The sequence below is a fragment of the Platalea leucorodia genome (assembly GCF_965183815.1).
Source record: "Platalea leucorodia genome assembly, chromosome: 2".
Classification (NCBI taxonomy): Eukaryota; Metazoa; Chordata; class Aves; order Pelecaniformes; family Threskiornithidae; genus Platalea; species Platalea leucorodia.
Genome location: NC_138824.1, coordinates 78,330,577 through 78,465,520, shown reverse-complemented (window position 1 = coordinate 78,465,520; position 134,944 = coordinate 78,330,577). Strand labels below are relative to the sequence as shown.

General features: G+C 37.9%; 1 protein-coding gene across 1 annotated transcript; it reads left to right on the top strand.

The window, feature by feature from the left end:
• The first annotated feature begins 13,989 nt into the window (after nt 1-13,989).
• PUDP (pseudouridine 5'-phosphatase) lies at nt 13,990-86,278 on the top strand. Its single transcript, XM_082337269.1, has 4 exons — nt 13,990-14,087; nt 39,583-39,801; nt 52,483-52,712; nt 85,932-86,278. Exons 1-4 carry the CDS (start codon nt 14,012-14,014, stop codon nt 86,106-86,108), a joined length of 702 nt encoding a protein of 233 aa, XP_082193395.1. The 5' UTR covers nt 13,990-14,011; the 3' UTR covers nt 86,109-86,278.
• The last annotated feature ends 48,666 nt before the right edge of the window (nt 86,279-134,944 follow it).

Sequence of the window (134,944 nt, the reverse complement as noted above, 5' to 3'; positions counted from 1 at the left end):
TATTCATTGGAAACACTAAAAGTACAAAATAGCTTTAAAATCAAATACAATTATTGGAAAACAGATTTGAAAACAAAAGGCAAAGATCATGAAATTAGGAGGTCTTACAAACTAGGAAAAAATTTACCCTGGAAAGAACACTTGTACCATTAGGAAAAGAAGGATTATGAGCTGCATAGTGGTTATATAGCTGCCTGATTGCAAACTACATAGATCAGAATCTTCTAAAAAATGTGCAAGCCTAAGGGCAAAGACATTTACAAAATAAGGCATATACATTTGAGAGCTTTTTATCCCAATTCCAAAGATTTGATCATTTACTGATTTCAGTAAGCATACAAAGAAACTACTGACTTACTCCCCCATCAAGAAAAAAAAGTAAAAATTGTGAATATACTTAGCTTGGCAAAATATTTGAGGAATAGAATTTAAACATCATAGGATTAGGCAACAATTAGAATGAAAGTCTTAAAATGAGGAAGGAAAAACAGAAAAAACAGCAGTTTAAGCCACAAGGTATCCAGGTTCCTTCTGCCCTGTGTGAGCAAAAAACTCTTGCTCCTTCCCTCCCCTCCTCCTTCGCTCTCCCTCTCCTTCCCTTTCTTTTCTCTCATTCTTCCTTTCCTTCTTTCATAGGGACTCTAGGAAACTTGTAAACTTTTGCTGTTAAAACAGAACACCATCCCTTTGCACATAGGAACTAAGAGGCAAAATCCCAACACAACAAAATGAAAATTATCATTAGCTCAAGACTTCACTTCACTTTCACTTTATTTTGTATGACATTTTAAGAGCATAAATAAATATAAAAAGTATTCCAAAAAGGCAATTTTTCCGTTTTCTTGTGGTACACATTTTCTTGTGGTACATCAGTATTAACTTCCTTTTAACATTTGAACAGTTTCTCAATAATAGCTCCAGGGGTCTCATTATCTTTTGGCCTGGACTGGAGCATGCTGCAAGTATGTTTGAAGCGAATAACATGCTTTTTCAACCGTATCAGAATGTCTTTAAATAAGTTTTTAAGACAGGACATTTTCCTTCACTCTGTGCCTTTAGGTACAACACAACCTTATGTTTTTAAAGGATGGATTCTGCTCATCAGTGAAAAACAACATGTCTTTCCCTCTGTCCAACATGCATTTTTCAGGACTAATACTTTACTGCTATTATTAGACAACTGCTATAATGGACAACATATCCAGTTGTCTACTATAACAACTTATATGCACTGGAGACGTGACGCTTCTTACGTAGCTAAGACTAACTTTTGTAAATGACTAATCCATGTCAACAGCTTCTAATTTTCTTCATCATAGTTGCCAGTTCTGTCAGCAGTGCAGAACAGAAACATTAACAAAAAAAAAAAAAAAAAAAGAGAGGATAAAATAGCCTTCTAGCTTACTGACTTTGACTTCTAATTAAATAAATTTTGTAACACTAGGTATTCCTGCAGAAAGCATGTTCGCATACAACACCATACAACCACCAATCTGGCTAGTTTAAGACAATGTTAGAGGAAAATAGGTCTGTCTGAGCTCTGTACCCTAAGATCTCTTTGTGAGTATGGCTGATCAACTGATTCTTTAGCATGGTAGAAAAAAGAAGAGGCCATTTTTACACCATTACTTTTCAATTTAAAACATTTGTCCAGGATGCAAAAAATCCAAGATCACTATCATTGTGAATCTGAAGCAGTTCAAACTTGTATGTTCACAGCCCAGAGCGCCATAGCCACAATTCTTGTTAAGCACTTCTTAACAATCCATCTCAAATGTCCTGTCTTCCTCCTATCCCTCTTCTCACCCTAAACTAAACTTCTCACCCTAAACGAATTTTCATTCCTCCTCATCCCCAAGCTTCCTCCCACACAATCAAGAAGCCACCCCACAAACTCTGTTGCAATCCTAGTCTCTCTAAACCATGCCCTACCCTATTCCAAATCCCTTCGTACTCAAGAATTTCATATTAATGTGCCATCGATCTAAACTCAGACTGAATACCTCTTGGATGCAGCTGCTCAACTCCTTCAATTCTGCTTGCTCAGGTACTGCTATTATCACTACCACTCTAGCATTACTGCTCTTGATGCTGCTGCGTCTCACTGCTTGCCTCTTCCATGCCACAACATAGGCTCTTCCACCGGCCAGCAGTAAACAGTGCAGTACACAGTGTGGCGACTGTGGCTCTCCTGGTATTAAAGCAGCCTCAGCTGCTGGTCTGACAGGGATTTAATGCAGGTCTGCACTTAATAAAATCCACCTAGAGACACCCTTAAGGGCAGAAGCAAAAAATATGTTTGTGAGAAAACAGGATGTATGGAATCCATATTATTAACAAGTCATTACAAAACTCCATAGCAAGCAATACGTGTAGTCAGATTCTGTTCAACACTTGTTTTGGTTAAATAGGCTTCTCCTCTTTCATCTTCCTTCTTCTTGTCTCAGTGTGGTCACCCAAATGTAGTTTTTCTGTTTAAGCCTGGCAGATACAACCTAATCAGGAGTGATGTTTTTTATCCTTATCTTTTTCTCTATTATTCCTTGCCATACTCTATCTCAGTGAATCCTGTTATAGATACTGTCCCCTCAGTAGCTGTATTTACCCCTAGTTAGCAGGCTGGGTGTGTATGAGATTACAAAAGAGGAGATTAGATTTATTTAATACCACTTACAAAGTTACAGTTAAGTTTCGCAGGCTCCCACCTTTGAATCAAATGGATTTTGTCAGATTATATACACTGCATACAAACCAGAGTAACTTCAAAACTACAAGCTTATTTCAGAACCTAACCCCCTCCAAAACTCTTTAACAATTCATATCCATTTGATTCTTGAAACAGAGTCTGTAATCAAAATTACATACACTTTCAACATTACTTTTTAAACAACTAGAGCTTAAGTGGTAAGAGAAAAACCACTGTTGCACAGCTGGAAAATGTTCTAGTTCACAAACACCCTGCTTTCTTTTTTGTTCAAAATGCTTTCACAATTCAAGTAAAGCTTATGCTCTTCTTAACCCATTGCAGGCAGAGAATGTTCTACTCCATTGCAATACCTAATAATGAAGTGCATTTTGTTACAAAATAAATTGCCACTATAGTCAATAGTACCTTACAGACAAGAGTAGACAGTATTAGCATCCTTTTTTTCTTTCTTATATAAAATACATTGCATTAAGTTAATAAGGAAAAGACAACACTGCATATGTTATTATTTCTCATAATTGCTTATTTCCTGCCATGAAGAATTTCCTTTGAGTTGTGAACAAATATAAACTCCAACTGTACATGACCTCAATGTTTACAATGAAGCTATACACAAATAATAGACTTTGGGGTAGGAGGGGCATTTTACCTTGCAGTACGGAATTGTTTCAGTTTCTGCCTTTAGTTTTCAAACAAGATGGCTGTGCACTTATTATCGGTAAATGGGTACAAAGTCCAGTCACGTGAACTGAAACAGAAGGGTGGAGGGGAAGAAAGGACAACACTGAAAAAGACAAGTTATTACACAACGCCAACAATATTTCTTGATAAGACACTACTTCACTAGTAGGAAACAATCTCAACATGTTTTCATAATGCGTATATACACATGCCTAACCAAGACACTTGTTTCAGTTTGTTGCTGAAGATCTGCTGTTAGGCTTTTCAAATGCTAATGAGTTTGCCTCATATTTTTGGAAAACAAGGACAGTGCCAGAATCTCAGGTACGTTCCTGCCTTTGGTACACATGGTAAGCGTTCCTGCAGAATATCTACATAGCAACTTCTGAGAAACTGCATAAAAACACCTTTTTAAGTATAATTTCAGATCAGTGGGTTTCAAACTTTTCCATTTGAGGCACAGAACTATATAGAAATTCTCTCTACGTAAATACTGTATACCATAGACCATTCTGGTTTTCTCACTACACAGTCTCTTAGAAACTGTATGTCACCCCACAAAATGACTCCTCCCAGGAAGTCCAAGGACCCCAATATGAAAAATCATTCATTAAACTTTGAAAAGTGCCGGCTAGTTTATGTATTATTCTCCTCCCTCCACCCCAATTTATGTATTTTTCATAAGGAAACTTGATCAGAGAAAGATGTATGTCCAAACATGTGTGACAACCAATGCCACTGCAACTTAACAGAATCCAAGCCTTACATTCTAAATATAACGTTTTACTTTTCTTCCAGGCAAAATATTGAAGCTAACAATGACTGAGAGAAATCAAACTGAACCAACGCTTTTGAACAGCTGTCTAAATGCAAAGTTTAAATTACGTTTTTCTGTGGCTCAAGAAATCAGTACAGCTTGTTCAGAGCTTTTATCCTGCGTTTTTCCTCCCTCTACTTTAAAATAACTTCATACTGTAACAACTTTGAAAGAGCTTTAAATTGCCAACCTTTTCTCTGTCTCAAATACAAATAGGAAATGCTAGGTCTACCTTAAACCTTTGAAAATCTCTGCACCTACTGTCTTCCAGAAAGCATTAACAAGTAAAAATAAAGACAATTCTTCTCAACCTCCCTAAAATAACCAGCTAGTTTTTAATCTCTGATTATCATCATATTTTTAGATAAATCATATCTTAGAAGGTTCTGAGAAAAAATCCTTCATATAGGCACAGGAAGCAGTTCGAGAGATACAACAGATGAGATGCGACAGCCATTGGCAAAACACAAAAATATTTGTGCTTCACCAAGTTTCTTATGTACATACACTGCAACTCTTCAGAGATCTATAATAATAACTATTTACTTATAATAAATGTTATTAAAACAAATTATTAAGCAACTTTTTAATTAAAAAAACTTGTGATCATGTAAATTAGAATAAAGTAGTGACAAAACAAGGATATGTATGCCAAAATATAGATGGATTGAACAAAAAGCAGACTTGTCTGTGCTAATTAATGTGACAATTCAAGGCATTTGATATGGAAAAACAAAATTCAGCATAAAAATATCTATTCATTCTAACTAAACCAGTATGCACAAAATTACGATGAGTTAACAAGTGAATAAACAAACATCCTCCCCCTCTCCTATCCTAATCTGAGCACTGAATGAAGACTGAATGGAGGGGTTTTCTTTCTTTGGGTGTCTTCTCCACGTCTGATTAGAAATCACGAAAGGGTGCTAAAGTGACAGTTACTCAATGACTTCAAAGCATAAGTAAGACTGAAAACTGAAATGCTAACAGGGAAGCTGCATTTAGGCTATGGTAAATAGGGTACTACATTACCCAGTAACTTATTCTCCAATGATATGGAACAGATATATGTTGTTTAAGGGATTATATTACCTGTTTTGACCAATGAGTGTTTTTGTGGTTTGGTGTTTTTTTTTTGTTGTTGTTGTTTTTTTTTTTTTTCCTCCACATGGATATGAACACAGAGTCCAACCTTGTTTTTTCTTTGGTAATGTTAGAAACACTGTTTTTAAGATACTTCGGTCTTCTGGTCACCAAGTAGGAGACTATCTACTTATTTATATATGAACATTCATATGTATAACAGAGTTCAACTCATCAAATTGGTAAAGGAAATTATTTTTTAAATAGTGTTTGGGAAGGAGACAGAAGGATGCATGACTGCATTTATTGGAATCTAGTGGAAGGGCAGAGCTGCAGTGAGGCAGACCTTTTGTCTCAGTTCATCAAAACATCTCTGCGAAAGCTTTAAAAATTTAGGATTGAACTCACTCACACTGCTAATTGTTCATCTACCAGGTACAGTACATAGACCTTTGTAAAAACAAAACATGATAAAGAACACTGTTGTCTTAGACCAGCTGAATGTTGGTGCACATCTAAATGCTTATGCTTCCACATAAATCTGCTAATACAAACTTGCATTTAACAGGGATTCAAATGAAATACACCAATAACAGAGCTAAAAATAGAACAAAGTGTATTTGTTAACTTCTCTTATCATAGTAAATCCCAAGGAACTTAGCTAATTTCAGAAGATACTTTTGAAAATCATACATATCCAGAATTAAAAGGTACAGCTTACTGTTCCTAGTGACTCTGTACACACAAATTGGACTACTGGATGCTAGAGGATATTTATTCTGCAACAAATCGTCAGTGAAAAAAGATTTTAAACTTCATTCATTCTTCAGCTTAGTCCAAAACCACCAGTGACAAGTTTCACTCTAGAAATTCTGTAGCCATGTAGTTATCCTGAAGGATGTAGGAGAATTGTTATATGAACTTGTGAAATCTGTGGATTGCAGAGGACTTTGTGCCATTCTGAGGAAGCCACAATGGCTTTTATGTATGGAACTCAGTCACATGGTCTAATGATTTTTTTTTTCATGGCTGTGCTTAACTTTAGTTAAGACTTACATATAGGAGTTTAGTTGGATGAACATATCAGCTATGCCAAGCTACCTCAAGTCACACACAGAACAGGATCTTTAAAGAAAGATGGACGTGAACAAACAGGAAAAATATATTTCATTTTATCTACTAGATAATGTATTTCATATTTCCTGGATTTGATGAAGTCGGAAAAAGTAGATGAACTTGCAGGTCCCCACCCTTTGTACATCCTTCAAGAAGCAACAATCACCCAGCTGAATATATTAAAAAATTGCAAGCACGCAAGGGTTTACTGTATTTCCACCAACTTTAAAAAGCTTTAGTGCAGACACCACCCCGGAAGACGTTGGCAGATACTCAGTGACAAGGCTGCCATCTACCGAGTGAAGCTCTATGCTTCCTGAAGCACATAGGCTTTCCTCCAAGCTCTGTAACTCAAGAATACAGCCTAACCCTACCTCACTTCATGACCACAACACAAGGTGGCTAGTCTCTGGATGGCACACCCTACTTAATTAGGATATACAGCCATCTTAATAGTAGAAGTCTTGTTAATAGCTTTTGGAAAATTGCATTAGTCTAATTTTTCTAGATGAGCACATAATTGTTGGCCTAAAAAAGAAAAGTCAGTGAAAAACAGATTATGGAGCTAGGTTGTCAAACTTGGTCATTAATATAATACTAATTCCCTATTGCTTGTAGCAGCCACTGGTCTAAATGACAAATGCAACATTTTTGAAACAGTGATACGACCATTCATTTTGTAACATAGCTTCTTGCAGACAGCTGCTTCATCAGACTTGCAAGATAATAGATTATTTTTCATACTTTAAAATGCAGAAAAATCTTTCAAACTGTATGAACAGGTATTAAGCTCTTCATGGGCTAGATACGTTACCACTGATCTCCTTCAGTGAAATAAAACACTGACTATTCTTAATTAATGAGGATACAGCTAGAAGTGATCCATAAAGAAAATTTTAAATTGGACAAGTGGAAACAAAGTTTTTCAGCTTTTGTCTTGGTACAAAATGGGGAACAACCTGACTAAGCAGCAGTAGTAAAAAATATTTGTAAGAATTACAAATCATTCATCAGTGAACAAAATAAAACTATGGCAAAAATGGTAATTCAGTTCTTATGTTAATTCAAAGGCATTCTGTATCTGGGACTAAGAAGGCAGTCTATTAGTAGAAGATGGCCTTTTTATTTTTCACTTATAAAACCCACAGCTACAAAAATTTACCTGCATGCTGGACTTCTCTAAGGATACAGAAAAAATAGAATCCTGAAGAGCAATTAAAATGCTAAAAGCTTCAGAAAGCATAAATTATGTGGAAAGGTTAGAGGAATAAAGTTTGTTAAATCAAAAAAAAAAAAAAGAGATAGTAGAAGAAGAACATGGGATATTCTAGTAGAACAAAAGATTCACTGAAGGATTTAGAAAATTTTAGGCATAATGTCTGGGCAGACATTTTAAGCATATACAATTCTGTCTCAATGAAAACAATTCATCTAGATCTTGAACATCTCTTGTGGTCTTACCTATATATAAGCACATAAAATGGAAATCTAGGAATCTTTCAGTCCTGCAGTGTCACCGTGAGCAATCATTCACCTTACAGAACCCAAGATGAAATATTTGAGATGTACTTAGTAGGTGGAGCTAGCTGGCTTCAGAAAAAAAAATAATAAAAAAATCAGGTTCTCACCAGCTTGACAGCAGTACATGCTTCCTTGTAGGTATCCTAATATCTAACTGTACCAGAATTTACAAGCGGTGTTTCTTGTTTTACAAATATTTTATGAAAACAAGTACCTGTTACTGATTTTTTGCTAAGAAAATTTTAGTTCAAAGTATAAAATAAGAAATAAGGCTACATTACTTTCTTATGTATTTTGTTAAAAAACACTGAACCTAATTCCTCAAGGCATGTAAACATACGCTTAACTTAAAAGTAGGCGGACAACCTAACGAAGGAAATATTTCCTCACCCAAAAATTAGTCAGTGCCCTACATGCTAGTGCTCACAAAGCATATTTGATATTGGCTGTCCACAACTGTATACCACCAATGCCTGTTCATGTGTCTGCACATGTAGGAAGGAAGAGAGGGCAGTAGCTTCAGGAGGGAAGAGCTGAATTCCCAAAAGGGAATGACTTGGTTGGGAGGTACGCTATGACTTGGTTGGGAGGTACGCTAACTCCTGCAGTCAAGGGAAAATCCCAACTCCCCTAGTCAAGAACACTCTATATAACTCAGCTGCAATAGAGACTCAAGAAGCAGCTGGCTAAGTCTGCTTGGCACTGCTCCCTCTCCTCTCCCTTCCCACCATTTCTGCTTCCTGATCAGAGTTGCTACTTCATATGTTCCAGTACAGTGTTATGGCTTCTCTGGCTAGACAGATCTAGACACTCAGACTGGTAGAATCACTGCAAAAAAAGAAAGGTTGTGGTACTGTACAATAGCTGACCTCCAACAACTACCTAGGTTGATAGCATGTTTACCCTGATCACGTAGACATTCTGGGCTGAGTGTCAGCAAGCTCATTTATCTCTGCTCAACTCTTCTTGGTAGATATGAAATTGTAAGGGCATGCACCCACAAAGTAGGCAGAATGTCTGAGCTCTGGAGATTCAACTCTCCAGCTTGTTGCATGCCGAGTGGGGAATACACATACAAAACCTGAATCTGGAGCATTACAGATTTGTGGCTTAGAGACCTTGTGACCCAGAGAATGGCAATTCCTTCTCTCTCTTTTCCAGCTGAAGATGTAATTACTGCAGCCTCTGAAGAGGTTGAGCTTAGGAGCACAAGACTGAAAGGGACCACTGGAAGGGTGACTGCATTCAGTTCCACCCTTAAGGCTGGCAACAAAGTGATAGATGTCTTGCTCAGGAAGGGTGACAGAATGTGTATTCCACATGGCACTAAAAAAACAAAATTTCTCCTATAATCTGTAAGAATCAAACTGTAGTAAAATGAAAAAAAAAATATAGCCATAAAATTCACATGCAGACAAGAAAGAAAACCAAAAGCACCACCAGTATTTTAGGCTCCTGCAATAATGGAAAGTTAGATAAATAAATAAAAGTTGCAAATAATCCTACAGAGGAAGCCCGTATCACACAGGATAAGCAAAACAAGATACAACACTTCAGATCTTATCTGGGGATGCAATCCCTTCTGCCCTAATCTTTGATAGTTTAAGGCTAAGCAGGACCCACCCATTAAGCACTTCAGGATTTCAGTTACAATGACACTGCTAATCACCTGAACACTCTACCTGTGTGCAGCCAGTATTGTACTGGAAGATCAAAAACAATGTTAAAAAGCTAATTCACAAGCCATAGAGGAGAGAAAATGATTCTCACTGACTTTAATGGAAACGAAAAAAGGTCCTGAAGCATGGCAGTAAGCCTTCATTTCCCATCTTCAGAAACTGTTCCGTTGTACGATCCCATCAGTAAATACAGCAATTGACATCTAAAAATATCTTAGATCCCTTGTTCACTCTTGTGTGCTTGGTTGGCTTTTCTAGAATTTCACCCCTCATTACTGCTTAAGAACCTTTTTACAGTGCCTCATCTAAATTTATAGATGACCAACACATATCTTCTTCACTTTGTTCTCCTGAAGCATAACACATCATCTTTCTTTGTAACTAACTCCTTGAAATTGGTGGCAAATATCAAAATCCAGAAAATGGATGGCTCTCCCCACTGCTTGCTTGGCTGTAAGAAGACCCATATGATTCATTAAAGAGGATATACTCCCTTTTGACTTATGTAATCAACAAAACATGACTTAGATCAGCAGGTGTATGGTATTATTTCATTGCCTTAAGACATATGCTCATTTTCCCTTTTGCAGCCATAAAGACATGAACTGAAACAATAACACTCACTTAATTCATATTCTCAGGGTGAAAAGCTCTTGTTTGGTGACATCCAGCACTGGGAGGGGTTTCATTTTCTGAGGGCTTATAGGCTCAACTATAGCAACTGTTGAGAATCTCAGCTGATACCTGAATTAAATTACATTTAACTCTAAGTCATTCCAAGTAATTTGTTACTAACAGTGGGTTTAACAGCTGTTCATGTAAATCATTGTGAAAGCTTTTAAATTACTGGATTTATTCAAGTCTTTAGATTCTTTTTTAATATTCAAACCAAAATGGATTATAATCTGTTTATCCTCTTTGCCAAGGTGCCTGCAGAACAAGAAAAAAAAAACAAAACAACCAAACCTCAGTCATTTCTGTGTGAAACAAATGGTCCATGATGCTCCTATCAATGGTATAAAAATACGTAAGTGAATCCATGTTTCGAGCACAATATGAAATAGTGAAATAGGAAACTGCAATGTTTTAGTCAAGTGTATTACCTAAGAAAACACTTAAGCATATTCTGGAGCTTCTGCTCTCCAGGAAAAGAACTTAGTCATGTAAGTTTCAGTGATATGGAAAACTTTTTAGCTTCAAGGTAAAGAAAACCCAAACAAACATACAAAGGTTAAAGAAAGGTTATGAGGACTGTGTAGGTAAAACATTGTGTTGCATACTTAATAACCCCATGGATACACACCTGAGTATTTTCACCTTATCTCACATGCAAGAACAATAAAAATAAAATTATTTTAACATAGTATTCCAAAGCCAGAGAAAATAGACTTGTTTGGGTTAAGAAGGGCTCCTTATAGGCAGCTAATTTACAGTTGTTCAAAAACCTGGACATCCAGCATGTATATGTAACACCATAAAATTTAAAACTCGGCAAAGATTTATTCATCTGCTTTGGTATGTAACTAGATACCAAGTTAAATTCATTAAAAAATGCACATAAAGTTAACCGTGTTCTTCAGACTTTGCAGGATTCAAGTCTACTTGTATGATTACATCTCAGCAACCCAAGTTCACCCTTCTCAATAAGCAGGTATCAGTTTCATAGGCATATAATTAACTATCGGTTTTCATGGTTACTGTACCTCCACCACAGTATGCTTCTCACAACTCAAAAGTTATTAGTCTTCATCACTTGAAACAGGCTTAAAATAAGTAATAATAACAAAAAAGTAGCAAACAAAAAAATCAGTTGCACAGTTATCAGTCCCAAGTTCTTTTCACTCCTTCTTAAAAAAAAAAGAAAAGCAAACCCAAATAGTACTGCTGAGATGTTTGAGACAAATATTTACGACAGCTCAAATAAAACTTAGATCAGCATTTTCACTTACTTGTGTGTCTAGAAAACTATGGTCCACCATGAATTATAAGTTGTGCTTGGACTTTCATTCCCTTTCATTCTGTTAGTAGGAAGAATTAGTCACACTGAATAAACCTAAACAGTTTGGCTATATTGGGAAGATTTTCCTGTGTTTGAATGTAGCTTTGAAGAATCAAGTAAGCTAACATTACACTGATTATCACTGATGAGCCAGAGTAAAGCAAAGCAAATTGAGGTCATCAGCATGTCAGGTAACCTGACTGTCTTGAAATGTGCATAGTAAGATTTGTAACACAGACCACTTAACCCTAAAAAGGTTCATCTTGTGTATTACACTTTAATTTTGCGGGCTTTTTTCATAAAGGTTGTCTTTAGGATCTATTTCCACTGTAAATACTCTGAAGTTTTGCATAAGCTCTATGTTTTCTGAGATGAACTGGTGGTTTACATGCTAAAAATAGTAAATATCTTCCCTTTTGAGGACAGAGGAGGTGGAGTTGTGATCAAAACGCTTTTCTCTAATTAGAACAATGAATCAAGATACCTCACTGATGTAGCTTTTTCTTGTTAACAAGTACAGGTGTTACTATGCCAGCATATACAATTAAAGATGGATTTTTTAGAATATTTGATAATCAGAAAGTGGATGAATCCACCTCAGGTACAACTGCCATACAACCTCATTACTCACCCTCTTGAATTTTTTGCCACAACGGCATACACCCTTTACAGCAGAAACACATTCGTTCTTAGAACAGCAGAATAGTACAAGTATTGAAATTACTATAACGATCCCCCCCCTTAACAGATTGTTACTTTATTGGACATACTGTATTTAGGATTTGACCTACTACAAGTGGGCTACTGAGGAAACTAATGCATTTGCTGTCTGAAGGAAAGTTGGAACATTGACTTATTGCACAGTGTTTACTGTAGAAACAAAACAGCTGTGGGCATTCTTAACACTCATATTGTAACATTACAAAGAAAAATTTGATCTGGAAGCACAGGACCCATTTTCTTAAATCTACGCAAGAACTAACAGATGCATGTCATGACTATGCACACATTTTTTAAAGACATTTAAGACCCTGTGCACAGACTTTTTTCTAGCCTACATAGGCAAAGCCTAAGCAGCATTATCAAACATAGTCATTACAAAACGAGACAAGTTAAAAAAAAACAAAACAAAACAAAACAGAAAACCAACCCAAAACTCAAAAAACTTTGTTTGAAAGTCAAGTTTTATTATTAGAAAGGTAAAAGTAAAGGCCAAGGATGCTTTATTTGTCTTCTTATTTCCAAGATAGGAGGAGGTACGAGGAGAGGACTTTGTATCTATATTTCTCACAAATGAAGGGTGAGGGTTCTTTTAAGGGGTAGGTTTTGGGGGTAGGTGAAATGCATAAGGGAGCTAAATTAAAATTCAAATATGATTGTATGACACCTACAGTTAGGGCTTGAAAAACCACCACTAACTTGCTACAATGGTGAAGTATTGCCAATTCAAATGAAGGCAGTGTCAGAAAAAAATGAATTGCTGAGAGGCCTACCTACAGACAAAAGACACAGGACTTCCCTTATGCAAAGCTGGAACTAACCATTGCCTTCACACAGAACTGCAGAGCAGTAGAAATCTTCAAGCCAGTATGTCACCTTGGGAGCCTGATACAGCTCTTTTCATGCCTGCTTCTGCAACTTGCATTTCAGCGATCTTGGCGCCCAACAGTGAGTTACCTGCATAAAAAAATAAAAAAGGGAAGGCTGATGAGGAACTCCCTCCCAGCTGCCCAGTCAAAATCGGATGGTGTGTCCGTGCAGGAAGATTTCACTTTGTCTCAAGAACACTGGCTTGCGTCTTGCACTTCAGAAAGTCTTGAACGTTTCAGAAAAAAATCCACCCAAAACAACCCACAATTAAGTATTCTCACACCCAGCAATCCTTAAGAGATGGGTTTACACACCGTTACTTTACTCTTTCTTCACGGTTTCACACAGATTTGCCCCTTTTTGTTTATGGCTCCAATTATGATCCAGCAGTAATACTATCCTTGTAAAGCTCTACACAGGCACGCAGAAGTTTTGCGAGGAAACGCCGTCTAAAATGTCAAAACGGGAGCAACTCCCCAGTCTCTCCCGTCAGCGGTACCAAGCGGGATTTAACAATTAAAGTCCTCCACGAGAAGAGGCCCACGAAGATAAATGGAGTTTGCTTTTTAAAAAAGAACAACAAAACAAACAAACAACAAGTGCTCCTCCGCCCCGCTGGCCACCGGCCGCCCCCGCACGGCAGCCGCCGGCCCGCCCAACGGCGCTCCCGCCACGAACGCCCGCCCGCAACCGCCACACGGCTCCGGCCCGGCCTTGCCCCGGGGCGGCACCGCTCCCCCTTGGCTGCCGCCGCCGCCGCGGCGGCGGAGCGCGCTTGCGCCGCTGCCAGACGGGCTCCCGGCTGCGCTGGCCCCGCCATGTCCGCTTCCTCCTCCGCGGCCGCGCTGCGGCCGGTCACCCACCTGATCTTTGACATGGACGGCCTACTGCTGGGTGTGTAGCCTTCGCCCCTCTCCCCTGCCGCGGCCTGGCCCCCGCCCCGCTCTGGCCTGTCCCACTGCACCGCCGGGTCGGGTCCGGCGCGGCCGTCCGGGCAGCCCCCTCTCCGCCGAGGCGCCTCTCGGGGCCGGGGGAGCGGGCCGGGCCAGCCGGCGTGCCCCCTGCGGCCGCTCTTTCCCGGTCTCCTCGCTGCGGGCAGGCAGCCAGGGCGCCCCGGGCGGCGTTGCTTAAACCCGGCTGAAGGGATTAGAGCAACAGGAAACGATTTATTTCCTTTTCCTCCTCCCGCCACCCCCTGCTTTTTGTGGGCAAATTTCGCCTGAATTGAAAGTTCCGGGGCTGAGGTTGAAAAGGGCGCTTACCCTGAAGGGGGGAGGGCTGAATGAGGCTAGGGCGGCTGTGGGGAGAGAGGTGGGGGGTAGTTTGGGGTTAAAAGCTGGGGAAGGCGGGTGTGGGGAATGGGTTTCCCCTTTGCGGAGCTGGAGGAGCCCAAGGGCCGGGGCGCTGCCCCGGCGCCCGGCGTTCTGCAGGAGGCGGCCGAGAACAGCGAGTCCCGTACCCCGGGGGTGGCTTGTGCTCTGCAGGGTACAGGAGAGCATTTTTAAGCATTTAGAGTTGTAGTCTCCAGCTGAAAAGTCTGGAGGCCGCCGTGATAGGCATCTCCCAATTCTTGTATCAGTATTCTTTCAGCTTTGCAGGGGTATTGTGAAATCTGTCAGTCCCTCATGCTACAGCTAGATTGAATCTTGAGGTTTGAATAGTCAGTATGACTAGAACAATATTTAAGTCTGCTCTCAACTGTTTGCTGAATCGGGGCCTTCTGCTGCATGTCCCCTGTAGAATAATGGAGTATTTTTGTATGTGAATTGGTTTTTGGAATAGTCTGTGTCGATAACCGCACAGGAAGCAGCTTTGGATGTGGGTGAATTTTTAAGAAGTGTCAACTTGAAGCATGCGCCTTCCTTCTGCAAAACCCAAATTGTTGCAGTTTCTGGAAAGACTGCTGTGAAGTCTAATGAGTTACTCTGTTTCCAAGAAACGTGCACTTTTCCCTCCTTCACGCCTATAACAGGTGAAGACAATTCAGTTCTCTTGGTTTAAAACAAAAATGATGTTGCTCACACTATCACAAATCGTTTCAAGCGTTTTAGAGCCTTTGGTTTCTGTTTGTTTCATCTTCACTCTCAATATGCTATACAAAATAGTGATTAAGTGAGTTATTTCATTTTCAGTTTCACCACTGCAGTCTCAGATAGCCTGGGGTTATGGTTTGTTGTTTTGGTTTTTCTTAAATCCAGAACCAATTACTTTAATTTCATTCTTATTTAGAAGTTTCAGGAAAGCTTTTTTAGTTACTACTGCTTTTTAGCATAATTTGAAAATCTGCTTCGCACAGAATACTCACCTGAGCAGGACAGGCTGGGTAAGCAAAATAGATATTTAGGCATTAATATGGATATATAAGATTTCTGTATCAGTTTTAAGTGAATTTATTATGCACAGGTATTTACAGGATAGGTGCTTTAGCTTTGGACAGTATTCTAGGAACTAAAGACATTTTTCTCACATGCTATCCTGCCTATATTTAAAAATGGCCTTTCTGTAACATCCCAAACAGGCAAAAACAACACAAACTGAGGTTCTGAGTCATGTTTAGGTCTCCAAACTCCTGGGGTTCATACAGCGAAGAAGCATTAAAAATACTCCAGATCATGAACTGTACCTCATACTGGGAAAGTAATTATAAAGGATCCATAATTCTTGGGCCTAAGTTTGCCAAGATTGAGACACTCAAGGTATAAACCAACACCCTGCTGTTATTAAATTTATCTGTTGTGAAGTACAGCTCCAGAGAAATACTTTGTCACTTTCTGGATTCAAATAAAATAGCAGACAAAAATTATGGCATTTTGTGTGCTTATATGTAAAATATACTTAGATGAAGAGTTTATGCATGCTGGTATAATTTATTTTTATCCCTATATATGAGGCATCCTTTGCACTGATAAATATTTGTTGTGTTGTGTTTCCATTCCTCTAGTTACTCTTATGCTACAAAGTGGAAGTGATTTCTTCTTTTTAAAAAAGTTGCATAGCAAGAATGTGTTGTATTTCAGTAATCTTTCAGCTGTGATGAAAGCCATAATTATGTATAAAATTAAACTGAACATACTCTTAAGTGTCTTCCAGTACAGAGGCATAAAAGGGACAGCACCTTGATGATTTTCATAACGTACACTTCCTTTCAGAGGACTTGTAGTATGTTTCAGCCTCTAAATACTTCAAGTTCTGTCACAACTTTAACATAATTTTTGGTGAGCCTGTTTGTTTTATGATGAGTTGTGGCCCTTAGGAGGCAAAAAGGCAGTCAGAAACATTCCTAAATGTTTCAATAAATTTCAATAAACATTCCTAAATGTGTCAATAAATTTGGAATAATTTGGGGGAAGGAATGAAATAAGGGACAAACAGGTTAGATGCTTTCTGCCCAACATGGCTGCTGTAAATCTTTTGAATGAGACAAATGGTTATATTACTGTAAACCTACATGAGAAATAAGATCCTTATCTTTAATTCTCTTACGAAATTTTTAATGTGTCACATAGTGCTTATTGAAGACGATAAAATGAATTACATACATATTTCTACAAGCTATAGAAATCTTCATAAAGTTACTTCATTTGAAAGAGCACAAACAAAATTTTTGGTATTGGATATCTATAACTACACTTTTTAACTTTTTAAAGTACCTCCATAGCTGGTTGCATTTTTCAGAATCTGAAGCTTTAGGTATTGCAATAGTTTTCACAATGAGGTCTGAATCTGAATCTGAATTCTCTCAGTGCCAGGAGGCACACAAGGCGCGAACATCGTTCTTCCACTTCGATCGGTCTGCGGCTGCGTGCTCTGGAGTCCAAGGGCCACAGCGCAGTCTTCTGTTGGTTTTTTCCTCAGGACATGACCGATCCAGTTCCATCTCCTCCTCCTCACTTCATTACTGTTTTTCTCCATCTCCGAGTTGATGCTCGTCGTTTCTGCAACTTTTTTTTTTTTTTTTTTTTTTTTTTCCAGGAGGAGGTAGTTGGCCTCCTGCCCAGCCCCCATGACTTGGAGGGCCAGTGGTTTTTCTGTCAGGGTGGCCTTCCCTTAGGCTGCGTTGGTTCGCGGCACCTTCTTCAATTTTATCCAGTGCACCCTCCAGAGAGGGATCCCCTATCCACCACCCAGGGGACGCGCCTTCTAGCCGTGCAGCCCCAGCCGAAGGTTCACAACGAGGTAGCGTGTGAAAAATGTATGTGACTGGTTTTGGAAGTTTTCATCTAAACCTTGCTGATTTTATAGAACAAGTATTAATTGATATATAAATGATGAAAAATTGAACATTAAATTGATCTAATGTAGTGTGCCATGAACTTGCTTTCTATAGCTCACATACTTGCTTCTTATTAAAGAAGATAGGATATCTTCTGATAGGAAGATTTGCAAAATATTTGTGAATACTTCATAACTGTGAGCGTAAAATCCTTAAATGAGGTTCTTGACTTTGGAAACAATCCAAGTATTACCCTATACAACCTGCATCCATTTGCTTTAGTGGCTAACGCTAGGCTATGTGAAAGTGCTGTTGAGTCTGATCTTCTGTGACTTTATCTCCCCCATCTCTTTAACATAATTGAGACTGATTAAGCTGTCCTTGAGTCCCACCTTGATATATCAGCTTACCTTCAATAGGGAAGTTCTTGCCCCTGAACTGCCAGTGGAAGTACTTCATCCCTTTCATTTGGAGTCCTTCTGTATCATTATTTGAAGCGTTATCTAACTCCCTTTTTTCAGCACTTACAATCAATGCAGTTCACCCTTCTTCTGGAGTTTTCTTCTTTTGGATGAATTTCTCTTTCTCTTCGAGCTGTTGGATGAAATCTTAGGGTTTTTTGTCTGTCGTTCCACTTTCCAGGAAATTAGCACACTGGAAAATAGTGCTCTCATTTAGTAAGTGAAATATGTGAACAGCACCTCTAGACAGCTTGTTATTTAATAGGTAAAATTAATTGACGGACTTTTTTTTGTAGGAAACTCCAGCTATAATAGAAGAAACAGTCTTTGTGCTAGTGTATTACAGTTACATCCTGTTTTATTATACATATGCACCAAGATTTAGTTAACGTAGTTTATAAGTGGTGCTCACTTCACTGTGTAGTATAAACCAGAGAAAAAGGAATAACTAAATTTTAATTTTTGGTGTGCTGCTGTACTTTTAAAATTTATTTATTTATTTTAAAACCCAGCAATAACGTGGTGTTAAATTTCTACTTGTTTTCCTACAGCAAATCCTAACAATAAATGCTCCGAACTTGTACAGTAGATTGCTTTTTCTTAAAATGCTTTAGTCTTTTCCTATAGAAGACTACTGTTCTAACCGCTAGTATGTAGTATAATTAAAACTATTAAACCTACTTATGTGTGTGCTTATCTGACACACACAGTACAGGGTTAGCTGGCTAAAATAAAAAAACAGAACAGAAGCTAGAGATCTTTGATACCTAAATAAATAATTTTGTTATAGTTGTACTGTTTAATATCTGATCCTGGCATTTTAGCATATTGTAAAAACATACAAACCAACACTGAAGATACAGAAGGAAAAATCTATTGAATTTGTACAAAATACACAACTAGAGTAATTCCCCCTAGGATCTATCTTCTCAACTTACTGCATCGGTTGTATTTTAAGCTATGACAAGTGGTTTTGTTATGTAATTGTAGCCAATAGCTACCCCAGCACCAGAACACAGATAGGATTGAATGTTGCCTTTATTGATCTGTTCCTGAACTTGTAGAGGGCTGAAAATATTTTAAATTAGAAATTATATTCTGTACAAGCTGCATGTATAATATTAACCTTTCCTAACTGACAAATGAACTTAGGGAAACTGCTGCAGAGATAAGATATTGCTTAACATTGTGCTTAAAGCTCAACTAAAGGTAAGTTAACATGCGGAGAACGTGACATTTTTTTATAGAAAGTTGAGTCATGTATTTATTTTTGTTTAAATTTTTGTTAGGAGTAGTGACCGTTTTATGTAAATTATTATCCTTGCCGATGTCCCTTAGTGTTGTGAAACAGCATCTTTACATAAGATAAGTCAGCATATTCAAGTAGATCTAAAAGAGAGATCGTTTCTAAAGCAGCTTAGTTTTGCAAGATACCTTCGCCATAACTCAGTCATGTTGGGCTGTACAGGCACAGGTATGCCAGTTTATTCTGACCATTTGCAGAGGGGCGAGAAGTAGTTTAGGCAACTGGGATCAAAAGTTGCTGCTTTTGCAGCTGCTATCTCCTTTGTGCAGAGAAGACTGCTGGTTCTTGTGTGGCACTTCTAAGCAACTCCAGCATGGCTAGTCACACAGGTAATCTCTGGTCTATGCTATAGAAGAAATTAACTTGCGGTTAAATTCATTGCAGTGTTGTGAAAAGAGTTTTGGCATGTTTTCTTTCTCCCCAGTGTTACCTACCCATTGTCACAAGGTCAGAAGTAAAAAATGTACTCTTACTTTCATTTCATTGCACAAGTAGCCTAGGAGATTGCTGTTACAAGAAAACTGGTAAGAGTTCTATGCTGGAGTTTGCTTATGTGCATGCTGTCTTTTATTTTACAGCGTGAATCGGAGGTTAAAACAGCTTCCTATTTCTTCTGCATCAGAGCAAATAGCACCAATTCAACTAAACATCAGTTCGCTCTAGATTGTCCTCTATTATGGCTTAAGTGCAGGAATTAATCTTCTTAGGCTATAAACTGGCAATCTTGTAAACCTATTTTCTGCTTCTAGGTAGTGGAAACTTACTTTCTTGTCAGTCTCCATTTCCATCTGATTTTGGAGAACGAAGAAGGAAACAAAAATGCTGTCTTGCGCCTGTGTTCTGTACTTGTATGTTGTTGCAAAAACAAACAGATTAAGGATATTATTAGATTAAAATACCTCATAGATGCTTCATGAGCAAATTTTGGAGATAAGTAAAAAAGCTCCTCATTAAGAATTAACTAATGATAAACAGGATAAATAAGATTTGTCATATGCTTGAAAGCTAACATTTTAATTTAACAGCAAGGAAAATTTTGGCAAGGAGATAACAAACGTACTAACCTAGAGTCTAACTTCTAATATCCCATGATTGATTTGCAAATTGTCCGCATGGTTGCCTGTTGTTTGTGGTTAGAATAATCCAGAATCGGAGCTTAGTTCAGCATCTGCAGAATAGGTTTTTTTTCATTTCTGTAATGGTTACCACATTTCAAAATGTCATGGGCAGCATTAGCAATGATCTTTTTTTTTCTCCCTGGGGAATTACAGAGGAATGCTCCCAAGCTGAAAGATCCATGATTTGATTTTAATATTGCACATAAATTACAAACAAATGCAATGCATTTTTGGTGCTTATTTATTTGTTTATTAGTTGCACCAGACCCACAGCATTTGGTTTTAAAAGAAAAAAAAAAAAAAAAAAAGATGCTAAATAAATGAATCCGAAGAGATTTCAATTTTCCACTGTTATTAACGTGGCTTTTGTTTTCTGGCTATTACACACGTTCAGTTGTATAAAGGGCCTTTAGCAAGTGGAGAGGTATGTTTCGGAGGTGCTGGGAGGGTAAAGGTTTTGTTTAGTGATTTTAAAGATGCACACAGCAGTTTGACCATTTGCAAAAATTAGTCTCTTTCTGTGCCTAAATGCAGATTTTCAGATCTGTTTGTAGATGATAAGGTTTTATATTTGTTGGCTACGTACACTGTTTTGTGTATGAAGTTCACGTTATTTTGCTTTGAATGTAAATAATAAGGTGTCATAAATGGAACAGAATTTCACACAAAGAAAAGGTGCATAGAGTTTTCCCTTATAATAACACTATTTCCAGCTGCTGCATTCCAATTTTCTTTTTACTTAAGAAGAAAAACAACATTAACAACCCTGGCTTTGTTATTCTGCATACTGGCAGTAGTTATATGGTATGCCATTTTGGGCCCAACTCTGCAGCTCTTGTTCTGAGTAGTTGTAATTCATTCATGTAGCCTTGTTGTGAGTTGGCTAATTGAACTCTTGAGAGTGGAATTTCTAAGACCACTGTAATTTGTCTGGGTAGGACAGTTTACCAGCAAAATTCTGCTCTGTGAGTTCTGCTGGTACATTTTCTCTGAGAGACAATCTTATTCTTGAATACTGACGTTTATACTTCTAATGTTGCGGGGGAGGGGTGTTGGTTGTTGTTATTATTTTTAACTATTTATTTATTTATTTATTTTATTGGAAACAGACCTTAATGGTGATGATAATTTTCACAATATGATCATTGTTCTTTTAAAGACCAGGAACTATGTTAACTAGCAACACAAAAGCAGTTAAGCTAAATATCTTCTCCCTTCAAACTTGATATCTATTGCTTTCATTATGGATAACCAATTTTCTTTTGCACAATGTAGAGACTGCTAGTGATTGTTGCTGCTTCTGTTATGTGTTACTGTACCTCTCTGTATTGATCCTCATTTCTGTCACAAGACTATTGAGAAGTATTTAACCGGGATCTTTTTTGTATCTTATAATGGTTCTGACAGAGACTCCTGACCTTGATTTATCCTTTTCCTCCCCCTTAATAATAATAATAAAATCGGTGTTCTGACCCAAAGTTCATTGAATTATTGCCAACCTTTATCAAGACTTTTATTTATCTCGCTTTTGACTTTCTTTCCTTCAATAACCAATAAGGAATGCTTGTCTCTGTTCCTTATGGCTCTTTCTTTGATGGTTGACTACTTTTTCCTTTTTTTTGGGGGGGGGGGGAGGGGCAACATTTTGCTTCTTGTAGAGTTGCACACCTATTGACAATATCAGCGGTTGCTGTCTCTATGTATGCTTTCTGTTCTTGTGCAGCTTTTAATAATTTTTAATTCCTCTTACAATAAATACAATTTTCTATAGTAGTTTGGCAATAAATCTGATGCTGTAATTTGGAAAAACTTGCATCTAAGTGGACACTGCTCTTTCCCAAGTATGGTTTTGCTGTTATATATGATAGCTGGTTTCTTTTTAAAATGTATTCTTTCTTTTCTTCCTCCTTCCCTTTTGAGGTATATGAAGTATTTTTGTAAAAGTCATCAAATAAGTCCTGTTTCTAGTAGACTGTCTCTGATGAAACAGGTTTAATTCCACTTCTTGAAATCTTTCCTTTGGGCATCAGTTAGGTATCAGCACTCCATATATTACTTTTTCTCTCTGCTGTTATTTTTCTCCTCTGCTGTGCCTGTGTGTGGTTCTTTTGGGCAGGTCTCATGTTCAGTTTGTCTCAGGATAATGCAAGACAACTGAGAGGAAAGCCTAGTTTATTATTTGTCAGCCCAGTCTTTCTATCTAACATCCATAGGAATTTACTCATGACCTTTGCAATTGTATAATATGTACTGCGTTCTACAGTGTCTCATTCTCCCAGCTCATTAATACGCATTCTCTGACCTGGTGTAATAGTTCCAGCAGCCCCTGTGTAACCTTCACTCTCTGAAGGGTAGATACGTGCTAGTCCTTTGCAGCAGTCCTGTGCTTGTGGGTGCTGAACTGATTGGGTTTGCTGCCAAACAGCTCAGCCCTCTTGTTCACTCGTGGGCATTGATTGTCTGCTGTGCATGAATATTAGTTCACTCAGGTTCTCTTTCACAGCGTTGCCATATACTGCAAATTGCCCGCTCACATTAGGGCATCTTTTTGAATGTTATGTCTTTAAAATTATGTTCTGCTTTAATTGGTCCATTTGGGTGTAATGTAAACTGCCACAGAGTACATATTCAAACAAATAGACCTTTTATTTGATTACTGACCAGTCATGAGAGGAAGTCTTTGTTAGATTGGGGTGTTTTATGGGTTTGACGCTGGTACTGTTCATTTGGGAACATCTCTAAGGAAGAGGAACAAATTTGCAGTAATACTGAAAGAAGAATGGAATGAAGGATAATGTGTGTTTAATGAAAAAATTGGGATTATAGTGTATCAGAAGGGCTGAAGTGGGAGAAATTAATGGGTTTAAGGTGGAGCAGGAGTACACTGAGACATAATTTCATTTGAATAAATTGTTCTATGATAAAGATTTTTTTTGTTGTTTTTTGTAATTTACATACAGAAACCTCCTTTGAACTGTGTCTTCAGGCCAAAAGAGTAGACCCATGTATGTCTGTAAAGTGACATAGCCTTGGGTAGTGTCATCGTTCTGCTACAAGACCATTACTGCAAAAAATTACACCATGTGAAATGGTGAATCTTTTTATGCTAGGACTGAATCCTCTCTATAGCATTATATTATTATTGGACTAACAAAACATTCTTTGCTTTGTGGCTCAGGGGAGATGGAGCCACAAAGAGCATATCACAATGCAATAAATTTCTAGTCTTTAAAAATTAAAAACAGTATTTCATGGGGAACATATCTCAGGAAAATGAAAATATTTGGGCCACTAAGGTATTGTAGTATATCTAATTGCTACTCCGCTGCCTAATAACTTGCATTGTTATTATTGTTGTAGATCATATTTTTATGATATTTATCATTCTCCCATTTTTAATTTGAACGTCTTCATTTTCCATGAATGAAGACATCTAAGAGTAAAGAGCAAGAAGTAGTATTGCTATTCTGGTTTTGTATATTCTAGAACTTTAAACTTCTTATGTGACAGTTGATTGCAAATTGTACAGTATTGTAAAATTTAGTTTCTGAAAATGTCTAACTGCTGACTTTGCATAGGTTACTGTTTATCATGGTTTTGCCTTTTTCAAAAAGGAAGTGAACTATTCCCCTTCCCTCTTTTGGAACTTGTTACAGAGGGCAGGTAATTAGCGTGTGCACTTGGAAACACTGTAGAATAACAAGATAAAATTTAAGTTCTAGGTTCTAAGGGTTAAGTTAAAAAAAAAGTTCTGTGTCTTTATACCATTTGTTATACTAATGCCAGTCCTACCATTTTTTTTTTTAATTTAAAAAACCTTGAGTTCTCTCTTACAGATTAAAAAAAAAAAAAAGTTTTGGTTTCACCTGCTGATTGTATTCAGCATTTTAGAGAATTTTTGACATGTTTTTTAGCTGCCTATTACTTGAGTCTTCATGCCTTTAGAAACAGCTGCATCTCCTAGAAACCTCACACTATACCACTGTAAAATTTCTGGGTGGCTGTGATCTGTCATACACAACCTTCCCTGTCCAGGCTGGTCCCTGAACTGCCCTGAGGGTGAGAGCTTTCTGGAGTCTGCTGTAGCACCATTACTGCTGTCCAGACCATTGTTTTCCTATGGAAAGCAGGATGGTGGAGAGAGGAGGCAGTCTACACGTATGTTGGGGCAAGATTTGAAATAACATATGGCCTAAGTGCTTCTAGGTCTCGAGGTTTAGAAATAGCCTATGATTTCCAAAATGTATACGTTGGACCTACAGAAGTAACTGTACTTTTTAATGGCAGTGGTAACGACATGTAAGAGTTTATCCCAATACTTATGCATATATGCAAATATACTTTGTATAGCAGTCTTCATGTGGCATCTTGGTCTCTGAGAAAACTTCTGAATTTTGGTGGCATTTTGGGAAGTGTCATAGCATTAGGAATTTTCTTCTTTTATGTTTATTTTTATAGTTAAGGTTTTTCTAATAGTATGCTCTGAATTCTGCAGTTATCATTCCTTGGATATATTATGTTAGTATTTCTTTTATCTTAAATATATTTCATAAATAGAAGAAAGTCTGTGAAGTGTTCGTCATAGTATTAGGCTTTCTGTATATGCTAAATTTTTTTTTCTAGGTATCTGTTTGTTTTACAGACTTCAGAATCTTTCAAATAATAATCTTTCACTTTGGAAATTTCCAGTGCTCTACAAAACCCTACAATTCCTGGATAAAGCTTTAGAGATACAGGAGATGTCTTTTCGTATGTGCATATGTATGCAAAGGAGAGGATTTCTCCCATTTAAAATAACTGTTAAGATAATGAGCGGCTTTTCAGTAACTCTGAAGTTGTCAAAGAGAAATGCCTTAAAAATATGTCAAAATTTTCTTGAAGAAGTCTCTTTGCATAACGGAGAGTTAACAATAAATCTGGATTATATGGTTTATGAGTTAACTAGGCCTTGTTTTGCCCTAATCAAAGCTCTTGGCTTCAAGAATTGGCATTTTGGGATCTGTAGCTGGTACCTGTCTGCATTATACTGGTTAAAGCTGCTCTCTGCATAAATCTTTCTACGTTTGCCCCCGCCTCTCCCCCAGACAATAATACAAGATGATTAAATGGTGTGTTAGCGTTTTTCTCTCCTCATTGCCCTAGTTAATGGAGAAATGGCTATATATTCTTAGAAGTTTTTTCTACTAAGAGGGGGAAAAAGAAAAGCCATAATTTAAGATTTATAGCAAAAACATGGAAGTTATTCCCTGCTTCATCCATTCCTTTTTCTAATGCTGTAGTTCAACACGGAATAGATTCATGTTTTCTTTTTCTTCCTTCTGCTATAATTGCAGCTTTCAGGGGACTAAACCAAATATTCGTGTTTGACCCAAATGTTTCTGTATTTGTATATAAAGAAACGGAAGGCAGGATACTTCTTATCATCTGTGTACTCTTCAGTAGATATTTAGTTTATCTTTCTCTTCATAGCATCTTGCATACTGAAATTGTGAGCTTCAGTTCTCTGCTTTATATTCTAATTGTATGTACAAGAAATTACATTTCATTGATGTTCTAACATTATTCCTATGTATATCTCAAAAGATTTAGAATACGAAAAATACTTCCAGTACCCATTTATTCTTTCTGGGTTGGATCCTACACTTACCTTTCTTCTCTTGTGCTATTTTTTAAAGTAGTCTTCTTGTGCTGTGAATTAAAAACAGACTTGCTTTTGAAAAAAAAAAAAAAAAAAAAAAAACCTTTAAGTCTAGGCCCCACTGAGATTTGATGTGATTTTCCTAGAAATTGTGCTCACTAAAGTCTTGAAATCCTCATCTTATCTGAGTCTTCTTGACTTGGCAGCTGATTTGATAGTGCTTATCAATAACTTTTCCCCAAAACCTTGTTCTTTCATGCCATTCTTTTTTTAGACATGAGCACAGCATGGAAATAAATCATTCAGAAAGATTATATGTGTACTCATGAGTGGTTACAAGGTGCCCAATACTTGTATCATATCAGAGGTGTAATAAGGTGTACGTTACAGATATTGCTCTGTTCTTGGAGAGAAGTAAAGGAGCAGACACAGATGTTAGAAAATTTTACAGTTCTGTTGAAATAACAGTACCTACTCCTTTCTTCCAAGCTACAAAAGTTTTTATCGATAATATAGACCCAGAAGCATAAATCAAATATTCAACAAAATAGTTTACGAAGATCAATGATTACAGGTATTATATAACTGTACTTAATGGTAGTCTAAGTTTGAAAAATGTATTACCCACTTGAATTGTCTCTAATGGAGCCTTTGAGACAATTATAGACTACCAAGGAAATTATTTTCTTCACAGAGTGATGATGATGCATTTTAATGCCTTCAGTACTGACAATGTAGATGCTTCCCATTTCCAATTCAAGACCTACTTAAGCTCCTCTGACAGTCCATGGGAGGGAGTTAAATTCTCAAGAGACATGCTAGATTTTCTATAAAAATAATAAGGTGGAGGGTACTGTCAGAAGAAATCCCTTTCCTGAAGAAAACAGCTTTAATTCTTGTATAATTTCATTTTATTTATTTGTTACCAGCAAAGTTTTAAAGCTCTAGAAAATACAAGTTCATAACAGAAGTGATGACAGGCCGACAGCCCTGTAGCAATACCACCATGAACCGTGTCAACCTAACAGAAGGAAAAAACCTCCAACTTCTTCACTTATGACAAGCTCAGTGACTTAAGTTGCCCTTTGCATTTTAGAGGGTAGACTGCACCCATGTTCAACAGTGTTCAGCTCTGTTTTCTTTGATTGAAACATTTCATACAATTGTATTGTTATGTTAATAGTTAGATTTGCTCTTCAGACAACAGAAAAAAACAAAAGGCTCTTCAGCTTGTTGATGGAATATCAGATTTGCATTTCTGTGCAAAATTTTCCATCTCTGTGAAAACTACTGTCAAGGGGCTATTAGAAAGATGTGGCCTATGGTGCATTTGCCTCTTTTCGAAAGAGAAAGGCCTTTGGTGACCAGCAGTTTCATTATTATTGCAACTTGTATACCTTCTAATTCTTTTTTCCATATATTTAGGAAACATGTAAGTTGCCCTGCTTAACTGGATATACAGCTTTAGCTATATGCCTAGGATGTGGTAGTTCTTCTAACAGTTTCAAAACACAAGGGTTAAAAGGTATAGTCTTAGAACTTCATCTTTTTGTCTAAAAGTCATTTAAGTTCAAGTGGCTCAGTTCAGTGTATTCAACAAATGAAGCAGACACTTTTTATTTTGCTGATCGTAAGCTTGATCTTAGATCAAGCAAAAGGAAATTAACAGAATGGGGTCAGGGAAGCTATTTATTGAACAGCGTCTGTTACAAATGGTATTTGTCAGACATTTCATATTCAGGTGTTAGTTACTTCTACTTCATTCTAGATTTTGTGTGTCAGATCTGTTTGGATACTGCTGAATATGGCTGTTCATAATCGTTTTCATAGTAACTATATATAGTTGCATAAGTGATGCTTATATTAATGGTTTCTAGCTATTATTTTTGCCACAACTTGTCAGGTGTTAATCAGAGACACTAATTTTTTTCCTAATTTCCTTCAACTTCTCACCCCTTTCTAACGATGAGGCAATGCACCTTCAAAAACAATTTTCCCATTTACAAGCAGAATGAGAGCAAATTGTTGCTGTGGAGCAAACAAATTTTTGTTGTAAATCTAATTCCGGGTTAGTTACTGTGGAATTAGAAATGCTTGCCTTATCTAACATATTTATATTCAGAAACTATGAGCTTGATTTTCTTGCTTGTATCATTGTGACTTAATTGATTTCAGTAGATTAGTACCTAATTCTGAGTAGTGAGAGAAAGGCTACTGGATTTTTTTTTTTTTTTCCTTTAGTTTTTGGTTGGAGGGAAAGAAGTTGGAGCTGTTTCTGGAAAAAAAAGTAAAAACACTCCTCTTATCTGCTTATTGAGCGTATACTTTGCCAGCCTGTCTTTTGCAAGCGCTGTTGCAGCAGAACTAAGCACACCCCAGTGAAGTAACTCCTGCGTCAGGCTTATTAAATTCCAGCCGCAGGAGAGTGAAGCTGCTTTAGTCTCAGGATATAAACTTTGACCTCAGCTTGCAGAACTGAGGTAGAAGGGAAGAAAGATTGAGTGAAAGTGGAATGACTTCTAGTTCGGTTCAGAATATCTGTTTTTGTTTTTAGCCCATTAATCATACAGAAGAATGAAATGACGGACTAAAGTTTCTTGCACTCTTTGAGTCTCTGAACACATATTTTTTATTTCATTTAGTAGGATACACAGCAGTGTTTCTTGTAACTCTAAGCTGTCATGCTCAAAACAAAGTCATAACATAACATTTCCATTATGCCAGAACCACTCTCTAGCAAAATAAGATTCAGCCTCTCCCCTTTGAGAGAGCTGAAAATATAACCTTAATAGCTGCCATCAGAGAGTCTACTTCCAACTTTGTTTCTCCTGTAGTCCTCATGTGAATTGGGTTCACTGATGTGTTAGTGAGATTCTCTGTCTGAACCTTTTTGTAATCACTGTATTCTTCCAGGATTGTAGTGTGGATAAGTTTTATGTCTTTTTATACAACATCCCTGGTACTGTTTTGTTATTTTTCCCCTGTTTTAAACAAGAGATAGTTGAGTTTAGATTGATTTTGCTGTTTGAAGACCTTAGCTAGTTTAGAATTGTCATAATGTGCTAAAATAATACTAGGTCAGTTTGATCCAAGTGCAGGACTTAAGAGGCGGATCTGTTCTCAGTCACCTCCCTTCTGCCAGGGAATGCCACTCTTATTTCAGCTTTTAAAGCTTTTCTGTTTTACTTGAAAGTTGGGACTGGGTCCAGTACATCCACCTTTAGGTACCTGACGTGTGTGAAATTTTTAAGTGTTCTCTATAGCAATTCTACTAAAATAAAATTATTTTTGTGTACAGTGAAGAGATGATGTTTTTTTTTTTCCAGGTGGGAGGTCCCTGGGATGGTTTCAAGCTGAGGTGGTTTGAAACCCTTTCACAGGTATTTTGCATCAAATGTTTATTTTTGAAATGTCTCCTCCATGTCTTACAGGAACTGTAGTTGATTCCTCGTATTTGCATTTGTTTTTCAGACTTCCTAATCAGTCTGCATCTGCTATATTAAGTAGAGACTTTGTATGACGGGAGGTAGAGTTCTCGGGCAGATCACACAACTTTGTACAACAATTTTCACAACAGAAGCCTAGCTCAAAATACACTGATAAGATTTTCCAGTTAATAAGGGCTACCATATTCTCTATTTTTAGTGTGATCGTTTATACTAGTATTACTAGGTAGACTACATCTTCTATGCAGAGGGGCCAAAGATTTTCAGCAAAATTTCAAATATGTACTGGTAGGAAAACTATACAGCTCTTCAGCAGCAGGACTAAGAATTAGTATGTAAATACTCATGAAGAAAATAAAAGGAATCCTATTAACAACTGTCATTGCATACTGAACTCTGTAAGTGGCAGTTTATTGGGGAATATTAATACAAAGATCTAGTACTAATACAGTCCGACTGCAGTTGAGTAGCAGACTGGCTTCATTTCCTGGGAATAGGAAAAGTTCCTCTTGCCATACAAGGTGTCCTCAGCAGACAGCATCTCCTGTTCAGGTGCTGGAGTGCCAATGGTGTTTGAACTCAGAAACACAAAAGCATCGTGGGTTGGATGGTACTTTGAGCAACCTGATCTAGTGAAAGATGTCCCTGCACGGGGCAGGGAAGCTGGACTAGATGACCTTTAAAGGTCCCTTCCAACCCAAATCATTCTATGGTTTAGGTACCTATCTCTCACTGGGTTCAATGGGGCTTAGTTAAAAGCTTCTGTGGCCAAATATAAGTTTTTATTTCACCATGCTAATTATAAGCAAGCTGATCATAGTCTAAAACAAATTACAGTCTTCCAGGAATGTTTCTACCCATGGTGTTAAGAAACAAGAAGAGCTCGTGTACCGTCAGTCGTGATAGTCCACTGACTTTGAGTGGTCCTCCTCTGGGCTGCAGGCTATATTTGACCTAGGAGTCAGTTAGGACCTGCCTCTGGCTTACAGCATGCCGAGTGTGGAGGTAGGACAACTCTTCCTGTCACCACGTGAGGTTTTTCAGTGCTATGTGAGAATAGCCCTCTGCTCGGATCCTCAGCCCCAGGTGGGAGGCAAGGGCTGTGGTCATGCAACTTCAGAGAGGTCTGTGGCTCACCCGGGTAGAAGTCCACACTTACGTGGTGTTGGAAGTTCCTTAAATTAGTGTCTATACCATAGTTTTGAGGTTTCATCTACAGTTTTCAAACAAACAGTGATTACAGCTCATAAAACACTTTTCAGTTTGCTGTAGCACACTTGCCTCATGAATCTCAAAGGTCAGATTCTTTTTTGTATTTTAGAATCTAGTTAAGATTAGGAGTTCTTGGTATATGACTATTAAAGAGATCCTGTGATCAGGTCTTGCAGTATTTCTGAGACTTTCCTCTTGACTGTAGGTAGTCAGCCATGATGAAATGTCCTCTCTCTTGGAAAATCAAGCGCATTGATGATGTATGGGTTTCTCCTCTTAGTTTTACTACCACAGAGAAATTACTCCATCAGCAGATTTACTTAAAAAATTTTAGGCACTCTTGAGTGGATGGAAGAGATTATCTTTATTGATCTGTAGTTCTTTACACTTCCTTTGTGGTAGTATGTTTGACACATTGCTGCAATTAAGTTTAGAACGTTGTCCAAGGCCATGCTGGAAAAAGAATGTTTTTCTTTTCTATTAAATTCACTCTGTCTTTTGAAGTGTTTCCACTGTTTAGGAAACTGACTTTTTGGACAGTATTACAGAAAGTGATTTAGAAACATGTAACACGGAAAGTCAAACAACTTGAATTCACAACTCTCCTAAGTCTTTACATATATGTAGTCTCCTGGGCAAGCAAAAGCTTTCTGAGAAAAAGGAAATTGGTATTAGAGAGAACTGTGGCATGCTGAAGAGAATTTTCTCTTTGGTCTTACTTTGTTTGGGTTTTTTGAGGGAGGAATAAAGTTTTCTGACTCTTTTTTTTCCCTTCCCTTGACTATTCTTTTTTCCGTTGTTGCTGTTTCAGGTTGTGGGTTAAACAGAACAGCTCTGGGATGTCTGTTCAGGGAAGGTTGTGTTTCTTATAGCTTTTCCTGGAGAAAGTGTATCTTAATTAAGAAGGTATATTTGGTTATTCTTCTGCTGACTTTGATAACATAGTGACCCTTTTGATTTCATCTACCTTGTGTGGTAGTTTCATCCAAGTGCCTTGGAACACCTCATTTCAAAGCAACTTCTTAAACACTGACTGTTTTGCATTCCTCAGGTCAGTGAACTGCTACCATGCATTGTCAGCAATGTATTGAGAAGAAGAGATACCCCCTTGGTGAAAGGCTGACTTCCTTGTGAAGGTGCTGTAAGCTGTTCTGCCCAGAGCTAGTAATTGCTCCCCTGGCTGAGAACAGTCCTTGTGTAATACTGTTGCCTTGTTATAGTAGCTTATATGCTAATGGCAGTGTAACTGTTACCTGACTTGGGCATATGCATGACATATGTATGACATGCATTTTAAGAAGCTACATCTCTGTTTAGCCATAGGTTTCAGCCCAACAAGTGGGATTGTGTAGGCACCATATCAACTGCTGTTTGCATAGTTCTATTTTTAATGGTTAAGGGCCTGCATGAATGCCTAAGAAAGTATATCAGGCAGTTTCTGTGAATCAACAGCTTTTCTATTTTTAAACTAATGAGATGCTGTCACACAGTTGATGTTTAGTAAGTACGGTTTTAGAGTGTTTTGAATTAAGTCATATATATTACCTGCTATTTCAAAGTTGGGTTCCCTCATGCTCTGGAATTGAAATACAGATTTTGCTTTACTTTTTTATGTGCTGTTTTGTATTGATGGTGGAGTATTGGTTTACAGCTCCACATCAGAAGAGTGTTTGCATGGTTTATTCGTGAACTGTTTCCTTCACTTCCCTGTGGCATTAAAAAGAAGGATCAGGTGCATATGTGAATACAAGATAGCATTAAGATATGTCTGCTCTATTAATGTAAACTAAAAACCTTTTGAATTTGTTTAGAAGCTTCTTCCCCTCCCCGTAGAAGTAAAATGTTTCTTTGCGTATGTTGTGGTTTAAACCCAGTTGGCAACTAAGCACCACACAGTTGCTTGCTCACTCTCCCCCACCCTGGTGGGATGGGGGAGAGAATTGGAAAAAAAAATAAGTAAACTTCACAGGTTGAGATAAAGACAGTTTAATAGGACAGCACAGGAAGAAAAAAAAAATATAATAATAATAAAAGAATGTACAAAACAAGTGATGCACAATGCAGTTGTTCACCATCGGCTGACCGATGCCCAGCCCATTCCTGAGCAGCCATCACTGCCCCCAGGCCAACTCCCCCCAGTTTATATGCTGAGCATGACGCCATATGGTATGGCATAGCCCTGTGGCCAGTCGGGGTCAGCTGTCCTGGCTGTGCCCCCTCCCAGCTTCTTATGCACCTGGCAGAGCACGAGAAGCTGGAAAGTCCTTGACTGGTGTAAGCACTACTTAGCAACAACTAAACCATCAGTGTGTTACCAACATTATTCTCATCCTAAATCCAAAACACAGCACTCTACCAGCTACTAGGCAGAAAATTAACTCTATCCCAGCTGAAACCAGGACAGCATATAAAATGAGAAATTGGCTTCCTCTGTAGCTGCCATTGAAGAATTCTCCCAGTAATGTAAACTCAGAGGGGCAAATATGTGATACTCATTTGGGAACAGTTCTATGCAGCTATTATTTTTTGAGGCACCAAACTTACTTTCTTTTTAAGCCTGTTAGCAATAACTTGAATTCATGGTAGGATGTCTCATATCAGAGAAGGGCAAACAGACTGATAGCACTTTGAATGAGTTAGCCAGTGGCAGTGTGTTTCTCTGGACTTAGTGAAGTAATCACCGTGTAGCATATTTGTCTATCTTGGAGTGTACTTACATTAATAATCTAGTACATCAAAAAAAGAGTATATTTGCAAAAATTAAAGCTCCAGAATAGACTTCTACCTGCTCCCTACTAAAATGAATAATGGATCGTTTCAGTGAATTTTTCTAAGTGCTAATCAAAAATATAATGATTTGCAAATCATTACTCAATTAAATTGGAAGCAGTAATTTTAATTTTCAGCAATTATAGTCATTATTTTTTATTTATCTTTGGAAGTTATGGTTTATCAATCACGTAAAATGGTTTACCGAATAACTTGCTCTTTATAACTAGCTTATGATTTTGAAGTAGCCATTATTTGGTGCTTGCTATTTATTTTAATAGAGGTTTTACCTTCCTTTAACTTCCAGGTAACAATAAGGTGAACTTAAATGGTACTGGTTATGAGAGTTAATCAGTCAAAAGGTACAAGACATGAATACTGCAGCAGCATTTCCTTTGGTTTGATGGGCCAGACTGCGTTTAGGTTCAGCCTACCTGGTTGGGTACATCAGCACCACACGCCTTGAAATTTAGGCATAGGTCAAATATTTTGGTTGAGCATGCAGAAAAGCAGTGCTTATTTCCTCCTGTGACAATGACTGAAGTGGGTGTCTCTGAAAGGTGATAAATTTAGATTTCATTTTTCTTCATAAGCGAGTTCATTTAGAAGGAATGGGGGGAATACTACAGCAAAGAATAGAACATTCCTGTTCCTCATCTCCTCAGGAGGCCTTCTTTCCTAAGAGTTTTGAACCGATATTCCTCTAATGAGCCCTTAAGTTAACAGGCTCCAGGTTGATTTGTGTTCATGGACTAGCACTCATCTTGGATTATTCTTTAAAAGGCAGCTTTTGCTTTTAAAACACAATACTCTGTATATATACACACACAATATGTATATATAAAAAAATGTTTATATGTTTTAAATATATATATATACAAGCATATAAACGGTTTATATGTGTATATGTGTATATAACATAAAAGCATACAAAAATCTCATGGGATGTTAGAGAAGTAGGCTCAGGCCCTAAGGGTAGATTGAAAGGCTGAGTCTCGTTTTCTGGACTAGCACTGTAACAGTCAGGCTATTGTGCAAAAAGTAATTTCTGTTGCCTGCCTTCCTCATCCCCACTCTTGTTAAGCTGCTGTAAGTGATTTTGAGGTCAGCTGTTAAAACTGCTTTTTTTTTTCTCCTCTTAGCCATCATGGGTAACCATAGTCATGCATTTTTAAACTAGCTTTCACAGTAGTGAAAGTATGAATGGAAGGATATTGGGAGGGAACTGCAAGACTGACCTTCTGCCACAAATTGCAAGATAGTTGCCTACTAAAGATCATTTATTTTAAGAAAAAAATCTTCAAATTCTTCTTTCCTTTTTTTTCTGATTGTTTTGCTAACTTAGGGGCCTTCAGCTCTAATTCTTCAGTGATTCTGGGTGGTTTAAACTAATTTTTGCAATTTCAGACCTGTTCCAGTGACAGTTGTATAGTTGCTAGTCTTTTGCATTGCTTATACTGGTTTTGTCTGTCTCGTTTGACTGCTGATATCTTAAGGGGAAAGTCTCAGATTCCCACTGAAATGGTAAGGATAAAAAGGAATGGGGAATGAATTATGCACCATGCTTTATTCAGTCGTATAGCCTATTGCTCCCTCAGTGACTGTTTTTTTAGTTAACACTGTTGTATTTTTGTGTTTCAGTAGTTTGTCATAGTGTATTATTCCTTCTTAATTTTTTTTGAGATGCAGCTGTAATTGATAAGCTGTGGATAGTAATATCTTGAATTATTCTTTGGGTTGAGAGGATGTTCCTTGTTCCATTCTAAGTTTCCTGTGCAGAGGCCATTTGTTTTCCACTCTTGTCTTCTTTCCTCCTTACGAAAACCACCAGCAGGATCTTGCAAGTTTTGTGGATAGTTATGTGGGTTTTATCTTGTCAGTGGTGTTTCCTAAACTCTGTGATAGTCCACATACCCTGTGGAAATGTGGTGAATGTACCATTGATTGATGTTCATATCCTCAGTTATATGGATATTTCAAGAATTTATTCACTTCTGTAATCAAACAAGCTAAGAGCATGTACTGCCTGTGGGGAGAGGTCTTGTAGAGTGGCAGGCTTGGTGACAGATCTCTTTAGAGCTTAGAGCCTTACTGAGAGGCGTCCACTCCCTGGCTTTCATGCAGTGCTGCAGCATTTGTTATACCACTGAGTCTCACAGACTTGACACAACTGGTCAGTGAGCTGATCGGCCTCATCTTTTATACACTGGAGAGAGAGGGAAGGGAACCGTGAGTTCGTGATTTTGCAGATGTCAAAGTAGATGGGCATGAAGCTTGGAGGACCATTGACTGAGTTCGGCATGTCATATTCAAGACTTGATAAAGCTAGTCTTTCTGATGGGAAATCGGTCACTGTTTTGGTTTTCCCATTACTGTGTTTAAATGCTGTGTTCTTTAACACTGTTCAGTTGATACAGTGGGAGAATAAACACAAAAAGGCCTGTGTTACACTTAAATCCAGAAATGAGAGAAAATGTAAATGTCATTACTATTACTATAACTCCGTGAGTAGAAGAAACATCTAATATTCTCTGGGATGTTGATTGCCCCTACCATTTCAACAATTGCGTAGATTTGTTTGCAATACTTTATACTGTCCTGAATGCCACCAATTGAGTTGCAAAAAGCAAAGCAAAAATTTCCACGTCTATAATTATGTTCTGGTTTATAATTATATTTATCTCTTGTACCGCAAATGAGCATTTTGGTGATTTTATGGCTTCTTACACTGTTGCATACCCTAAAGAGATTAAAGGAATATTGTGGAAGACTGACAGGAAAGCAAAGTCGTAGTCATCTGTGTGTTCGTTCAGTATTGATGGTGACAAAATCTGATGAGATTTTCTCAATCTTGGGCCAAAATCTTGGTAAAAGTGACTAATTGTGTTTGAATTAGGCTAAATTGAATACTGAAGATGGTTCTCTTCTACGTATGGACAGAAGTCTGCCTCATAGGTATGGACACAAGAAATCTGTTGCTTGAATTAAAATTCTTCCCTTTAACCATTTCTCTGTCCCCCATCAAAATAAAAATCTTGCAGAATTTAGGTGTCCAGGATCTGATTTTAACTTACCAGAATATATTAAAGGTACGCAATTAAAATTCTGTTTAGATTGCTAGCAGAAGGATAAATCATAGGTGTATTTCAACGGGGAAGCTTGATGGAAATATGGGATGGGTTATTCAAATAAAGAACTCTGAACCGATGGTTAAGATGAGCTACAGCTAAGATGAGCTTTCATGCCTGCTAACCTCATTTCCTTGATAAAGTAGAGATTATTTTAGAATTACAGTAAAATAATTTTAATAAATCAAGAAGGTGTATAACCTTCTGAAAAAATTGAGTTCCGTGTTCATTCATGAAGTCATAATCTTCTGTCTTAGGCTGTCTTCATGTGTAAATAAGTGTTTGACAAAGATGAGGTTTAGATACTGCATTGATGTACCCAACCTAGGTAGATCTGCACTTCTAATTCTGACTCTGCAGTGATTTGAGCAGATGATACGCTCCAGTTATGCACTGTGGTCTGATGCCAAGTGACCTGTAGGTTTTTATGGATATGCGTCAGCATGTTTTTGTGCCAGCTCACAAACTGAGTAATCTGGTGCCTCTGTCATTCTTGTCACTTTATTTGTGACTGGCTTTTACACACTGTAAACATCATCAGTGGAGTTGACTGTGCTTTTTGTGTAGAAGGGTTGCTATAAAAATGACTAGAAGATGATATGTGGCTAGGGAATGAATATCATTCATTCCCAGTGAAATGTAGTGAGTGGATGGACAGTATGTCATGCTGATAATGTCCACATAAAAGATATATCAGGGGACGAGAGCTAGAAAGATGAAGAGTATTTTGAAAGGCAGAAGAGAATGAAGCTGAGGTTATACATTTACTGCAAATTGCAGGAGCTAAGAAGTCTTGCTTTTCCTTCCCCCTGTTAGATCAAGCCACTGCCACCTGTGTCCTGCTGTGTTCTCAGCTTCTATTCCTGATGGGAGCTAGCAGCTGGGGCTGGATTCATTTGCTGAAATGTATGTGTTTATTACCACTTGGGATGCTGTAGGGCACCCGGCTGCTCATGCAGTAAGGTGTGAGTCTTGCCCAGATTACTTTTTTTAATGTCAGCTGTGTGTGGATGTCTTGGACATACTAGGGTGTCTAAGATACCAGCGGGTGCCTATAATTAGTCACTTGAATTGATTTTCTAATTCCTCTTGCTTGTTTTATTTCATTGATGTGTTATATGCATGTGTGCATGGGCTTTAATGTCTTATTGTATTGCAGATTTATAGTAGTTTGAAATTATTATTCTTTGCTATACTTAAACTCTGATCAATCATTTGTGCTATGGCAAAAAAGCTAGCCTACCTCGTGTTTGTTAAGCACTTTTTTTGAGATTCCTCTGTTGCAATGGGAATAAGAAATGTTGAAGTTGTATTCTTATTTAGTATTTATTTACTGCTGTCTAATTATAAGGGGGACATTAGGGGGGATTTTTTTGGTGTTGCTTTTTTTTTTTTTTTTTTTTGTTCCTGGTGTTAAACAGCTTAACACTCTTCAACGCCCAGTTGCTTGTGTTTCTGCTGTAATACCTTTCCTGTGTGTTTTATGGGTCTCCAGGATTACTCTTTTTTCCATAAGTGTCGTTGTTTAAGAAGCATTTGTAAAAGTAGTACAGGTGCTATTTTTTTGTCTTTCATTTTTAAGCTAAGAGGTTTTTGTGAACTGTTTGCTGCCCTACCAGACAAGTACGTTAGGTCTTTAGCTGATCTTTTGGCTCAACGTCCCTTCTAGTTACTGAAGGGGAACATGGAGAAGAGCGCTCTGGCAGGTGGCAGAGTGTGTCTTCTGCACTGCTGTGTGTTCACATGATGGTAGGTGCAATGATGGGAAATGGCCCCTATGTTTCTCATTTGATTTCAGATTGGAATCATCTGCTGATCTCAGGACAAGCAGATTACTGTGGTTAAGCAGTGAGCATTTGTCAGACTGCAGGGAAGATCTTCACGTATATTGTATGGGCTCTGCTCTTCTTTCTTCAGTCTGTCTTCTTCATAGTATCTATGTTAAATCTTAAAGTTTAAACTCTGTTGCATACTTCTTATATATTCAGAAAGTGAGGCAATGACTGCATGAATAATTTCACTATTTAATTATCCCTATAAAAAATATTTTTTTCATGGCAAAGGACATGTTGATAAGTGAAGTCCCTAATTTCTCTAAATAAATCTTATAAGAGCAACTACTTTCTTTCCTTGCTTTTGCCTTTCATTGATGAAGTGATAATAATAAACAAACCTTTAGAGATAGAGAAGGCAAAGACATGCATGAGAACTAAATTGAAGAATGGTTAACAGCAGTAGCTGGTGTTTCAAAGGAGACTACTTGAAAAGATAAGAAAGTGGTAGAAAAGCCACTGTTAAAGATCTTTGCTGAAATTAAGCCAAGAGTTGAAAGAACTTTTCTTCCCCATTTTAGTGTTAAATTAAATGTTATTGACCTTCTTTTTCAAAGATTTGTCTGGGGGGAAAGACAGGAAGGATTGTTTGTGTGTATTTGAAAAAAAAAAATGTTTGAAAACTAAAAACACTTTTGACATAGAAGCTGATAGTTTCCCTGGCAAATTTCAGCCTGAAGTTTACTCTTGCCAGAAACCCCCTGGAAATACAAGTGGGTGTGTTCAGCCTGAGTAATCACGTGTAAATGCAGAGGTGCCAGCAGCGCTATAATAACGATTGTAGCATCTTTGAAGGCGCTCTGAAGCTTCCGTTCAAAGACACTCTTAAATAATTAAATCTTTTTTTTTTTCTCAATTTACATGGAAAATGTAATGTAATCCCCCAAGTACCAGATTTCCTTCCTTTCTTTTCTTTCTCATGCAAAGAATAAATACAGTATTTTAATTAAGGCACTGCTTGCTAACCTCTGCAGTTAAGAAAAGTGATGAAGGAGCAGGTCCAGATAGTTCTTTGTTGTGACCCTCAGTAACCTTTTTTCTTAACACAGAAGTGACAGCTTGAAAAACCTGTGTACCTCTGAGGTGGTCTTAGAAGTCTGGCTTCCTCTCTGCAAATAAAGGGAGGTGATTTTGTCCACTTTGATATGCCCTCTGGCTCTTGGCAGTTCACTCTGTGACCATTTATGTGGTCCTCCTTGTAAGATTGGCTGCTCAGCTGGCTGTACGTGGTTTTAATAATCTTTTTTATTATGATTTTTTTGGTAGATACTGAGCATCTCTATACAGTAGTGTTCGAAGAGATCTGTGGGCGTTTTGGAAAGGCCTATACCTGGGATGTGAAATCCTTGGTCATGGGTAAAAAAGCCCTAGAAGGGGCACAGATTATTCGAGATGTTCTAGATCTTCCAATAACCAAAGAAGAGTTATTACATGAAAGTAAAATGAAGCAGGAGAAGATATTCCCTACTGCTGAACTGATGCCAGGTATGTTTCTCTTCAGTATTTATAAACTGTTTATGGAATTACTTAAATGCTAACCAAGGTAGAAGTTTTTAATCTGCCTTCCACAAAACAGTTTCTCTTACAGATTCAGTTTTGTCAGTCTTGTTTTAGCAAGTTTTACTCAAATATACCTGTTATTTACCTGTTAAAGAGATATTTTACCTGTTAAAGGATACTGAAATTTTTTTTTTCTTGTTTACTGGGAGAACAACTTTTTTTTTTTTCCCTGTATGTTTTAAAAGAAGAAAAAAGACTAGGTAAATGTGCCTAAATTCTGTTCTGTAAACCAGACATTCTTTATAATTGTTGTTGGCAACCATATAATTCAGCAAGTTAATTTTCTCTGGCTATGAGCACAGGCTGACTTTGTTAAGCACAAATACACTTTTAAATGTGCAGGCAAACATATGAGCTCATGGGTTCTTTCACCTGGGATTCATCTTGCCTAACCTGAACATTGAAACTTAAGCATGGTGTCTGAGCCAGCTGTGTGTCAATGGAGAGGGAGGGTTTCTCAGGTTATCCTTAGACAGGTAAGTTTCATCACCTTCTGAAGATACATGTCTTACCAGTGATTGTGCAGGATGCCCGAATAAGTAGCTTAAGCCAGGTACCTCAAGATAAGCAAGAGGATAAATCTTATCTGTGGTGTGAACTCATACTTTTATATTCCATTACATTTACATCTGGAATGCTTAGAGAAAAATCCTCAGCCATGCAAGACAAGCAATACCTAAAGCTAGGATTGCTGTTAACTTTTTGTACAATGTTAAACTTCCTGGAGCAAATATCAATAATTTATGAAGGGGGGGGGGGAAGGAGGAGAGGGGGAGGAATAAAAAAAGTATTAAAAGTGAAATAACTGCATGTCACTGAACAAGTCTGTTATAATTTTTTCTCTTTGAATGTGTGCTTGTTTGTTCTGACAATCTCTACAGCGCATTAATGATGTTTTAATTTTTAGAAGCTTTTTTATACCTAGTTTCATAATGCATTAAGAGGATGAAAGTTAAAAATATGTGATATGTTAGGAATAAATAACAAGCAGCAAAAATAAAAGGTGTGATTTTTTTAGGCAGCTTAAAAACTTTAGTATTTTGTGCAGCCAACTTAGTTATCTCTCTGATGTCTTTTATATGCAAGATTTTTCAAACTGCATCTTTCTCACTTATAGATCCACCTAAAACTGTAAGCCTAGTTAAATTCTCCAAGAAAACAAGAAAGATGGAGGGATGTCTTTTTTCATTTTTCATGGCAAACTTCTGGGACTAATTTTGCAGCTATATCTTTTGCAAGACAAACAAAAAAAAAAACCCTAGTCTGGGCTTAGAAAATGCCAGATGGACAGACTGGGTGAAATGTTAGGAGGCACAGAGAAGAGTCGTTGTAATGTAACAGCACAGGTAATAGATGCCATTAAGTGGATATTCTGTGCCTGCTAAGGATTGTGATAGTGTGGCTGAGCTGGCTTGAACAGAGTTGGAGAGAGGTGATGGAACAGATTAGCTGAAGGAAATGAAGTTTTGCATTGTTCTTGCCTTCAAAAAGTAAATTCTGGACTCACTGAAGCTGGGCTATTATAGATCAAACAAGCAAAATTCTTACTGGGACAAGCAAGTAAACATTTTTATCATTGCCAACTGATTATCTTTTCAGTTCAACTAAATACGTGTGATATCTTTCTTTAGGCTATTTTCTAAAGCAGAACTGATGTGAACTTAAATACTTTATGGTCACTGGCCATTGTGGGGAGCAAAGGCAGCCTTGGTCACTGAAGTAATGGGATCTGTACCTTACTTAGTAGCAGCATATGAAATACAAGCTGAATTGCCATGAATTTTGAGAAAACCAGGTTGATGTCAGCTAATAGAATCATAAAATCACTTAGGTTGCAAAAGACCTTTAAGATCATCAAGTCCGACCATTAACCTAGCACTGCCAAGTCCACCACTAAACCATGTCCTCAAGCACCACGTCTACCCATCTTTTAAATACCTCCAGGGATGGAGACTCAACCACTTCCCTGGGCAGCCTGTTCCAGGGCCTGACTACCCTTTCGGTGAAGAAGTTTTTCCTAATATCCAACCTAAACTTCCCCTGGCGCAGCTTGAGGCCGTTTCCTCTTGTCCTATCCCTTGTTACTTGGGAGAAGAGACCGACCCCCACCTTGCTACAGCCTCCTTGCAGGTAGTTGTAGAGAGCAATAAGGTCTCCCCTCAGCCTCTCTTCTTCAGACTAAACAACCCCAGCTCCCTCAGCCACTCCTCATGGGACTTGTGCTCTAGAGCCTTCCCCAGCTTCGTTGCCCTTCTTTGGACATGCTCCAGCACCTCGATGTCCTTCTTGTAGTGAGGGGCCCAAAACTGAAGACAGTACTCGAGGTGCAGCCTCACCAGTGCCGAGTACAGGGGGACGATCCCTTCCCTAGTCCTGCAGGCCACGCTATTTCTGATGCAACCCAGGATGCCATTGGCCTTCTTGGCCACCTGGGCACAGTGGTGATCTAATACTCTAGAAAGAAGGGGCTCCAGCTACTTACTATTTAGTTTCTTTAAGAACTGACCTGTTCTTCAATCTGATAACCAGATTTTTTAATCTGATACTTTTCTTCTGTCTTCTTGTATCTTCTGAGGATATTTATTAATATAATCCTTGTGGATTTATTCTACAGCCTCTTAATGTTCTTTAATTAAAAATGGACTTCATGCAGGTGTTGTGTAAGATGTAAGACTGTGGTGACATTTTGGGTTTACAATGTTCTCTGACTAAACTGATCTTTCAGATAGTTACAGGTAAATACAGGAAAGTAAAAGTTAATTATCATATTTATTAATGGCGTAAGATGACTCTAACATGCTGAGTCTCTGGCCATCTTCTCACAGTTAATAGGCTGGTGAGGTTCTTTTTTTCAATCAATATCTACAGTTTTTCCAAAAAATAAGTTTCAAATGTGGTTTGGTGGAGATCAGTGCTGAATAATGACCAACAATGTTTGAAAAAGTGACTCAAGCAAAGCAGGACTTGTTTCTGGACATAGAATGAGCTATGCACGTGTTTTTGCCAGTGATGACAACTCTGTTAATTCCCAAATCAAGTAATTGACAGGTGTGTCAGTGATGGTTAAGGATGGTGTGGAAGTTATATGAATATACAATTGGCAAAGCAGTTCTTTGCCTGACAGGCTATATCACAGCCATGGCACTTAATGTACAACAGTTCTGAGACATTAGTGGTTTAATTTTGATTATTTCAGTATGGCTGAACTGACTGACAAGCTTCAATACATCAGGCTGTGGTCAAAATACAGATTTCATCTATGAAGAGGATATATCCATTTCTAATATGGAATTTTCTGAACTATTTGAGAGTTTTTCACAGTTAGATTTATTTTTAGTTCTGAAAGAATCTTAGGGAAGGCTAGTTTTGAGTCAGTGGACAGAGGAATTAATCCAGGACAACGCTGACAAAATGACAGGGCTGCCACTTGTGCTGCTTTTCTAAATACTTCTGTCAGAGTACAGGCATAGTTATCTGCAAGAGTAACACAGTGGGCTTTCTGTTTCTGCAAATGCAGTACTACGTTGCAGGGAAGTGGATCGTCAGAAGAACGAGTGATGTTTACCTGTACATGTATAGGCATGCTTTTGCTTAACATAAACCCAGAATATACACAGAGGTAGAAAAACCTAACTCCAAGTTACGTAGCTGCCAGCAGTTACTATAATCAAATCAGGGTTATGAAATTAATGCCATTCTTTCACAGCAATCTCTGTTCTTTGGCTCATCATCATCACAAAGCACAGATCCTTAAGGATTCTGTGGTTGTGTATACCTTTCAGATGTTTTCCATTCCTGGGACGTTTTCATGATAACTGGGATTTCTTTGTTGCAGCTTCTGTTCAGCCAGTGCAGAATGTGATGTGCAAAGTATTTTCCAGTTCAAGTACAGTTGACTGTCTCTTGCAAACATGAGGAGGTAACTTCATAGCTCGGTTTTAGTACCAAATGAAGCCAGTCAGAAATCACAAAAAGAGAAGAAAGAAAAACGGTTCGAGTTCCAATGGCCACTCACTCTAAAGTCATACATATTTTTTTTTTTTTTTGCTTGAACAGTTCCATTCAACCAGCAATCTAGTTTGCTTAGTTATTGTTTCCTTGATTCATGTTGTGCCCTTAACAGTTAAACAGACTTCCTACCATGTTATCTTTTCTTTTCCTTGCTAGTATTGTTTTAATGGTACAAAACTCTAGTGATTCCATGCTGGGGTCAGTGAGCCTGTAACCTCTAGAGATCAGTCAATTAGCTGCAAACTCGGAGTGATGCTGTCTGCTTGGCTGATTTCAAACATTTGGCCTTTGCGTTAAGTCTTAAAAGATTGCAACCCAAAAATGCTTTTACCAGGAAGTCAGCCACACAGTTGACAGAGGTTCTGAATTGTGTAAAATTTAGTACTTACACTTTTTCCATGGCCATGCATGTGTCAGTATGTCCAGACTAAAATGAGATTATCAATTTGGTGAACAGGGAGTCTCTGCCACCAGAAGGATCTTTGGTACTTTTTAGAGAGCAATAAGATGAGAAGATAGAATTCTTTATTAATAGGCAATTACCTTCCAAATTAGGGAGTAGGTTATTAGTTTCCACCTCCACTTTTGTAGCTCAGTGAAAGAATAACATACCATTGCAGGTAGCGTTTTTAAACAATGTCTCAGAACAAAAAAGAAACGGGTGGATCTGAGAGTTTTGTTTCCATAATCTCATCAGATTAAGAAATAGAGTAGAATAGACTATTTCAGTTGGAAGGGACCTACAACGATCATCTAGTCCAACTGCCTGACCCGTTCAGGGCTGACCAAGGTAAAGCATTCATGGCAGTTAAACCAAGTGGTGGGTAGCTCAGCCTCTGTCACACTGTCAACTTTCACAGCAGCAATGCTGACTTCACTTGAGGATTGAGAGCAAGTGTATATAATGAATAGTGCTGTGCTGATGGGCTTGCAACTGCTGTAGCATACCGGACTACATAAAAAGTATTTTTTTAATCAGTTTGTGACTTAAGTGAACAGACAGCTGCTTCTTGTTCTAAGTGTGATTATTTTTTTTTTTTTTTCTTTGTTGGGTGCTTTTAGTATTCAGAGGCTGCTGCGGTTTTTAACATAGAATTGCTTTTATCAACTTAAAGGATTATCATCGAATTGGCTAGAAATCCAATCAATTTGACAAAGCTCCAAGTGGTAATGTTAGCTTTTCTTTTATTAAAGAGAGTGATGAAATCTTGAAGAGCTTGGTCTGATATCACATTCAATGTAGGAACTGTGAATGATTTTGAAAAAGAGGAGCAGTCTTTTCGTACAGAGGCTATGTTTATCCTTAAGATTTCCATTTGTGCACAACTGGACATAAATCATCAAGGCATGCATAATGCATGTACACAGTTAAATTAAACAATGCATGGAATTCTTTGGTTTCCTTTAGTCTTTTTCTCAGTGGTAAATCTTTTCTTCCGAATACACACTGAACGCTCTCGGACAGCTTGTTTTGTGTAACGTTACAGCAAAATGAAGTGGACTTGAATATGGGTGTCTAAAGAGCCTTGATTTTGGTGACCCAGAGGTCAGGTGTCCTCTGTTCTCATGCTGTTAGTGTGAGTAGAAAGCTAACTATATCTATGCAGTAGTGAATGAAGAGCAATGCTGTGATAGATGAATATGAAGAGTTTCTTAGAGGGAGTGCTGAAAGTCTGCAAAAAGAGTATGAAGTATTTGGGCTCATAGTTTGTGTGCAAGCTTGTGAAGAAAGAGCATGGTGACTGGTATAGTTCTTCAAACAAAAATTTTACTGCACAAAGCAAAAAGTCTATTGATCAAGACAGTGTTCCCTAAAAAAGTCTGTAGCCATGTTGTTTCTTCTGCAGAATATGCTACATCTCAGCTACAAGGCTTAGCAAGTATAGTTATATTAGCACGGGCTACGTAGTGTAGACGAGCTCTAAAAGTATAGCAGGGAAAGAGAAACAAAACATGCACATTCACCAGTGAAAGAAAAGGAAAACAGGATAAAAGAGGTAGTAGATTAACCGACTAGTCAAAATTGATACAAAAAGGAAAACAGGAATTAATATTTTTTGGACAAGAGTAAGTAGCTCAGATTAAATACATAATTAACTACACACACACACACACACACACACACACACCCCCTCCAAGAAAACTCAAGCAAATATAGATACAACAAAATATACATAGGGAAAGATTTGGTTGCCCATGAAATGGGGGGGTGTGTGGGGGGTGTGTGTCCATTAAAAAGGACTTTGTGGCATGTTTCAATGCCCCACCCCATTTTTCAAGGAAGCACGTTTCTAATCAAAAACTTTAGGGAGAGAATTGTTGCTTGAGTATCTTTTCAACAATTAAAATTAACTGGAGACCAAATTACGTATTGTGATTACAAAATACAGGCAAAAAATAAAAATAGCGCAGGAATTTAACTGGATAAATAATCAGATAACCAGTAACTAACTGGGGAGGGAGGTAAGACAATTTAATAAGTAAAATGTCCTAAATAACTCACTTCTAAAATATTTCTGTAGTCCCCAAAACTACATCAAAGGATACACAACAGTTGTAGATAGCAGTAATGTTGTTACTATGATCATAATGATTTGAGGCCTATGTGAGAGAAGGTTTTAAATGAGAAGTAGTAACTTTAATTAAACTAACTGAACAATGGAGAATCTTTTGGGAATAGAAAGTCAGCTTCATATCAGTTTTAAAATATCCATTTTCTATTTTGGGTTTTTTTAAGAGTTCACATGTGCTTGCTTTCTAAAAAAGCAACTGTGAAGAGGAAGACACAAAATAATAATTTACTTAAAATCTGAAGCTGTTAGCATTTCCATACATGTAGCCTTTAGTTTTCTGTAATAGTTTAGCTTGAACTTTCACTTGAATCTGAAAATGAACAGGCTGAATCTATGGAAACTCCACAATATAAGCTGATTTCATTGGCTACTTGATGCTGCATTTAATTAGTATAAGGAATATGCTGTATTTATGGTGTTTTGTTTTGTTTTTTTTTTCATTATTTACTATCTTGAACTAAAGTAATCCTACGTTATACTGTTTCTCTGATTATTAGATGTCTGACACTGTAATTGTTTCAATAAGGGCAACACTTACGTGGAAGAATATAAGGTATTAATGTATATGGTGGCTCTGTCTTCCAGCTTGCTCAAAATGTTCTTAAATTGGTTAACACCATAGCTAAATTAGTTGGAAACTATAAAGGACTATTATCTATGACGGTTGGTGCAGAACTGAAACCCCTGTGAGCTGTTTGGGCTTTGTTTGAAGGCGGGAAAAATGGGGATGTGTCTGCTAAATGTCCTTCCTAGCAGAACATGTTAGCTTTCAAATAACAAATTTTTAAAAAGACATAGTGCACACACATACTGTCTTCTCTATTGCCCACTGATTTCCTGTTTCTCTTCCTGGGGTTGCACGATGGTTAAAATACTTTTAATTAGAAATTAGATGTAATTAGTACGTAGGTGGCACCCAAGGAAGGACTAAAGAGATGCAAGAGAGGTGTGGTACACAGTGGCATTCATGAAAGGATTTGCCACTGAAAATGCTACTGTTTGTTTATTTGAGGCCTTCTCAGCCAGGTAGGAGCTCCTGTAATGCAGTTTTGAAGCTTAACTTTCATAAAAGCTACATTGTAAATTTTAGGATACTAACTTCTTGTGGTCCTATTTACAATGTATGCTTTTGCTTAAGAGAAGGCCTTGGGGAGTTCTGTTCATTTTTAACAGCTTTTTCTTACATAGCTTATGTTCATCTTTGTAGGATTGAATCAGACATTAGAAAAGACAGTGGGACTGTCTGTGTAGACCTGGACATTTATGTGACCTTGTTCCTGCGCTCTGTGCTGGCAGTACACAAGCCAGCTGTATTCCTAAAGCCATGAGACGGTAGGACTTTGTCCATGCTTATAAGACCATCAAACAGAGGATATTCAGGTTAAGGTACTGGCAGAGCTTAGTGTGTGATTGTCTGCCTGGTGGTGTAGTTATGCCTTCAAATGAATCGACTGCAAGCAGAATATCATTCAACTGGTGAACAAAGGAAACTGAAATTATGGTTCAGTGCTCAAGCGGCATGAATAATCCTTTTCCCGATCTCAGATGTTGGACCAGTTTGTGATGGAGTTCACCTTCTTTTGTATCTGAAAAGCATTCTTATAGTCTACTATAACATGTTCATAGAAACTTCACTTTAGGAAAAGAGAAAAATAAAAAAATGCTTTGTAAAACAAAAGTTTGGTTGAGACTTATATTAGAAAAAAAGAGAAGAGCTTTATATTATATCCTTATTTGTCTGGAGACATTTCACAAGAAATAGGTCTGAATCTGGAGTTCCAGAAGTGATGTAAGTAAAGAAAAGTGTTCTGTTCAGTGGTAGACAAACACAAGAAAAGGGATGGTACGAAAATTTGGAAGTATATCAAATAAAATATAGCAAAAATTTATGTGCTATTCACCGTTCTGAAGTATTCTGTATAACACAGAGCTCATGTTTGTATAAAGCTAAAAGGAAATTAAAAATTCCCTTTGTTTTCTATCAATTTGAATTAGCTTTTAGGAGTTATGTCTTGTTAATTTTCACTTCATAATGAATAATGCCATTTGATTATAAAATGTGATAATTGAAAAAAAAATCATGTGGAAAACAGTGTTGTAATAATGTATATAAATAATTAGGTAGGGACTATCGTTAGATCATCTTAGCGTAGCATTATTTGGTTTCCTGAACTCTTGCTGTACATGTTTATATTAGTCAATGAAAAGGAAAATGCAACAGTTAGCCCAAGGGTTTTGTTGTTCAATATAAGTCTTAATTTTACTTTGTCAGTTGATCCAGTGTATTAGTCATCGTGGTTTCAGCTGAATCTAAAGAGAACAAACATCACATTGGGAGTCTAATGGAGGAATAATACTTCGTTTAAAAAAAAAATATATGTTTTTCTGCAACTTTTGGAACAAAAGTGCTGGTCTCTTCCTTTAAAATGTGTCTGTGATCTCAGAAGAAATAACTCCTTTCTGTTGGTTTAGCTAGTTTTCTTCTTCTTTTCCCAAAGTTGTTAACTTCAGTGACGTTTGTGATTAATCGGGTTTTAAAGATGCTAACGTTTAAAGTTGATCCTTCTTCTTTTCAGCTTCTGTAACTAAACTCAGCTCACAGTTCTTTTCACCTATTTTTCTTTTCAATAGCCACCAGCGTTTAACTATTACATTTAGAATATAGTAAGCTTCTGTGTCTGTTCTAAAACTTAATATTGAAAAAGACAGAAGAAAGCAACAGTATTTACCTTTTTGATTATTTGAAATGAAAGAGTGCATTTGGAAACAAAGCATAGCAATGTGGGATATTTATTCCTGATTTTTTTTATGATTACTGGAAGAATTTATGTTGTACTGCCTAAGATTTTTATTGCATGTGTACCACATTAGGAGTGTATCCTTATGCTGGAAAACCAGCAAAATTTCTTTTGATCATCTTTTTTTTTTTTTTTTTAAAATCAAAGTTGCTAAAAGAAAAAAAAAAAAAAAAAAAAACTTGCTGCATGTGACTAAACTTTCAGTAGGAGCGGTGGAGGATGATCCCAGGAAGCCTAGCCGGTCCCTCTGTGATGGATGGGCCTTGATCCCTTACATGGTAGCTACAAGTTAAGTTAGAAGTTAGTGAGTTCACAGGAATTTTCACCATACTTCTTCATAGCCATTGAGTTTTTAATTGATTGTTTTTGATGTAACTGAAGTCTTTGTTTGATTGAAAAATCTATGTAGCTATAGGGGATAAAATGACAAGGTATATGCCAGGGGAAGTTTCTTACAGATCTTTAAAGCAGTTCCCCGCTTTCCCTTCTGTTGACATTTTCTGTAAAAAAAGCACAAGAAAGATGCTAAGAAAGATATTATCTTCCTAATGAAGAATTATATGCTGTATTAGTACAATAATTGTCTCAGTAATTTGATATGGTGGCAAAGTATCTAGAGCTATACCGGTGGTAATTGATACAAACAAAAATGGATTTTGTTGATCTATAGCTTTTACAAAGAAATAACAAACCTGGAATGAAAATATTTTTCAACCGCTACTATCTTGAGCTTATTAAGTTATGTTAGCTATTCTTCCATATGCAATTTAATTTTTTTCCACGCAGCTCATTTTCCCCTTGTATTTTTTTTCCTAATCTATCTTGCTATGTTTACACATATGCAAATAATCAGTTTTTAAATGGCATATTTTTATTAAAGTGCATTTTCTGAATAATGTATATCTTTGCTCTCTGGAGCTATTAGGGACAGCTGCATTTTAGCTCCCTTGTAGTGAGGGAAGCCAAAAAGAAAAAGTAAACACACACACGCACACTTTTACACACTGAAATCATGATATGTGCTGGGGGAATATAAGAGAGAACCCTGAAGAAATAACCTTTCTGCAACAGTGCTTTTCTGTGGCTGGCTACCTCCAATAGAAACGTAGAATAAACATACCCTGTGACAGATGAACTGAAGCTGTGATGCAGTGGGACTGAAGAAAAGTAACTATTTGAAAGAGCACAACCTTAGAGAAAACTAACTATATCATAGCAAGGGCATAGGAGATAGGAAAAGTCTTCCTAGTTGTGTAGTGATGACTTCTTTATATTACTACACATGCAATATGCTAGTCTTGCTAAATGTTGCAGATTATTTAGAATAAATTCCTTTGAATGAATGGATTTTATTTTTAACAAGAGACATTACTGTGTTACAGTAAGAGAGCTTAGTACTTCCATTAATTTAATATGGACTTACTTCACATGTTTCAGAATGAAGACATAATCTGTATCTGGAACAAAAAGTTAACTTGTATTTAGCATCGTATTTCAATGAGAGGACAGAGTAGCATCATTTGGGAAAAAATGCACTTGCTTATTATTAGTATAACCATTAAGGGGGCATAGGAAGGCTTTTAAATGGGTGATGCATTGACATTAGAGGAGGAATAACACTTATTTCTGTCCAGCTGGAAATCACAGAACTGCATGTATTTATAGTTTAAAGGCTGTCTTCAAATACAAGCATGGAACTGGAAATGTCAGTTATTAATAGGTTGATTAGATTGTGGAGAATAGAGAAGAAATCTGCGGAGGGCCACATCTACACATCATATTTCCAGATAGATGGGTTAGTTAATGCATCTATTTGCTAATCTACGCACTTTGTTATCAATAGTAGTTATAACTTCTCAAAGTTGGGCATATGACTATACTTGGGAAAATGTATTGCAGATAAGATTGTTGTTTATAGAATTACTCCATTTTGACAAAATGGAGTAATGGGGCAGAAAGGCTGGATCACATGGGGAAATGCAAATCAGAGATGCTGGGGTGGCAAAGGAAAGAATTAAATGGACATGAGGAGTAGGAATGTTTTGAGGGAGCAGGGACCAGACATAAGCATGACAGTTAATCAGGAAGGGAATAAGATTACTTTAGTATAGCCAGGCATGAAAAGTAGGATAAGAATTCATGCAGTTGGAAGATGAAAACAAAGAATTGTTTTCAAGTTGGTTGAAAGAGCCAAAAGTCAACTGGGGGCTTATCTACCTGAAACCAATATCCTGTGTCCAGCACAGTTTGGATTCATGCCAAGAAGCAGATTTTACAGATATGGAGGGATTTTCTCTTGTGACTTGGTAAAGACCGGATGTCCACTTGGACATCCAATCTTTTTCACTGTTAGACACTGCTAATTTTTTTGTCTGGGAGAGGTATCCAGCATTTAGAATGCTGCAGCGAAGAAGCACTGAAACCTCTGCATAGGAAACTCAAAACTTGCACCGAATAACGAAGTATGTTTCCCTCTTATACAGACTGCTGTGTTTTCACTGTTCCCTACATTAACCTTCCCTAGAAGACTGGATTGGATTGAAGTTTCTACCCATTAGGCTTGAGGTGTTCATTACTCTGGGTTCACAGCATCAATAGATAAAGCTCTGGTATTGACAACTGTGACTGACAGCTCTCCCTCCTCTGCCCAGTGTTACTTGTTTTAGTAATTGCAAAAGAGAAACTGAGCTCTCTCAGGGGCTGGTTCAGTTGGACACCTGCTTCAGAAATCAAAACTATACCATTCAGTGAGAAGAGTATATTTCTTTGACTTTGATTTTTTTTTTCTTTTTTTTTTTTTTTTTTTTCCAGGAGCATAACTCTATGTATAAAGGAAAATGTGCTCCTATGTGCTTTTTTCTCACTTACAGAGAGTTTGAAATAATAAACATACATAATGTTGGGGACATTGTTTAATGAGCTTCTGGTGGGTGTACTTATGCAATGATGTTGAACCCATTTTTGGCATATTTTGAGAAAAGCATCATTTGATGACAGAACAAGTATATACCTTGAGGAATGTTCCATGATTTTTGTGTGCAGGAGTGTTTCAGATATAGCAAGAATTTTCTTCTACACTAACTGACTGAAATACGTTGTTATAGTCAGTAAGACAACATTGTTGGAATACTGCTAAATATATTGTAAGTAAGTATAAATATTAATACATATACTTACATATATGCATATATATATAAAATAAAATGTATATATTTGTCTTGCAGGGGTTGATAAGCTGATCCGTCATTTACACAAACATAACATACCCATAGCTGTTGCCACCAGCTCAGCTGAAGTGACATTTCAGATGAAAACAGCCAGACACAAAGACTTCTTTGGTCTTTTTCATCATATTGTGTTGGGAGATGACCCCGAGGTGAAGTGTGGCAAGCCACAGCCTGATGCATTTCTAGTTTGTGCAAAGAGATTTCACCCTCCTGCACCTCCAGGGAAGGTAAGAAGGGGAGGGAACAAATTAACTGAAAAGTTAGGAATATTCTGTTTGGGCTATATTTGCATATTTATTTTTTTTTTAATGTGATAAATACTTAGGTTAAGGTTTAATATGAACATTACAAAAATAAGCAACCTCTGTCTTCAAAGATGTTTATGTTGTTGAAGCAAGAGATTGTGGGAAAGCATCATTCCCCCCCACTATGTATGATGTTTGTAATGCAGATTGCTCTGATTTACTACATGGTAGTGTGCAGTAATAGGAAAGTGTAATGATTTTCTGCTCTATGCATAAATCTGCAAACTTAACTTCACTACTCAAAGTTTGGAAACAGTTATTTAAACATAGATCAGTTTGATCAGGCTGATTTACCTCTTAAGTGTCTAAACATTAAAGATACTTCTTTGTAAAGCGGACATATATTTTTTCCTAAGCCATCTCTTTCCTCTTGCATTCTGAATCTCTGAGATCATAATTCTTGTTTCATGATTTAAAACTGATCAGGTTGAGCAATCTTTCTCAAATAGTAGAGATGTTTAGTTTCTCTCTCTGATACATAACTTTACAAACTTGACTCTGAAATAGAAATCTCTAGGGAGAGTATTTGAAAGATAAATTGAGAGTTAGTTAAAATAATGGTTTTGCTTTTATTTTAAATTAAACTGCCTTTCTCCTTAAAATATTTTTCGCACTTCTTGTCTATTCCTGAGTGGAACATAAGTTCTGAAGTTTTGGAGTTTCATTACTGCAGAAAAGTGCATTACATAATAATTTTTAAGGAACAACTTTAGGTGGATTAAACTCTGATTACTGTTTTCTCAGTAGGATTATTGAGGAAAAAATGGTTACACAAATACATATGGAGTGATTAGCTAAGATTCTTCAGCTTTTCATACTTCAAGTTCTCACCCAGAGTCTAAATAGTATTTGCATTGCCTGGGAATACAAAGTGAAGTAAGTTTGGTGCAATATGGCATACAATGAACAATGTTAACCAACATCGTTGGTTTCGTTTTTTGTTTTTTCTGTTGCAAGTTCTGTTGACATTCTGTGTGTGTGCATCAACTTCATTTGGAAACTTAGATGTTCGGAAAAGATACACCAAATGTACATAATCATGTTCATGCAGATGGCGGTTGTATGGACATGTTAGGTACTTGTGTGAGTAGGCCTTGTATGTATGGTATGTTCCAAATGTTGAAGAATCTGAGCAGCAAGGCTGTAAATCTCACCTTAGAGTCAAGTAGTTATGAATTTTGAACATGTTAATACTCAATTGAGAGCAAATATTGGGAAGCAGCCCAAGGTTTTGGAGGGAGTAAGAGGGGAGTTGAAAAAAAGCTTAAACCACAGCTTAATCTTGCTTTCATATGAAATTATTCTTTCTTGCTTAACTGTATGTCTAGGGAACAAAAAATCAGGGTATGTTCCTGTAATGCTGTATGGTGTGGGTTTTGTGAAACAGGATGAGAGGTGTGTGATGCATACTTCTTAATTGGATGGAGTTGTGACTATAAGCTGTTCTGTAATTCTGAAACTAAAAGAGCATAAAGTATTGAGAATTTGTATAAAGCAGGGTCATAATTGGTATTGTATCTGAAGGAGAAGTAAGGAAATTGAATGTCAGCTGTGTTAATGACAAATTAAACCATTATTTCATGTGAGGAGCCTAATACTAATATCCAGAGGGACAGCTTCCCCAAAGCTCTTAGTTTATTTGGCTCTATTTCAGAAAAGTCACAAGGTGGTAATAATTAAAAGGACAAAAACATTAAAAAAAACAAAAAAACAAAACAAACAAACAAACAAACAAAACCCAAACAGCAACCAATAAAAGAGTGACACTGTGTTGTAGATATTTTTATTTATTCAGCAGTAAGTAGCCTTAGCTGTGTTAACAGTGAAAAAATATTTGAAGATAATAGTGGCATCTGTATTATGCTTAATAATTTTAAACCTAACACTGGCAACTCCACAACTAAACCATGTCCCTAAGTGCCACATCTACACGTCTTTTAAATCCCTCCAGGGATGAGGACTCAACCACTTCCCTGGGCAGACTGTTCCACTGCCTGAATACCCTTTCGGTGAAGAAAGTTTTCCTAATATCTGATCTAAACCTCCCCTGGCACAACTTGAGGCCATTTCCTCTCATCCTATCACTTGTTACTTGGCAGAAGAGACCGACCCCCACCTTGCTACAGCCTCCTGTCAGGTAGTTGTAGAGAGTGATAAGGTCTCCCCTCAGCCTCCTCTTCTCCAGACTAAACATCCCTCAGCCGCTCCTCATAAGACTTGTGCTCTAGAGCCTTCCTCAGCTTCGTTGCCGTTCTCTGGACACGCTCCAGCACCTCGATGTCCTTCTTGTAGTGAGGGGCCCAAAACTGAAGACGGTATTCGAGGTCTGGCCTCACCAGTGCTGAGTACAAGGGGACGATCACTTCTGTAGTCCTGCAGGCCACACTATTTCTGATGCAAGCCGGGATGCTGTTGGCCTTCTTGGCCACCTGGGCACACTGCTGTCTCATATTCAGCCGGCTCTTGACCAACACCCCCAGGTCCTTTTCTGCCGGGGTAGCTCTCCAGCCACTCTTCCCCAAGCCTGTAGTGTTGCATGGGGTTGTTGTGACCCAAGTTCAGGACTCGGCACTTAATGTTTTTGGAATTTATAAATATTAGAATATTAATTTTTGCTTTAAAAGAGTTCATAAAAACCTTGCTGTTTGTGTGTTTCTGTGTGTATTTGTACATGATATATATATATATCAACTATAACTTTTCAATGTTATCTTGAAACAATTTTGTTTCATAGTAACAAAAATGTTATGCTACTAAATTTATTTCAAATATGGCCCTAACTCAAAGAGTTTCAGACATTCCCATGCAAACATTTATACATACTTCCAATATACTCATGCCATGAAAAACATGTGAATTATTTATTTACCTTCTTGAGGATGTGGCAGGTCAAGGCCTTTCTTTCCAGTATTTTGCTTGTTTTGCCTATAGCGTTTCTGTAAAATAAAGGACCTTACTAGTAGTGTAATTTAAAAACAAATAAATACTATTTATATCCATTGTTTAAAAAGAAGAAAAGATTGTAGTAATACAAATGGTCATAACTCTCTTATGAAGAATCAATCTGTTCTATTTAAAAAGTTCCAAGTGATGTAAATCATCGCCTTAATTTAAAACACTATTTCTTTGCAGTTTCTTCCATTTGTAATTAATTAATTGATCCCATAGTTACGAATAATCTCTGTCCCAAATCTAGTGAGAGCTCATTAAAATTTTTCAGACTGATTAAATGGCATTAGGATTTATGAGTCTCAGTGGACTTTTTATGTCACAGAAAAGAGAAGTTCAAAGAGAAATTGAGACTTTCTTGCTACAAAAGATGTAGTGAAAGAGTAATAGAGATTCGGAACATTATGACCATTTTGTAGCTTTAGTCTATATTGTAGAAGGAAAACAGAGGGTAAAGGAAGGCTGATTTAGCAGTTAACGTGACCATCATTATTGTGAGCTTGTGTAAAAAGGATGCCAAAATCTCTTTTTTTATTTCTTATCTGCTCTCATTTTTTTTCTTTTTCTACTTCCCCCCCTCCAACTGCACCACTTTTAGTGTATGCATGTAGTGTATGTATTTCACTTACTATGGTTTTCAGATAAATAGTTATTTTACTAGTGTTGTTTCTGTTACTCCTTGTGTATAGCTGGAGGTTGAATTTATTAGGAGTACTTTAAATAAGGTACAGAAATTACAAAGGCATGAACAGCCGTTCTAGGTGGCGTATTGAGCTGTAAATTGGAATCCCTGCTGTTGAAATCATGTATTTTAGTCATCATAAATCTGCCTCTTTTCCATTTTATTAATAAATTGACTTGCAGTCTTTCCTGAATGTTTACAATTCACAAATCAGACATTGCATTTTAGAAATAACAAAAGCATTAAATGTAAAAATACATAGACATTTTTCAACATAGTTCAAACCGACATCAACAGCTGTCTTTTCAACCTTGACTCTAGTCTGTCCTTTGAATAAGCCTATATTCCCAATTTTTCCTCAGCTGAAACACTCTTCCAAACAGCTGTTCATGGTATAAACCATTCTGATTTACCCATGCTCTGCTGTCTTATTTCCTTGGACTCACAATTTTTACCAGTTATCTTAGCATATTGCTAGATATTTGCTTCTCCCAGTGATACAGCCTGCAATCATAATGGTCATAGTACACCTGACTTTTAAAGCGTTAGGCTGCATTCAGTGGCACACATGAAGTAGAGTTTGTAGCAGATCACTGTTGTTCACATCCACTGCGGTCTGTACAGAAGCAGATACAGCACGTGCCAGCAGCCACTTACTGCGTGAAGAGGGACCAGTGTTGCTCCACGACTCTTTCTAGCTGCTAGTGTGTTTTGAAGTAGAAGGCAGAATTTGTGCTTTCTTTTCGGAAGCCACTTGACTTTCTTGTCTGTACTGATGTAATTACAGTTCATTCATTAATTCAAATTAGGCAGTTGATGGGTTAGAGCCAATAAAGAACTTCCTGTGTCGTCTGATTTCTGGGTGCCAACTCCTGTGTAGCCAGGCAGTTAGTACACTGACTGAAGTCTGGCATGTTTGAGTTTTTTCTGGTGTGTGTGTTTTCTTGTTGGGCTTTTTTGGAGATAATTTCCTCGCTGCTTGCTCAGAGGGCGCCTTCGAAGTCCCTTATCTGCAAGGTTGTACTCCCTCAGCATTCTCGTTAGCCTCGCATCTTGGGCTGCACAGTGGCCAACTTCCAAACAGAGCAGAGAAGACTGTCCCTTGGCAGCAGTGTGTTGTGTGGTGGGGATGGTGCTCCCTGGGAGGTGGTGGAACTGCCAAGCAACTGGCTCATTGCCACGAGAGCTTGAAACCGCTGCTCCTGCGGGCATGCTTAAATTTGCAGCAAAAGCAGAGTTCATTTCCTTGACACATTTAGATTACATACGGTAGATTTTACTGTTACTGTATGTGGGGTGATTGGGAGTGAATGAAGTATGTCACATCATTTGTGTGTACCCAGATTAGTTTAGTTGTTCCATGCAAATACACCCTTAACTGTTGAGAGTGGATAGCAAGTGAAAGGGTATATCTATTGGCTTGAAAACAGGACATCTCCACTTGTCTGCCTTCTAACCAAGATGAGGTGCCAAAATCAGTAGGAACCTCCCTTTCTGACTTTATAGTTTTTTGAGAAACAAAGTTTTTGCTTGCATGTGTGTATCCAAAATTGCCCAATCTCAACAGCTTCTGTCTGTTTCTCAGGAACTAAACATCTCTTGCAGTTAATCTTTTGTAAAGCATAATTGGAAAAGTAGTCCCAGCACATTCCTAAAATGTCAAGAAAAATTGGCTCCATAGAGAACATAACAGCAATCTGGGACTTCTGTGTTCTTTTTAAAGCAGATCAGAAGAGAGGGCTGTCCTTATCTTGTCCACTGTGTGGAATACTTACTCAAAAAATTGGGGAAAACAGCTTTTTGAGCACTCTTCAACCTGAGGAAGAAGGAAACCTTCAGTCTTTCAGTTTTTGGGTTTCCTTGGGGATTGTCCTAATTATCACAAGGTACACCAGCTGTTTGCTCAGGGAGGTTCTTGACTAGAACTTTTTCCTGAATTCATAAAGCCTTTACTTTTCTTACTCTGCAGTGTGACTGAAGACTTATTTCTAGATGGCAAGTTGTGATTTGAGTATTTAGTATGTGTTGCTGGCCAAGCTCTTGAATTCCTGCTACTGTGGGGCAGCACAAAATAATAAACAGCATAACTTTTTTCTACATTCCCCCCCCGGAGAAGGTGTTGATTTCAGACAGACACTGGAGAAATGTAAAGGAATAAATTATTACTAAATTATACCTTCAAATTGCCTATTAGGCAATTTAAAGTATGTAGGTATTGAACAATGTAGAGTTTTACATGTTAAGACCTCCATCTTGAAATACTGCTAGAAGCTTACAGCTTGGGATGCAAAGATCATGCTCTTAGAGTCTAGAGAACAAGTCTTATGAGGAGCGGCTGAGGGAACTGGGGTTGTTTAGTTTGGAGAAGAAGAGGCTGAGGGGAGACCTTATCGCTCTCTACAACTACCTGACAGGAGGTTGTAGCGAGGTGGGGGTTGGTCTCTTCTCCCAAGTAACAAGGGATAGGATGAGAGGAAACGGCCTCAAGCTGCGCCAGGGGAAGTTTAGGTTGGCTATTAGGAAAAACTTCTTCACTGAAAGGGTGGTCAGGCACTGGAACAGGCTGCCCAGGGAAGTGGTTGAATCTCCATCCCTGGAGGTATTTAAAAGACGGGTAGACCTGGTGCTTGAGGACATGGTTTAGTGGTGGACTTGGCAGTGCTAGGTTAACGGTTGGACTTGATGATCTTAAGGCTCTTTTCCGACCTTAACGATTCTATGATTCTATGATCACAGCACTCTAGTGGAATGTACTTTTTATGTGATATGCTGCTGGACAGTCTGTTGGCTGAATCCTGTACCTTCCTCAGCTTCTAAATAGTCTAAGCATGTAGCCCTTATTTGTTTCTCCCAGGCTGGATGATGAAGGCTGTGCTTATGAAGCTCAGCCTCCAGCTTCGTAAGTGTAATGGACATGGCTGTAGAGAGAAGAATGTGAGATATTTCACCACATCTAACAATCGAGGACTTCTGAAGATCTGCTATACACATGCACCTTTTCCCTAAATCCATAATAGGTCACTATTTTATATTTACAAGACAACTAAAGGAAGGAGACAGTTATAAAGTTGTTGGTTTTGTTTTGTTTTCAATTATCATGCTCTCAGTTCACATGGTTGATTTTCTTCCTCCCTCTTCTCCTGAGGCATGTGTGTTTGCATGTGCGTACCACCCCGCCCCCCATGCTGGCAGTCTTTATTATATATTTGTGTAAGAAAAATGAGATGTTGCATGGCTTGAAAGTAATTTAGCTCTTAAGTGTTCCAGACATTGCCCTTGTTACTGCAGTGCATGTTTATTTATGGATGTATTTGTCTTAGGGAGATGAAAAAAGTAATTGAAATTCCATGCAAAAAATAACCTGGTCAAGGTTTGCTTTCACTTAATGTATCTGATTGGAAGAGGAAAGAAGGATTATAATTGGTTCTTAGTCTTTGGGGTACCCTACTTGGGGGGGGGGGGGGGGGGGGGGGGGGAGGCAGGAATATTTTTTTTTCCCTTGCATTTGTCTTGATAATGTATCAAGTAGCTGCTAAGGGACTTGATGAAATGTGATGCAGAATAATAAATTATGTTCTGCAGCCTTCTTTGCTTCTACGTGAGGTGAGTGTGTAAGCACAAAGAGACTGGTACACCTCCAAATTCTAAAAGCATTATATTCAGATTAGCAGGTCACTGGAGAGGCGTTGCTAATTGTTTTAGGGAACTCATTATGGGTATTATCACATATTAATTATGCATGGTAAGTAGTAAAAAAGAGGAGGGAAAATCCTTCTTTTATGATAAATTGCTCACTGAGTTATCTTTTCTTTCTTTCAAGACCTTGAGCGTTTTTTGGAGATGCTAAACAGCAGTCATTGAATAATTAGATTTTAATTAACAAGAATTTTCACCAAAAAAATGTTTTTAATGTCTTTTGGGTTATAGCAAGCATGAATAAATCTTCTTTCAAAAAGATCTAGTGCACTGATCTTCTCTGTATCTCAGGTTACCTTTGTAATCACCCCAGAGCCTGTTGTAACAATGCTTTTGAACAGTTTCAGGATAAACAATGAAGACTGAAACAAAGAATTGTGTTGTTAGCAGTATTTTTTGGTTGCTTCTTTGTAAATTATTGTCATGGGGAGACCTGGAAACCTTTGAAAAACTAAGGTCAACTATTTGTTGTTTTAATGCACTGAGGCTGGGGGAGGGAGAGTTCATTTGTTTGCTTCTTTCTTTGTTTTTGTTCAAGTTACTTGCAGTTTGTAGAGATGTGGTTGTAGGTAATTTTCAGAGAGCTGGTATTTGTGGCAGGTTATGCTTATTCCGTTGTGTGGTAAAGAATTTGTAAGAGTCTGTTTTTTTGGCATGCTTGCAGAAAATCTACATAGAGGACCATCAATTAACACTGACAAATTATTAATAGTCTAAACAGGGCAAAGCATTTTGCTCAGGCTGATTGCTGTATCACAAAATAAGTGTACTTACAAGATGATTACAAAGTGTACTCCATAAAGCAATGCTTGAGAATTTTTTATTATTATTATTGTGATAGACTGGTGGTATAAAGATAAAAGACCTTGTAGCACACACAAGAGCTGAAAAAGTGACAGCTTTATCTGCTAAAAAAGGATGCTTAACATTTCTATTCCAGTATCTCTTTATCTTAGAATAATAGCATGATTCAAAGCCAAGAAAGAAATGGTTCACGTTAAGCTTCAGTAAGACTGAAGTGATTCTGATTTAAAGTAGAAAACAATTCCAAGCAGTGGTAGAAATGCTGTCCTCCTATTCCACCAAAGAAAGCTTTTCTTTTTTGTCTAAATAGTGCTGAATATAGGAATTGCTGTTCATGCTCAGATTCAGTGTCCGTCTTATGTGGTACCATCTCTGATGACAGCTGATACCAGAGGCTTAATAATTGCCTTTTAGCTAGAGGGGGTTAATTTATCCACTTAAATTCTCTCGCTCCCATATCGAGTAATTGAAGGCTCTTTTTTTTTAAAAAAAAAAAGAGCTTTAGTAACCCTTTCACAGTATTTGGTTTTTTTCTTGATGCTGATGACTACCTGGGACAATGAATTCTGTAAATCTTTTGCATATGTTCTGAATTTTTCACCTTTTAACTTCTTCGAATGTCAGGGGTTTTTTTTGAGTGAGAAAGATAAGAAGTAATTGATCTGCCACTCAGTATTTTAAGTACTACTCATCACATTCCATTTTATGTCTTGCTCCATAAGTAAAGCACTTTACAGTCTACTCAGACTCTCACCATCTGAAAGGGTTGTGTTTGGGATTTTGGGGGGGGATGGTGGGTGGTGGTGGGTGTTTTTTATTTTTTTTTTTTTCCTTCATAAGCATTCTGATTGCATTTCTTCAGACCTTTCCTATCAAAAACATTTTAACATAGAATACTGACTGTGGCATACAGTACATAGAGTATTCCAGATGAGACAGCATTATATATGTCTATGAATACATATGATATCACCCAAGCTCTGAGTTTTCACTGAGCTGTCTACAGTGATGTCCAGTACTTAAACTGAATGTTACAAGATGTACATGTCATTTATTTTTTTCCAGCTGATGTGTATTGCTTACATTTCTTGACCATTTTCTTTCATTTGACACTTGACTGTCCAGTAGACTACCTTGTCACTCAAAGTTTCTTACAGATCTTTCTTACCCCAGCTAACCTACATAGCTTTGTGTCATCAGCAGATTTTACCAAGTATAGAGGTAAGGATTACTAGTCAATAATTTCCTGAGTAACACCAGAATTCTTTTAAAATGCATCTACAACTACTTTCTAAAATAGTAGCATGGTAATGAGAAATGTTTTTTAATGTTAGTAACTCCTTCACTTCATAGTTTAGTTGCTTCAAAGCCTCCAGGTCTTGCTGACTAGCAGAGACTAGCTGTTGAGATTTCATCCATTACTGAAAATATCTTCTGTTACAGAACATGTTTTCCTCCATTAGGAAATGGTCCTTTTTCTCCTGAACAGTTACCTGGTCACAGTGATCCATTCACTTGCTGTCTCCAGAACACATTATTGCATCCTGCAGCTTCAGACTAAAGAGTGGAAGCATTAGAGGTTGCAGCCTGTTGTCCTGAGCTTCAAAGCTATTACAGACTCAAAATATTACTGATTCAAAAAAAGTGTCATGGGCAAAAAGCGTAATAGTATGTAACTTATCTTACAGCTTTCCACTTTCAATAATGCAGTTATCTCAAGAGAATGCCAACAGAACCTTTTATTCTACGAAGAATGATCATGTATCTTAGGTAGAATGCAATTGCAGTTTTAAGATTAGCTATGATATATCCTTTGAAGACTGCTTTCAGTTGTGAGTTTTTAACTTTTCAGGCTGAAAATTTTTGTTGAGAAGATTTTTTTCTTAAACTTCAGCAAAAAGTGTTTGCGATTATTATTATTTTAATGTTTTCTTCAGAAGATAATAATGTTTTCTAATTATAGTAATAACTAATACAATGGTCATATGATAACTTCCATAAAGAGTTATATAGTGTAGAGCAGGTGTTTGAAGTTTGGGAAGCTGAGTGTCCTTCAGTCAGGTGTTCTAGGAGCCAGGAATAATGCTATGACTCTACCATACTATGACCATTACTAGACCTGGGAATGCTCCTGAGTTTCCTGATGGTTGTGTGCCATGGCTGCTCACTATGTACATCATATTTGTATTTTAAGTACACATTAAACCCTGAGGGGAAAAAAAAGCATCAAATCCATGTACGCTGGATAATAAGCATAGAGCCTGCTCTGGACAACTGTCAGAGCACTATGAAGTACATATAAACATCTGACTAAGAAGTATAGATGTAGCTTGAAGAAACTAATGAATCCCCCCCCGACACACAGTAACTGGCATTTATTTAATGAATGCTGTGGCTTTTTTAGTGAACAAAGTTCCAAGTTCCTGTTCTTGGATGGCAAGCAAGTATTGTCCTTCAATTTTCCTCAGAGTTAAAGAGTTAACAGAGGTCATTTCTGATAGAATTAAGAAGTGAATCAGCCAGCTCTGTATTAGCTTTCAGCTGTATTGTCTGCTGCCCTGGTCCAGCGAGGAGCAAAAGTGGTTTAAGCAAGACAAATTTCAGTTAATAGCTCAGCAATAAGAAGCGGAGGAAGAAGAGAATGTACCAATGATTCCTGAAAGAGTGTATTTTTAAAGATACTGCTGAAGAAGGTTGAAGAGTGTAGGCACAGAGGTCAGCATGATATAAGACATACAGCTGAAAGTGGGAGAAAGAGATAAAGAATGCAATTAAGTGAAAGGATAGAAGATGTCTAGGGAGTAGAAGGAAATAAAAGCAAGACATACAGTAATTGTGGGTGAGATAATATAGGGCCTTGAAGGTGGAAATGAAAACTTGAATTTGTGACTGCATTAAGTAATGTATATAGCCTAATTATAAATTATGAAGAGTTAATAGTGTGCAGTAGCCCATTTGTCCTTAACGCTTTCCCAGACATTTTTTAGGGAGTGTAGATGAAGAGTGAGGAAACAGTAGATAAGTTAATGATGTATATACTGAAATAGTAAAAGCATTTACTTTTTTGAGGCTAAGCATTCTGTCTCAAGAGGACTGGTAGATGATGTGACAGGGCTAACATTACAGCAAAAACTCTTCAAACATTTAGGATGCTACATGTCTAAATTTAAAATCTCATTAAGATAGTGGAAAGAAGAGTCAGTTGCAAATGTGTGCTTTGGTGTCTCTCAAAGTAAAGAGGTTTTCTTTAGAAACACTGATGTCAGAGTTTCGTCTTCTATTCTGTCTTGCATTAACTTGTAATTCTAAGGCATTTGGACAATTTATTACTGTCCCTTTCTCCTGTCACTTGATTTTTTTCTTAGCATCTTAGCAATCAGTTGAAGAGCAAGTACGCTTGAAAGATGATGGTTGACTTTGAGTAGGTTGGTGGAAGACTGTTTTACTGATATCTTACTATTTACAGTTCTTCTTTACAGCTGTGGTGTTAGTACATGACAGCCTTAAATTTCTTTAAGATGATTAAGTGGAATAACTTTCTTCTTGTTTCTCTAATGTTTTGGGAACTGATTTTGTTTTAATAATACAGTGTTAACGAAGGATGAATAAAATGTTCCATAAGTCAATTATTCAGAAAAGGCCTTCAGTGTAGTTTCTCTCAGAAATTTTGAAATGTATCTGTTCTTTGCAGGAACAATTCAGTCTCACCAGCTTTCATACCATTTTTAAAAATCTGTGAATTGAGTCCTTAGCTTCTCTGTCTGAGTAGAGTATGTGATCTGGCTTTGTGTAAAGTGATTACGAGTAAGAGCTCCAGGCTCAACATCAGTCCAAGGATGAAGAAATCCATCACACAATGCTATATTTTAATAAAAGGATTTCAGTTACTCGGCAGTATGAAGACATAATAATGCTTGTGACATGCTGTGCTGTATTGCTTTAGGATCAGACTGAACATTGGAATAATAGCAGCATCGAGAAGAAAGAAAAAAATAGGATGTCTGATTTGAGCATCTCTTTTTCTCCTATTGATTTCTATATTTAGTGTAGTGTATGGTATGCCAGGCCCTAGTTATAAAGACCTGTGAAAGAAACTACTTGGATTCCTGGTCTTGCATTTTAGAATCAAGCAGCATGTGATACAGAAACTTGCATAGAATTGGATAGATGCTAAGGAAGATCTGCCACAGGATGCAGCTGTTAGGTTGTGTGATAAAAGCTCATCTGCACACCCATGAAAAAGCTCAGAGAGGTGACGGCAGGTGAGGGATCCCAAATCACACCCTGCCCGGCTGCTCCCAGGCCCACCACAGGAGCCATCAGCCCATTAGAGGCCCATGTCAACAAGGCCAGGGGAGCAGAGAGTCCCGAAGGCAGATGGGAGCGCAAATTAAGGACTCGGAGGGAGGGACAGCCTGTCTGGGCCCTCCCAGGGCTGCCCCAGGAGAGCCATCAACGAGAATTATTCAGCCATGAGACCCATCAAGGCGAATCAATGCTGGATCCCCTTTTGGACTGAGGGGAGATGCTGCCTGCGGCATGGCACACAATATGGGATGCAGGGGAGGAGCATTTTGGGATTACTCAGGATTTATTACAGGAAAGTAGAGGGATATGGGATAAAAAGGGCTGGATGTGTGTAAATAGGTGACAGCTTGTCTGGCCATGCCCTTCTCCTGACCAGCACAGTCTGTCCTATCTTATCAAATTCCACTTCCAACTCTTTTCCTGGCTGAAGGGCATCTGTTCTGTGTGCGTGGCCAGCAACTGGAGTCAGACCCTGGGCGGAGGCCAGTGTGTCTGCGGTGCCAGCGGCTGGAGCGAGCAAGGGTCTGGGTGCTGGCGGCTGGGCAGAAACAAGTGCCACCCCCCGGCATGGGACTGCAGGTCACAGGGGCCTGTGCATCTGCAGTACCAGAGACTGCACTGAGGGCGGGCAAGTGTGTGTGCACTAGTGAAGAGCCAGCTGAACGAGCACATGGGTTCATGTGAGTGCTGAGTATAACTGCATTCATCTATGTGGCTACCCGTGTGTGTATATATATATATTTATGTACGTGTTTGTGTGCATGTGCCTGCTGGGGATACATGCTCAGCCTTGCTACTGTTTGGACCAGGGGGCATGGAGCTGCAGCTGCCTCCTCTCTGTCAGGCTACCAGATTAGGCCTTATTCCCAAACAGCAGTAACCTGTTCCCTAGGATCACGTTTCTCTCCATAAAGGAAGACTAGATAACCAGTTCAGGTGTAGATGTTCCAGGTAGGTATCTTAGTCCTTCTGTTTCAGTCTCCTAATAAAACCTGTCCTTTCTCACCATCTCTGAGCCTTTTGAGCTCTTCCACCCTAGTTTCCTAGTTTCTACTGTAGGATGTACAGTAGATCTACAGTATCATATCTTCTCCCATATTTTCTGTTGCAGTTCTGTTGGGACAAGTCTTGCCCCATTTGTTCCCATCTGGGAACATCACCCTGTTCTACCTACTTTCCCTACCCCCGACTCAGAAAATGAGGTGTCCTCATAGTCTAGACGTAGACTAAGAGACCAAAAGTTGTCTAAAGTTAATATCGGTTGTTATCATAGAATCATCTTAGTTTATGGTAGGAAAAATCTTTCAATTGTTCAGATATCAGTTGATTTTGCTTTGTATTGCAGAGATGTCGGGAAGTGGAGTGTATGAGAAAGAAAATATTTCCCTTTGGCCTGGCAGGCAGGTCTTCTTTCAGGTAATAATTGCTCTAACGTGGAGTAGGTACAAAAGGTCAATATCTAGTGTACTGGTAGTATTCTAGAAATTATTCTTAATGCTTTGAGAGATTGAAAACTGAAGCAGAGGAATGCTTAATGATACTAAATACATTGTTTTAATTCTGCTGTAGAGTCATTCTGGTTAGAATGAACCTTGCAAAGTAACTAATCCAACCTTCTGAGAGCAGATCAATACTGAATTCAGACCATGTTCCTCCAGGCTTATCTGGTCAGGTCTTAAAAGCCTCCAAGGGTGGAGACCACGCAGCTTCTCTGGGCAACATTTTCCAGTGCTTAATTCTTGCTGTGATTTTTTTTTTTCCCCTGTTTTCTTTGTTTTTTTCTTTTTTCTCTTTCTGTCCTTATATCTAGTCAGACAGAACCCCTCCTATTTCAATTTAGGACCATCATCTCATGTTCATAGTACACAGCTTGGTAAAGAGGCTGTCTCCATCTTTTCAGTAATGACCTCAGAGATACTGAGCAGCTGCTGTGTGGCCTTCCTGAAGTCTTCTCTGGGCTGAAAAAGCCAAGTTCTCCTTCAGCACTTCCTCATAAGGCAAGTTGCTACAGCCCCAACAATCTTGGTGGCCCCCTGCTGGACTTCCCGAAGTTTATCACAATCCTTCTGTTTTCTTCTTTCCTAATTTTAATGACTAATGAACTTTTCAAACATAATCCTTGTGTATTTGAGAATTATGATACTAAATAGTAACAGAATTTCATAGTCAAACTTCTGCTTAACAGATACTGTTAACTTAAATTATGAAGCAAATAGCCTTCCACAATTATTTACATTTCCTCAGAGCTGTCATTTTGTTCTGTATTTGAGGATTTGAAACATACATATTTGAAAATACAGTAACCTAACACTTCTTTTAGCTTTAACTTATGGCCAGGGAGTTGCATAGCACAAAATACACAAAATAAACACGGAGCTGTGGCCCTGTTCTGCTTCCCCTTCTCCTCTCATCCATATTGCCCAATTGTAGACGTGTTCTACGTCATCGCCTGGGCCGAGGCCATCCTCTTTTCAGTATCATGACCATCCTTAATTTAAACTGTGTCTCATTTCTGTGCCCCTCTTTGATTTTATTTGATATAAGTTACTGGCACCAAAGATTTTTTTCAGTAGAGGTAGTAACTGTAAAAGTCTGGTTTAATTTCTAACTTCAGGCTTCTTATATTTTTGTTTAAGTAAGTTCATGAATGCTTCTTTCTGTTTCACTTAGAATTTCTTTCTCTACCATGGCTTCCTTCCTTCTTGCTTCAAGGGGAAGAAAAGGGACAGATTGTTTAAAGAGAATCTGGATTTTCTGTTTACAGAGCAATAAATGTTCTGAAATGAACTTGAATTGTATATGTTGTAAAAATCACTTTTGTTTGACAGGTTAATAAATCTCAATTGAAGGTCTGAATGACTAGAGATATTAAAAGCTTGTGTTGCCTGACAAAAACAAGCCAACCAACCACCTTTTTGCATTTCTTCATGAATACAGCAAAGGGCTCAGTGCTATTCCAGTTGACTGTGGCTCTCATTTTACGTGCAAATGACTTTATTTATGGGTCTTCTGCACAGTTTGTAATTTTTTTTTTTTGTGGAGAGCATAAACAAAAATCACCTTAATTGGCAAAAAGTTAAAAATGACATGGTTCTTCAACAAGTGCACATGTTCACGGTGCAGACAATGCAGTGACAAACCTGTTGACTTCATAAGCTTTTGCTAGTATTAATAAGCTTATGAATTTTAGAGAACTTAAATCTATGTTTTCAAACCTACACCTATGTTGATCTCGTGGATTCATCTGTTTTGTTACTTTCATGCACAGACATGTAAGACAAGTCTACCATATGTTCGAACTGCAACAAGTCAACTAGGATATATTTTGATAAAAGGCTTGAGAAGCAGTATTGTAACAGTATTTAGGGCTTGGCTGTTGATGTCATGATTAATTTAAAACGTGGAAAATTATTTGTTAGTTGTTTAGAAACAGATTTTTAGTAGAATGCAGAAGGACACTGGGTTGAATAAAAACAAAAATCTGTCTTAGTTTTTCCTGTGTGCCTTCTTCAGATTCAGCAACAGTTTCTGGGATGGAAGCAGTTGGAGAAAATAATAGGAAACTGGGTACAAATATCAGTGGTACACTGTACTGTGTCTGACACATAAATTCAGTCATGTTGGGGATACTTTAGTATCTATCAGCAATGTCACATGGAAGTGTGAGATATGAATTACCACTTATTTTGCTAAATCTGTTAGGAAGTTTAGCAAGGACCTCACTCACTTCATTTTCCAATTAAATATCATTCAGACAGGCAAAATATCATTGCACATGTTTGAATTAGATTGAACATTTAATGACAATGAAATATCAGATAATGTAGAATTTAAGACTACTAACTTTGGTTTATCAATGCCTTCCCAAAACATGTCTGATGCTGTGCTGGTGGTACTTCTGTAGTGATTTGAAGAACATTTTTAGTTCCTGCCAAATCCCCATCATCCGGAGGGGTTTGATTCAGTCCTGATAAAGTATCATGGAAGTTGCCTTTTTCTCCCTAGCCCTTCCTGAGTTACTGTCGTTGACATTTTACTGCATTTGATGTTAGCTTTATAAATGCATGCAGTTTTATATCTGTATATATAGAGATATACATCTGTATAGAGATATATGCAGATATGTATTTGAAACTATATATTCCACATATATGCATTTGTATATAACAAATGTGTCAAAGCAGGGAGTCCGATAGCAGCAAGGCTGTTGCAGCTCTATGATCCCAAATCCAGCCAGTAGCAAGGCTGAGAACGTATTTCCAGTAGTCACACGAGCACACACAGCGTATACGATGTGCATATATGCAGGTACACATGCCAGCCCTGCAGAACAGCACAGCAGAAATGCTCAGCACTCACATAAGCACCACTGGCCTCATCCTCTTACCCTCTCTGGCTGATCAGGATGAAGGTTTATTAGTGCAAAATATATACATATGTGCAATGAGGATCCTTCCAGCAGCTGGATTTAGGCACTCAGCTGGCCTCGGATCCCAGTGTCCCCAGTTGTTGGCACCTGGAGGCATGAGCCCCAAGGCCACTGCCCCACTATAGCCCTCAGTGCAGATCTTTCTCCCCTTCCTCTCACACACGCCCACGCAGTGGCTGGCTTAGACACAGCCCATCTGGTGGTCCTGGATCCTTGTGCTCCCTCCCATCACCTCCCACAGAGAGTCACTCGTGCACACACAGGCGGGTCTGCCAGGCAGCCCCAGATGCCACGGTCTCTACAGCAGCTGGCCAGGGCTACCCTGTGCCCACCCTGTCCCTCCAAGAGCCAGTACTGCCTGTGGTCTCACCCATGGAGACATGCCCAGCTCCCAGGCCACTTCGCCTACTTGCCAGCTAGTCCAGCGTGCCCTTCACTAGCGTTCGCATGTTCACTTGCACACCCACCCTCGCTGCAGGCGGTGCACTGTGGGCACATGGGACTCCTGGTCCCACGGTAGGGCCGGCACTGAGACCTCCACGCACATGTGGATGCACAATAGTAAGCCCTTTCCCAGGAAAACCATCAGAAATGGAGTTTAGTTAGAGGAGACAGGACCAGCTGCACTGGCTGGTGCAGGCATGGACTGATGGTGCAGGCACATGGACTGATGGCCCCTGCTAACACCCCACCAGCCCCTTCTGTCCGCTGTTCCTGTGGGGCGCCCCGACCTGTGGAGCCTCTCCCACTGGCACGTCTGGGTGGGTCTGGCCCTGCCCTGGGGTGCCCCGGTGGCTCCTGTGGCACCAGGAGGGTCTGGGCCAGACCTCGCAGGGCTGCTGGGGCTCCCCCTGCCCCTGGGCCTCCTGCCCTATCAGGCAGCACAGGGGTGAGCTTCTAGTAGGCTGATGGCTGCTGTGGTGGGCCTGGGAGCAGCTGGGCAGGTGTGATTCAGGCTCCCCCACCTGCCCCTGTTGTTGCTACCGTGCTTCTCCCTGTGTGCAAAGACGAGCACTTCTATCACATAAACTAATGTGTGTGCATATATATGTGTGCATATATATATGTATTTCTAGATATGAAAATGTACAGATCCTTCTCTGTAGAAACATACTTGGCAATTTTAACTGCTAATGCTCCATAGATGCTCTTTGGACTTACTAGTAATGTGATGTTTCATAACCACAGAAGATTTGGAAGGAAAGAGTCTTATTAATTAAAAACTGTCTACCTAAGCTGTGCACCTTTTCTCCAAGGAGGGTGGTTAGGAAGGCACTCAAAGCAGGGAGACAAACTTTTTTAGTTGATAGGTGTCATGGTTTAACCCCAGTCGGCAACTAAGCACCACACAGCCACTCGCTGACTCTCCCCCTCCCGGTGGAGGGGGTAGAGAATTGGATAAAAAAATGGAAAAACCCACGGGTTGAGATAAAAGTTTAATAGGACAGCACAGAAAGAAAAATAATAATAACAATGATAAAAGAATACACAAAACAAGTGATGCACAATGCAGTTGCTCACTGCCCACTGACCAACGCCCAGCCTCTCCCCGAGCAGCGATTGCTGCCCCCCCGGCCAACTCCCCCCAGTTTATATACTGAGCATGACGCCATATGGTACGGCATAGCCCTGTGGCCAGTCGGGGTCAGCTGTCCTGGCTGTGCCCCCTCCCAGCTTCTTGTGCACCTGGCGGAGCAGGGGAAGCTGGAAAGTCCTTGACTGGTGTAAGCACTGCTCAGCAACAACTAAACCATCAGTGTGTTATCAACATTATTCTCATCCTAAATCCAAAACATAGCATTCTGCCAGCTACTAGGAAGAAAATTAACTCTATCCAAGCCGAAACCAGGACAACAGGGAAGTAGGAGAACACGTGGGAGTGAAGAACCTCGGCTGGCAGCCTGTAGCACTGCCACTGCTAAGCACAAGAACATCTGATTGAGAAAAGCATTTAGAGTGTTATGAGCAACGTCTTTGCTCTCCATCTAGATGCAAGATGCTGGTAATCTGAAGAAGCTCAAAATCACAATTGTCACTTGATTTTGTAAGATATTCTTCCTGTTTCTTTTGGTAACAAAGTTAAAACTTGACCTGGTTGAGATTATAATAACAGTAGTTCTAGACAGAGTAATTGTTTCTTTCTGGTTTTAACACATTATCTCTTGATATTCCATAGAACTACTTGTTAAATTACTGTTTTACTTGTCAACGAGGAGACTGTTTTCTATGGCTTTGAAAGTATTGAAGTATTTTATCTGCAGATGCAGGGGCAATGGAGAAAATAGAATTTTCTCACATTGTTTTCCTTCATAAGACTAGAACTTAAAAACCTTTGAAGAATACGAAACAGATATGTTTAGCTACACCTTCAAGACCTGCAAACCCAGAACATATATCCCCAAGACAATCTTTATGTATGGATGAGAATTTTCAGTCCTCACTCTTTAGACATATTTGCCATCTGATTTATAGATTTTCTCTCTTCAACAATGAATCTTACCTGTACCTCACTAGAAGTAGTTGAAAACAATTAGCAAAGTTTTTAAATATAATAGAGAGAAAACACTACAACTTCTAATCAGAAAAAAGATGGGGGAAAAATTACTTGAGATGTTTCCTGCATACTGAATCATGGAGTTTGAGATTCTCTTTTGCTTCTTCACCTGACAGCCTGTCCTCTTTTTTTGTAGTCACAGCATATTTTACCTGGTAGCCAGAACATATCTTTCAGTGAATTGTGTGGCAGTGATACTTTGTCACCTTGACATACCTGCTGCAGTCTGGTTTCCCCAGGGAATCCTCATATTCTGTCTGGGAGCTGAAGCTTCCAAGTTATCAGCAAAATGCTGCTCATAGCACTCAGCTGCCTGTCAATTTATCCAGAGTCTTGGCAATACCTGTGGCAGCGTCTATTTCTGAACTGATTGTGTTGCAGTATTAGAGGTAGTTGCTTTCAGGTCATGTGTTGTGATGGTTAGAGCTATATAAAATCACTGTTTGCGGTATGCCATGGTAGTCTTACTAATATATAAATACACAAAATTTCATTTTAAAAAGAAGAAAAGAGGGATGGTGTGTGCTTAGGCAGAGACGATTTAGGTTTTTTTCCCAAAATAAGTGTTATAAGCATGTTAACTCTCATCAAGTGCTTGTTTTTAAGTTGAGTGCAACCATTTGTAGAGAAGGCAGTTTGCCTTTGACTTAACTGTGAAGAAATGTGTCTATATCAGTATTGGGGTGACTGAGACACTTCCTAATGGAGTGGTTTATATTCTCATCATAGGTTCTCTAATGGTTACTTAGCAATATGTTTTGTCTGTATTTTTTGCACATTTGTCATTCAAACCTTTAAATTTAGAAGTTTCATTACAGTGCCATCTGTCTCTGCACCAATGAGTGTGGCTGCACACTTTTGAACACAAAAGAAAAGATTGATTTCATACTCTCAGAAACAAAGATAATTATGATGGCTGGTGGACACCAAGTTGACCACGAGCCAGCAATATGCCATTGCAGCAAAGGTGGCTGATGATAAGGAGTGTTGCCAGGAGGTTGAGGGAGGTGATCCTGCCCCTCTCCTCAGCACTGGTGAGGCCATACCTGGAGTACTGTGTCCAGTTTTGGGCTTCCTAGTACAATGGAGGCATTCCTAGGCATATGGAGCTAGTGGAGGGAGTCCAGCAAAGGGCCACAGAGATGATTAAGGGACTGGAGCATCTCTTGTATGAGGAGAGGCTGAGCAAGCTGGGACTGTTTAGCTTGGAGAAGAGAAGGCTCAGAGGGGATCTTATTAATGTATGTAAATACTTGAAGGGAGGATGCAAAGAGGATGGAGCCAGGCTCTTTTCAGTGGTGTCCAGTGACAGGACCAGAAGCAGTGGACACAAACTGAAACACAGGAGGTTCCCTCTGAACACCAGGAAACACTTTTTTACCATGAGGGTGACCAAGCAGTGGCACAGGTTGCCCAGAGAGGTGGTGGAGTATCCCTTCTTCGAGATACTCAAACACTGTCTGGACATGGTCCTGGGCAACTGGCTGTAGGTGTCCGTGCTTGAACAGGGGTGTGGACAAGGAGACCTCCAGAGGTCCCTTCCAACATGAGTCATCCTGGGATCCTGTGATTCTGTGAGTACATATGAGATTTATGTAGCATTTGCTTATTTTCTGTGTGAGTGTGTATGTATATTATGTGTAGGCATCTGTAATCCATAACATAGGAGCACAGTAACATGGCAGCAAACTTTAGAGTAACAATTCCAACAGTCACAGAGAACATGTTGAGTTTAAATGGGAATTAACTCTCATCCCTTTTCCAAAGACTCACTCAAACTGTTGAAGGTCAGCAAATGCAAGATACTTCAGATCAGTGGATTTGTTAAGTGTATGGTGATTCTTACTTTTACTATAAAATCATTATTGTGTTGGATGAGCAAGTAGTTTTCACTTAAGCATATGGCCTGTTGCAGTGTTTTGAGGACTTTGCCCATGAGAGGTCAATTTACAGGCAGATAGGTGGTAGTTTTCCTTTTAAATTAGTCTGCCATCTGTCAGCTTTATACCCCGTTGACATCTGGACATTATTTCTGATTGAAATATACAGATGAGAGGTTTTTTAAATAAAAATGATATTAAGAAAAAGCTGATGAGAACCCAAACAATGATAAACTTGTTTCTTTGAAGAACTGAGTACCCGAAAGAAGTTACTCATGGCAGAAGTTGTGTGACAAGCACAGTTAGTAGTTGCTGATACTATGGCTGGTATTCCCAAACTAACGTGAATGTTAAGCCAGTGTCATGGCTATGTTAGTTACTAATCTAATATACATTAAACTGAATAAGCCTTAGGCCACAGAGAAAGAGACTGTCTGTATAGACACCATATATACACCATGTATTTATACACATGCATACATATACAGAGTTAAATTAGCATGTTTTTCTGGTTTTGTTCATTGTTTACTCTGAAACATTCACTTACATCTTACACCCCTTAGTTCTTTCACTGAAAATGACCTGTTATTCTGCCTGTAAGCATGCTTGAGTCAAAATAAGAACTGATAGCCTTTGACTGAGGTGACTAGTAGCATTCTTTTATCTGGTAGAGCTGGTCTAATAGAAAAATAGGCACAGCTTGATAACTGTGGGTCATCAATGCATTTTAAAAAAAGGTGTTTCCGTGCAGTATTTTAAATAGCTAGATGATATTATTAGGGGAATTTTGACAGAAGTGTTTCGAAATACATTGCAACAGGAGATTAAGACTTAAATAACTTTCTACATGTGAATTCCTTTAAAGAGTGTATTAATTTTCATATTTATAGAAATATTTGAACTTGGAGTTTACAGTGGAAAGAAATTTTTTTAGAGGAGTAGTCTGTTTATTGATTGATTCACATAAAACTTCTTGATATTCACTGTCTTTCCATCCTACAGTTTTCATAGCTTGAAACACCTGGATGATTTTTGCTTCCATAAAATAAAAAAAACAGGTGATAAAAACAAGATAGAGATTAATGTGAAAGAGATTACTTCTCTACTGAACTGTTAAAAAAATAATTTTGGCTTTTTTTTTTAACTTTCCTCTTATTCTTAATACATTTTTTTACCAGTAATAATTGTATTGATCTAGTAGCTCTTGCTGTGCACTTCAAGTTAATGCTTCATTCAGGGTTAGGAGAGTGGTCTCCATTGAATTAATTATTTTTCATAATAAATAGTTCAAAAGGGATATATCATACATAGTATATGCAGAAATACGGTGTTTATTATTAATTATGTTACTTTTGGTGGTAGATTTCATGTTTTTTAGAAATACTGTATTGAGCACACAGAAGTACTTTCTCAGGTAGAGGAAACGTGAGAAATTTTGAGTTCTCAGCTCTGTTTGCCTGCACAGTCAAAGGAGCTTTGCCAACTAAGAGGCTGAGAAATCATCTTTTGAAATCATGAGGGCAGTTACTTAAATAGATCTGATTATCAATGTAATGAGGCATTTCATTTCAGATGTGATTTTTTAGATTGATATGGCAAAATAAATTTTGGAATTATGACATTCATAACCGTAATCCCGTGCCCACAGTTGAGCTTGTGTTGAAAGCGCAGGTTCTGCAAAACTTTGCACAGCCATTTTGTGGTTTTACACATAAAGTCTGCTTTAGGCAAATGCAAGGCATGCCAGGAATAAGACTGTAGTTTGAAGGGATGAACCCCTCTATGGTTTAAACACTGCCCAAAAAGGAGGATTGATATTCCTCTTCAGTCTTCCTGTTCACTCCCAGCTGTTACGTGGTTGTTGTCCAGATTATGAGCCTAATACGAGAATAGTTTCTGTTAGGGTATAGACTTGATCCACAGAAGGGCACACAGACACAACACCCATCATTAGGAGACAGATGGAAGCATACACTGGTTAACAGGAGATTAAAGAAAGAGAAGGAAGAGGCAGCCTTTCATTGGCAGCAAACCATTAGTTTGGCTCAGCTACTTTTGAAACTGCCTCTTAGGAACAGGTTAGGAGCCTGATTAGGAGAAAATTGTTTAATTTGGTCACTTTTGCTTTTGTCTAAAACATGTACATGGAATTTAATCTAATGGCATATGATGGAAATACATTAAATTGAAGTATATGTTATCCTTGCATAGATGTAACAGACTAATTTTATAACAGTTACTGTTAATGCTATTGCTATTTTACAAGTTCATATTTTAGTGGAAATAGTATTTTGAATATCAATGAGTTCAAAAGAAAACATTGAAGTAATTTTGTCTTAGCAAACATCCCCTGAAATGACCCAAGAGTCAAACCTTTGTACTATTGTGTTTCAAAATCTGAAACTTTACAGGCTTGTATCTCTTTATGATGTTAATTTATTTCTTTTTTCAAAATAGTATGTTTATTTCAGCTTCTAATGCTGATTGTCTTAAGTTTATTCCTCTTCTTTGGCTCTTCCATTTCTTGAACCCTCTTATGAGGTGTGACTCTCTCCAAGATATTACATTTTTAAAATATTTTAGGAGTTGTTCTTGGTTTTGGTTTGTGCTGGAGTAAAACCAGCTTTTAATTTCCTGCTTTCATTCTCTTGGTTTTTGTGAAGCCGGTACTATTAAGTTATTCTTCCAAGCAATGTCATAAAAAATGGTTTATTTTTTTTCTTTTAAAAGTTACAAAAGCCAATTTCCAACAGAAGGTCTTTAAGAATCAGTTTGGGTGTTTACCCAAATTCAAAAAATTCAGAGTTAATATTTTTTCCAACTTAGCTTTGTACTTTGTTGTCCACCTTCCTCTTAGAAAATCTGTATTGAGAAGAAAGCATTGCCATTTTTAATGCAAGTATTTGTTTCCTGTGGTTGAAATATATAGAAAATTATAATTAGAATTTTGTTAGTGTTTTGTTTGTTTTACTTCAAGGTGCTAGTTTGTGGCTTTGTGCTTGGAGTTTTATGCTATTAATCTTAAATATTCTCTAAAAAATAACTTTCAGCTGTTTGAAGTTTGAAAGAAAACCACTTTTCTTCCCGATCATGAAGAGTTAAAGTGTAACACAGCTACATCTCACCAAGTCACTCCAGACCCATGACACTGTGTCGTGTACTGTTCAATGAGAAGCTTGTACTGAATAGAAAAAAAAGACCTTTTCCATGACTTTTTTTCACTCCCAATGAAAACCTGTTTAAAGGTGAATGCTCTTCTTACCCTTTCTTTCTTTACTGGAGAAATTAGTAAATGACTTTATGTCTGAAGCATATGTGGGTTGTTATTTACGCTTCTGTCAAAAATTATACAATAATTAAGATTATGTTTAGATCAGATTACCTTCGGCTGGGGCTGCACGGCTAGAAGGCGCGTCCCCTGGGTGGTGGATAGGGGATCCCTCTCTGGTGGGTGCACCGGATAAAATTGAAGAAGGTGCCGCGAACCAACGCAGCCTAAGGGAAGGCCACCCTGACAGAAAAACCACTGGCCCTCCAAGTCATGGGGGTTGGGCAGGAGGCCAACTACCTCCTCCCGGAAAAAAAAAAAAAAAAAAAAGTTGCAGAAACAACGAGCATCAACTCGGAGATGGAGAAAATCAGTAATGAAGTGAGGAGGAGGAGATGGAACTGGATCGGTCATGTCTTGAGGAAAAAACCAACAGAAGACTGCGCTGTGGCCCTTGGACTCCAGAGCACGCAGCCGCAGACCGATCGAAGTGGAAGAACGATGTTCGCGCCTTGTGTGCCTCCTGGCACTGAGAGAATTCAGATCAGATTAGATCAGATTAAGGTACATTTCAGTATGCAGGCTGGTCTCTCTGTGCGGGAAAGTAACACTGGTCAAGGAGGCGTTATAGAACAAAAAGAAACTACTGACAAAAAATTATGTTGCTTGAAAAAACTTGATTGATCCATGAGAAACAGCTGCCTTCTGCAGCACCTGCTGAGTTGGTTATAGGCAAGTGATGGTGTCCAGTTACACAAAACAGGCTGGGTACCTGCCATCATCAGCCTGCTGTGCTGCACCTGCGACTTTGTAGACATTCCCTGTGGCAAAAAGGTCATTGCATTTATCAGGAAATACTTTTGATACCTACTTCCAGTTTCAGTTTGAGACTTAGAATTTGGATTCATCAAAACAGCTCCTCCTTTGGATGTACCAGGTTCATCTCTCTGATGTGTTTGCTCATGAGATGGGGCCAGCCTCTTCTCCAAGGTGCAGAGTGATCATGCAGTAGGCAACGGGCACAAGCTGGAACACCAGAAACTCATGCTAGATGCTCAGAAAACCATTTTCACCATAGGGGTGGTGAAATATGGGAACAGGTTGCCCAGGACATATGTGGAATCTTCATCCTTGAAGACACTCAAAGCTCACCTGATCAAGACCCTGAGCAGCCTGCTCTGGCTGGATGTGCGTTGAGTAGCAGTGTTTCTAAATGGCCTCCAGGGATCCCTTCCAGTGTAAATTATCCTATGGTTCTGAGCTCTGCATGCAAGGTGTAGTTACTTGAATGTGTTGTGTTATTACATGTCAAGAAAGTCAGTGGTTTTAGTAAAGGTACTTCTGTGTGGAAGGGAAGGCAGCACAAATTAACTGTTTCATTGCACAGAATTCCTTTTTAGGCCACTTTTAGAGATAAGTGGCATAAAAAACCAGCATGTTATGCAGTATGAGTAGCCTCAGTAGAGAGCATCTTGAGTATTTGCCTTGTGTTCTCCATAAAGAACAATACTCTTCTATGGCTAATCCAAGCTGCAGTTGATTGAGTTAGATTGCTGCTGCCAGGATAATTGGACACTGTTTCAGAAACGCCTGGGAATTTCTTGAGGCCTGTAACACGAGTTGCCATACAAAGTTCCCAGTGTGCTGTCCTCTAAACACACAGTCCTCTGTGAAAAGAGTGCTCCAGCCATCCGGAATGATCAGAGTAACCCCACATGTAAATGTGACCTTCTCCCAGCTTCACAGAGCCGCTGTGTCTGGGTCCGACTGTCACTCACAGAAGCACTTTCTTTCACTTGATTGAGTCTTGAAAACAAGTAAGAAATTTGAAATTTCTCCTCCTTTTTCCCCATCCAAACCTTTTTACTCCTTCTGGCGCACCTTAACATAACATCCTGTGAACTTCTTTGTGAGCCAGTAGCTGCCGGTGTGGGCTGAAATGTAAAGTGGCATTTATGAAAGAGCTGGAAATGCAGTGATCTAATTATGTGTAGATGTAACACACTTCCTTTTTTTTCATTTTTTTAAATTATGCGAATGATTTTTGTTTTTATTGTATAAGTCTTGTGGTAAATAATTTGATTCTTGTACTGGTCTGCAACGTACTCCTAGTACCGAGTTAATGAAAATCTGAATTAAAAAGCACATGTGCGTATAATTTCCAAACAGTTCTTAATATGAATCATTGAATCATAAAGAATTGTGGCTGGTAGTTAGTATTCTGGGTACTCTGATGCTTAAATCATTTGATTATAAGTTTCCAGCTTGTTTGTTCATTTGTTATAGCATTTAAAAACATCTTGACTTACTCGTCATTTTTCTTAATGGAACTAAGTTGTGGGGCTGGAAGCTGTATGACTTTCTTAAACAGCATGTTTAATATGATTCTGTTATCCCTGGCTAGTCAAATTGGCATATGTCCTTAAAATAAAATGAAGTGTAATTCATTATTGCTACTGAGACTTTTCCTGAATATTTTTGGAAAGAGTGTAAGTCCAAAGATTAGGGGAGAAATGTTAATCAAGTTATTTCATTATTGTTTTTCGTTAACTCTTCAGAGAGTTAACACAGTGGGAGGCCAAAATTGCAAATACTGTAGCTGCTTAAAATGCATTTATTCAATAATGCTTAAGTAACTCTGGTGGTAAATGGGTCACCCAGAAATACATTTTCCCGTTGTTCCTAGATACTTTGTATATCAAAGCGTAGGAAAAAAGAAAACACAAGTTACCTAAAAAATAGCGCAGCATCTGTGTTATGACATGTTAGTGAAGTTGTTGGTGTTTCCTTTCTCTTTTTGTGAATTTCCACGTCCACAGCATCTTTTCAGCATCTCAACGTTTTGTAAGGGATGTAGATGGGTCTGTGTTGTATTCTGAATTATATTATGGTTCTTGAAAATTCCTAGGTCACTCACACTAGTAACACAGTTGGTCAGTAGTGGAATTATTTTGAAAATCTGAAAAAAATTGAGTCAGCAAGGAAAAAGAGATATATGTTGTTGAACAAAACAAAAAACATGATTGGAGTAGTAGTATCTTTCAGACTGATAATTTGTTTCTTAGATACTACTTAGTTTTGAATTATGAGCACAGAGTATGAGCTAGTTTTTCACAATGAGGAAAGTAGAAATACTTTTGGAACTGAACAGTCAACAAGTTACCTGTAGAAATGAAAGGCCTGACCGCTTTCTGGTTCGCAGAGATGAAAAATGTCATTCTGAAATCGTGAGCTGGCTCTCCTTCGTGGTTTTCTTCCTGCAGCCTGTTTTGCGGCTCACTTTGATGTCCATTGAAATCAATGGGGATTTTTTTAGTGATATGATGGAATTTGAATTAGTCCATAAATGCTTATAGAAGACTGTGTTGTGCATGTATACATAAATTAATGTATAAGGTTGCCAAATGTTTCCAGAGTGCAAATTCTACGAATAACACGTCACACATTTGACCAGTTGATTTGATCATGAAGGAGAAAAATCAATGATAAATAAAGAAATTATAGAAGTATAATATGCAATCCATAAGAAGACCCAAACAAAATATGTCGCATTCTGATACCAAATGTTTCTGTGTCATTTGAGGACACAAGATACAATAATCTTCTACTGTCTCTTCTCACCAAGCACAGAAGGAGACTGGTCCTGTTCAGAAGCAGGAGAATGAACATAGGGATAACCTCTCTGAGGTCTTACCAGCCCCTTTTGAAACTGTGATTTGAAACCTCAAAATTCCACTGTTTTCCCTTTTTGCTTTCATTCAGCAGGAGGGAAGAATAAAATTAATTATTATTCTTTATTTTTCAACCATTTTTGTCCCCAGAATGCCTTTTGATTATTTTTTTTTTAAAGTCAGAGTACATACATGCAGTGGTTTTCAAATGGGGTTTTATGCATGGTGGGAAAGTCATTCTGTCAGTAGTTCCTCAGAAGGCAGAGTAGTTTTAACTTAATTCTGTGTAAGATGCAATAGGATTGAAGTTTTTTTTAAGTGTATTTTGCCCAGTGAAAGACTGAGCCATGTTGGCTTTGGTTTGAACAGACCACAAGATAAATGTTACAGTAGTAACAGAAAAAAAATGAAAACTGAAGTTTAATATTTTCTTATTAATTCCATAGTAGCTGTTTCCCATGGAGCATATGGGGAATACAATATAAAAATAATAATATATTAAACATATATATTTATATTATTATATTATATTATATTATATTATATTATATTATATTATATTATTCTATTTAATAGTATATTAAAAGAAAATGTTTAGGGAAGAAAAGGAAGGAGTTAACAAATACTCAGTTCCTTTTCTTCTCACTCTTTTTATCAAAGGAATGAAATACTCGATACTTGTACCAGTAAGTTTCAAAGACAAAGTGCTAAAATGTGTGGTTTAGTCCCCATGTCTGCAAATGTTTTCACTGAGATTAAGGGCCTAACCAGACCAGACCAGACCAGAACCAGCAAACAGAAGATTTTTCTAATACAATACGAAAGAATTTGAGGCTATATTTACCCATTGTAGAGATGATGAAAATTTTCTTTTCATTCTTTCTTTCTAAAACAATAGATGGTAGTGTTTAATTTGCAGACGACCTTTATGTGTATAAATTACACCATCTTTAGTCTCATCGTTCATTCTGTTTTAGAGGTGATATGGTAGTGTCATATGTGATCAAGGATATTTGTTCGATAAGCACTCCCTGTGCATATATATTATCTTCACAGGTTTTTCAAAATCTTAATTTCAAAACTGACTTTAATCTTTTATCCTTCCAGACTTCGTGGTTATGACTAATAGCAATAACACTGATGGATATGCTTGTTAGTTGCATAAATATTCCATCCAGGCATTTATAGTATATAGGTTGGAGAGGGCCTGCTATACATACGAAGGGCCTAACTAACGCTCTTTTCTTATATTCTTAAATTTCATGTAGGAAGGTGAGGTAATGAGGTGCTGCAGTGATTTTATTATTCCTTCCTTTGATTAAGTGATTAATTTTTTTTTCTAGATTCATAGAGTGAAATATAAATTAGTATGCTTTACTACTTTACTTTTTTAAGCATCTAGTTCATTCCAAAGTGAAAACTGTCCTATATTAGTATGACCTTTTGAGAGATCTCATAGCAGTAGTATTGATCAATGACACAAGTTTTAGAAATAATGCAGAGAAGCAGCCAGAATCTCAGCTGAAGTCTGTATAAATCTCATCTGTCTCTCTCAGTTGGAGTGATGCTGGTGTTGCAATACTTATGCAAAATGGGGAAGAACTTGGCTGCTTTCATATCTCTAAACTTAGTATGTGGGTGGGCCAGGACAGTGAACAGTTTATAATATCTCTGTGCAGCAAAGTTAATAAATCCATTTTGTATGTGAACTTCTCTAAACCTTTCATCGTCCATTAAGAACGTTGCTGTGTTGTTGACAATAAGTGTCAGTAGCAAGAAAGACTGGAGGAAGACCTAGCATACTTATTTCCTGTAACATTAAAGCCACTGTAATTATGGGTCATTTGCCTGGCTTCTTTGGTAATTAAGACTTTTAATTGCTTCTAGTTCCAGGGAATTAGTTAAGCTTTTCATTATGCATATTGCCTTCCATAATCAGTGGATCCTCTCATACAGTAAGCTTAGTGACATCATGGAAGTCAATTAGGTCTTTCAAGGCAGAGCAGTGAAGTACATTTCTTTGTATGACCTGGATTAGAAAAGGTTTCTGAAAGGCCTTGATAATGCTGTTCTGTGCAACATTTAAGCTTACTCTTCAAAAGGCAAAGCCTGTCAGGGTTTCATTTACTGTCCTCAGATTCCTCAGAGTGCTTAGGGTCATAAACTTAGGTATTGTTAAGAACAAAACCTATAGGCAGAACCCCACTTCTGTTCTAATAGCAATTGTTCCAAACTTTGCAGGATCAGCTGGTTACATATTTGTAGTTAGTAATAGTGACAATGATCAACATTTGAAAATACTGCATTGTTCAAACTGGAGTTCAGTGACTGTATAAAGGAAATGAGCACAAAAGAGATTGGTGGGATTCTGTTGGCTCACTAAAAATCATTAATTAAGTTTTATTTTATCACATGAAAGGTAGAAAGCACCTCTTTCTCTTGGCAGACTCTGAGTGGTTGCTGACATGTTGACAGGCAAGAATCAATATTTTAAAAAGAAAGGAAAGCAGAAAGAAAGGGTTAATTACCTCTTCCTCTTCTACAGTCTCTGATACAGATGGGTATAGACAATGCAGACATTTAATTCATGAAGTTCAACAAGGCCAAGTGCAACATCCTGCAAAAGGGTCAGGGCAACGCCAAACACAAATACAGGCTGGGGGGAGAATGGATTGAGAGCAGCCCTGTGGAAAAGGACTTAGAGGTATGGGTGGATGAGAAGCTCAACGTGACCTGGCAATGTGCACTTGCAGCCCAGAAAGCCAACCATATCCTGAGCTGCATCAAAAGAAGCATGGCCAGCAGGTCGAGGGAAGTGATTCTGCCCCTCTACTCCACTCTGGTGAGACCTCACCTGGAGTACTGCGTTCAGCTCTGGGGCCCCCAACATAAGAAGGACATGGACCTGTTGGAGCGAGTCCAGAGGAGGGCCACGAAGATGACCAGAGGGCTGAAGCACCTCCCCTGTGAGGACAGGCTGAGAGAGCTGGGGTTGTTCAGCCTGGAGAAGAGAAGGCTCTGGGGAGACCTTATAGCAGCCTTCTAGTACCTGAAGGGGGCCTACAAGAAAGCTGGAGAGGGACTTTTAACAAAGGCACGTAGTAATAGGACAAGGGGTAATGGCTTTAAGCTGAAAGAGGTAGATTTAGATGAGATATAAGGAAGAAATTCTTCACTATGAGGGTGGTGAGGCACTGGAACAGGTTGCCCAGAGAAGTTGTGGACGCCTCCTCCCTGGAAGTGTTTGAGGCCAGACTGGATGGGGCTTTGAGCAACCTGGTCTAGTGGAAGGTGTCCCTGACTATGGCAGGGGGGTTGGAACTAGATGATCTTTGAAGGTCCCTTCCAGTCCAAACCATTCTATGATTTTATGATTCTACATCTTGCAAAAATGTTTTCTTTGAACATAGTAAAGTTTTTGCAGGTTGCAACTTGGTTCTCTTAGAGCACAGCCAGAACAGATGAACTTTGTGCATGCTTAATCTTCCCTGGTAAAACAGTTGTGTGTTACGAGAGCCTAAAAGATGCAGTATGCTGTTGTACGTTCTCCTGGTGTGTCATATCTGGATTCAGTCAAAAGTTAAACTAGGTTTAGCAAATCATTACTCTTACCCGTTCGGTATTAGTTGCCACAGTGTATTGTACTGTGAAGAAAAGGATAAGAAAATCCATCCTGGGTATATAGGAAGGGATTTGGTAGATTGATAATGACTGTAGAGAAGGGCTTAATGCATGACAGAGAAATTTGTGATAAGGGAGAGTTGTACTGTCTGAAGGGTGTGAGGAAAATTGCAGTAGCCATCCCAACATCTGTGTTGAATTACCGAAATTACTGGTGGCAGTAATTTTGGTATTAGTAGTAGTAGCTAATAATATTGTTAATAATAATAATAACTAATAATATTGTTAAGAAATGCAGTCTGAATTGCAGAAGTGTTAGAAACCACTTGTCAGCATAGGTCAGAATTTTTCTTATGGTTGGATGCCAAAGGTTGCTTTGGATTGTTCATGACCAAAAATTCAAACTCAAGACTGGATAATGTCAGGAAATAGATGCTTCGTTATATATATTCTGGAATGAACTCCAGAAGCATTATCTTTTATTATATAAAAGTTCATACTAGATAATTTGTTATATATTTATGTTATATACTCATTATTCAATATTCTGATGTTAAATTACAAAATTCACGTAAATAATGTATTGATTATTTTTAACAACTTTGCTTCCAAACTGTGATCTTCAATGATTGTGACTATTGTAAGACATGGAACTTTTACCTGACTAAACTGTCTCTTCTCTAAACATAACTATCCAACATAATTGCTGATTTTCTTTCTCACTATTGCTTTGGAAGAATTAAGCAAATAGAGCATGAATTCGACAGCACTCTTCTGACAAGTGCATTCTGTCTTACTCTCCACCCATCCAAAGTCCTAATATTGACCTAGGTAGTGTAGTCTTCCCCCTCTTGCATATGTAGGAAATGCCACACCTGTAGGTGAAAGCACTGTTTTTACCATTTTGCAGGTTGTAAAGTTGGTCTTGAAGAGTTAAAATTGCCTGCTTATAAAGGTATTTAAGCACTTGCTTAACTTTACTTTAAGCTTGTGCTTAAACCCATCCCTATAAAACAAATCACTTAGGAACATCTGGATAACCAGTTGCTGGGATTTAAGTATGTGTGTTGATGGTTTTTTGAATTGAAATTAATTTAATGTTAATTACCATGCAGATGTTCGAACTCAGAGGTTCTAATTAGGGGTGTCTAATCCAGGAATTGAATTTAGCTTTCCTACTAAGTTTTATGCAGGATCATTCTTTCTTTTAAAATAAAAGATTAAAAGTTCATAGTAACATTATTATTTATTTTTTTCCCCTCACCTCCTTGTTTCTCAGTGTCTTGTGTTTGAAGATTCACCACTTGGAGTCAAAGGAGCCCTGGCAGCAGGAATGCAAGTGGTTATGATTCCAGATGAAAAATTAAATCCAGATCTTAAAAAGGAGGCAACACTACTGCTGAACTCCATGGAGGATTTCAAACCAGAACTGTTTGGTTTACCAGCATATGATTAATGCCTAATGTCTACGAACATGCACTTGACTGGAGATTGGGAGAGTGGAATGAAGTTTTGTTATGGTTTTATGATTGATTTGCATCTTTTTCTCTCTTCCTCAAAACCAGAGCACAAAAATCCTGTTAGCAACAAGTCTTCCACACAGTACCTTTGAAAGTTGACTGGAATGTTTATGATTTGTCCTCGTGATAAATGCTAAATTAAAGCAGCGTTTCATCTTGTGAAGTGAATCCAGCCTTGTTCTCTACACATCATAATGTTTTCTGGGAATATTATGAAACTATTTAGACAATTTATTGTAACTGCATTGGAAGCTTCTTGTTCTGTTTCCACTTGAATGACTTACTGTTTAGATCTTAACCAGAAATCTGTTCTAGATTGGCTTTTATCCCATTACATTGTTTTTGATACAGTTATCACTGTCAACATGTTTGTCCATTTCTTCATCCTGTATTTGCCCATCTATTCCTCTTTCTATCGTGTTGTCATTTTTTTTTTGCAGTTATTTGTGGGGGTTTTGTTGTACTTCCTGTGTTGTCTTATTTTGTTCTCTTCTTGGGCATTGAGACAACTTCCGGAGGTCCCTTGCAACCTCCATTATTCTGTAATTCCGTCATTATCTTTTTTTGGCATGGTGATCACCTGCTAGGAGCTATACAAGGTTATGTGATCCTACAATTTAACCAAAATGCTTTGCATCTTCCTTCTTTCATTTCCTTATATTCTTCTCATTTTCCATGTTGCCATGTAGCTTTCCCTTTCATTCTCGTGAAATGAATCCATCCTGTCTGTCTCCCTGCTTCAATTCTGATAAAGTTATAACCTTAACTCCTTCGTATCCAAATAGTTTTCTGTAGGCCATCCTTACTTTTCCATTCTTACCTCTTTCTTGAGCCCTTTTTTTTGCCAAGTTCCCTACAGAGAGTTTTGCTATCTATTTTTAAAATAAAGAAATTGTAGTTTTGGTTTATTTAAATACTTAAAATTTATTTTCCTGGCTACCATAATTTCCACAAAATCTTTCTGTTGTCATCTATCCGTCTTACTTCTGTCTGTTTCTAGCATCTCATCAGGACAGGGGTAAGGGTCTCTTTAGAAAATGCTAGACATGTAGACAGGTTTTGGTGGAATCCACAAGTACATGTATAGCATGGTGAAAGCAATGTCTTTTGCTTTCTCTAAAGAAAGCTATATTATGTAGGGTTTATGACTTTTATAAAATGAATGATTGTAATCAGCATTTAAAAAACTAAATTTCTAATTGAATGTCCATGAGGTACCCCAAAATCTTGGTAAAATATCAAACGCCATAAAGACAAGGAGCGTGAAATATGTCAAATATGAGAATTATGAGAAGACTTCTCTGACCTCATTTTTTTTAATATCATCTTTTTATCTGTGATCTTCCTCACAAAAATCTTTTCTAGGCATTTCTGGTGTTTAACTGTTTTAGCTTTAAGATTTTTTCGTCAGGAAGAAAAATTAATGAATCATAGACCCTTCAGTATTCAGAGTGAGTTTCCTTACATTTTTTTCCTCCTGGATTTAAAAAAACCCCAAACTTTTACGTCTTTTATGTAGACTGTTATTCTTTTCTGTTACTGTAGTCTGTTTATACCTCAAAAAAATAAGAAAATTTTATTCCATATGGTCAGTCAAATATGAGCTAGATGGTCCAGAAGTTTTTAGTACATATAGTATAATGGTTTGCAGTTAAATGCTTTTTAGCTAAGGATCTGGAAGCATTTTTTTGAAAAAAGGATAAATATTGTTTCAGTGTAGGTATTTTGCATATTATGTTATTTCTTTAGGCCCATGGATATTGCAGTCATTAGTGTTTGTACAGTGACAACAACCCATCCCATCCAATATGAATTCCATTTCTCATCTTTCCAGACAAGATAACAGAAATATTGCTGTATAATTCCTCCTTTGACTTATGTTACATAACACAAAGTGTTATTGTAGAGCAATAATTCTGAGCTCTCAAGTGTAAAACAGGTGTGTGTGAGGATCCCCTTCTTTCATAATTACTGAGTTCCAACAGGGAAGCTACTAGGTAGAACAAGCTTTAATAAGCTGTAATTAGTAACTTTTTCAAAGTTTTGCATCTATTTATTTAACTGGTGAGTTTTACAAAAAATAAAAATGAAGCATGTCTCATTTGCAGTTTACTTTGAAGGAACTGTCATCAAAGTCTTGAATTTTCTTTTTAAAGATGTAGAAACATTAATAAATATATCACTGACAAAATCAGAATTACTTTATCATGACCACCATGATGAGATCAGCATATCCTGCAATTCTAATTTAATAGCCTTATCTTTTTCTGAGAATTCATAGTCAGAAAACGATTACTCTTAACTCAACAGTAAATCCATACAGTTATTCTTCCATGCATTTAGTATCCCACCTGACAGTTGTCAGTGGGATTATTGCCCCAAACTGAAATCGGTGAACCTAAGCCATATGGTATAACTTTCCCCTCTTTTTAGGAAAATTCCCTTCCATGTACTTTATTGCTTGCTATTGGCCAACTTCCTGTTCCTGTGCTGAACCATTTGACTGTTATTAAAGTAAGTACCAGTGCTGTCGTTAGCTTTTCTCTTAACTGAATGAGAAATCGAAAGAGTACACAAAATTAAGTTCTTCATCTGTAGCAATCTTAAAAATCCTGTCATCTCCATCTCAGCAAGCAGACTTCAATCCCAACAAATACTTAAGTGCATGCTTAATTCATTTTTATTATGCATAGAAAGTAAGCACCAGCTTAATTTGGCTCAATAGAGAACGTGTGCTTCAGGCATATCCTGAGAAGAATTCCAGCCTCCACAAAATGAAGGCAAAACTTCATGACCAAGTTTTTACCATGGGAATGTAGGGTAAGTGCAGCAAGATGGAACTAAATTCAGCCATGAAAATATATTAAAAAAAAAAAAAAAACAAAAAAAACAAACCAAAACAAAAAAGGCAAGTTAGTGAGGTATAAAGTGTACTGGAACTTAACTTAAATTCCTTTCTGCCTCACAAGTGAATTAGGTTTTACATTTTATTGGAACTCCAATGGAATTAATCTTGGTAGCATTTCCAGGTTGCAAAGATATACATAAACAGGAGTTTCATCAAATATATTAAGGTGAAAATTCATTACATTGGAACAGGATTAATTTTAAAATGCAGTCTGACTCCTGTGAAGCTTGGCATTTGCCTTCTACAAATAAAGATCAGAAAAAGCTGAGATGTTTGTTCCTCATTTGGATTAGATGTCTTTCTAAAGAATGCTATAGTTAAACCATAGAAACCTCTGCCTAGAATCAAGCTCATGGTGCATATATTCCAAAAAATGTCTTCATCAGAAGCCAAACTAGATAAAATAAGAAAAATTGCAAGAAACTTCATAGTAAGAAGAAATAAAATTATTTTCCACTGCATTAAAATCATCCATATCTTTAATAATTAGAGAATGAAGCTTGAATTTTTCTGCTTTATTACTACCTCTAGATAATGGTTATCCATACAGAAATCCACTTTTTTTTTATATATCTTGATAAATTTAGACACCAAAAGCACTAGCTAGGCACTGAATACCACAATTCCATGGGCCATATGAAAAATTTATTTGTTTCTAATATTTTAATATTAGAATAACATGAAACAAAAAATAAATTAAAAAACAAGAAAAAACAAAAAATAGAAACCTTTTTTCCCTAATTAATTTGTTTCCATTTATTTGTTTTTAATTTACTACTTGGTAACTTCACTGAACTTACTGTGTTTTGACATTGAGAGGGTAGAACTGTTTTTTTGCCAAATTAGTGGAAATAAATGGAAAAACTGGAGTGGGGGAAAAGAAGCCCTCTCAGAACGCTTCTCTGTCCCAAGAGAAACATGACTATCATCAACACTTTATGTTAACCTCCCCTTTGGCTGACACTTCACAAATTGTGGGTCTAATTGCCTTATTAAAGTGGAGAACAGAAGGAGGACAAGAACTCGGGCCCATACCAAAACTTCCAAGAGCTGAGGATCCTGTCCCGCTGAGTGTGCCAATGGCTGTGTCTGCACCAGGTAGCTCAGTGCAACAAAAAAAGTAGATTTTAGAGGGCAGGGGGTAGCATAAGAAAGGTTGTTGGTCTCTTCTGTTCTTCAGCCCTTTAACCTACGGGCTCTAAGCCATCATATTCAGAATGTTAGGAGTTGGCTCGCTCTCGTGATTAAAACAAGCCTCAGCAGGGAGAAAGCATTTCAGCTCTCACCCCTCTCTTTGCAGCTCTTTCCCCAGAATATCTGCAATGTGAAACTGGAACATGAAGCAAAATATTAACAAGATCATTGTCAATATCCAAGGTTCCTTTGATTCAAAAAATAGAAGAGAGTTCATTATTTAATGGAGAAAAACAAAATGGTAGAAGAAAGGAGCTGGAGACAAGGAAGCAACCCATGGTATAAACCATCTAGAACCAAACACTCCAGTGAAATGAAGGAAAAGAAAACAGAAGAGTCAAGTCTTCCACTTGCCCTTAGCAAAAATGTAAAACCAGTAATTATGGAGGGAAAATCTTTGCACTAACAGGAGCAAAACCCAGGTCAAAAACATATTCAAAGACATTGTGCTATGAGGCACTGATATTTATAAAGATAAGAGTCAACCTTCTGAAACACGTTCCTTAAAACCAAGGTCCAAAGAAAATGAAGCAGTTGGAATCCAGAATCAAAGATGATGTGTAAATTGCCTTTGATGAGCATTAGAGCACAAATAAATGTAGAAAATATATCAGTAGATACCTCAGTTCAGATGCTGGTAAGACTGTGAAATCGTTTCAGTTTTGACTTCAAAATTTTTCCTTTGTTGAACAACTACAAAATGGAAGAGTATGTCATCAGCTTGAAGACAACTGAAAGAAACAGCATTTTTCTCCATCATCTTTAGTTCAAACTGCATATTGATGGAGTAAATTCTTCATTTCTTTGAAGTCAACACCACCCCTATGGCAACTAGAGCAATTTGCTTATAGAAGGGAATATTTGAAATGGACTTTTAACTATCTTTCATCCGTGATATCATGGTGACTTTAAAAAAACGTATTGTGGTGGTGTCATTTACTCCTCATTTCACAAAGAAAGAGCAATAACACCATGTAGCCAGCAACTTCTCCTCATGTAGAGAACTTTGGAAGTTGAAGAACAGAGGTTTAATTAAGTTCCCGTAGATTTGAAAAAGCAGTTTCCACTGTATCATCTGGATGTCTTGCTATTAATGTAATTGATTACTACTACCTGCATACCTAAGGTGTGGGCAATGTGTCTAATAGTAACAGTATCCAATCCAAATCACTGTATGACTGCAGGTAGAACTGCTAACTTACTTACACTCAAATGTGATAAAATCAAAGAATTAGGAACTTCAAACTAGAGGTTCATTGTCCAGGTCATCCTCCTACTTTCTGTGCACGGGAAGTGTTTAGTAGCGGATCACAACAGATCTACAGCTGATAGTCAGGAAAACACACTTACCACAGGCTCCTCATACAAAGATGCACCTTGTTTTGGGAAGAATGTAAATATGATAGTTCCACAAAACAATTTTATTCCTAATTACTTTTTCCAAAGGCAGGGTAGAAACATGCGGGGGCAAGAGGAAGACGTACACAGATCAACTGTTCTGAGCTTCCTTTGATTCTCCCAGAGGAGGTGCCTGAGACCAAGAAAAGGAGAGGAGTTCTAGCTGTTAACCAAAGTATTGCTTTGGCATAACAAATTCAGATAGATACACAAATTTTATCTCTGCTTTCACAGTTTTCTCTATTGCATATGAACTTTAGAGGTAAACAAAAATATGTGAAATGCAGTTAGGCTTCAGTTGCAGAAAATTCTCTGTATACATTGCCAGAAATGCAAACAAGCATCTCTGTGACATACCAGTGCAACCGCTGTTCTCAGTGGTTGCCCCAGCTGCAGTTTTTCATGCTCTTTAGTTAGTGAGCTGAGACACTCAGCACCTCAAGCACTGAACTGTGGTAGGTAAGCTCAAGAAAGAGAAGGTAAGTGCTACACTGGGGGGAAAGAAAAAAAGGAAATAAAGGAATGTTTTCCCTTTTCAGAAAATGCTGAAAATCATTCAACAGTGTTGTACCTTGTGAAATGTCTTTTTGCTGTAGCAGAATGTAATTTCAACAAGGCTCAGTGCGGGGTCCTGCACTTGGATCACAACAACCCCATGCAACACTACAGGCTTGGGGAGGAGTGGCTGGAGAGCTGCCTGGCGGAAAAGGACCTGGGGGTGTTGGTTGACAGCCGCCTGAACATGAGCCAGCAGTGTGCTCAGGTTGCCAAGAGGGCCAATGGCATCCTGGCCTGTATCAGGAATAGTGTGGCCAGCAGGATGAGGGAGGTGATAGTGCCCCTGTACTCGGCACTGGTGAGGCTGCACCTCGAGTAGTGTGTTCAGTTTTGGGTCCCTCACTACAAGAAGGACATCGAGGTGCTGGAGCATGTCCAGAGAAGGGCAACAAAGGTGGTGAAGGGTCTGGAGCACAAGTCTTATGAGGAGTGGCTGAGGGAGCTGGGGTTGTTTAGTCTGAAGAAGAGAGGCTGAGGGGAGACCTCATTGCTCTCTACAACTACCTGAAAGGAGGTTGTAGTGAGGTGGGGGTCGGTCTCTTCTCCCTAGTAACAAGGGATAGGACGAGAGGAAACGGCCTCAAGCTGCGCCAGGGGAAGTTTAGGTTGGATATTAGGAAAACTTTCTTCACTGAAAGAGTAGTTAGGCATTGGAACAGGCTGCCCAGGGAAGTGGTTGAGTCTCCATCCCTGGAGGTATTTAAAAGACGGGTAGACGTGGTGCTTGAAGACATGGTTTAGTGGTGGACTTGGCAGTGATTGATAGGTTAACGGTTGGACTCAATGATCTTAAGGGTCTTTTCCAACCTTAATGATTCTATGATGCTATGATTCAGCAAACAGTAGTTTTATCACATACGAATATTTCACATATTTAACCTGCTGCAGAATATCCATAGAGACATGGATGTCATAAGCCAGTTTTAAGTAGGGAGAGTGCAGTTTTCATCGCAATACCAAAAAAGAGGGAGGAATGGGGTACACAAGATGGGGAAAACCAAGCGTTAATCTTTGCTAAAATACCGTCTTGATTTAAAAATTGTGAAGGCTGTGCAAACTGTATCGAATCATTTTATTACTGTGTCTTCATTGCTTGGATATGATCCAGAAGTGCTATATTTTACCTGAAAAACTGGAAAGCTGATTAAGTCAAAATGGATTTCCTGGTGGCCTATGACTGCAGCCTTGTAAACTTATTGATTATGGCCCTCAACATTGTTCTTATTGATGGCTGCATCTGAAACATAAAACCCATAGCGTTCACTTTCTTCAGACCAAACACATTAGGAAAGTGACTTAATGTTTTTCAGTGCAATATGAGGCAGGAAAACATGGTGGATTTTTTTCCCCTCTCTAAAGCAAATCTTACTGTAAGGAAATTTATTAATCATATGATTTCATCCTGTTATATTTCCTTAGCCTGTTATATAGCTCTGGTTAGTAATGACTTTATCAAAGTTACAGAGCACATAATGTAACTGAAATTTGTGTCTGGAAATGAATTTATTTGTCCAGAGTGCACAGAACACATTCCATGGCTATCGTATCAAATTATTGTTATTTTTTTGTGGGTATGGTTGAAGGAAGGTAGTTTATGAAATTTTTATATGGGTCATGGGTCCTTTCAGCTCTGATTTTCTAGTAAAGACTCAAGTGTATTAGGAACAGCTTGTGAACCTCTTCTGATACAAAGGACTTTTTGACATCTGGATGAAAGGAGCTGGTGCACAGTTGTCATCTGCACTTCTTAAAACCATTGCTGTATCTGATATGAAATTAATGCTCCTTATAAACTCAGCAGACAGTGCTTTATCTTTAGTGAAGTTCACACCTGTGTGAAATTTTATTGAAGGGAAGTGAACAGCCAAATCAAGCTCTACATAGGAAGGGAGGAAGGGAGAAAGGAAAAGCAAGCAGCAGAACACCACCCTGCCCACTGAGTTGTCTCCAAGCCTTCTCAGTTAAGTGAATCATCAGTTTGGACGTGGAAGACATTTATGATTATGAGATCTTCTCCTTCCAAGCTGAGACTCCATGGGCTTTAAAAATACAGGATATTTCTCAATGACGTTTATTTAGATTACCAACATTTCCCAGGATATGGAAGCAAACCCTTATCACCATAAATTCTGCTTTAAAGAGAGAGACTGTTTAAGGGACTAAACACTTACTATGAGCACCCCACAGGGAGGTTTACATTCCCTTTTCCAGTGATACTGAACCAGATGTAGACTACCTAGTCTGATGTTTAGCAAATAACAGCACCTAACATGAAGCAGCCTTCTTTTCAGAGCAAGCTAACTGCATTAATATTTACCTCACTTGTGGTCTAAGATTTACAGCTACCTCTACCTCTGTACTTCTATGGTAGTATCAGTACCCAGTCTAGCTATTCTGTAGATAATCTGGACATGTATTATATCAGCTTCTAACTGCTGTAATGACCACACGAAAGATTGCACATTTAGGAGAGTATATCTGTGAGTGGTTACGTACTGAGTATCTGAGATATCCTCTCACAAACGTGACCAGGACCATCCATCGGGAACTATCTTAGTTATTTGTTATAGTCTGTTTATGATTTTTATGCAAATCCCTGCATTCTTAGTTCAATAATTTACAAACCTTTCTGCTTACACCCTTCCTTCCATTAAGCTGTCTGAAGTTCCTACCACAGTATTGGCCTTGTTGGTTGTTATTAAGACATCTTTTTCACAAGAGTAGTAGTTTTTTGGTTTGGTTTTTTTGGTTGGTTTTTTGGTTGATTTTTGGTTTTTGTTTTTTTTTTTATAAGACCTAAGTAACTGCAGAACAAAGTAGTCACTTCAGAGAAGTGCCAGTAAAATGTATTTTCTCAGACATACTGTTTCTAAGCCCCTATTAGGGGCAATTGAACATTAGAGACTAGACAAACCTCTTAACTCCAGGAGGGCTGGGTTTTACTGGAAGACTTCCAACACTGCTTTGCATTCTATAGCTAAATGTCCAATCCACTTTGTGCTGTGACGCTAGGCAAACTTCATCAACACTTAACTGATGTAAATTAACATGTGTAGAATTGTTCATACAATTCTATAGAAAATTTAAAAACAATACTGCAGACTATGATTTATGACAAATCATGATACTGTCTTCCTACCTGGTTCAGTGGTAGTGATAAGACTAAAAGGGTGCCACACACATTTCTTGTTTGACTGTGATGGTTAGAATGAAAGAAGAATATTTCTCGTGAGAGGTACAGGTAATTGCAGCTCATAAAATCCCCTGTTAAATGGGCTATACATCACACAAGTATATGCAGGCAATTTCCTTTTAGCCCATCTCCCTCTCTCCCCTGTTACCTTCTTCTTCCCCTCCCCCTGCCACATATAAACATTTGGGTTTAGCATGTGCTAAAAGTTAAATGAAAGGATTAAAATACGTTTTAAATTCCTAACGGTAGATCAATACTTTTGACATGATTGAACACTATGGCTCATATGAAATCAGTCTTTGAAGGTAAGAAGTTTTCAACATATATGTGGCTCTAATATTAGTGATTAAATGCCATCTTCCCTTCCGGACTCCACAGCTGAGGTGTCATTCTTGGTATGGTATTTTTCAATTCTGTCAGGTTTACATCAAAAGTATTAAGATAAATGCTCTCTTCAAATGTATGGATGTTCATCTGGGTAAATATCCTACCTGTCTTGATAATTAAAAAAAAACCCTTCAACTATTCTTGCCAAATTATGCTTATTTTTTTTAATATTTGAGGTTTGTACCTGTATAAGAAGTAAAAATTTATTGTTCTTATCTGTTTTATTTAGTAACTCATCTCTTTGTAAGTAAAATGTCCAAAGAAATATCTGATAAAATTTTAGACAATCCATTCAAAACTAAAGATTCCAAGAATTCCAAGTAACCACAGTTGTTTGCACTTATACATTAGACAGAGACCTTGTCTTTGATATCAGATTCTGACCTAAAATGTACACAGGGAAAACATAAGCCCTTTCAAATGTGAAAAGGGAAAAAGTGTGTTCTACTAATTAAATGAAAAACAACCTGAGATTTATTTGTCAAAAGGTAAAATTTGTCACCTCATCAAGGGGTCTTTTGGGGAAACACTACCTAGATCTTTGTTTTACAGTGAATCTCATCCTCAGATTTCTTGGTTTACAACCCAACATGCTGGCACAGTTATCCCTAGTGATCTGAACACAAATCAGGTTTGATGTTGAAGATTAAAACTAATGCACTGGGACTCCTTCCTGGAAATACAAAGCCAACCCATTCCGTGGGCCACACTTGCCAAGTGCAGTCAGGGTGAATAACTGGACTATCATATGCTAGAAGATCTTCTACGTGATGAAATAGCTGTCATTAGTCATGTTCTCCGAAAGGAAAGACAGGAAAAAGGTATCAACAACTATGAGCAAAATGTGCGTACACCTTCAGTGTACAGAGCTCCTTGCACCAGAAAAGCAGAACTGTCTCTGTATCCAAAATGCTTGAAGTAAGAATTGTCACCATTATTGAGTTATACCCCTTTCTAAAGCCCAAAGCATAGCTGTGTACTCTTCGATTATAGTTCACTAATGATAGCAGAATACTTTTCCCGTCTTGTACTCGCAGGTTTTTTTTGAAGTGCATGTAAACTAGTTGAGTTATTCAACTCCTTTAGTTGTCTGATTGCACAGCTGATTATAGATGTAAACAATCAGCAGGCATGAGCTTTGCAGATGCAGTTAATCACAAAACACACACAAAAAAATATAATTCTACATCATAAAAGTTAAAAACTTGTAAGCCAGAATGCAAACAGGGATTTGAAATATTGGGAAAATATTAGTGATGCATTTGGATTTTTTAACAGAAAATTTGCTTTAATATTATTATATAATATTTTAAGTAAACAGTTTGTAATTATTTTTTATAAGACCATTGCTGTCAGGAATATTATAACTGCACAACTTAATCACCATTGAAAGGAAAATGTCAAATTTACCCAAATGATGTATTTTACCCAGTTTCCAAAGAACTTAATTTTTTAATTATAGCTGTAAATTTTACAAAGACAAACTTCTTATTAAGATTAAAAACTAATATAAAATAAAGTAAAATCTGTAATAGCAAACAAAAAATGGCTCCTAAATCTAGAATACACATAAATCCCTAGCTGTCCATTCTCTTTACGAAGAGAAGAGACAGCGCTTTTATCCCTTTTTCCTTTATCCCTCTTTCTCTTTTATCCCTTCAAATATGGAGCTTAATCACCCAGGATTACTATGTTTACTTCCTCTGATCAACACAATAAGAAGTTAGCATCTCAGAATAATAAAAAGTATTAAAGGCTGAGGAAAAAAAAACCTCTTTGCCTACGTAAAGCCAGGGTAACTGGAAGCAATGCAGTTGAGCTGTCTTTCCACACTGTGGATAGGAGTAATGCATACTTCAGGTCTAGGGTGGATGGAGAAGGGTTAAGATACCCATCAAGCAGATTTCGTTTAGATTGTTGATTCGGCTTCTTTTTCAGTTTTGTTCCAGTGCAAATGTGACCAACTTCAATGTAAAAGTAAAGAAATAGTGAAGTGAGCTGAATGTAATTGCAACCCTTGAGCTGCTTAGTGAAATTAATGTTTCTGTGCCTTTCCATGCTATGTGTTGGCTGTGGGCTAATGTGGCTGTGGAGCTTCAGGAGGCCTCCTGGGAACGCTCCCATCCACGCTCATCAGAGCAAAGATGTTTCAACACATTAAGTCATGGACCCAAAGCTTCCAGGGTAGCAAATCGGCAAAGAAAATATGTGGCTAATTTTCTGTTTGGGGAATGGCTTCTTTGTGTTTGAACACAGAATAAAATAAAATATAATGAATCCACAATGATTATCGTCATAGTTGATGATAAAAAAATTTCTATTACAAAGTTACTCTGAAGGATGTTAAGCTCTCTCTCCCTCTCACTTGGATGTACCATCAGCATGTCTATGTAATTTGCATCAAAGAATTATAACAGAAGTGTCAGAGGAGTTCTCTATACTGTCAAGGTTGATTTTCAAAGGTATTGAAACATGGAGGACATTCAGGAGACATCTGGAAGAAAAATGAATGTTGTGCCAATATTTAAAAAAGAATAAACAGAATAACCTATTTAGTTATAAGCTTGTCATCATAAAATCAGTCTGAGGAAAAAAAAGAAACACTTAATATGGAACTCAGTTTATAAAGAATTAAAGGAAAGTAATTTAATTAATGCAAATCAACACAGGTTTCTGGAAAACAGATCATGTCAAAGTAACTTGAGGGCTTTTTCGACATTTACAAATTTGATTTGTAAAGGTACTGTTGCTGTAATATTTTTGGATTTCTATTATGACCTGATATGGCACAGTATCTTCATAAATAATGTGAAACAATTAAAAAAATCTGCATGCTATACATAAAGTCTATTAAAAGTTTTCTAAATAATAGCTCGGTGTTATAAGGAGGACTCGTTAAGTAGCTACAGAGGTTGATTCACAGGGATCAGTTCTTGGCTTTAAGCTGTTTAACGAGGTTATGAATGTCTTGGAAGGAAAATAATTACTGATACAGTCTTCAAATGCACAAATTACAGAAGGAGGGAACAAGCAGGTGGAGGCAGAAGAATGACTGGATACTGGTCAAGAAAAATCTTCACAGGTTGCTAACTGTGCCTCTCAGCAAAGTGTTTATGAATGCAGTCTGTTCCCACAGGAACTCCGTCCTGGTAAGCCACAGCTCCGAAAACACTCAGGATGGATCTGCAGGAAATGAGTCTCTGGTGCAGCAGCACACATATCAGTTAGGAGTTGCCAAATATTGCAGTGGGAAGGCAGCTGCAGCTCCATGCCTCCAGGTCCAACCAGCAGTGAGGCTGAGTGTGTATTCCCAGCAGGCACATGCCCACGGAGCACATGTATACACCACATACATTGTCCAGTATAGTATAGTTCAGTAAATTGCCAGCCACACAGGTAACACAGACAGACATACAGAGCACTCACACAACAGCACCAAGGGACTAACCCTGTCCACCTCTGCCCAAGCAGGGTGGAGGTTGGCTACTGAGAATATATATGTACACACGTGCAATGTGTATCCCTCCAGCAGCTGGACTCAGACAACCAGTCTGTCCAGAAGAGTTTTTATCAGACAACCAAACAATATCTGCACTCTGGGATTCAGCAACACATTAATTTTAAAGTCAGAACTGGGAACACACCGTCTACCCCTCCATGTGACCCTATTTCCAGCAGAGGCATCCTTGGCCCCCAGACTGGAAGGCACTTGCCATGATGGCTCCCCATGTCCAGAAGAGCATCCATGCTCCAGGGGCTCCCTTCTGTACCTCACCTTTCATGAGAGGCAGAGCCGCCGTGAGCAGAAAGGCTGAAGCCAGCCTTGCGCACGTGCCTGGAGAAATGTCAGGCAGGAGCAGAGTAGCCTCTAGGTTCAGTACTGCTGCCATCACTATGAGAAAGGAAACTTCGAGAAGCTCTTCAGTTTAGCAGGGTTTTTGCAAGCTAAAAGTCTTAAATTTGAAGGTAGATAAATTAAGATTTGAAAGTAGGCATGTTTGGAACAGGATGTTGTTGCTAGGACAACTTGTCAATCTCTGTATTGAATTCACTATTTCTCGAAATGTTGAAATCAGAACTAGAAAGTTTTTTGGGTTTCTTTTTTTTTTTTAAGTTTATGCTTAATTCATGCAAGACCTCAGCACTGGTGAGGCCGCACCTCGAATACTGTGTTCAGTTTTAGGCCCCTCACTACAAGAAGGACATCGAGGTGCTGGAGCATGTCCAAAGCAGGGCAACGAAGCTGGTGAACGCTCTAGAGCACAAGTGTTATGAGGAGCGGCTGAGGGAGCTGGGGTTGTTTAGTCTGGAGAAGAGGAGGCTGAGGGGAGACCTTATTGCTCTCTACAACTACCTGAAAGGAGGCTGTAGCGAGGTGGGGGTCGGTCTCTTCTCCAAGGTAACAAGTAATAGGACAAGATGGAATGGCCTTCAAGTTGTGCCAGGGAAGGTTTAGATTGGATATTAGGAAAAACTTCTTCACTGAAAGGGTAGTCAGGCACTGGAACTGGCTGCCCAGGGAAGTGGTTGAATCCCCATCCCTGGAGCTATTTAAAAGACAGGCAGATGTGGTGCTTGAGGACATGGTTTAGTGGTCGACTTGGCAGTGTTACGTTTATGGTTGGACTCAATGGTCTTAAAGGTCTTTTCCAACCTAAATGATTCTATGATTCTATGTATATATGTGTACATTATATGTACACATATGTATGTGTTCATAATATATCTATTTCTGCATACAATTTGGTTTTGTGAGCAAAAGAAAGGAAAAACATTATTTAACATTTCGTTCCACCTGGTTTTGAGTCCTAAAGACATTGACTTGAAAGAGTGGAAAAAATATAGAAGGCAAAACAGATTTTCTATCAAAATAGCTCTAGACTGTAGACCAAAATTATCTTTTGAGACAAAAGGTTCCTCCCTCCCTACCTGCCCCAGATCTGAAATATTTTGAGAGAATCACCTCTACGAACTTCTTTGTGCTACAGTGACATTTCTCATTTATTCCATCATACATATATTATGTCCTTGAGTATGTACCTGCCTCACGTACTTTAATCTGTATATAGTGCTAATAGTGTAGCACAGATTTCCGTAGAAGATGCCATAGTCCTCCAAAGAGCTACAGACTTGAAAATATTCTGCTGAGGGATTTTTCTCCTCATTTTGTTAAAATAGAAAGTATGATAAAATAGAAAGTATTGTTTCTGCTCTCACCAGTATAAACAGAAAATGTAACCTTCTCTAGTAGATCTTCTAAGATCTACGGTTTTTCAGATGCTTGAATTTGCAGTTCAAATTTTCATAGATCCAAGACAGTTACAGGGTCTTCATTGCTGGCAGCTCCCTAAGCTGAGAGATCTGAGATCTGAAGCTGCATGTTGGGAATCATGTAATTTACTCTGCACAGGCATGAGGACCCAGGCTGTACCTTTGCTTGGTAGGAGCTTTACCAACTCACTGCTCTGGGTTTATTTCATTCTCTGTGCTATACAAAAAAATGGTCACAGACAACTGTCAAACACCTCTCTTTAGAGGCTTTAATACTCATAATCACAGTGTTAATTTGGCAGCAAATCTCCTTACATTTGCATCTTGTTTGTTATTCTCTTTCCCTACAAACATTATTTTGCTTATGCTCTTAGAGCATCCTAGTGACACCGCCACTAGATTCACCCTTGCTGCTGAAGGAGATAGATAGACCCTGATACCTCTGATTTAACTAAACCTTCAGTTAAATCTCTACTAGTTAGACAGTGTTTCAGTGATTAAAATAATTTCATCAGATCCTCATGTCACATTTCCTAAGTAAACACACACCTCTTTATTGGAATACTATTCATTTTTTAAAAGTGAAGAAAGAGGAAAAAGAAGATCAATATTATCATTAAAAGATATAGGAGCTGGTATAGCTATCATAATTTTGTACTCTTTAAATGATACATGAAAGTTAACATCCTAAATGTTGATTGTTTTTTGTCTGGACAATCATACAGGTCTTTTATGAAAGAAACAATGCAGATTTACAATAAAATATACTTTACTGTAATTATATGAGCTTAAGTTTATAGTATCCTGCCCATTAAGCATTTAATTCTTCAGTGTTTCCTTTGAAAAGAGACTATATGGCCAAATGTGGTTGAAGACACAGACATTGAAAGAGGAAAAAAAAAAAACCCTGCTGTGTAACTTTTTTAATAATGTAAAAAAGATAACCCGTCGTTTGAGATTTTCTTAAGATAAAAATTTCCTTTTAGAATTTACAGCAAAAACTTAACTAGGGCATGAAAACTTTAAAAAGTAATTTGACTGGAAAGCTAAATGAAATTAGTTTCTCAATATGTTCAAGTTTAGAGAAGTAAAAAAATGTAAAACTAAAATAAATTATAACAGTATATTAGATTTGGAAAAGATCTGGGAAAATATATTCTTCAATGCATAAAAAGGATTACTTTTGTTGGTAGTTCTTGCTGGCAGAATGTCTTGTTATTGAGAAAGATCAGGCTACATGCTTTTGTATACACACTACTTACCTTTAATGATAGTCTTTTAGTTTTCATGGTCTTTTTTTACCTTCACCACATGTCTGGAGCTGAAGTCAGGTATTGGCCAAATGTGCAGCTCCATAGACTTGCCCATAATATTCTGTATCCTTAACTTCGTACATTTTATGCATTTGTGAAGAGAGTAGTTACAAATCAGCTAACCATTGCTTGAAAAGGCAAGAATCCTTCTCAATACATAGTTAATTCTTTTTGACCTGAAAATTAATGCAAGTGATTTGCTTAAGAATCTCATGCCTGCTAAAGGTTTTGTGCCTGTAAGTTTCCAGGCACTACTTAGTCTTTTTTATTGGGGGAATCGGTGGATGAGGAGGTATGGCTTCCTCTGAGGTTAGAATACCCCATTCCTAAGGGAGGTATTTTTAAGGTACGCTTTTGGAAATATCACTCTTCCATAAAGACAGATGTTCTCTCTGTCACTTCTTAGAGAAAGCAACTCATCTCCATCTTTCTCTTTACTTTGCAGGAACAATGATTCAAGAAGGCAGTGGAAGTGTTAATTATAATACATCCACTGATGTAGTCCTTGTAACTGAGCTGCTCTTTCTTGGCCTACATTAGCTGTGCGTGAGATCTGCAACTTTTTTATCAAGTGATTAACAGTAACATTGTAACTAAGCTGACAAAAAATTCTTGTATGTATTTGATTTTTAAGCAATGAGAAGAATTGAAGGAAATGAGCCAACACACTTTGGAAGTTCACAGCAATATCTTCTTTGTGTATCTTAGCATCGGGGTTCATTTTACTCTGCAAAATGTGTACAAGAACCACATTCTGTTGCTGGGAATGAGACAAAACACTCTGAAGTGTTGATACGATCTGAGTATGCCATACAGGATGCACAAACTTTGAATTTAAACAATACACACTGAGGGAGTCAGGGCACACTTATAAATTAGGCTTATAAAGTATTCATCAGATCACTTTTGTGCATTGAACAGATGCATATGCATTATACATTTGCTTTCCCTGCTACATCTCTCTCTTGATCCTTCCACATGCAATTCATGCAAGCTCAGTCTCTCAAGTTCAGTTAGAATCAGTGGACAAATCTGGAGATTATAAGAAGGCTGCAAGCTACATTTCTGTGTATGCCTGTGATTTCAGTATATGCCTGTGACTCGGAAGGTTCAAAAATATAATTGTTTACAAACTTCATACATCCACTAAGGCACTGTTGTGATTTACACTAGCTGAGGATAATGTCCTTGTGAGTCTACCTCACAAAAAGCAGTGAAGACAAACTGAAAGGACTAAAAATTACACAAATTACACAAATTACGCAAATTACACAAATTTAAAATAATTATAGTTTTGGTCTTATGACCATGAAGTTAAAAAAGTAAAATAGAAGCAGAAGTATATGTATTTTTTCTGATGTTTTCTGTTTCCCTTCTCATCTCCTCCTCCTGTTTTCACATCCTCTCTGGAAAATGATTGGCAGATTTCACAACAAAGGACAGATAAACCTGAAGATGGTTCCTTCCACTCTGTTTTAGAGACCTTCTTTCTTTGACAGAGAATTTAAGGAATCAAGGTAATTACTTCCACTCAAGAGATTCTAATCCAATTTAAGAAGAAAAGTTGAGTAAAGTGTGGGTTTGAAAGTAGAACAAAAAGGTTATCTTACATATTGTGACCAGGACTGAAATAAAAAGAATAGTAAGTTATGCTTACCATGGTTATGCTGATTTAATTATCCAAAGAAAACTATTTTCTAATTCTAGTCAATAGCTACAGTTTTAACATGAGGTTTTATCCATAAATCTATCTCTAAAAAGAAAAGCAAAAATGCTGATTAAGATAGCTACACATACTTATAAAACAAGATGTATTTCCAAGATATTGTCTTTAGGAATTCCCACTTTCCTGTCTGTTACATGTATGCATCACATGCATGTGCATGTGTCAAGGAAGCAAAAGTATCACTGCCCTAAGTGAAAGAGGTATTACAGTTATGATAACTGATAGCAGTCATGCATACATTTCAGTTCAAGGGAAATACAGAGAGATGCAACTGAATGAAATATTACTTGCATACAAAACAAATGCACAATAGTACTAAAAACTTCACTGTTATTACAAAAATCATGAAAGATAAAATTCTCAGTGGAGACATATAACATACTGTCGATAAAGCAATGTGTGGTCATGCATTGAATATTAACATCTCCATCTGAGAAGCAGGGAAAAATTATGTAAGAATAAATAAGTATGTATTTAACAGTATGTATATGTATGTATGTATATGTATGTAAGTATGTAACAGTAAGGAATCCAACAGCTTTTACATTAGCCCACAGGTCATAGAAGTGTGAATCTAGTAAAGATTATCTCCATTGGGACTGAAAAGAAAACAAACCAAAATCAAACCCACCTGTAAAAGAGTCAAAGTAGTTCTTGTTCACTGTATACCTGTGATAAGAGCTCTATTAGACACAATAAATTACATGCTACCAAGAGAATGTCTTCCTGCTCTGAAGACATAAGGGACATTTCAGTCCTGCTTTTGTGCTTGTATGGATGAGAGAAAGAGGGTGGGCATGACTCATCCTGACAAACAAAACCTATTCACAGAATAAATGTGCAGACCCTAAAAATATCAAGGCAAACAAACAAAACGTGTAAAAGAGAAAAAGGAGAAAACATCTTACATAAAGAAAGGAGCTGGAAGAACAGATACCCATCTGAGATACCAGTTAAATATAAAATAATGCATTGGTATGCAAGCAGGGAAAAGCAATCATTCAGAGCTTAATGTCTTATGCCATTAATATCATGTATGCATAAGTTGTCTCTTACAATATTGCTTCTAAAAATATCACGGTTTCGTCTTCCACAATTTACAAAAAGAAGTGCTCTTCACAACCATTAGCCAAATCTCATTTTTGTGATAGATTCTCACTTGATATAAACCACTGAGACTTCATCCATGCCAATGGAGTTTTTTTAATACTGATTTAAGCTCCTCATCTTTCCCTTACTTGTTCCGCACAGCGTGGAATTTTGTGCAATTAACAAAGTTATTGAACATAAAATGTTTTTAGAATTCATTAAAATCCAAATAATATTAAAAAAAATAAGCTTCCACAATCACAATATCTAAACACATGTCTATTTTACAGTTGTATGACCACCCATGGAAAAGGTCCTCCCTCATTTCTCTCTCTGGTATAACTCCCTTCAGGCAATGTATTACAGTATCTATTTTTCATCCAACAACATTCCTCAGTTCTTAGACTGGCCAGAGGATCATTAGTGGGAAGAAAAATTCATCTATCACAGAGATAATACAGTATTTATGTCTTATAGATCCTTGATTAGTTTAGAAGACCCAAAATCCTCTAGGGACTGTAGCAAATTCAAAAGCTATTCCTAAATGATAGAGTAGATGGTTGAGTTTGTGACCTGCCTAGCTACTAGGTAATAAAAAAAACCCCAAACAGGCAGACAACAGTTTGTTATATGGAACATATATTTGCCTACTCAACATCAGGGCCAGCATGCACCCAATCTTTGCACCTACAGTTTGCAAAATGTAATGCATTAGATGTCAGTTGGTGCAAATTGGCATGCTACTGCCAAATCATCACCTAGGGAATCTATTTGGTTGCTGTTATAGTGTTTTGTGTGAGGACTAAGGTCTTGAAATCACTGAAAAACTTTTTTAGATTAAGATTACAAGGGATCTTCATCTGTCTCTTGTTCGGCAATGCTTCAGAACATTTGAAAATGGCTCTGACATTAAGAGACAATAGAAAATGTAGATAGGCAGAGACAATATACTCACAGATCACAGCTTATGCTTTATTTTTTTTTTTTTTTCCTACATTGATAGTGATGCTGATTTATACTTCTTGGAGACAACTAGCATTTAGCAGCTCATTGGAAGATGGCCAAGGAATATTTCAGTTTGATTTATTGTTTTAGAAGCAATGCCTTGGAATTCAAATCTAATTTGGCTCTCAGATTAAGAGAGTGGTACTAAGTGAAAATGCTAATTAGGCTCCTAGTGGCCACTTAGCATAGCACTCCTCAGTTTCAAAGAGCAGTCCTTGATGTGGTACCATTCCTCTGAGATTTGCAGCAGCAAAATTGTATTAGAAGATGGCTAAAAATATGTTACTCTCCTAATATTAATTTTCCATGTAAGCAGTTGCTGTAGTTGCCATAGGAATGTTATATAATTGCATATTGATGGTGGGGTGGCTTATGTGATTATTGAGTAGGAAGAAGTCAACATTATGAAGTATTCAGAGGGCCTTTGGCAGACTTAAAGGAATTTTTCAACCATGATATGGAACTGCTTGGAACAGAATAGAAATGGTTAGTAATGGTTTCAAAATTTAGTTATTGCACAGGTATACATAATGCACAATCTCCTCATTGTAATGTATAATTTTCTTTTCTCCTGAAAAAGAAATAAGCACCTCCCTATACTTGCATCCAGTTGTCACAGGCAACCTTGGGAGTGCTGTTATGCTCACATTATGGTGACTATACTCTGCCTTTTTGGCATATAATCCATGCAGTAAAGCTGCCCTGGGTTGTTTGTGAAATGCTGTGAATGTGTGTCGTGGTTTAACCCCAGCCAGCAACTAAGCACCACGCAGCCGCTCGCTCACTCCCCCCTTGGTGGGACAGGGGAGAGAATCAGAAGGGTAAAAGGGAGAAAACTCGTGGGTTGAGATAAGAACAGTTTAATAATTGAAGTAAAATAAATTAGAACAGTTAAATAGGCAAAGCAAAAACCGTGCACGCAAACAAAGCAAAACAACATTCCCTGCTTCCCATGGGCAGGCAGGTGTTCAGCCATCCCCAGGAAAGCAGGGCTCTATCACGCGTAATGGTTACTGGGGAAGACAAATGCCATCACGCCCAATAATGTCATGGCGGTCGGTCGGTCGGTCGGTCGGTCGTCCGTCCGTCCTTCTTCCCCCAGTTTATATACTGAGCATGACGTCATATGGTATGGAATAACCCTTGGGCCAGTCTGGGTCAGCCCCCCTGGCTGTGCTCCCTCCCAGCCCCCCGTGCACCCGGCAGAGCACGGGAAGCTGAAAAGTCCTTGACCAGTGTGAGCGCCAGTTAGCAACTACTTAGCACTGCTTAGCAAGAAACAAAACATCAGTGTATCATCGACATTGTTCTCACCCTAAACCCAAAACACAGCCCCATACCGGCTACCAAGAAGAAAATTAACTCTATCCCAGCTGAAACCAGGACAATGTGGAAACGTGACTGGTTGGAGAGATTTCAGAGTGCACTAAAGGGTTTGGGATATGAATGCAACATCATATTTCTTAACAAAATGCCATGAATACAGGGTCAAGCAGTAAATGCTTGCTGGATAGTGCAGAGAAGAGTCCTGAGATTCAGTTATTGGGATAGAATTCCAAAAATATAGTCCCAGCCTCAGGTCCTGCTGTGAACTTCCTTTTCATCCGGTCTGAGTACTGAAAATCTGTGACTGTTGAATTCTGTGGTGCTGGAAATATACGTTTGCAGATGGACAAGGATGTGTCCCTGCTTCTGCAACAGGAAGTATGGAAATCTGAGCCAAAAGAAAGAAGTGATCGATCCCAGACCACCAAAGATGAGAAAAGTTTAAGTGACTATAACTGTACTAATATAAAAAAAAAACTGGCCACATCTTGTTCTGTGCCCATGGTGCAGAACAGTTTATGTCTGTGCGACTAAACTCTCGTCTTTCCACAGGGTCTGCTGTATGCACATTGGGAAGTGTTTCTGGCTTGTGCTATCTTTTGAACAGGGTTCAGGCAGGGGTTATTTGGCACAAGCCACAGCCATATCTGAAAACAAGCTAATCTCTGGATAGGAGAGATGATCTCATACCTGTATTTCAGACTATACCTTAGCCAGATTTAATTTACTAGTATAGATGTAACTAACAATGAACTGTGGTGACAGTGAGTTTCACCAGTATGCTGAGGGACTGGACTTCTCAAGAAAGAACAAAACACAGAAAGAGCAGGAATGATTTTTTTTTTTTTTTTTTTTTTTTTTTTGGTGTGTGTGTGATTAAACCTTTATGTCTCAGCTCTTCTTATCAGAGCAGATGCTGACATGCTAGGCTGCCTGCAGCTCAGTATTGCCAACATCAGGTCACCTGTTGAACCCTCTCAGTTGACCCTTCTTTTGGGCCAGGGAATGGGCTAGATGACATCCAAACATCTTTATTTACATGTTTTCTACAAAACTAAATAAACTACTGCTCCTGCCTAGGACATCTTGAGTGCATCCTGAGCAATGCCTTAGTTCTCTACATAGTTGCATATGGTGTAACAGAACATAGAAACACGATAGCAATATGAAAAGTTTTGCCTCCAGGATCTTGGCCTCCTTGTTCTTTCGAGCATCCCTCCTCCCCACCACAGGCAGTTTTCTATTGCCACTGCTTCTTAGTTACCTCAGCACACTGGACCCACCGGACCCCAGGTTAAAAGGAGATGATAAGACTTAGCTGAATGAAAGCTTGGTTGTCAGGTTCGACAGTTCATTCTCTGGCTGTATGTGAAAAGTCCCCTTCCTCCCTCACATTTGCTAAGGAAGTTTGGATGAAAAGTTATTGAGAGGTGATCAGTATGCTGCCACTTCCTCAGCTTGGCTTTTCTGACCGGAACAACCAATTTTGACTGCAAGCAGAATTGCAATGCCAGAATTAACATTGCCTGTCTCGCCAGCTTAATAAATAGAGCAAAGAAACCCTGGCACAATGCACAGCACAGAACTGGAGCAGACTCGCTGCTAGCTAATGTCTCCAGTAATGGAAAATGCACTAATGATTTCCGGGTCTGTGGGTTTTTCCACTGGCTTTATTCCAGATGCTGGAATCCCAAGGATGATGCATGCAAGAACTCAGTGGCTTTGTGATAAAAATTGTGTGGATTTTTATGATATTACCCTATCTGACAATTTCGTATGGCTGATGCTTGTTTTAGATGGCATCTGTTGTACCTGTTTATCCCTGCCTTGCATGTATTTTAAATTGTAGTATTTTGCAGAATCATCCATATAGAATAAGTGCTGTAGTCCAAGAAAGTCAATGTGGAAACAATAAAAGTAAAATCATAGAATCATAGAATGCTTTGGGATGGAAGGGACCTTTAAAGGTCATCTGGTCCATCCCCCCTGCAATTGGCAGGCACATCTTCAACTAGATCAGGTTGCTCAGAGCCCCATCCAGCCTGGCCTTGAATGTTGCCAGGGATGGGGCATCTACCGCCTCTCTGGGCAACCCATTCCAGTGTTTCAGCACCCTCATTGTAAAAAATGTCTTCCGTATATCTAGTCTGAATCTATCCTCTTTTAGTGTAAAACCATTACCCCTTGTCCTATCACTACAGGCCCTGCTAAAAAGTCTGTCCCTATCTTTCTTATAAGCCCCCTTTAAGTATTGAAAGGCCACAATAAGGTCTCCCTGGGGCCTTCTCTTCTCCAGGCTGAACAACCCCAGCTCTCTCAGCCTTTCCTCATAGCAGAGGTGTTCCATCCCTCTGATCATTTTTGTGGCCCTCCTCTGGACCCAATCCAGCAGGTCCATGTCCTTCCTGTGCTGAGGACCCCAGAGCTGGGCACAGTACTCCAGGTGGGGTCTCACCAGAGCAGAGTAGAAGGGCAGAATCACCTCCCTCGACCTGCTGGACACCCTTCTTTTTTATGCAGCCCAGGATACGAGTGGCTTTCTGGGCTGCAAGTGCACATTGCTGGCTCATGTCCAGCTTTTTGTCTATCAGTACCCCCAAGTCCTTCTTGGCAGGGCTGCTCTCAATCCCTTCATCCCCCAGCCTGTATTGATACCGGGGATTGCCCCAACCCAGGTACAGGACCTTGCACTTAAAAATCACCTTCAAAAGATAAAAATGTCCAATTTTTAATACTTTGGGCAGTAAGACTGATGGTTGCATGAGGTCCTAAATGTGTCTCGAGTCTTCTTAAAACAGTATCCATATTCTCATAGTGTATATGTATTTTTAAATAAACCTCTCTGAAGAAGCCAGAGGAAAAAAAAAAAATCTATTTTATTATTTAATTGCTTTGAAATAATGTTCTTAAAGTACCAAAAGAAGAAAAAAAAAAAAAAAACCAACAGCATGTCCACAACAGAGTTACATTGTACAGTTCTCTTATTTGAACGTATGAATAAAGAAGAAATCTTCAGTGTTTCACCTGATTTATGGCTGACACATTTTAATGTCTGCTTTCAGGTAAGAAAATGATTTGGTGCTTTGTCACACTAGCAGCGTTGATAAGATACAAGCGAGTATGGGATACATGATGCAAACAAAGAAGATTATGTCCTCTAAATATTTCCATTTATTTGTTTCTTTTGCTGTCTTCCAAGCTCTAAAGTTCACTGTTGACAAAGTGATTGAAATGTTGTAAACAAATAATTTCACTTGCATGCAAAACACGACTCTGCTACAGTAGTAGGAGAGCTCCGTGTAGTATACCAGTACATTTTGCAGGCAGAAAACTAAGAATTACAAACTGGAGATTTTAGGTTATAATTACTTTTTAATCTCTCAGAATAAAATATAGTCACAATTTCAATTACTTATATGGAAAACAATTACTTGTAAAATGACATGGGGTTTTTTTTGTTATTGAGATTTTTCTTCTGCATTCAAATATAATTCAATATTTGCTACCTGCAAGTCTAAAACTATCCCTCCAGGAACTTTTTTTTTTTTTTTTTTAAATTAGTGAAGACAAAATATGTAAGGTTTATGTGATGAATTAAACTTAAAAGCTGAATATTAAATTCTAAATTCACTGTATTGTTCTGCTATGCAATCTGATATTTTTCTACAATGGAGATGAATTTTTGATTCTCTTGGGAAAGACAGATAATCAGCAGGGGAAAAAAACATTCTAGAAAATGACCATAGCTATCTCCATATACTGGAGACTCACTGCAGAACACAAAACCTTCATCCTAAATTCAGTTATTTGAAATGCTTAATGATATTGATCAACACCATTTATTACTGATATCTTCTTTTTATCAATTGTTTATGTAATATCATAGATATGTATTGGGGCTTTACAAAGAACTAACTGTGCTTGTTACCTCTTTGATTGCCCAAAATATACCGTGTATTTGTGATGTTAGGACAGCCCATAAAAGATTATGAAGTACTTATAGAAAAACATATCACAGCAATTGGCAGCAATTAACCCTTTTGCTAACAAAGACATGAAGGAGGCTTAAATGGACTCTGTTTAAAAAAAGAAAATTAAAAAAAAGACAGAGTTTCTTTGTCAGGAAAGAAACCTTCTGACAAATCAGTAAGAAGGAATGTGCATAACTAATACCTACAGTATATTAGTCCGTTGAATCAGTTTGCAACGTTCAGGCATACCCTTGCATCTGTGGGTGAATAAACATAAAATTATTACTCCATTTTGTTAAGTCCTCATCTATGTTTTTAAATCAAATGTGGTAATAAGATTTTCCACATGGCTGCATTCTTCTGTTAATCAGCTCTGACTTTTGCTAGGATATTCTGTCTTCCCCAATGTGCCTAAAACCATCAGAAGCCAGATTTGAATTACATTTTTAAGTAGTATCCCATACCATAAAGATTTCAAACCTCAAAGAAGGTTGTGGGAGAAAAGCCACCTCCTAGTGGACTAAGCATTCATGTTATTGAAAAATTTAACTGCATCTTCCACGCGTGGCTTTGAAGGACATAAGACTGACGTACAGGAATTGATATTTTTATTTAATGAAAATGCTTGTTTTGAAGCAAAATATTTGGTAGTATTTAGACTATTATTTTTGAACAGTCATAATTTCTTGGTTTTGTTTGTTTGTTTCAAAGTATTTAAATACAACTTCTCTGGTAGAATTTTAAACAACTATATAACTTTAGCTTTATATACATATAAGGAAAAAATAATTTTTTTTATTTCCCTCCCTTCTGCCAGAAGATATTTCAATTTTCCTCACTTGTTAGTTACTAGTGGAATGAGAAATTAAAAGATAAAATAAGATTTTCTCCATGGAAATGAAGAGATCTTATTCTTAAAACTATTATGAAGTTTTGCATTTCTCATTGCAAAAGAAAATTAGTAGGAAAATTGATTAAAACAAAAAAGAAATGTTGCCACAGACTTCTAAAATAAAACAAACCAGTGGAAAATCACATTAAAATTCCAGTTAGAGACTGCCTAGCGGAAGAGAGAAATTCTGAGAAATGTTTGAGAGATCACAGTCTTTACCCTGCACAGCATCTGAGAAAGGCACAGTGCTCAACTTGTGTGACTTAGAAGCTCACTATGGGGAACAAACAGGGTTATAATGGAAGATGACTTACTAATAATATTTAATTGAGGTTCAGTCAACAGACAGTTACTCTTTTCTGTGAATACAGGCAACAAGTTGAATGAGAATGAATGGACATTCATCATTAAAAGAAATACTTCCCCTTTCACTATGACAATTAAAAAAAACCCCAAAACATTGCAGCCAGCTATTTTCTTCAGATTTCCTTATTTTATTTGGTTTTTATATCTTGCTACCTTCAAGTACTTTGGAACAGTATTTTCCCTTCCTGCTGCTTTTGCATTCCTGGAATATTTCCAAGAAAAGTTTTCTCTCTTACTCTCATGCTAATTAATACATGGTAGAGTACTATATTGGGCAGTGTATATGCACATTACCGCTACTAACATTTTGCTGCTTCTCTCGGTAATTAGCATGAGAGGATGAAAGGAGACATTTTTCGCTAATGAATGCTCATACAGCACTTTGAACATGTAAGGCCCTATAGAAAGATGAAGTGCAATGTTTCCAGTTCTTTCACTCAACAAGCTTTAAGTCCATGTTTGGCTGGCTTCATCTTTTCTCCTGTGGCTAAAACCTTTCATTTACATATTGAATTTCAGTGATGTTGAATGATAAAATTAAAAGATTGAGAATATGGAAAGATTACAATTTGTATTCACAGAATACACCTATATGAAAAAGCAATGATGGTATTGATTTACTATTACACATTTCCAGTTTATACTAAAATAGCTTGTGAGGGGAGCAACAGTGGTGATCTAATCCTAGTACTAGGTAGAATAAGCAAAAAACACAAGTCTTTTAAGTATAACAAATAAAATCACAGGTATTTTAAATAGGGGAAAAAATCAAGGTTTTTTAATTGTTTAAATAGGTTTAAATTATTGCCTAGACCTGAGCTGGTGTAATTTGATGATACTCTTCTGATATCAAGCTAAGTTGATGAACTCAGCTTGTATCACAGAATCATAGAATCATAGAATCGTTAAGGTTGGAAAAGACCCTTAAGATCATCAAGTCCAACTGTTAACCTAGCACTGCCAAGTCGACCACTAAACCATGTCCTCAAGCACCACGTCTACCCGTCTTTTAAATACATCCAGGGATGGAGACTCAACCACTTCCCTGGGCAGCCTGTTCCAGTGCCTGACCACCCTTTCGGTGAAGAAGTTTTTCCTAATAGCCAACCTAAACTTCCCCTGGCGCAGCTTGAGGCCGTTTCCTCTCGTCCTATCGCTTGTTTCTTGGGAGAAGAGGCCGACCCCCACCTCGCTACAACCTCCTTTCAGGTAGTTGTAGAGAGCAAAAAGATAGATGTATAGATGTATGATGAAATGTTGTGCTCCTTTGCAGATGCCCATGTGCATTTTTATAAGACTTTTTTAAATGTAATGGAGAAAAGTGCAAGTTTTTCTGCAGAAAATATTTTTTTCCAAAATTCAAAAGTGATTAGGATTTCTTGCTGCTAAGCTGAAGACATTTCATGTTCCAGAGAGTGCTGAGCAATTTCCTGGTGTAAAAATATACTCAATTTTTTTCTCAATTTGGACACCCAAAAGTAGCTGTACAATTTTTTTCTTAGTTTCCTTCTCTCCTGCAGTTTACAGCAGTTGTCCTAGAGGATCTTGTTTCTTTATTAAGTTTATCTTAAGTGCTTTTTTCTGCAGAACTGAAAATTTAGGCTCTGTGTATAGTTTCTTTTCCAAAACAATAAAAGAATAATGGATGTTAAAACATAGGCACAGTTCCTTAAAATGTAATAGTTGTGGCACAATAAAAGGAAAGCTGGATCTATGATAGGACAGAAACCTAAACAAGTGGTTTTCTACCTGAGAAGAAAATGTCACAGAGACTGTTTTTCAAGAAAATGCAGTTAAGTAAATCATCTCAGTTTCTTTTGTTTTCATGCATTTTTATTGCAAAATATGAAATTTGGGCATTTCAGCAGTATGCGCCTGTGAAAAAAAAAACCAAAACAGATTCTTATTCCATGTTCCAACACTGTGATTTAAAAGAGATTATTTATTCAGAAGTGGCTTTTGGTACAGGACTATCTACTTCCTTGTAGTTGTGCTTGCCAGTATGATAGGATAAAACTTTTAAAGTACTTATAAATGATCATAGCAATAATAATACTTGTCAGCCTACATTGTCTAGGTTCAGAGTTCTTTTGAACTCAAAATACTTGTGCGTCTATTTTCAGTATTGTTTCACTAACTTCTCTGAATGCTGGTGTTCTCGGTGTTGTGCCACATGACGTAAGCATTCTGCCAAAGTTATTGACATCATGACTTTCCAAATACAGAGTTTCATGTTCCTGACATAATGAAAAAACATTATTTTTTACCCTATAACACATTTAGGTAATTTCTCAGTCTCACAGAATTCCACTCTACAGCTCCTCTGAACACTCAGCACGAGCAAGCTCTTAGAATATCCAGATCAATCAGGATGCTTTAACTGCAGAATATCATCTCCATCATTTTTAATGCAAGAAAATGAAAATTGAATACAATATTCCACATGAGGTTTTAGCAGTCTTTTGTAAGAGGAGAAAGGAGAATTAACACGGACTTCAGTTTATGCAATGTATAGCTGAATAGTTTCAGTTATTTTCTCTGGTTTGAATATTTTGGGGAAAATATCATAGTTCATATATCCATGGAAGACACTAACATTCTTCCCTACATTTGTGGTATTCTAGTGATCTGCTCACGTTTGAGATAATATATATATTCTTTTCATTTTTTTACCTTTCAGTTATTGTAATGCTGACTTCCATAAGCCTCATACTTAGCAATATCACCTGACTATTGTCTCTTTTTTTCATTACGTTCACTAGCTTCCTTTCCTGAATACTCATTCCTATCTGAAGGAACTGAGCTAGAAATATGAGATGATGCTAACCTCACCACTGTAGCATTCTCCTGAGAGCTATTTCCTACTCAGATTTTACACATTTTTTATTCTTTTCACCAAATTTATGATTATTTCTTTCAGCTTTTACCTTCTGACAGTCATTTCATCTATCTTCTCATTCAGCAGCCTAGTTATATGCAATTAATACAACTAACGTGAGTTGTAGTATAGGTCTTCTGGAATAAATCAGCCTTATATACATCAGAAGAGTAGACTGCAAATTTTTTCATTGCCCTTGTATTATAAATATATTGGAATCTGGCTAAAACAACATTGTGATCTCAATAGGAAATATTTTATAAGTATTAGTAAAGTAGCTAATCTTTTTTTTTCCTTTGATTCATAGAAACTGAAAAAGAGGCAGCACTAACATTTTCTTGGAAAAAATAATAATAACTCTTCTTCTGAGCTAGCAAGATCGGCTGAGTTCTCTTATTATATGGCCAAGCTGATATAGGGAAGTTTTATTGCTCATTTCCTATTCAGTTCAGTCTAAGCAATGCATTAATAAACTATTTCCAAGATTTACAGGTGGATACGACATGCTCTTTTTCTGTGACCACAAAGCTCTGCTCTTCTGCTTTTATCTCCAGGGATCTTTCTAAGTCATTGTCTTCTGCTGGACTCTTGCGTTTGTAAGAATCTCTGCTATTTTGTTGAAGCTGGATTGGTTTGGTCCTTTCGTTATGGAAGGCTCGTAGTTTCTTTTCTAGCTGCATTTTCTTCCTGTGTCTCTGATAGCTTCAGCATGACCCATGGTTTAAGTAAGAATTGCATGCAGTTCTAAAGCTTCTTTGTTTCCTTCTTGGATATGTCCGTCAGGTTTTGTTGACACCTTTCTGACTACATGATGTTCTGGTGACATAATTCCTCCTCGGGTAATATTTCAAAGGCTGACATCTTTTGTTCTGTAGTTTTCATAGGGCTTTTAAATAGTCTTCTAAAGATTTTTCATTTAAACCTACATTATCTTTACATTAAGATTCACTTTAATGCTTCTGATAGACTAGCAACTAGTAATTTTTGCCTCCATTTCTACAATTTATCTTTATCATCTGTATGCTTTATTTTAATATTTTTATTTAGAATCTTTCTATGTATTAGTGACTACCAGTAGCTGATCTAGCAGAAACCTGGTTTAACATACTAGCTTCATTAGTACTGCTGTGTCAAGAATAGCTAAGCGAGATATAGGCAGAATTTTCTATAAGTCTAATAGCTCTCAGATTGCTTGATAAACTGGATGTCATGTTTTGAACCTGAAAAATCGTCATGGGCTTATGGGAAAAACTATATTAAGCAGAGAAGTAAATTTTATCTGTTAAGTACAAACCTTCTTAAACAGGAAAAACATAGAAATAGAGAAAAAACAAACAAACAACCTTAACCTCAAAAGATCATTTATCTCCTTGTTTTGAGACAATTCAAGTACAGCCAGGCTGTGCCTGACAGAAGCTTGTATGACTTCTTTTAAAGCTTGACATTATATTGTTTCTGCAACCTCTTAAATAGCCTGTTCTGACTTTTAGCTATCCTTATAGTTAGCAGTGTGTTTTCCTGATCTATCCAAATTTTCTTCGTTGTAAATTAAGCTGAATACTTAATGCACTGTACTCAGGGGACATAAAGAACAATTGATCGTGCTCATTAATAGCAACCTTTTATATTGGAAAATTTAGTTGCAGTCTTTTCTAATCAGAGGCAAATTCCTTTAACCTATCTTCACACTCAAATTTTCTAAATTTTTTAGTGATTTTGATGGTGTCATTTTAATTCTAAATTTTTCCTAAGTGCCATTGTGAAATCAGTGCATAATACCCAGCAGAGGCCTTTCCATTGCCACTAGTGCTCATTAGCTACCTCTTAGTGCAATCTCGCTCTCCTTTGCTTGTCTACCTAGTAAGTACTGTCCGTTTGGTATTATCATTAGTATCAGGAGTTCACAACTGATGATCATGGCAAACTACAGAGATCATTTTGAACTCTGAGGCTGTCTTCCAAAGGACCTGAGTCCCCTTCCTGACCAATGTAATTTTAATATTTTCTCATCACTTTATTCCATTATCCTGGTTATTAATGAAGATACTGAGCACTACCAGACCTAGAAAAGAAAGTATATCTATAGTCCTGCAGTAGCTAGATTCTGCTCTGCCACTTGGCTACTGATATTTACCACTTTTAGTAGATGTCATACTTGTTCTTAGCTTATTTAATCTACTTTCCCCCTTGCTTATGAGAACACTATAGTTGTAATGAAAAAAAAAGAAAGAAAAAGATACAACTTGAAGCTTTACTGCTTCTTTCCTTCCTCTTATCATAGAAGTTCATTGAATTGCTACACATGGTTAGAAAATGACCTTTTAACAGCATGTCAATGGGGATCCTCCTCAAGGCACCTTCTGCAGGCATCTGAGGTGGCACCTTGTCTGCATGAATTCTCAAAGACAAGCCATAACATTCAGTGCTTGCTTTAAGGTTTTCTTAGACCACATTTCATCACGCAATATCCTCACTGCTCTGTTAGACAAAAGCCAGTAAAAAACTCAGGCTGTACTCTTTTACATTCTTCTGTCATACCTAGAAGGGGGAAAAAACCCCCTTTCCATCAGTAACAAACACACTTGGAAATTGTTAGCATTATTACAATACTAGGTCGATACTAACTTGTACAATGAGTATAGCGAAAAGAACTCAATGTTTGGAAGGAAACGTTATCTTAGACTACTTACTAAAATAAGGTGTTGTCGGATGGAGAGATGTCATTTCCATCTTCCTTTCTGATTTTCCTGAGGAGGACTATCTTCTGTATGATAGGCCTCTGCAAGTAGTTCAATAACTTCCCTGCATCCTACTTGACATGTAAGCAGAAACTGGATACCACTCTGGTTCCTTAGGACCTTCCCAGGTGTTAACCAGTGAAAGAAAAACAAGCCTACATGTACTGAGGAATATTGCAATGATTTCTCCCAGACTTCTGGCAGATTCATGCAAAATTTATGAACAGACATTGCCTGCAGGAACATGGTAGGTGCACAAAAGGACTTCTGAAGTAATTTCTCAGATAGATCTCTTTTCTATACTACGAATACCTGTCTAGGTTCCCACTCCATTAAGCAGTTAGAATAAGTCAGGACCACCAAGATACCCTAAGGTACCCTCCTGATTAGAGTTTTGGACTTGTTTTTAAAAAGTTTGTCTCATCATCATGCTCTTCTTGAATGAGATGCTGATTTTTTTGGCAGATAGCTTTGACCTACGCAGTGTCTTTTATCCCAGTTTCTGACATACCAAACAACCCTATGAAAGTAAAACAGAAGCTGGCTTTCAAGTGATAGTACATAAAATGTATTTTAATATCAGATCATGGCTAGAGGTAACATTTAAAGATGTTCCTTTTATCAGGTCAGCTCCAGGCAGTTTTCAAATACATTCTAAGAGGTATCTTGTTCTGGATAAATATTTTTTTTATGGCTGCATTTAAATTAGTCAACTGGGTCAAAATCTTTTACAATAATAAATATAGATGTAGTTGCTGACTATAGAGGTAATAAGTGATTTACATGTCTTGGGGATACACTGATTTAGATGTTACTTAGCAAACCGAAAGAAAGGTAGAAAGTAAAACAATGTAGACCATAAAAACATATAAACCAAATGTCTAGAGATCCATTCACTGCCACTGAAAAAAAGGGATGCAAAATATGATCAGATTAGAGAAGGTACATTTTGCAGACACTGTGTGGGAGCATAAATAACCACGCAAAAATGCAGAGTAATGCTGAATCAGCATACCCATGGTTAGCAACCAAACATGGAAGAAAGGCTAGGATATGATGGGCTCTGGTACATTATTCAGATTACATTCAAATCTGTTTATTTGTCACAACTTATGAAGGCTGCTGAGTGGTCTGGTGCCTGGCTGAGCTCAGCACACAGCTGACGATGAGTTAATTGAAACTAAATCCAAGTAAGAAAGAGGTTATACCTGCAGGCAGAAGAAAAACCCTAGGGAGCTTTCCGTCATATTCACTTCTTCATTTGAAGACATGTCGCACAAATCATCAAAACAGCCTTTGGTTTCTAGACTCCCCTCTGAACCTGGACTTATAAATAGCAACCTATACACAAACACCAGGACTAAGAGACTTCTCACTTTTTGTTTGGTGATGAAATGACCTTAATCATGTATACCTTCCTTATCTCACTAGTTAATTATCATGATGAAGCTTACTGAAGCCTGAACACAGTAAGTACCTACACCCACTGTTTTGCTCTTGGCACTAGCTCCTTATAGAAAGAACACTGAATCACGTTTAATGTTTCATCTAGTGTCTTCCAGTCTCTGACTGAGCAGGGCTAGGGTTACCCTGACCTTCAGAATTCAGCTACCTAACTACATGAGAAAAGAGGTGAGTCATTTTGGGAGATTAGAATAAAATAATTTTGGGAGATTAGAATAAAATAATGGAATTCACTGCTTGGAGAAACTGAAAAAGACCATAAGCTTCACCACTTTCTAGTCCAAACATGAAAGCCAATTACTTTGAGCTTTCCTATGGTAAAACAAATTGAAGCTATATCAATATTTAAATAAAATTGACCTAAAAATATCAGATTTTATATATGTTAATTTTATACAGGAAAATAATGGATTTTTTTCCCCTCTGGAAAATGAGAATGACGACTCCTGGTGGTATAAGTTAGATTTGTGGTAAAAATTTTCAGGAAGACCAAGACAAACGAAAGAGGAAAAAAAAGGCCTGTTCAGGTTCACTGCAAAATTTGTTTTTTGATCATCAACTCATTTAGAAGCTAGTGATTTATGACACTTTTTTTTCCCCCAGGCATTTCTAGCAAAAGCAAGAGTTTAGGTCCACATTGTTAAGTTTTAATGCTATAGATCCCATGCCACACCAGAAATACGGAGCTGATCTCCCTTTCCATTTCCAACTGAGTGGTTATCCTATTAGAACAGGATATTGGAGACTCAGCATAAAGCCTACATTTCAGTCTCATGTCTGAAGATGCCTTCTTCCTCACAGTAACTACCAATTGGGCTGTAAGAGATACTGAGTTGTTTGCATAGCTTATGTTGAAATTGGTTTACTTCTTATAAAATTGTTTATAGATTAATATTGAAAGAAATCATTGAGACAGAGAAAAATTGGTCAAAGGACTTCTTTTAAATTAGGAAAGTGGAGAAGATGAGATTAGATTGCTTAATTAGGTTTCCTAGGGATACTTCTGTTCATCAAAGTAATTTCACTTCTACATGAATGAAAAACAGTGTTTTGAAACTACCAGAATGAACTATTTCAATATTTCATTTTTTATCGTTTTATCTTTTAGTCATCCAAAACTATTGCTTGAATTCCTCGTAACTAACATAACATCGTGTTTTGTTTTGTTTTGTTTAATGAGTTTTCCAGCATAAGTTCTATCAACAAATAATTTTCTGATGACTATACTCAAGGGACTTCTGAGTTTCAGTTCTAGTGGTTCTTTAGAGAGATATTCAATACTTCTGAGGTGAAGACTTTCAAGATGCTACCCCAACCACTGTTTTCTACTGTGGAAGAGGTAAGTTAGCACCCCTGGTATTAGGATGTCAAGATCAGAAAAAGACAGCAAGATTTTGCTTCACTCTCTCCTCTGACAAAATGAAGATTATAATGAGTAAATAACCAGTTTTACTTAAAAAGCATTGTCCAGACCATTATGTGTCTTGATTTAGAGGCTCCAGGAACCTAAAACAGCTATAGGTAGATTTCAATTTTATTTATTGCTTGTCTGTCCCCAAAGCAGAACTATTAAGGAAGGAATATCTCACAAGACCATACGCATACTTTCTCACATATCACGTGAGGCCATAAGGGAATGAGAGGAGAGCTTGTGGTCATATTTTCATCAGCATCTTTTCAGAAACCTGAGGAAGTTAATGGACAGGGGAAGAAATGTCAATTTCTCAAGTGGAAAGGAAGTTTAACTTGAAAGGGGGCAAAAAGAAATGCTTTTAAGTTTATCCTCACTGGAATCTGTAGAACTCATGGAAAGGCTTGTGAGTAAACACTGCTCTTGCCCCCAGAAACAGAAGAGAGCTGTAGGAAGCATGCCCAGGACATGAAGGCCCCGGTGCTCACTTCAACCACAAATAGTCAATTAATATTTGTGGCAGCAATGTGGCAGTTGTTCCCTCTTGTTAGCCTTTTAAACCAGCCTTTGGGCAGGGAAGGGAAAAAAAAAAAAAGAAAGAAAAAAAAAGGACTGAGCCATTGCTAGAGACCAAAATTCCAGCTTTTCAGGGAAGGAGAATACCCTGATATGGGAAAGACACTGAATGCCATCAGTTTCAGGAAGCAGAGTTTTGTTAAAGCAATTTGTATATAGTATATAGTTAGTGTTGTAAAGGTTAACCAGCTCCCCTTTAACCTCTCTCTCCAGCTATTGCAAGAGTCAGTGTTCAGGTCACCTGTTTCTCTCTCAGTCTTGCTGAATCAGTGACCCACAAACCTAACACCTCCTCCAGGGTAAAAAATGCATGAGCTTGTTCTATAATGCATATCCTTAGGGTACGTGCTTATTTTAAGTCTCTCTGCTGCCTATTAACATTAGCAAAGATTGCTATAGCTTTCCCCATTAAAAAAAAAAAAAAAAAAAAAAAAAAGGAAGAAGAAAAATTGGACTAGAGTTGAGTGTAATGAAGACTTTATTATCCTGACACAGCAAAGTGTCCCTTTTGCTATTTTGCTTTAAAGAGTATAATCATGTGCAAGTGAAAGCATACAGATAATTAGTGCAGCTTTAATAATGTTTTAATTTATTGAGAAGGTAAAATCTCACTGGATGCTCTGGGAATACCCACAACACACCCTGAGCTTGAAAGGTTTGGGGCAGTTCTTGTGATGGAATAGTTTACATGGATTTCATAATGTCAAGAATCCCAACAATTCTGTGATTTTTTTTCTTTTAACCTCACAAACTATTTTATGAATTACCCTATATTAATTTCTTTAATATCCTACATGAGTGTATGGTACTAGGAAGCATGCCAAATAACTTTCAAGTCAATTTTAGATGTTCTGCCTTGGAACTTATGATTTTCTGATGTTATCAGTCTATTTAGTGAGTCTACTCTTCCATTCACCAAACCATTCTTTTGAGTCATCACATTAAGTATATAACTGCAGTGAACAATCATTAAAGAATTCTGTGCAGTGTTTGAAGATGACTGTGTGTCGTTAGAGACTTATATGTCCCCAGGTCCTGTCATTTTCAGGAGAGACTGCTGCTGTTTCAAAGTCACTGATTTGTACTTTCTGCCTGACTTAATTCATATAGAGACACTCACACACAAAATAACATTTTTTCTGAGGACAAAACAAAAACAAGGAAACAAAGCTTATGTCCAAATACCTTAAAATCCAAGTAATTCACAAAGCTCATTTCATTTTGACACAAAGAAAGGCATCATGCTAAGTCAACTGAAGTATAAGATATATTGATGCCATTTTCTGCCAGCTCCAGGTAAACAGTACTGATCTGCTTTTGAACTTAGACCTTGTCCTGTTCATATTTGTTCACGTTAAAGATTACAATTGACTTACAGATAGACTCTTTGGTTGCCAGAATTTAATAGCTGAGGTTGATATTAAACACATCATTAACAACCAAACTGTGCCTGGTCAACTTTGTCACTCTTCCACTCCCTCTTCTGATATTCTCTGTCTCTTTAAACCAATATATTTTCATCAGTTTTAAGGCAAAGTGTTTTTCAATTTGTTGCCAATGTTGCAAATAATTTTAAAAGAGGAATTCATTGATGATATAATACACTGAAAATGGGATACAAAACCATGAAACAAAGATGCTTAATCAGATGAGATACAATTAACAAGTATTTAGTAAATTGAGAGCTTTCTACTCTGTAATTTAACCAGTTCCCAGTTGAAAAAGCCTAGATTGCTAAAGGAGCTTCAAAAATCCAGGATTCATGAAGGACATCTGGTAAGTTAAGACTATTTTAAGACTTGCTTGGAGAACAGCATTTTTTTCTGATCCAAATCTCTTCTGCAAACTGATACATCCCATGACTTTATTACTGTATAGCATTTCCTAAAATGTTTCCTGCTTGATATGATGTATCTATTGGTTGACCAGCAGTTCCTGAGTTTCATCAAAGAGTTATGTATTAAAATGCAAGGTTAAAATGAAAAGAAAAAATTTAGTAATTTGCAAGTTTCTGCCACATCTGGATTCTTCATTGTGTATGTTGGAAAAATGATCTTCATTGTGTATGTTGGAACAAATAGCCAGAAGAGAGTAGAAAAGATGTATGATTATAATTTCTTTTACAAAGGACAAACCACTCTTTTAAACAAAGCCCCTAAAACTGCAAATCTGTCAGAAAATAAGGTTCATTGCTTTCTCTGTTGCCTGTAATGCCAGGAGAGTTTCAAACAAATAGCAATAAAAGTGAAAAAGGGCCACTCTGTTCTCGTCACCTAGCTGGAGTGCCACAATAGCCTGCAGTATGTTTCAGCATCAGAATACACGAGTTTTATATTTGAGTAGAGGGGGAGTACCTTTGAACCAAAAGATCTGTAGACCTACCTTAATTGGAAAAAAGAGTAGAATGATAGAGACTTTTAAAACATTTCAAATAAGTAGCTATTCCATTTGTCAGGCAGAGTGCAATTTATGACCAATGGAGGTCACAGAACGTATTTCTGAACAACGTTTTGGAGCATATTGTAACAAAGGTCCCAGGCATCAGAAACTTCATTGGGCATGGTAATTTCCTGTGCTCCCAGATGAAGCTCAAAAATCCACTGAAACACATGTCTGAAGAAAACAAGAAGTCTAGGGGAAATAATACTGTAGGTCCGGCTCCTTGAAGGCATTTTGGCTTTGCAATGCCCAGTTCCTTGGTATCTTGTTGCCACAAGGTACATGCCTTAGCCAAGATTTTTCAGAAGGCAACTGCCTTGGGCAAGCAAGGGTTGAACTGCAGGGAAAGAACAGGTCTGTCATTTGTCTAGCTCTGGTTAGGCAGGAATCCTCCCTTGTTTTCACAGTTCCAGTGGAAAATTATTATGATTTAGATATATAACTTTTCTGGAGTAATGCAATCAGATGTTTGGCAGTGCCTTAGCAAGATTCTATCTTTAGGTGTATTCGATACCTGCTATTGATTCAGGCCACTGGCAAGAGTGATTTGGAGGATTGTCTAAGCTTCAAGTTGAGCTGAGGTCTGAGCAGCTTACTGACTTGAAGACAGCACTGACTTTGCATAAGTCTGGCAGCAGAAACATGACTTTAAGCAGAAGTAGGTGGCAGTGATTATAGGGATTGTAGTAGAAACTTGATATTTAGATAGGTATATACCTGAGTATGTCTGAGATTTTAGCCCACGGGGAATATTTTTTCTGACTTGGTGCTTTCTGATGCTTGTAGTGACTTGAGTGAGATTGCTGCAGTTTGTGAGATTGTTGCCTTATTCAGTGAATATGTTGATTTAAGTAATTTACTCAGGGGACAACCAAATATTTTATAGAGGAACTGGCTGCTTGTTTAACAGCCAGTTCTGCTGCCTTTATTGTAAAGGATGCACCTTTCATGAAATATATACTTAGCAGACCAAAATGGTCAAACCAATTTAGTATGCCAAAAGAATCCTTCTAGGGAAGGGGAGGGGAGGGAAGGGGAGGGGAGGGGAAGGGGAGGGGAGGGGCTATCATTGACTATCAACACCTGGGAGAAAAGCAAGATGTTTCCAGAGTTGGCTGCTAAGCTTCAGCGACAGCTATCCAAAGATGAAGAACCTCACTGTGGTTCTTGATGTTAGCACAGTGCTCATAACCCCTGAAGCCCAGGACATGGTTAGCTGGCTACATATCCCAAATGCAGCTCAAGATGAATGTTTGTACAAGTTTTGAGCCTAAGTGCATTTTTCAGTCGAAAAGGGCAGAAAAGAGACAATTGTGGGTTAAGTCAGTGGTATCTTTAAAACACTTGGTTTCATGCTTACATACCTAAGAAGTGAGGGAACAGAACAGACATTTCTATATACTCTGGAAAGAAGCCTATATCTTTCTGCCTTTTAGAAATATGTTTCAGAAATATGCAACCAACTCCCATTGAATATCTACCTTTTCTCTGTCAGTTCAAGACTAAGGAGTTTTCTGTCTCATTTTTTCTCCAAGTGAGGGTTTGCTGACATACTCTATACAGGTGAATTGTTCCCCCAATCAAGAATCTCATTTGGAGATCAAACATCCGCTTCCAGCTATTGTCTCTCCCCAGGCCTGGGTTCAGTTGGGTTTCTTTTTCCCTCCCTGAGAAACTTTGGTGGACTTACTGTTCAGCAATCAGCTGGATCTATAATTCCAGCAGGAATTTAGTCTAAGATTACTAAAGTGTCACAATATCATATAATGTACTTGGTGAAATATACAACTCTCAGTTAAGCTCATAGGATATACGTGTAAGAGTGCAGCGAGGGCCAGCAGCTCCCTGAGGGACAGGGAGCCGGGAGCCAAGGGTGACCCCATCACAGTCTGTGCCCTCTCCAAGGGGGGCAGACCCACAGGGCCTGCACAGGGTGGGCAGCACCATGTGCTGGTAACCAGGTCATTGACAACGCCAGGCATGGCAAGAGATAAGCTAGGGCCAGAGGCCGTCCAGGGGCATCAGTGAGGTGCAAAAGGAGGTGGGCACCCAGGAGATGAGCTACCTGCAGAGAAGAGCCAAGGTCCTTCTGGGAGGCACGGCCATAGAGAGGACTGGAGACCAGCCCTCCAGCCACGTGGCTGGGGCAGGGACTGATGACCCTGGGGTGGGCTGTAATGGGGTTCCTGGACCCGTGGGCAGTGGGGTAGGGAGCAGGTGGGGCTGGGCAGGGACAATAAGGCCTGGTAGTGCCCTCAGGGACTTGATGATGTATGTATAAGGATATATGTACAAGGTCCATAAATATATAGGGATACATGCTTTATGATCGTAGGAGGAGGCAGTCACCTAGATATAAGGCTCAGGTAAATCCATATGCTCACTAGGGAGTCATCTAGACTAATTACTAGGAAATACCATGGACAGAGTCTAACTGATTAATCCAATAACTTGACATCTAAGTTTTAGAGAGAAGTCCTTCTGGCTGCATAACAGTATGCCCACTTTGGACCCTGGATAGTCTTGCCAGACATTTCTCCTAATAAAAAACTTGGTTTGCCACATTCTGTTAATTTTAATCTTGATTTCAGCTGTGTGAAACATGCTTTTATGCATGAGTTGACTCTATATGTCTCTTTGAGGTACATTACGGTGTGGCAAAATCTCTCCTGTTAAACTCCTCTGCAGTGAGGAGGATGTTAATGAGGATCTGGAGCCCTGGTGATTGTACTAATCATCTGTCCACAGAATCATTGTTATTTTCTGGCAAAGCAAGTTCTTTAGCATGCATAAAGCAGACCAGAGTAAGAATAAGTAAGTTGCTGCCTGTGCTGCCTTACCTACAAGGAAGGAGGATGTGCAAAACTGAAGTACAAATTCATATTCCAGATCAAAGATTAAAGAAAGGAATTTAATCTGATCTTCCATAGTTCATATACAAACCCTAATTAATTATTGAGAAGTAGTTTTGTGGCATTATTTATGCAGAGTCAGAAGCTCTGAACATGCCTACTGAATCAGAGTATGTAGGTAAGTGAAATAATAAGAATGATTATTTTGCAAATCAGTCTCAAACTTAGCTGTAAACTAAGCATAAAATCTGTTCATTCATTCACTGCATGAACAAAAATTTAGGATTGCTGATGGCAAATAAGCTGGATTTCGTACTTGCCAGTGGCACCTAACAAGACAAATACACATCCAAGTCCACTTTGCAAATCTTGCCCTTTGTGCCTTTCTAGTTCTTCAGCACTGTCAGTGAAACAGTAGCTACTGTCACCAATCCAATTTATAATCAATCTAGTGGTGTAGATTTGCTTGAATGAACAAGAAGGTTAGTTTTAATCTAAAGTGAGACTAAAAATAGCAGTGTAAGGTTGCTGCTAAATTGCCTCTACAACTCCAATCAAATAAATGCAGTTAAAAAACCCCAACTTTTTAAAAAAGGCATTTGGAACCAGTTGGAGTGCACAGATGTTGAAGTCATACAATGCTGATCAGCTAGAACTTAGGCATTGAGGTTTAAAAGTGTAAAATCCTTTTGCTCTGAGTGATTATTGAGCAGTGCATCTGGCTTCTGAAAGAAAAGTTAAGTTTTATATAGTATAAATGACATAATGGATTGCTATTAATTAGCTGCAAGAGGCTGTAGTTGTAGACTACCATTCCTCTGTGCACTCTTCCAGACACACTAAAAATACAGAACAAATGCTACCATCTCTTCCCAAATAACTGACTCTCTGCATATATCATAGCCAAAACAACTTCCTCATGTTGTGTGGAATTAGGAACTGATCCTACTTGACACATGGTTGAAGGGAAAACTGATATGACTTTTCTTTAGGTTTTCAAGGTCAACTGCTGCAGCTCTTCACCTCTAAAATCAGTCTGAAATGCATCATCAGGCACAGGAGGAGACAGAAAGGTGAATTCTTTTACATTTGTAATTTTTAAACTCTTCCTCCATCAGTCTCTGTTTTTCTGTTCCTTATGTATAGCTTTTCTTCCTTCCCATTCCTAAGAACAGAGTTATTTTGGGGGTCATTCTTTACTGAAATTAATTTTATTAATTGCACAAATGGCAAAACAACGTATACCTGAGTTAATTCTTACAAAGATGGGGAACTTTTGGAGCTATTAGTGTCACAAGAATAAACAGACCAGCAGGTACTCTTCATTTTCTGTTCAGTACTAACCTATTAATTATTCTTGTACTTAGAAAAAAAGTTATGTGCTATTAGAATTATGTTGTCTGCTGATAAAACCAGAGTGGAATTCTTTATTCTAACAGCCTCTAATAGCTTTCTTCTACAAATGCATTTTTTCAAATTTATATACATTTTGGATATCCACATATTCCAATGGCTATGACCTGTATGCTTCTTCTGCCTTGTAGGTATGTCCTACATCTATTTCTGTTTGTTACTCTTCCAAAGATTTTTGACCTCTAATTAGGAAAACAAAACACCAAAAAACCCATGCATTTTGTTAATGAATCTTATCACTTTAGCCAGTGAGCTAATTAGAAACATTTGCAGAATACAGAATAGAATGCATAGGGGTTTTTAAGCCATAATTTTATGGTTCTTTTAATCACAGACAGGAAAAAATCTGCTTTTTCTTTTTGGCAAATGGAAAAAGAAAAAAGGCAATCTTGTGAGCATTAAAATGCAAGGAAGAAAGAAAAAGTTTCAATGTGATATAAAAACAGCTCATTCCTTTCTGGGAAGTTTTTACTGCAGAAGAAGTGAAAATCCTAATTGAAAACTATTTTCTATTTTTCAGAAAGGTGGCATCAGATTTTTTTGTAACTGCATTGGGTGTAGGTATACAGGTGTTGGTAGTAGAGGGGGGGACTGCAGGGCTGACCTCTGTGAGAAAAGGCCAGGGGGTCCCCCATGCTGGACACTCCAGCTGGTTCCACCAGTGATGCTGGTGGTACCTCTGGGAAAACATATTTAAGAAAGGGCAAAATGCTGCATGGCAGTCTGTGAGATAAAAGAGTGAGGAAAAAAACATGTGAGAAACAATCCTGCATACACCAAGGTCAGTGAGAAAGGAGGGGCAGGAGGTGCTCCAAACACCAGAGCTGAGATTTTCCTGCAGCCCATGGGGAGGCCACGGTGGAGCAGGTTGTCTCCCTGCAGCCCTTGGAGGACCATGGTGAAGCAGATATCCACACTGCAGCCCATGGAGGACCCCATGCCACAGCAGATGGATATTCCCTGAAGGAAGCGGCAGCCAGTGGAGAGCCTGCACTGGAACAGGTTCCTGGCAGGAGCTGCAGCCCTTGGAGAGGAGCTCATATAGGAGCAGGGGGAGAGTATGAGGAAGAAGGAGCGGCAGAAAGGAAGTGTTATGAACTGACTGTAACACCCATTCCCAATCTGCCTTGCACTGCTCAGGATGGGGTGAGGTAGAATAGTTGAGAATGAAGGAGTGAAGAGAAGCCTGGGAAGAAGGGGTGGAGGGAAAGTGTTTTAGTTTTTTTCTTTCTATGTCACCATCCATATCTGTTTTAACTGTCAAGAAATTAATTTTCCCCAAGTCAAGTCTGTTTTATCTGTGACAGTAATTGGTACAGGATCTCCCTGTCTTTGACTCAACCCATAAGATTTTTCGTCTTATTGTCTCCTCCTATCCTGTTGAAGAGGGAGAGTGAGAAAGTGGCTGGGTGGGTGTCTGGCAGTTGGTCAAGGTCAACTCACCATAGTAGCAAAACTTAGTTTTTCAAAACTATGCTATGAAATTCTTGGAACAAAAATACCTTCATTTAGTTGAAAGCATAATTTTCTGTGAAGATGAGTTCTATTATTATTATGGGACACAATATTTTATATGAATTTTTATATCTAAAATTCTCAACCTGTTCAAATTTCTAATTGGAATTGTGCTATTTCCACCACAATGATCAAATCACAGGCACAGAATTTTTGAGCATTAATTTCTTGATGTAGATTTAAGCTTATACTCTGTGAGTATCTGGTTGTAATCATACAGCCTTGTTCTCCTACTCTCTACACCCTCTGTGATATGGAGATCTGCATGAAATTGCTGCTAACCCTGCCTAATCAAACTAATGAATTTGCTTAGTATGTGTTATCATTTTGAGGATTTTCTAAGACTGCTAGTGATCTTTAAGAGCTTCTTTTTGGAAGCCATCAAAAAATATGATATCAGGAATATGCACTTTTATTTAAGTTACATATTTTAAAAAAATGTTGTAGTCCTACGTTATGTTTTCTTTATGTTACTTATACTGCTTTTGCTGTGTGAAGTGTGAAAAAAAATAGTACATGGCAAATTTTATAGTTACAGAAATGCCTCTGCTGACCAAAAAGTCACTCTTGTCATTTTTGCCAAGGCTAGCCCACAGTCTGGTGGTCCTTTGGGATTGCATACTCTTCACACTGAACAAAACCTCATGCTCAAATTTTCCGCATCCTGTGTGGGAAATATCCAACCGCATCTAACCTCTCAGGCATCTCTCACAGGCTTCAACACATCTGACTTGTCTGTGCACAGCAATATGGAGGTAAATGCCTTTCTTCTCAGAGAAAGGGCACTCCCCTGTGTCTGCCTGGGTCACTGGTTCAGGGAATTTTAGGTTAATTTGTGGTGCCTAAAGAAATTAAGATCCACAAGATATGAACAGTCCTGGGAAATGGGAATAAACGGGACCTAAGGACTCATACAGCATAAGCATACACTAAGTTTGGAGGTGTTGCATCACACTTCAGATACTTAATTGTATCACTTGGAATCCAAGAGACAATCTCAGCTTTATTTTATTTTACAGTGTTCTCAGAATGTTCCCTTACAATTCTAATACTACATTTAATTTTGTCTCAAATGTTTTATACTTTGAAAATCGTAAGTGCTTTCAGAAATGTCTTCCAATAATATTAGATACTCACATGTTTGTCAATATAGCCTCTCTTCTTTTACACGAAAATCTATACAAAAGATTTTTATCCTAAGTGTGAAACATAAGCAAAATTGTTTTAATCAATGTTTCCACCAGGATAGAGTGGAAGCTGTTTGTCATTATAATTCATGAGGGGGCAGATTGTTTCCCAGTATTGAATGTTTGTCAATATTTTCCGTGAGAAGTCAGCGAGTCTTTAACACTGTAAAAATGGTTATAATTATGGCTGGGACTTAAGAACTACATAGAACGAAGGGCAAAATTCATCTGCATGCAGTTTGATTTGGTTTTCACTCACCTGTGTAAAACAAAACAAAAATTTATTTTTTATTCTAAGTGAGATTGCATGACATCCCATTTATGTGTCAGATGCTGCATGTAAAAATTCAGTTTTGGCCACTTGGAATCTATTTGCTAAATTGCCTTGTGAACCCTGGGACAAGACTCTAATTCCCTTGACAGACCTGTGCAGCAAAGAGGCTGAAGGAACTCGCTCTCTCCCTGCCAGACTGGCCTTATTGCAGTTGCAGCACAAGCTGTGCAGAAAGCTGCTCCCCAGGGTGCTTGTTGAGCTGGCGAGACTGTAGTTCCCTGCAGGTACATCGGGAAGTAAAGGCTATCAGGTTTACTCCTGCTGAAACAGGCATAACTGGAAACTAAACTGTGATTTTGGTCACAAACTCTCTGCAGTTTGTTAAAACCGAAAATGGAGCCCTAGGCATTTAAAGAGTCAAATACTGACTTTGAAGTTAAAGTCCTATTCAGATGAAAGACATCCACACCTCTGCAGGTGTTACATTGTTCAGTCTATCTTAACTGCAGAGTGAACAAGACAGAAATCTATTGATTTAGGGAATGAAGGCTATTTCCATGGCCAAAGAGTGTGAAAATTTATTTTTACATGAAAGCTCGCATTCTGAGGAAAAGAGCAAAATCTGTAAAAAGATGTTTATGGAGTACATTACTGCTGCCTTCAGTGAATATTGATTTGGTATTCAGTGCTTTAAAATATAGGGTTTGTGTAGGCTGTTTCAAAGGGTTCTGTGAAAGGTGATTGAGAAAACTAAATTTATAAATGTGATGCAATTTATGGACAGAACTTCTGAAATTGTCTACAACTCCACTGAGGGGGAAAAAAGGAGGAAGTCAGGAATCGATAGGGTTGAAAAACAGTTAATGGATCTCGAAACTGTGTTTAATTACCAGAATGAATAGCGATACAGAAGTTCTCTGTACTGCATTTTTACATGCTTCTTACTTGAAGTCTAAGAGGTAAATTATTTTACCTCTTAACTAAGAGATAAACTTTACTTAACTTCACCTCTTTATTTAACTTTATCTCTTAACTAAGAGATAAAATATTTTAGTTGTGTCAGTTGTGGGGAGCCTGGGGAAGTTTACAAACCACATGTTAAAGAGAAATTCTGGTGTGTATGGCCCATCACTTTCTGAGAAATTGGCACTTTGAAAGCCAAATCAAACACTCAGAAGCATTAGTCATTATAAACAATTGTGGTCCTGCTACTGGTTTCTTGCAGTCTTAATTTTTTTCTCCTCTAGGCATAGTTCATCAGAGCATGGAACAATAATTTCTTAAACTCCAGCACTTCTAATATTTAACAGCTGCATTTTCTGAACCAAAAGGAATTAAAAATATGGAATTCAAAAGTAGCATTCTGGAAAGTTGAAAACATTTCATTTGGCTTTATAAAAAGGTTGCACTTAAGTGTATTTAAAATAAGGTTTTTTTGGTAAGGCCAAAATGGTTTGTTTTGATTTTATTGACACAATGATTGCATTATATTAATATAGAAGTAAAAATGATTTATTTCTTTGAAATTATTGAAATGAATCATTTGTATAGTTCTTCAATAGAAGTGTCAATGAAATGGATATTCTTGTGGAATGAGTTGATTTTGTTGAATTGGCATTTTCCAAAGGAAAATATTACAGCAGAAAAAAAAAATCAGCCATTGCTCACTTCTGACACATGATATTTGTAAAATTGTGTCATGTCAGTTCAGTGAGTTGGTATCTCAGTAGCAGTTTTATGTGTTCTTAGTGACTGTATGTCCCAACTGACTAAACCCCACAATGCAATATAGATGTGAACTATCATATTAAAAACTGTCTCTGCTTAAAAAGCCCAAGCTATCCTCATTTTGTCGAGGCTTTTGTCAAAATCTTGCATTGGCTGATGAGGTAAACATCTTAATTTCAGATGTTGTGCTTAGTATACTATGACTCCTTATATTAGCAGAACCTTAGTTTAGTCAGGTGTAAAAGTGCACTCCAGTAGTCTCAAGTAATGTCCACAGTGACTTTTTACTTTAGATATTATTAGATTTTAGACATTATTAGACATTTCCTTCTTTACTGTAAGTAAATGTGGCTTTTATATTTTTACTTTGAATAATGGTGGGCCTTTCATCAGCTGTTTAAAAATGTCATTTTAAATTAGATTACTGTTATTAAAGTGTTACTTACAGGCTAATTGAAAAGGTTATAGTTGAGACAATTAGTAAATTTTGGATTGCAAAATCAACGACATTAAAAAATAGCAATAAAATGTTATTTCTGTACATTCTGTAAACTAAACACTATATAATGCAAATGTCCTCAAAGTTGTGTTATGAAATCATAGAATCATAGAATACCTCAAGTTGGAAGGGACCCATAAGGATCATTGAGTCCAACTCCCAATGTTTTCTCTTTGTTATGTTTTTGGGAAATAAAAACAGATTTTGGATTTCAACTTTAAATTGTATCTTAATTTGAGACCCAGTAGCTATTAAACTCCTTGTATCCATATTCATTCCTTCTTTTCTTTTTGGTTTTCAAATGAAATTTTTTTTTTCTGAGTAAAAAATGCCTGTAAGCCAAAAAGAAAGAATTAGTTTGCTGAAAAATCTCTATAACTTTAGCCAGAAATGTTGGAATAATGTTTTCCAAATAATTTATTCAAAGAATTAATTAGATTTTATTTAAGAAACAAATTATCATCCTATATTATGTATTTATTCCAAGTTCATCTACAGCACTGTAGAGTGAAACCCAATTTTACCTATATCTAGTAATCAGATATGATGATAGGATTTACTGATCAATGGCACTCATCCAGCATTTTGCTCTATGCAAGCCTTCTGTATGAGGAAGCACTCAGTGGGAAGTTCTCAGAATGTTTTTAGTCCATTCAAGGCCCTCCAGACTCCTAGCTCAATGTCAGCACCAGCAAAGCAAAGGAGCACTGGGAGATGAATGCTTTTGGAGCCACAGATCACCCAGAAAGCCTCAGACCTTTTGAATCCAGGCCCACAGGATTCACCTTAGTGAATTACCACCTTAGAATTATCACCTTAGTAATAAAAATTAGAAGCCTGAAAAACCCTAATTCAGATCTGGGCTTTCACTGCTACATTCCTTGCTGTACAACCAGGAACTGATACCTTGAAAATGCCAAAAATAGCCAGGACTGGCTCCATCCTAACCTCATGTTAAGGCGAGATTTTACTCCACACTGTCCTCTTTTATTTCTCTGACCTGATTTCCTCAGAAAATCTGCTCTGGACATGAGCTGCCACATTCAGGCTAGGTCGCTGCTCCAGAGGGCTGGAGGCATGCTCTGGAGAGACACTTCTCGTGTGTGTGCGAGGCACAGGCTCACCATTTCTAGGCTATCTGCTGTCAACATGGAAATGGAAGCTGGAGCCAGCACAGCGAGGGGTTTCCAGCTGCCAGGCT

What these genes read in the sequence shown, in the direction of transcription:
- PUDP (XM_082337269.1), top strand. Translation starts at nt 14,012, where the DNA reads ATGTCCGCTTCCTCCTCCGCGGCCGCGCTGCGGCCGGTCACCCACCTG. An exon ending in TACTGCTGAACTGATGCCAG is followed by an intron (nt 39,802 to 52,482) that starts GTATGTTTCTCT and finishes TTTGTCTTGCAG; the next exon opens with GGGTTGATAAGCTGATCCGT. An exon ending in CTCCTGCACCTCCAGGGAAG is followed by an intron (nt 52,713 to 85,931) that starts GTAAGAAGGGGA and finishes CTTGTTTCTCAG; the next exon opens with TGTCTTGTGTTTGAAGATTC.